General features: G+C 35.2%; 2 protein-coding genes across 3 annotated transcripts; both read right to left on the bottom strand.

Moving 5' to 3' along the window:
- Positions 1-28913: 28913 nt before the first annotated feature.
- LOC124642691 (potassium voltage-gated channel protein Shal) lies at positions 28914-120262 on the bottom strand. Of its 2 annotated transcripts, XM_047181293.1 has the most exons (6): positions 119148-120262; positions 44562-44724; positions 39822-40010; positions 38870-39022; positions 36480-36593; positions 28914-34702 (listed from the first exon to the last, which is right to left on the bottom strand). In XM_047181293.1, the coding sequence occupies exons 1-6, from the start codon at positions 120260-120262 to the stop codon at positions 34604-34606; spliced, it is 1833 nt and encodes a 610-aa protein (XP_047037249.1). In that variant the 3' UTR covers positions 28914-34603. The 2 variants fall into 2 exon arrangements, with proteins under 2 accessions (XP_047037249.1, XP_047037248.1); XM_047181292.1 differs by lacking the exon at positions 36480-36593.
- A 4084-nt stretch (positions 120263-124346) lies between these two features.
- LOC124642822 (hepatocyte nuclear factor 6) lies at positions 124347-143115 on the bottom strand. Its single transcript, XM_047181490.1, has 4 exons — positions 142395-143115; positions 130328-130351; positions 129704-129810; positions 124347-128813 (listed from the first exon to the last, which is right to left on the bottom strand). Exons 1-4 carry the CDS (start codon positions 143113-143115, stop codon positions 128568-128570), a joined length of 1098 nt encoding a protein of 365 aa, XP_047037446.1. The 3' UTR covers positions 124347-128567.
- Between the last annotated feature and the right edge of the window lie 1064 nt (positions 143116-144179).

Genomic DNA, 144179 nt, shown 5'->3' with positions numbered 1-144179 from the left:
GAAGGTCAGATAGGCAGTCGCTGCTTGTAAAACACTGGTATCAGCTGCATCTAACGTAGTTGGAAAAAGGCTAGACAGATTTATTTATTTTAATATGATGATGATTATATTACTTTTTATAAGCTAAATTGTATGATTAAATATTTGAAAAGTATGAATCTATATGATCACTTCTATGACTGCAATCTAAATGAATTTGCTACTAAATCATACCTCAATTTATACTGAACTATCACTACAACACAGTATGAAATCCAAATAATTTATTTTCACTGTTGGTGACATAAAAATTATGTTCCAACAAAATGTATTGCAATTTAAACTTTCTATTCCATCAAAATGAATGACATTGATACAATTGTTGGACTTTATTTACAATTCTTTGTAATTTTCGTATATTTTATATACAGATACATATGTAGGTGCTATAGACAGTCCGTGTTTCGGAAAGCATGCTTTTATGGCATCCCGGTTGTCATTTGGATATCTTTGAAATGGTGTTCTGAATAGATAGATATCTAGATAGGTACTGATAACTAGTCGCTAATCATAATCATAATAAATTAAAATTAAAGTGATGATAGTGCAGATATCGAAAAGCAAAACCGTTTTCAAAAGGTATTACCAAAAAAAGAATGTGAACAAATTCAAATCAGAACAACTCTCATGAAATTACTTTGCCTTTTACTCTGAAACTGTAGGCACAAAATACTATTGCGTATAAGCAAAGCCTTAAATGGCAGATTTCAGGGTGGTAAAATTTTGATGATATGTATAATAGCACCAAGTAATATTAAAGAAGCAAATAATTAACTTCAAATAGAAACAGATACACACTCAGATTGAAAAGACTTAAAGACAAGAAAATTATCCATTCATGTAGATAAAAAATAAATTCAACCAAGTTTGTCAACAATACTTTTACACAATAATGACTTAATAAAAATATCTATGAGTAGTAAAAACTTCAGTAAACAGTATCAAATGATGACCTTCTCACGGCGAGGTAAACTTGACCTCAAGTCGGGGCTGAGGTTGCTGGCAACCAAATTAAAATGGTTGCAGGTTGCTGATGAGCTGTGACTCATTATTATATTCAAGGTACTAAGATTGAGTGTCAAAAACAATAATAAAGTCTAAATTGACAATGAAGAAAAGGTTAAGAATGATTCATACAAATTGATCAAATATTACCTACAAAGCATTACCTAATTTATTTTGAGGTAGGGCAAAGATTTTGTATTTAAGGTTTTCCATAAGCAATTTAACTGTAACCAAAAGTGGAATTCGTACCTTTTGAATGACGATTTTAATGATGTAAGCTACAAACCATTGATATGGTAAAACTTGTGGTTCTATTTATTAATAAGTAGGTACATCTCATTCATGTTTTACAGAAGTATACAAGCTTTGAAAAGAACCTCTTCCTGTTTGAGAAGTCGGTTAAACATATTAGCAATAATATTGACGTCTCTCATCAACCTAGATTCATACCCTGAAACTCCATCATCGTTCATTTTATATTCACAACTTAGAGCTAATGAAAAAGCTTATTAAACTAAACTCATCTCAATCATGATCATGATTTTACCAATAATGAACAATATGAAAGTAGCATCAATCTTAAACAAAACGACAAATCCAACAATTGTTCGTAAAAATTAAGTAATTGAGTGTCACATTGCACTTAGATTACATTAAAAATCGTGATTACAGTGAGCTAATAATTTAACGGTGAATCTAAAAACACAACCAATGAATATTAAAATCTAATTCATAGAGGGTAAGGTTCAAAATGCAATAGCGGAAGAAGACATGGATTAAGAAAATTTGACAGTGGGTAAATAGAATCTAAATTGTAAACAATAAAGTTCAAATTGAAATGACAGTAGATTTGGAAATAATTGTTAGAAATGTAACTGATTTGGATTGGGTTCTTATAGATACAGCATTTGTTTGCGTTTATATTGATAAATAAATACACACAATTGATTTAAAAAATATTTATGCTTAATTCATAATGTTTACTTCCTCATCTTAGACCATTTATTTACAAGTGTTTCTAGAGTTATTAGTGATTGACTGTTATTTCCCTTTTTATCTAGCATTTGAATAAAAAAAATGAAAATATCTTTGATTTACTTGTTGTACTATTCCTCATCCAAAGATTTGAGAAAACTCTCACACCAGGGCTTGTTAGAAAGGCGAATTCTTTCTGTTTAATTTTATCATTCACATTTTACCTGTCTTCTAAGCATCTTCATTCATTCATTCATTCTTCTTTCATAGCATCTACAATGTTGGACTCATCATCTCATTATGTTGGAAACTGTAGCAGCTCAATCAATTTTCTAAATTATTTGAATCAGCATCAACATTCACAAAAAATCTTGCTTAATGCTTCCATAACCATGGATTTAAAATATTACAAATCGCGATACAATTTACTTGTACTACAACCATTTTCAGGGCATACTTACGCAAACAATAAGGTTGTAACCTTGTCGATATCGACAAAAAATCGTTAGTCAACCGACCTCCGAAGTTTTTGTCGATAAGCCAGGGATGTTCTGCGATGGTCATATTTTTTATCGATAGTATTAGGGTCACTAATTTATCGTTAGATTTAGAGTAGGCTATGACCATGACTTTATTGATTTGAGCTTAGCCTAGTTAATATTGTTGTATTGTGTCATTATGGTCTTTAGAGATCTGGTTTTGGCCTTTTTGACCAATTGAAAGAAACACGATTTGAAGACTTTACTTAGCACTAACCAAATCAGGTTCTTAGACTTCATATTTTACTAAGGATTATCGTTTATTTTATTGAAACTGGAAATTAAATGTAATATAGATAATACACATGATTTTAAGAATTTACTTATCACTGACATAATCAGTTACTTTTATTTCATGTTTATCGTTTACTTTATTGAGACTGGAAATGAGATGTAATATACAGAATATAAAGCCATTCACAAAGTTGTATTAAAGGTCTCACGTTTTGTACCAGTCGATACTGGTATATTTCAGTAGAAGGATTCAAGGCCCACACAAAATATTCAGCACTAAATGGCAACTACAATCCGCATAGATTCAAAGCAGCACAGTAACTCAAAAATTGTTATAAACCAATGCTCCAGACTAAACCTAGAATATAGCGATTTAAACAAAAGACTGAAAAATGTAGTACCCAAAATAAACATCCAAAAATAGAAGTGTTTAAAAGTACACGTCAAATATGCGGTCACGGTATTGACGTGCCAACTGACGAAACGGACTCGACTTCATCAGACCATGGTTCAGTAGATCCACGTGGTGCTGGCCATACGGGATGTATGTTTGTTTCGCTCAATGACTGCCCATTCCGTACTGTTGGCTAAAAGTCTGAGTTTGGGTGAAAAAAACTGGTAAAGCTAAGGCAGTCGTGTTTGCATAGAAAAGAAAATTAGATGTTTCATCTATGAGTATATAATGAGGTGTATTAAGTTTAGATCTAAGAAGAGTGTCATCAAAATCAGTTTTTTCATCAGGTTGTTGATGGTGCATTTCACATTTGTAATGTCATTGCTCTCATACGTTATGTTGAATCTTTAGCACAGGAATTAATATTTTATATCACTCTAGTTATAGATACGTTTCTGATGAAGACTAACAGAGCACAGGCATTATTAGAAATAATGACATCTATGACCTACTTCTTCGCTTTGCTGCTGATGTCATTTTCATGTCGAATTCCATGGATTTTAATGACACATCAGATATGGTTGTAATAGTCCGTTTGCTGTTAAAACTTCAACTCTTGATTGGGATGTGAATGAATCTATCTCGTTCTCTTTGTCTGTACTATTTTAGAAAAGCTTTGTAAGATTTTGGATATCACTAAGGTCGTAAGGATACAGTCCATAAGAACCAGTTTTTTTTTCATTTGACAACTCAATTGAGTCAACCATTTCTCCTTTCTTTGACAGTATCATGTCTTTATCGCCTGTTCACCCATACAGTTCTTTGTTTACTCTCCAACAGTACTAAAGAAAAATCAGTCAAGGTTGCCTAACTTAAGCATGAAATGACCACTGATACACGCCTGGTCGAGTGGCCCCACGTGGGTTTTGCTCCACTGAAGCATACATACAGGACTGCTTGATTCGCACGATGACTGCTTCACCGTTTCGAGTCTTCACGATTCAGGTGATACAGTTGGTTTCGTGTAACTGTTTGTTGTAGTTCAGTTTTAGCGGTGTTTTGGTTGGCTGATAAGATGCTAAATCCAAAAAAGTTAGTGTGGGAAATGATGGTGGTGGGTTTGGCTAGGATATGAAAGGCGTATATTTTAAAGATTCTCTCTGAGTAATATTACTTTATATGAATCTATCTAGATCGATACTTATAATGTTACACCTACTCAAGAAATTGGAGTAACTCTTTATCAACAGAATCCACGTGATTAATAAAATATGTATCCTGATATTGTCCTTGCTATCAACAAACTATCAGGCCATTTGTAATATGCTCATGAAAAGTAAATACACAAACCATTAGAGTAATAAGCGATATGAACATCATTTATGACATCTTCCAGCAATTTCAATGCAATACAAACGCGACCTATTTTCTAATCAAGCCACACCATTTCAAACAAAAATCCTCTCGTACTAATAAACACAGACATCAAGACAAGAGCATCAATGGAAGACCTGCCATCTCTGGTTCACTGGTAACACGTGGCGCATGCTCCAGTGAAGCACACAGGAGTGTTTGATTCGCTCAGTGACTGCCTACCAGGGTCTAGCGGTGCGCTGTGGTCGGTGGAAACGGTAGTAAAAGTCAATGGACGAAGTTCGACGGTATTTTGATGTTGGCTGCATAAATAGGCAGGGTAAAGATTTTTTTTCAAGTGAAAAATATAATAAGGAAAAATATATCTAACGAATAATATAAATGTGAAAGTATGTGGCTTTTATGTGAAAACTACAGAACCAATTTAAATGAGCTCTGACACGCAGATAGTCAAGAGTACTAATGTACTCCGTGGTCTAGAGCCCGAAAATTACAAAGATTAGCAATCTTCATTTGGGCAGCAAGCACCCCTCGTGAAATGGAAGGAACCAGGGGGAATAAACAATTTGGTTATAAGCTACAAAGAAAGGCACAACAGCAACTTTTTTTGGATCTTCAAGTCGAAATCTTCTTTAAAATAAAGGCATCGATGTACCATTAACTTAACTTGCTTTGGCAGCCTGACGTAAAGGTATTCGACTAAGTGCAGATATTTCCGTAGATTTTTTGTCACCAAGTTTTTTTGGAAGATTGAATGTTGTCATCGCACTAACAGAGTTATCGAGTTAGCCTTTAGCGCATACCGATTTGAGAATACTGTAAACCATTTTATAACTAGTTATAGTACTATCTAAGCTATGTGCATTTTATTCTTGTTTCTTTTTAATAATTACGTACTTTGATTCTTACTTTGTCAGGGCCATTTTTATCTATATCTTTATTTGCTGAGACATCTTATAATATTTCATGTATTACAACTTTTTCAACCATTTAATCGTTCACACCATCCATCTCTTCTTTCAATATCGCTGCTATTTCAATCACGTCTTTCAGTCTTTAGTCTTATCGATGTGTAAACAATGATTAGCTTACACACTACGAATTAACAATCTAGTTAATCCGATCGGTAAAAACGCGATCCATGCGACTGGGTATCATCGGAGCGTCAACCGGCGCTGGCGCACGTCAGGATCACTGGTGTGCAGTCAACGAGACCTGCGTCATCGTTGATGGTGATGTCATTATCTATATGAATGGATTCATGTAATTTTTGTCTAAAGATAGGCTAGAAATTATTGTACTATAGGGGACTTTTCTATCCATTAACTTAGGGCTATACTTCCCCGTGTTAACCGACTCCAAGATGGAGAAGGATACTAAATTCAGTCTTACCTATAAGGGATAAAAGGCAATGTTTTTGACCATCTTATTACGCGTGTTAATAGATTGTTATATAAATCCTGTGGGTGAACCTAATAAGTAAATAAAAAATGAATACTGTACATATTCTGTTTTTTTTTTTTTTTTTTTTTTTTTTTATAACCAGACTTCTAACTAGCAATCGATGTTATTCGATTATTGTCTGCACAAAAAATTGTTGCATTTCATCAAAGTCAGGCATGTTTTATGACTTTATGATCCTGGTGCAACGATTCGCAAAGTAGGGTGCGCACGCGCCGAATCTCCGGTCACCATACCAATGTGTCGCTTTCATCGTGTTTTGGAATGAAAACATCTCTTTGAATTGACTTTATTGTCAACTTTAACCTCCCCACTCAGAGACATTTAATGGTTACTTAAGCCATTCCTTAGTGAAGGATTTGTATGACATTCCGTCACTAAGGAGTGACTTAAGTAATCATTAAATATCTCTGAGTGGGGAGGTAAGCTTTTAGATTTCTAAAATGGAATATTTATAATATTCATTTTGGATCATATCATTAGCCTTTCTATGGCTCCACTAAAAGACATAGGTCTCTTCTCATACAGAGAAGGAATCAATGTTGATCACCACTCTTGCTCTAGGTGGATGTGCGATGTTTTCAGTATTATATAGCCCATTTATCGAGGAAGGCTTTAGAATATTTGTTATCCAGTTGTGCGGCGTAGTTCCTAAGGATTGTGGCTGAAACTGTTGGTGCAAGCTTATCTATATACGTGGATGACTTTCTCATTTTTATTCCTAAAATTTCATCATTTTCTATCACAACATTTTTTTTATATCTTCCATCAATATTAACAGTTATAAGTTCGGTTCCTTTTCCTCGCCTATTACAGTTATTTCGTACAGGATGAACATTCGTTTAGAAGTCAAGTTCAACTCTATTTGTTAACGCTTGGGTGGCAGTGCCGAACTGTTTGGTACCGTGTTAGCGTGTTCACTTACTGTAGTCAGTATGTCATTCAGAACTTTACTTGATACTGTATTTTTTGTATTTGCTGCTGTTTTGTCACTGTCCGTGTCTATATTGTTATTTATATCATTAATAACTTCACTATGTATCGCACTAGCTTCTGTCTACAAGGGAACTACTTTCCCGCACATTACTAAAAGTAGCCTACTTATATGTTATTCTGATATAACATGGTGGTGCCGAACTGTTTGGTACCGTGTTAGCGTGTTCACTTACTGTAGTCAGTAAGTATGTCATTCAGAACTTTACTTGATACTTTAGTTTTTGTTGTTGTTTTGTTTTTGTCTGTGTCTATATTGTCATCTACATCATTAATAACTTCACTATGTATCGCACTAGCTTCTGTCAATAGTTTCACCCGCTTCTTGAGAGAACTACGTCCCGGACATAGAAAAATGTAGACAACTTATTCTGATATACCTTTAGTTATTGCCATGTTTTCTAAAACTCCATCCAATAGCTTTGTTTTAAAGAGGGACCAACATCCATACATACTCGCGTTTATAAATTATATTTGTAGATTATTCTCAAGTTGTTGATACCTATTATTTTCCATATATTTTCAGTTCGTAATCTATAACAAATAACCTTAGTTATTCAGCTGCTAACCACTGGCTCATTGAGGTAGTCCAGATAATAAATTAATATACACCTTTATTGTCTGCGGTTTTCAACTTTCTCATAATCTTAATAAGATTTAAAAGTTTATAAAGTCAGTTTATAAAGTCAGTCTATAAAAAGAAAAGGGTACCAGCTTGTATGTAAGTCAATTAAATAATGATTCATTAAAACATAACTATCCACTTAAATTGCGATAGTTAAGAACCACACTTTGATGTGAAGAAAAAAGTAAGTTCTTGAAATTGTAGGTAGCTAGTTATTTATAATTTTATTTCATGACCCAGCAAAAGAATATTATAGTTTCTACTCTTTTTTCAGAAAGTTGAACTGAGCAAAAATTATTATTTTATAAATCATCATGGCATATTAACATACCCCATCTTAAAAGCCGGGTAACAAAGGTATAACAGCTTACAAATCAAAATTGAAAGAAACTACTATTCGTACATAAAGTGAAGATATTTTTCCTTTTAATTAAAGTTTCTACAGTACAAGAAACAATTGTATATAATTGAGGAAAAATTGACATTTTAAAGATACAAATAAAGCAATTAACTTCAAATTAGAATTATAGAATTCTAATTGTCTGAAGCTATAAATTACCTTAACTTTTAACTATTTTTACTAATATTTTAAAGCTGAAGATTTTGTTTGTTTCAACGTGCTAATCTCAAGAACTATTGGTCCGATTAAAAAAAAAATCTTTCACTGTTAGACAGCCCCTTAAATGATAGCTATAGTAAAGTTAGTCCCCCGGCTTTAAGATACTTTTATCCGAATGCGTAAAGTAGATCATAATGACCGCGGGTGAAACCGCTGACACAAGCTAGTATAAGTAGCGATAAAAAAAAGCAAATATATGTCCAAGCAATACACCAACAAAATCAATGTATCAAATACTTTGCAATCAGTATCAAAGTATAATAATAGAACCAAACCACTGTTTACAATATTCGCCAGTAGCCGTCGGCGCGCGCGCCGGTCTCCGATCATTTTAGAAAGTGCTACCGTCCATTGTAGTTTTTTGCCGTTTCTTTTTATTATCTTTTAGTAAAAAAAACTCGACGAAAGGTGCCACACTGTCACTTGACAAACAATTCAAGAAATTCAAGATCTGTTCTTCAATATCGATTTTATAGTCATAGTTTATGTAAATTTCGTGTTTAGGAAGGCATGTTTAATTGGTCCCGGCTGTCATTTGAACATCTTTGGCAGTTGTAACGGGAAGGTAGACCACCAGACTTACTTAAGGCTTGTTATTGAAAATAATTCAAGAAAAGGTATAGAAATATAATGTATATTTGGAATAATCTATATCTTAGGGCTCAAAACGCTTTTAAAGATCCCACATCTACATATAACGTAAAAAAGGCTTTTTGTATGAAGAAAACCGCATCCAAATCGGTTCATCCATTCAAGGGCTACGTTGACACAGACATACACTTAAAGTGGTCAAATTACAACCATTCCTTTTCTCAACGGGGAATTTTCAGAACCAGTATGTATCCGCTCAAAACTAGATTGCCACTAAATAGACTTAACACAAAAAATACAACAAAAGACAGTCGCAGATAAAAACAAACGATTCACTAAACAAGATATTTTCGATCGTTCCAAAATCTTATAAAACTCCAAAAAACTTAGAGTTACGTGTCTCGGTGAAAATTCTCATTGTGTCAAAGGTTATTCTCCAAAATGTAGATATCTTTTTTAAGAGTACGACTTTTGTGATTCTTTTAATTCTCTCAGTCTGTTTCCTTATTTTAACTTCCTCAAGAAAAAAACTATCTGTACTGAAGTTTTGAAGGAAATGTGGCATCTTGAGGTTCTATTTTATCAGTTGGTTTAAATTCATTTTGCATGGTAAATTAGTTTGGTAATTTTAATAAGTTTTTCCACTTAGGTACATTTATAGAAATAGAAGCTGATTAGGTTTCAGATGTAAAAATGAATTTTATGATGCCGTTTCTTAAGGTTTTAATATTTAGAAACATCACATTTATTTGTAACGAGGTCTTCTGTGTTTCGGAAGGCACGATAAACCGTAGGTGCCGGCTGTCATTTGAACATCTTTGGCAGTAGTTAGAAGCCAGTAAGTCTGACAACCAGTCTTACCAAGGGGTATTGGGTTGCCGGGATAACTGGGTTGAGGAGATCAGATAAGCAGGCGGTCCTTGTGAAACACTGGTACTCAGATGCATCTGGTAGGACTGGAAGCCGACCCCGACATAGTTGGGAAAAGGCAGATGATGATTTCTGTTTGCAATATTAAGAGCTCTTTAAGATCTTCAAATTCCTCAACATAACTTAAAAATTAACAAATTTCCGTAATCATGCATTCAAAGTTTTTGCGTTTTTAATAAAACAATAATGTGTAAACAGCACACCAGTAAGCTATGGGAACATCGCGTAACTTGAAACAAAGAGATTTTAACCTAGAACCCGCGACAATGGCTCCCACACTTGAAACATTAGATAAAAAAATGTTTTCACTTGCTTGCTTATGTAAGTTTATTAGTATTTTGATGGTCAGCAAGTTTTTGTGCGTCTGTGAAGAGGAATTAGAAATATCATGAAAATTTTAAAGATTGGAAGTAACTTTGTAGGTGTATAAAGTTTTTAGAATTACTGAAATGGTCTTGATGCTGTAGATACATAATATGATAGAAGAAGATCAAAGGACTAGGTTGTCCATAAGAGACAAATTTCTATGAAGCATTATTTAAAACGAAATAAGGGTTTCAGATAGGAAAAGATAACTTAATAAGCAAGCTTTTGCTAAATTAAAACCTATTGAATTGAAGGATGTAGTGTTCAGTGTGAAGATTGTTAAGGTTAAAGATGAGATAACATATTTCCGTTTGTGAAAGGACAAGAATGAAAATGGCATACAAGTAATAAGTTGAACATAGAAATGTTACTAATTCTAACTTCAAAGTTCAATAAACTATATCAACTGTCATAGAAGAGCTAACTAAACCTAGCTCAGAGTTTTACAATATGATTAACAATTTAAATAAGTTAAAAACAAAAAGAAGAAAACTCTATTTTTTCCCGAACATTCCACAACCGAAAGGTACCAACTATTTTGTGCAATAAAACGTTGACCGTCGGGTAAAAAGTCTTATGTTCTTTACGTAAACCGTTGGTCTAGTCTTACCTAACCGTTGGAAACACCATTTATTTCATAAATTAAATAATTTTAATCATTTTCTTTCGCTTTGTTATTATTGTTTAATTTATCATGCTGCCTTTCGTTATTAGTTTTGGCTTTATTTAAATTGTCTTTGGGATTGATGGTATTTGAAATTGCTCTTCTATCTTTCTGTTGTTTTTTAAGTTGTCTGTCTTTCTGACTTAATCATATTGTAGAGGTAGTATAGCTTGAGTCATTTCTTTAAAGATAACGGCAGTACAACTGATATGTGCTGAAAATATACAAGAAATTAGGTACCACTTTTTTAAAGGAAACTTTACAAGTGCAGTTCATGTAAAGGAATTTTGTCAAAATGAACTAGAGCCTTGTCTGCGTATTATATGGATGATTTAATATTGTGAAATATTTAAAGGAAACTTTTCTAAGTTTGGACTATATTATTATCTGTGCCTAATTCCAGTGTCATAGTACTGGTAGGTTTTTGGTCAGGTATTGTATGTAGAGGAAGAAGAATGATGGATTGTTTTCAATCTCAGATCCCTCTATTACATATAATCAGTGATTACTTCATGTGATCGGATTTAGTACGACGGGAAAAGAATAACTTTATTTAGCCGTATTCAATGATATTTATGTCTTTCCCAGGCTTTTATTAAAACTTGCACTATTAATATTATATATGAGAAGCTTTTAGTTCTTTGATTGTTGATATTTTTATAGTAAGACTTTTCATTTCCTACGTAAAGTTTCTTTCGAACAAAAATATCAATTTTCTTTCTCATATTTTATTTTTTCTTCTAATTAGTTTTATGATTTGACTGGAGTTTTCTGCAGTTCTCATTTCCTTTATGCCTTTTTTATTTTATATCTATAAGTTTCAAAGTATGTTTATGAAATATAACATTTCTTCGTGTAATCTATTACCCTTTCCACCCTTTACAGTTTATATTTTGTTGATGAATCAGACTTAACTGTGCTCCTTATTAGAATCTTATTACATACACCCGAAGACAGTGATGTCTAGCTTTCATTTGATATTATATACCTATTTTAAAGTTTTAACGGCTGCTACACGTTTAAAGCTCAAAAAACTCAGAATTATGTCACTCGCTTTATTGATAGACTATAAGACATTAAAAAAATATCTCAAGACTTCTTAGAAGGTTATTTTGTCTCAAGCGAACGACAATTGCAATGTATTTCATGATCTATACCGACTTCAGACGATGAAAAGGTTTTCGCTGCAAATGCAGTAAAGTTTTCAGTAACACACGCTTACAGGTAGATAATATTTACATATAACAGTCTAAAACACTGAAAAAAACCTTTCATAACAAGTAAAAAACTAAGCGGAATTCAGTAACAACAAAAAACGTACCTGCACCGGAAAAACGGGCGAACCAGATTCACGTAACTAGCTTTTTTCCAAACGAAAAAAAAAATGTTGTAAATTAAAATTTATTTGCGTATAAAAAACTTGTTAAAACAGAACTTTCTAACACTCGTGTTCCACAGGCACTCACAAGCACTGTTTCTTATTGTGTTTTTAGCGTCCGCACGTCTGGTCGGTTCGGCGGCCACGACTCAAATGCGGCTGAGTGGAACACTGGCGACTCCCGCGCAGCGAGTCGACTAGCCTCACGCACACATATGTTAATACAGCCTTATGTAAGCCGTCCTTATGTAAAATGCTAGTATATTATTTGGAGGACGGAAAACTGCTATTAGTGAGGATTTTCGTGGCTCTGTCATCGTTGATTATTGGTGTAATGGTTATTGTTTTAAGGATGTGCTCTATGTGGTTATGTTCATAGCGTTTTCCTGTTTGTAGATGCTTGTAATTGTATACTGTCAATGTATACCTACTTTATGATAAGTATGTATTGGGTATAGATACTTGATATTGATTAAGTATTGAGGCAGGTTGCGTAGTCCTGTATCTTTGTCTTTGCTTGTTGGTATTCATTGATTGAATGGTCTTTTAAAGCAGTTCAAAACGTCTTTATATTTTAATCCGCTGTTGATTATGAAAAAGTATCTCCATGGTATGTTTATCAAGAAAAATCGTTATTTTACTATCTATCTACCTAGCCTTTTCCCAACTATGTTGGAGTAGGCATTCAATCTAACTAGATGCAGCTGAGTACCAGTGTTTTACATGGAGCGACTATCTGACCACCCGAACCCGGGCAACCTTTTGCCCCTTGGTAGTCTGGTTGCCAGACTTTTTGTACTCTAACTGCCCATGTCGACTGCCATCACTAACCAACTGTGCTAAGCGTTGCTTAACTTTATGATCAAAATACCTAAGCAGCTTATTAAAACTTAATTCTTGTGCTTTACTTACTTAACAACATTGAAATTGAGATTTTAAGAAAAATCACAAAAAACCGCCGTTTTAAGTTACTTCAAGCGTGCCATTAGCCTTCCTACATTAATTATCTCAAGTTATAATTAAGTTACGGTATAAAAAATCATAATTAAGCAGTTAATTTATTATTTTCCATAATGTTCTCGGTGAATTGGAATCCTGCATAAGTTATTCGGAAAATGCTAAAAACTCTGAACCTAAAGATACCTAAAGAAGTAATCCTTTTTAACATTATATGTATATACGATTGTTATTCGGTCTGTCTGTCTAGATGTGTCTGGCTTTCACGCCAAAACCATTGAACCGATTAGGATGTTTGGGGTACAAATAATCCAGAGCCAGAGAGTACATACCTATGCTATGTTTTATAGGGGTGCTGTAAGATATACTTCCCAACAGTTTTTTATGGTTGATGTATATGTTTTTTGATAGTCAAGTAGAGGACATCAACGCATGCCTATCAAAGTTTAAAACATTACTGCCAAGTTTCATAAAAAATCATCTAGTAATTTGATGATGTCCTCTTAGCCGATTATCGGCTATGGCGACCCTTCTCATGTAAGGAGATTAGCCAACTACGCAGGACATTATTATAGTGCACGAGCATTTGCGCAGACACAGGTGCACTCCCTATTGCTTCACTCTCATAGCCCGATGGGACGGCAATCCGACACGACCGGAGAGAGAATAGGCGCAGGACCGACATATACGTGCTCTCCGATGCACGGGTGTATCAATCACCAACTTCCAGGCTCCGGGCTGCTTTGTGAAAGTCTTCTAAAACCTACAAAGAGCGATTTCGGCCCGACTCGGGAATCGAACCCGAGACCTCGTGCTCAGCAGCTGCACTTGCGACAGCTAGACCAACGAGGCAGTTCAGTAATTTATCAGTTACAGTAACAGACATCGTCCATACGTATTCACGAACATCTTTACAAACCTTCGCATTTATAAGAACATTACTACAAAATCTTGATCAACAATCATAGAACAGATCTCACTAATCTATTCTCTTATAGAAACCTTTTCTATCCACGTGCCACTATTACAAAGATTAGTATCGTATATAATTAGAGGCAGGTGGTTGGTCTTCAACCCCTCAACCCCTCGGAGGTAGAGGTGACGAGGGGTGAGGGGTGCAGGGGGTGAACATCTGATAGAACCGATTTTGACTCTAGTTTGTTATTAATTAATCAACACTGGAGGATTGGACAAATAAATGTGATTAATGCGAAAGTGAGAAGTGTGTTTGTTATAGATTTTTGTGGAAAAACTTTTTGTTTCTAAAAAGTTTAATATAGTGTAATAATAAAGTGTTTTTTGGGAAATATTTCTATTTTGATACGTCAGGTCATCATCTCATTTGCCTTTTCCCAACAATTACGATTTCCAGTGAGGGGATTTTGATATCATAGGTAAAATACTAATATGTGTTAAAAAAGTGCTTCAAACATAGTAAAGGGTAAAGGTAGACATAGCCTCCTTAAAACTGTATGTATATTTCTATACTTGTGCTCAATTTTTACCTAACCAAAACCAGCATAAACAAAATATCGAAGTAGATAATTAAAAATGCAACTGACCCACGAGTAAACCCCACCACGACCATTTAACACCATTGTCACCATTTACCCAAAAAAAAACAAATCATATTTAATTTAGAACCTTTTCAGAGAAGCGGTCGAAAGCTGAAAAGTAGTTACGTTCCGTTTCATGTACGATATTGTGTTGTTTCTGAGAATGTTACCGTAAAAACTGGTGTTCTACTTAATGTTCGGATGGAGTTAGTAAAATTACCGCGCGTGCGCTGGTGCTCTTTGTTACAGAGGTGAGGTTCTCAAAGTTTTTGCTGTTATTTGTAAGTTGAAGTTGGCCTTTTTGATTAAGAAAAGAGAGTGAGACAAGAGGTTGGCAAAATGCCAACCATTTGAGCAATTTATTTGATCATGATAATCTTTTAACTAACTAAGCAAGCAATGCTTGGTGTGGTTGATCTGTGGATAAGTTACCATCTTGTCATGACGAATTCTATCGTGATTTTGAATGCTTGTTACATTGGTGAGTCCTGGCTGTCATTTGAACATCTTTGGCAGTTATTCAAGGTAGTCAAAAGTCAGACAGTCCGACTAACATTCTTACCATGGGGTATCTGGTTGTCCATGTGATTGGGTTAAGGAAGTCAGATAGGTCTATCTATGATAGGGTATCTATGTAAAACACTGGTAGGTACTCATTTGCAAACGGTTAGACTGGAAGCCGACCCTGACATAGTTGGTAAAAAGCTAGACAGATGAGTAGGTATATAACAAGAAAATATAATATTTAAAAACTATTTTAAAAAATCGTTTTTAATTATTCTAACTTATTTTCCAAATTGGCAACTATAACAACAACAACAACAATTTTCTCCAAAACTTTGAGAAACATTTTCAAACAAAAGTCAGTTACGACAAGCGCCCGTTACAGTTTGTCCGTCAACGCGGTCTTCCGGTGAAAGAGATAGCAATATACACCAACAGGTAAGTTAGAGCAAGACGGGTATATTTCCACCTGTCTTAGGTAGTTTTTGTTCTACAAAAGTTTAGAAGTTTTAATTACAAATGATGGTTAGTGCTATATTGGAGTTGGATTTACTTGGTTTAATTGTATGGTAATCTTGTAATATTTTTCATTTTTTTTTTTTAAATTGGGGATCTTCAAAGTCAAAGTCAAATGTTTTTACTTCAAATAGGCTTTTGCAGGCTCCTATGAAACGTCACACTAGTTTCACGGTTCCAAAAAGTTGTTCTCATGGATAAGAACCGGCAAGAAACTTCATAACTTAAGTTCTCATACATTTTGGTTATCGTGAAGAAATCATTCACTAAAATCAGGCTTGGGGCATCCCCCTAGCTTCTAGCAAACTAAGGATTGGACACTACCTACAGTTACAGGAGAGCGTCACTAATACGTAATATTGTAAATGCGAAAGTAACTCTGATCTAAAACTACTGAACTAATTTAAATATAAGTTACATAGATAGTCTAGAGCCTGAGAAAGGACGAAGGCTACTATTAACTTATAAATTAGTAGTTCTCCTAGGATGTGGGTGAAGCTACGGGAAAAATATAGTATTGAATAAGCCAATATTTATACAAGTTTACCCATTCTTAGTGTACACTTCTTAACCCGGGAATTGAATAACTCGATGTTTTTCGGAAATTGGTTAGTATGGCCCCGGACATAAACATCATAGAATTTGATAACAACAACGTAAAGTAAAGTAGTTAGGTGTAAAATAAGATTCTCATTATAAAAACCGAACCAGAAAGAAATTAGAAAATAATATTATTTTTCCCAACACAACTTATCCATCAAGCCAGGAATAGATAATAAGAGCCAGTTATCAAGTAATAATATGAAAAGTAAGAACAAGTAAAGTTAACTTTTTCGTCGGGACTGGCCAGTGAGGGGAAGACGCCACAATTATACTACTTCCGCCCCAGGAGGTTAGGGATGGGACACGGGATGTTTTATCGATATCGATAAACGGTTTGTAATGATTAATTGATTGAAATACTGAAAGCAATGTTTTTCTGAAAAAGAAATAGAAATTTGATATGAAAATATTTTGTACCTAAATTAAATTTCGACTCGAATTATTTTACTATGGTTCGATTTTTACTTTAGTTTGTAGAATTTTAGCATTGGAAGGCAATTTTAAGTACCTAATATATTAGGTCAGTGCAATAAAGTATAAATAAATAATTTGAATAATTCGATCATTCGATTTTTAGTTTCTTGAACTTATGTCTCATGCTTATAATTTTTTTATTAATCACTGCGTAATTAACTTAATTCATCGACAATACTTATCTAAAAATAAATCAATTAAAACAAAAAAATTGTTAGCATACATTCCGAAAAAAAAAACACAATTTGATGCTTCAAGTGCTTTATGAATATTTTACGAATAATTTGACAAAAAAGAAGGTCAACCGTACATAAACGCCACATAATTACCTGAATAACCATATTTTTTCTTTTTTTTTTATAATTATAATATTTACTTGGTGCTTTGTTTGCTCATAATTTCAGAGTTTTCTGTCAAATACTCTCCGTATTTATTATATTATATAAAAGAATAGGCATGGGTTTCTTGTGTCATTGTTCACCATTTTTAACCTGCTTCCTAAAATAGAGGTGCTTAATTCGAATGTTTATTTTTTTATTATGATACCTATAAACATTGTATTCAGTTAGTCTGTTAATTATTAACATTAAATACCTAATCACTTAATAAACAAGCCAACGATAATCTATTTCATCACAATCTTCTATCATCTCTTACGAAAGCATTTTACACACTATGCAACTATATACAACAACATTATATTACATTTTTTACCCTTTATGTAAGGATTACGTGAACTAGTGATGCAACTATCGTATCGATAGATGCACATCACTAGCCCTGCCCCGTCTGCGTGGGCGCCGATGCGAGACGAAGAAAGTATAACCGTCTCGTAACGGCCAACACTATGAAACGGCATTAAGCCCTTACTGGGGTAAGCAGAAGTTCATGCTGGTAGAATCGGTGGGAAAAAGTCTGGTTTAGATAATTTTTAAGAAAGTTAAAAATAATTGGTTGGATTCCACGTGAGACATGCAAAGGTAGCCTATTATTGGAATACTCAGAGATTCCATTAAGTCCAGGTCTAGTCCAAAATTATCAAATCCTTTCCATTTATATCATGGTTAGTGCCACATCGATGTTAGCCATTTTGATTCCTTGCATCTATTAGTAAAGGCATTGTCGAAAAACTTTTCTTGTTCGAAGGTGGCTACTATTAACTTCAAAGTAGTGGAATAAACACTGGCATTATTATTATTATTCATCATGTCTATTGCTAAAGGAGTTAGATAATAATTAGCATCCAGGCCGGATTTTCGACTACTGTGTCTATTCTCGAAAGAGGTCAGACAGCTGCGCAGAACATACACAGTGCCCAAGCGATTGCGATTGAGAAGTCATTGATTCGGACGTTCGTTCTTTAACATTATTCCTGAAATATTTGGAGGTTATTATAAAGCTAGAAAAAAGCTGCGCAGTAAATATTAACCGTATTTCAATAAAAACTAAAGATTTATTTATATATTATTTATAAAACTCATTAGAATTAATACATACCGTCATTCAAATTAATTAACATGCAAAACAATATTATTTGAATATTCATGTTCTTTGGTGTTTTATGAATTAATTTCCTTTGTTTTATCAAACCTTTTTAAGATAACAAAAACATACTTAAGTATTTTGCCGTAAGAATATAATCAATTCCCATCCCTATTTTTAAGTTTTCTTTAAAAGGTAGGTACGTATTTAAATTATGTCGGACCATACCTACATATTTTCATGAAATGAAAGCAATAAAGCCTGCTTTTGCTATAGGTATTTATAATGGCTTAAAATTCACAAGAAACTCAACAATATTCTGTTACTTAGAAGACCCATAAATAGTCTATGCGACTACGGTATAGGAAAAAATCTCATCTATCCAAATAAAATAACGAAACTTTTTAAACAAAACCACGTAGGAATAAACCACGTCAACTTATTATTTCCATTAACCTCAAAAAACATAAAAAACGCGAGCACTATAAAAATACCTCATTATATTTTAAAACACTGAACAGAATCTCAGCAATAAAAAGTAATAATTTCCCGAGATTAGAAACACATACGAACATACCTACATAAAACTAGATATAGGTATACCCAACGGAACCGACCAGTAATGTACCAACTATAATTACATACTCCGTGTTAAACAAAGACAGATATATGTATAAACTGCTAAAGTAAGAAAGAGATAGCAATAGTCATCTGTTATGTGTCGTAAATGTGCGCACGCGTCGACTTTTTATTTCACTCACACATGCTCACTTACACACACATGTGTATTTCTCTGTGTGCGTTTTACATGTGTATGTGTTAACGGAAACTTCTAGTGTTGGTAATTTATGTACTTTATGACAATATGGTGGATTTTAATCTTAAAATTGCTTTTAAAGAAGTATATTTTTAATTCTGATGTTAAAATTGATATGAATATGATAAGTTTTGTCGGTCTATCATGAAATGTTGTAAGCAATAATTGGTGGTTTTGACAGACTTAAATGTATTTAATTGGGGCTGGGCTTGCAAAACTTGTTTCTTAACTGGATTTAGAAGTTATTTACTCGTCTTATAGGTACTTAAATATGTGTTATATGGAATGTTTTTATCTGAACATAATAAAAGGAATTTGATGTGAATCTTCAGTGAATTCAACGTGAATATTCAGTCCTGAAGTCCAAATAATTCCGATCAAATTGATGCCATAGTATAGTTATCGGTACGAATTTTGAGCTCTGACCTACATCTGCGCAGAAGTGATTTATTAGCAAAGAACCAATCCCGAGTGACGGCTATGACGCGATGCACTGCGGGCCAATCACCGCTTTAGCCCGCCCCCGCGCCTCATTTCATACCACAAAAGGGACCCAATAAATTACTTCTGCGCAGGTGAAGGTCAGAGCTCAAGATTCGTGCCGATAACTATATAGTAGTTGAAGTATATGCTGGTTTGATCATTGATCGGGAAGTACATAAACATAAGTTAAAGGTATTTTAAACCTAAAAGAGCCGATTTTTCAATCAACTTCTATCTGAGGAAGAAATATAGCGGTATTACATGTTTTCTATAAAAAAAATCAGGCGACTGAAAAATCGGCCCGAAGGCATTTTTAACTGACACATTCAAATTTTTATTACAACGAAGATTCAGATTTTCGTGGACTTTATGGTATTTATTGCCTTATAACCACAAGTTGCACTTATGCAAATAAAAATTAGTTTCAAATAAGTTTACAACTTCATAATCTACTTAACAAATACCGCTACCTAACATTACTATTCTAAACTAAAGATAAAGAAAAAGACGTTAGTTTCTTATTATTTCACCCTCAGTCAGGTGGTCACGACATTAACCGAGGAAGGGTTACAAGGGGTGACAGGTTACGTAGGGTTAACGACAAGCAACCTGTCACCTTAGTGTGTAGCTGATGGTTGTAATGGTAGAATTAATGTATAGGATACAATGATCTGTTATAATTATAACTGATGGGAGTAGTTGTATATTTTTTTGTGTAAATCATAGGTAATAATGATAGGATTTAAATTCTTCAGAAATCTATACTCATATAAAAAAGAGGCAAAATCTTGTTGTTTGTTTCGTACCCCAAAGGCTCCGAAATGACTGAACAACTTTGAAACATTCTTTCACTGTTGGAAAGCTGCACTGTTTTCGAGTAACATAGATTATATTTTATCCTGATACGGACAGTAGTTCCTAAGTATTTAATAAGTTTGATTCTCGCTTACGGTTTTATGTTCAGAAGACATAGATATTGTGTTTCGTATAGTTGTGCAACTTTGATGCCAACTTTGAAACTGAACTGTCATCAGACGTTGCCATTTTTCATTACCAACCGCCTTTGTGGTCTTATTGTCTTTCCAAAAGCATGAAAATCGTAGCAGTTTTTTTTTAAGGTTAGATTGAATTCTGCACACGATAACTTGAAGACGACCTATTACTATTCATATGTCAGGCATGCCAAACCTACAAAAGGTTTGCTTAACTTTTCTAAACTCCTTGAGATCTTTTCTAACTTTTTCCTACTTGAAATCGTCGGTTCTCCTTGCAGAAAAACGTCCTACACGTAGTTCTACACTTTATTTGCCCAAACGCAGTCCCTACTCTATTTCACCTGCCTTACTTACTTAGATAGGATAAACATTAGCACTTTACAAGCAATGTGCAACAGTTATTAATGGAATTTATATGCATAACATTGCAATTAATTTCTATAGACAGCTATGTTTCTAGATAGCTTCTTCTTCCTCCTTTCTTCTTAAGATAAAGTTCTTGAGGGTGCTCTCCAATGTAATTTGACGTGAAAAAGTGCTGATTTAATTGGTCTAATTTCTAACAAACGAATTTATCTTTGAAACGTTGGTATCTAGTAACCAAATCCACAGACTGGTAGATTATAGAATACTTGCCTAGTTGTAGGTTTTAGAAATCTGATCCATCTGTCTTCTGTATTCTCTTCTTATCCACATTCAATCCAGGGCACCTCGTCGTCATCAGGTGTGTTGACCCGCACGTGCCGCGTTTATTTATCAATTACGAGCTGGGAGATTTGAACTTCTCGCTCTACCATCAACTACTGATAACCCTGCCTTGGCGAGGAGCAGTGCATTGTTTCACTCACACTCTTATTAGTTCTCCAAAACCCCTTCTTCATATCGTTGGTCCACCTTGCTGTAGGCCGTCCTATACTATGTTTCTTCATTATTACCATATTGTGCTAAATTGACTTTTATGGTAAATATATTATTGAAGATTCTGGAATGATTTTAAGAGACAAAAATGTGTTGTATTTCACAATGTTATTGCATATCTAGGGACTGTCGAAGAAGTGACTTTGAGACTTAAGGTGGTTCCCTAATCCTCCTATTGCCATGGTTCTGGTGGATTTTCTCCCTTTCTGGGGATCTTACTACCCACATGCAATCCAGGGCACCTCGTCGTCATCAGGTGTGTTGACCCGCACGTGCCGCGTTTATTTATCAATTACGAGCTGGGAGATTTGAACTTCTCGCTCTGTCAACCAACTGATAATCCTGAACTAGCGAGTAGCAGTGTTTTGTTCTATCTAAACTCTTATTTCTTCTTCAAAACCCCTATTTGTCCACCTTGCTGTAGTCCGTCCTACACTATGTTTCTTCATTATTAGATACCATATTGAGCAAGCGTGGTGATTAACGTTCAATACTTCTCCGTGTGAGAGGAGGCCTGTGCCCAGCAGTGGGACGATTAAAAGGCTGTCACAGTAACAGTAACCATATTGTGCAACATTTACCACTAGGGTAAAAATTGAAGTTTGGAAAATGATTTTAAGGGACAAAAATTTGATTGCAAAGTCTTAATACCTTTAGGTTTAGGGACCGTCGTAGACGTGACCGTTAGATTTAAGGTGGTTCGCTAATCCTCCATCTTTCTTCAGGTGGATTTTCTTCCAAGCCATGAGCACATACAATCCAGGGCACCTCCTCGTCATCAGGTGTGTTGACCCGCACGTGCCGCGTTTATTTATCAATTACGAGCTGGGAGATTTGAAATTCTCGCTCTGTCAGCCAACTACTGATAATCTTGAACTGGCGAGTAGCAGTGTTTTGCTCCTCTCAAGCTTTTATTTCTTCTCCAAAACCCCTTCGTCAATTCGTCGGTCCACCATGCTGTGGGCCGTCCTACACCATGTTTCTTCATTATTACCATATTGTGCTAAATTGACTTTTTTATTTTTAATTCTAAATTTATTTAGGGGCTTTTATCATAGATATGTCAGCCCCATCGTACCCTTCTAAATTGACTTCTAGGGTGCCTAAGTAAATATTGAAGATGGCGCAATGTTTTTAAGCGACCAAAATTTTAATTGCCCAATTTTATTGTCGAAACCGTAACTGTAAGACTTAAGGTGGTTCCATTATCCTCCTTCAACCGTGTTTCTGGTGGATTTTCTTCCAAGCCAGTCTGCCATGTTTCTCGTGGTTTTTCATCTTATCCACATGCAATCCAGGCCACCTCCTCGTCATCAGGTGTGTTGACCCGCACGTGCCGCGTTTATTTATCAATTACGAGCTGGGAGATTTGAACTTCTCGCTCTGTCAGCCAACTGTGGCCAGACGGAACGGCCGCCCGCTATGTACACCTGAACTACATACTGGATTGCTGTATAAGGAAATGTGGAGAAATAAATATTTGTGTGTTTATTTGGGATTGAAAGGAGAAATTTTGTAAGAGTTCGTGGCTAAGTTAAAGCCGCGCAAATTTTTTGCGAAATCAGCCTTGGACGCCATGGATGGCCACGGAGACGGAAAAATATGTTAAAAATATATGGATATCAAAAGAATAAAAGTGTCTTTGTTTCTGCAAATTCGTTTATTGCTGAATGATCAGATAATTCTTGCTTTTGGAAACCATACATGTTCATTGGACAAAAGATTATTGTACGCAATTCATTATATTAGTAGAAAACGAGCAAGTGGTAGGTACTATTTGGCAATCTGCTAACAGTGACACTGCTAGTTTTCCACAGATTTTCTATAGAACTTCAGATCTCGAAGATTTCTTTGCCCACTTCGTATTTGAATATAGAACTATATTATTACCCAAATGCATCACATGAGATCATACACCAAATATTATAGAATTTGAGTCTTGAACCCGAAGAGACCAACTTTAAATATTTTGAAAAAAAACTCTATAACCACTATCGTCTCCCCCTGTACCCGCCTCGCCGCGCAAGTAAGGCACACTTAACGCAATTTTTTTTATATTCTCTCCACAATTACTATGCACATGTGTGCGTGTGTGTACACATGTCGTGAAAACTATGGCCGTTTGCATGTGTGCGTTTACTGTTAACGTTGCTTTAAGTAGTGGTTTTCAACTTGGCTTTACTTTGGTTTTTTAATCCTATTGGAAAAGGTATTATGTAGTTTAATTGGTCATGTTGGATTATTTATAGAATATATTGCTAACTTTTAGAGAAAAATGAGCTTAAAATTGGTTGGTAATAATGCATGTAGGATAGTACATTTATGTACTGCGGTTACTGTTAAGCGGCAATTTGTGAAAAGGTTCAAAAACTGGCCACTTGTCTAATCTGAAAATAAATAAAATTAAATGACTTCTAAAATCACAAAAAATCTCTCTTAAAGTCGGTGTCTTCACATTAATGCTGTATTTATTTTCCACAGACTTCTAGAAGGATATATCTCTTCAATATACCTAACATTTTTCAACACATATAGCCTAGAGCACACAAAAAACACAGGCCCATTTATTTGCCCTGTTGCGGGAAGTGAGTGAAAACACCGGGAACACTCGGAATATAATTCAAAATGTCATCATCATCCTCCGAGCCTTTTTCCCAAACTATGTTGGGGTCGGCTTCCAGTCTAACCGGATTCAGCTGAGTACCAGTGCTTTACAAAAAGCGACTGCCTATCTGACCTCCTCAACCCAGTTACCCGGGCAACCCGATACCCCTTGGTTAGACTGGTGTCAGACTTACTGGCTTCTGACTACCCGTAACGACTGCCAAGGATGTTCAATGACAGCCGGGACCTACAGTTTAACGTGCCATCCGAAACACAGTCATTGGTGTCTAAGATATACTTGGAAAGTACATACAAACTTAGAAAAGTTGCATTGGTACCTGCCTGACCTGGAATCGAACCCGCGCCCTCATACTCGAGAGGTTGGTTCTTTGCCCACTAGGCCACCACGACTTTTCAAAATGTATATATAATTCAAAATGTAAGTATCCAAAATACCTACACAAACAGACACAACATAAAACAATGCTAATAACAGTAATATAAAAAGATATAGTTAAAAACTACTTTTGAAAATTGCGGGCCCCATTACAAAACGGTTTATTCCGAAGTGGTTTAGTAAAAAAAATGTTGATTGGATCAGAGCGTTGCTTAAACTATGAGTATGATGTGTATGAGTAATTTGATTGTATCAGGTAAGGTACAAAGTCTGTTTTTAATATACTTAAAAGAAGTTTGGAAGTTTATTAAGTTTTTTCATCATCATCATCGGTATTTTTATCGACCCACTGTTCGGCACAGGCCTCCTCTCATACCAGAAAAGAATTGAGCTTGTTCAATGCGGGTTGGTCACTCATTTTTTTTAGCCATTTTCCAGCGGTATCACTCGCGTCCCGGAAATTCCTTCTCGTATCCAAACAAAGTATAGTCTATGTTACTCGGGAAGAGTGTAGCTTGTCTTTAGGGTACAAACGAACAATAAAATGTTTCGTCTTCTTTGTATTTGCAGGGATAGATATTGGCTTTGAACCCTTTTGAGAATATTGCTGGACATGGTCTGAAACTATTTACCACTACTGAATTGTACATTGAAACATCTTAAACAGTGGGAAATTCTGAAACTTTCGGAACAAGGACATCTCTCAGATTCTAATACACATATACCTAATATCACATAACAAAAAAAAAGATCTGTCAGTAGAAGTCTAAAACTTTTGCGCAGCTTATGCACAGTTTCAATAGACACAGCATTCGATATCAGTACTTACTGTAAAAAGAATCAATAATTCGAATCGATGTTATTACCCTCTTGTTTATCGATCGATATATCATCCTGAGCTCATTGGGGCATCAAAGCAGACTATTAGTATGCGCCCACGCCGTGTTCTTTTTCCTGCCGGTTCCGACTGGCAAAGATTATGAAAATTCATTTGTAGATTGGACTAGTTTTGTAAGTTGAAGGAGTGTCTTGATTGTTACCTATAGGTGCTTAATCAGAATACAAAGTTAAGGCATTTAATGATAGACACAGATGTCTCAGTTGCATCATGACAATAGTTAAGTAATCTTTACTAATATTATCGAACCGAAGGGTTTGTTATTAAGTAGTTTATTGAATATTTGTTTAAACACTTTAATCTCAGAAGCTACATACGATTTAGATTCAGCGGCAGATAGCCAATTTATCGACGAAGGCAACCTTTTATCTAGGTGCGCGGATTAAGTTGGGATGAATCAAACAACTGAAGAATGTTAGTTTGACGCCAATGTATGCCGAAAGAGGACATACATACAACCATCTACTCACTCAGGTTAATGAGATGCACTAGCTAGCTAGAGGTATAATTCTACCTATCCACAAGTCTGTTTGTACAATAAATATTTAATCTATGACCAATTTTCTTGTCGGAAATTAAAGATAATTTATTAACTGTTTTATAAGTTAAACTTTCTTGCAGGATACATTCCTTATGCAGTATCGTATGTTTTTTCATTCGTCAGTTATTTGCCTTGGACTTTGAATTACTAATTAATAATTTATTCATTATGTAAGCTTTTAATGTAGAGTGTTATTTTATGTCAATATTGCATACTGCAATACTGGTACCTGTACCACAGCCTATACATTGTATACCAATGTGCATAACTGGGTTGAGGAGGTCAGATAGACAGTCATTCTTGTAAAACACTGGTAGGTACTTAGCACTGGAATATACTGGAAGCCGACCCCAATATAGGTGGTATACCTAGTTGGGCAAAGGCTCGGGAGATGATGATATCAATATGCATTATAAAACATTGTTGAAAGTTTGTTGCGCCACTTCTTCTTCCCAGCAAAAACACGTAGGAAGTGGTGAAGGGTGGGCGTTTTGGGGGCTGTCTCTTGTAATTTTTTGACGTTCAAAAAGTACTGTATTCCAGCAGAGTTTGAATAGGAAATGAGTTTGAGTTAAGTTACACATTTCGCAGTAATATTTTTTTTTATTTTTCTTTTATTTTTTTTTCTTTTAAGGAACAGCAAACAGTTACATATTAGCCGAAGAACCGATAACCGTTGGGGTAAACGAGTTCTAGAGTGGAGACCACGCCTCGGCAAACGTAGTGTAGGACGTCCTCAGGCACGGTGGAGTGATGACTTGCGCAAGACGGCTGGCAGGAGCTGGATGCGAGAAGCCGAAAATAGATCTCAGTGGCGTGCACTTGGAGAGGCCTATGTCCAGCAGTGGACTGCGATAGGCTGATGATGATGATGATGATGATGAAACAGTTACATTATATAAACTTACAAATAATTTAACAATGACTTGTTGAGGTCATAATGTAACCCACAACGCTATCCACAGGTAAACATAATTTCTGCTCTAAATTTTTACATACATAGAAATTTTTAAATAGGATAGGATTTTTACATAAAAATTTAGAGCAGAAATTTTTATGTTCACCTGTGGATAGCGTTGTGGGTTACATTATGACCTCAACAGGTCATTTTTTTTTTTAATGCCCCATGGTAAGTTATTTATTAACTTGTGTTATGGGTACTAACACAACTGATAAACTACATAGAGATACATATACCTATGCATAATTATAAATACATATCATAACACCCAGACCACGGCCAACAGGCATGCTCATCACACAAAAGTCGACCGAACCGGGAATCGAACCCGGGACCTCAAGTTCGGCGGTTCGGCATGATGACCATTGCGCCATCGAGGTCGTCTAAATCATCATTGTTATATTATTTGTAAGTTTATATAATAATAAATTATAACATTCCTGTATTTCCCAATATAGTCTTCAACACCCATTTTTAATGTACCACTGCACTGCGGAGGCCTCTACTCATACAGAGAAGGAATGAGTGCTAATCGCCACACTTGATGAGGATTGGTAATTTCAGCGTTTTCGTCAAGATAATGTAATATCCTTCACCGTACACCGTCAATCAGTCAAGGGGTAGAAAAGTTACATTGCCATTTACCTGACCTGGAATTGAACCCTCACACTCGCAATTGAAGAACGGTGTTTATTCCATTTGACAATCACGACGAGGTAAGTACCCACGATATTATAATGTAGTGAAGGATGATAAACTCAGTAAGTAGGTAAGCACCTACCTACTAAACTTACAGCTACAATATTGAACGATCTACAAAAATAGGCTCTTAATTAAGATGCACAAATATGCACAAAAGTCGTGGTGGCCTAGTGGGTAAAGGACCAACCTCTCAAGTATGAGGGCGCGGGTACGATCCCAGGTCAGGCAAGTACCAATGCAACTTTTCTAATTTTGTATGTACTTTCTAAGTAGGTATATCTTAGACACCATTGACTGTGTTTCGGATGGCACGTTAAACAGTAGGTCCCGGCTGTCATTGAACATCCTTGGCAGTCGTTACGGGTAGTCAGAAGCCAGTAAGTCTGATACCAGTCTAACCAAGGGGTATCGGGTTTCCCGGGTAACTGGGTTGAGGAGGTCGGATAGGCAGTCGCTTCTTGTAAAGCACTGGTCTCAGCTGAATCCGGTTAGACTGGAAGCCGACCCCAACATGGTTGGGAAAAAGGCTCGGAGGATGATGATGAAATATGCATTAAGTTTTCGACCTTTTTTCTATCTTGCTAGTACATCCTCAAAATAGTTTTGCCTAGCAAGTTTTTCATCCAATTATTTTCTTTGCACGCCATCTATTCTCTTTAGGGGCTCAATAAAATTTGTCCTGAAACGTAAACTAGCAACCTGCACAGCTGCTTGTATTGTAGTTCTCGTAATCAATACTAGATAACATTGGCAACACATAACTTATTGTAATGAAACTTGCAACCAAATTTATTAATGATGACTACTATAAAGTTAAACGATTTATTCAAGAATCTTTCACGTAAATATTCGCATTATGTTTAGCAGAAATTGTCTTTAATATGGCTCAAAATTAGTTTGAAGTTACAAATTCTTACTTTAGACGCCATCTATTTTTTTATTATGGAAACCGCAACTGAACGAGCTGTGCAGTAGCCAGGATACAAAATGGAAATTGTAGGGCGCTACCTGTCTATCCGATCACGTAGTTTTGTCAGTAAGTACAAGATGGCGTTGTCATCAAATGTGTTGACAATTTACCATTTTCAAACCAAAGATGGCGCTATTTTATGATTATTTATTTAAGTTACCCATGTTTTTTTTTACTTATGTATACTATTTTAGTTTTTCCAACAAAATAAGACAGTCAAGAAGCTATAGATTTTTCTTGTGATTTTACCCATGTTTTATCTTGTGGGATCTTCTGTTATGCGAGTTATTCAGACGAACAGGTGATAGATAATGTTTAAAATAAGGACAACAAATAAAAAACAAAATCTTTATATACAATTATGTTTATTTTATTTTTTTCTCAAAATAACAAAGAATTAAGCTAAAGGTTCAGAACCGAGAGCCTTAAACATTGTTTAATTTTCGACAATCGATAGTTAGGTACAAATTATAAAACAAATCGACCACTCGATCACTTAGAATATTATGTAGGAGACAGTATGGAACATACCTAAATCTCTTTAAGACCAACGACCATGGTTACCTGAAAGGACCAAACCTGGAATATCAGATTCCAGGGTTGTTATTATTCCAAATTCACCCAACATTCAGTACTGGACCAACCAAAACTAGTTTAATCCCCATACAAATAAGCTACATACTTTTATCCCCTTCTATGATCAATTCCAGATTAGAAAAAAAAAATATTTCACATACCTAACTACATAATTTCGTAAGTATAAGGTAATATCCATTACCTACCTACGAATCCAAATTCTATCTCACCTTAACTGAAAAAAATAATTGGTAATGATTGCAAAACCCCCGTCCTTCACTTCTATACTTTTTTACTATGACTTGACTTTGACTTCGAATCCCCATATTGTCCCCTACATAATAAAATCCAAGTACATGCACTATATTATGTCTCTACACTCGAAGTATCCACTTTGGTCCAACGACACATACACATATTTTCGACGCATTTTGATGTGTCATGCTCGGATTTTAAATAAATTTTAAATAAATAAATAAATACATTTTGACTATATATTTTGGACAATGTAGATATTTGTATTTACCCAGTAAGTTTATAAATTAACGATAATTTCAATGGAAAAAGGCTTTTTTGGACAACAGATAAAATCAAGAATAACTTCCATTTAATATTCCTAAATCTGTTAACATTACCAATTTTAGCAGCCTCTTGGGCACGCTCCCAGTCGACACTGATGGCACAGTTAAAATATATTCGCTTGCAAAAAGTTGTGAAGCTACGTACTATCGTTCGTAACAACGTCACTCACACACGCATGTGCTCGATGCACGACACTCAGTACTGACAGCATCGATAGCGCCGGTAAAAGCTCGTCGATGCTCATGTGTGTGTGCGAGTGACGGTTTCACGAACATTAGTACGTAGCTTCACAACTGTAGTGATGGGATGGAATTTTATGACGCTTTGTAACAATAAGTTTTTCATAGAATTCATCTTCAGCACCCTGACAGTCTGGAAAGTTATTGGAATTAAGAAGTATCCAGGAAGGTAATTTGCTAAATACTCCTGAGCCAAAGAGTATCTAGTCACCAAGAGTAGACTAGAAAACTGGATTGCTTTATGGGGAGATAATTTTGCTGTAAGCTCCACCCTACACTAGGGTACCTACGCAAATCTTCAATAACCCATGATTTTGGTCTATAAGCGACTGATATACAAAACAAAATTTCTCCAATGTGTATAATATTCTGTATCTACACGCTGAAATGAACTACTGAATTTACTATTAAAACTAAATTGCCGTACTAGGGCGCGTTATTTCAGCTTAGAGGAGCTGTAACTGTGTGGGAAATTAAGAATTTGTATTTTATTAGTCTCTTAAATACAAAATCGACGTTTTTCGAAGCCTTGCGTACACGAGTGTACGAAGGGACTTTTATACATTTTCGAAATTTTAATTTTGGAGCACAAAAAATAGCCCAATATTGTCTCATAATTCATAAGGAATGGCATAATTTTGTGCATATTTTTTTCTATTTATTTTTCCGAGCATGACCATCTTTTTAAATAGTTTTTTTTAATTACTTAAACAATACAGTCTTGAAAACACACAGTAAAATATCAGTGAATTGTTTAAAAAAGATTTTTGATTTTCAAAAATGTTACTGTGTGATCAATTGAGCTAATTAATAAGATTTTAATTGATTATTATCAGAATTCTGTTGACTACCGATTAAGGACGGTGTTAATATCATGTAGTTAAAAATCCAAAATTTTATCACCACAGTAACACTTTTCAAAAAAGTTTTATCATAATTTTGAAAGTGACAATAATATCATTGAAACTAAAAAATAAACAAAACTAAAAAACAAGAAACATTTACGATAGAATCTTTTTAAAAACATAACAGAAAATCAAATTTGAAAAACCGAAAGATAAAACATCTTTCAGAAAAAACAGTGTTGAAGTGTAATATTTTTATGAAATATATTTTGAAAGAAAACTATCTTTACTGGAAGTTTCATCGTGAACAATAAAAAGGATTACAAATTCAGAAATTGTATAAACGAAAATTTAGGTAATTAAATTAAAGCATTACATAATTTGGCTTAAGTATTTGACAGGCTAAAATTGCGTAAGTCATTCTTGTATCCCTATATCCTGTAACCGGCAATTTTGTAAAATCTAAAAAAAATATTTCATAAAAATTATCACTTCAACACAAAAATTAAACTTGAAACTGAAACAATAAATAATGGTAAAACAGCCATAGAATCACAGGGGTGTGGACCACATATAACAAATTATATTAAAACGAGTATTTTTCTTGTTTACATTGCAAGTTATTTCTTGAATATTGACGTCACATTGTACAATTTAGCGCATCAATTTAGATAAGGGACTGTTGGTAAAGAAGCCAGCAAATCAAGCTGCTTCAACCAGGTATTCCTCGAAGCGCTACTATTTTGAGGCGCACCCGTTTTGAGGCGCGCCTATATTATATTCTTCAGATTACACCTTTCAGTAGTAATTGTTATATTAAAAGGTGCGCTCCGAGGAATGATATTGGTGCACCTCAAAACGGTGGCGCTTCGAGGAATACCTCGATTAGGATCAGTTGGTATACACGCACATCAAGCTATTCCATGTGAATTTCCAGTCAACATTCAATCTTATACCTTAAGTGCTAGAGTTGAAAATCTATTAAAGACATTTGACAGATTCAAATAACTTGATGAGCTGTCGGCCTCTACCGATAGACTGACTTAATAGGATTTATTAGAGTTCAGTCCCAAAGTAAAAAAATAATGCTAAATTGTAAAATGTAACTATTTATTATTAAGTTGTTTTTAGTCTTTTATATCGTAATGGCGTAGCACAAATCAGCTGTTAATGTTTATAAGTCTTTCTTCGTTCGAATGGGAACCCTCTCGCTTTTAAAATTCAAGAAAACCTTGCAATCTAAACCTCTTTACTATTTACCAAAAATTACTCAGCATTTCTTTCAAATTAAAAAGAAAAATTCTCGATTTATTTACCCGACTCCTAGACTTACAATATTACCAAATTATTTTATTGAGTACAACACATTTCTCATTATATTTAGTAGAAATTGTGGCAATACTTTGGAAGAAACATTTTATTAACATCGAATTCGGTTTCATAATGACTACGATAAATATTATGAACTAAAAACAAAAAGATTTTGTTTAAAACCATGCTTTCTTCACGAGCTGTCTAATCTTGGATTCAAATGGTCCGCTTTTGATTCGAGGCACCATTTTAGAACCCGCTGTTATTCAAGTATTACTTTAAATAACGCTTATGTCTACAAGTAATTTAAGTAGACTATATAGGAATTACTTCAAAGAAATTGGAAGTTATCTCCCTTAGTATTTAGACCATTAAATCTGGCAAGCGATTTTACACTTCAGTAAATCGAAGGTTTAGATTATTTTATTAAAAATTTAATTCCGTAAGAAACAATTTACATAGTATACTGATTAATAAATTTAAATTTAAAAATTGAAGCGTTACCCAACGCGTAGTGACGTGAAAGAACACGATTTACAATTCATATTTTTATCGATAACTTTAAAAGACACATTTGGAGAGAAAGCATGGTGAAAAAAATACGTATGTATCTACAATTTTAAAATCATGCATTCAATGCAATAAATTTTTACTTAAACACTATTCGTCTTAACGCTAGTTTATTAACATATAATTAAATAAATCTCTAATGTAACCACATAAATTCTCTATCTATTATTATAACATTATTTCATACTAATGCAATCATAAGACTGGTCTATGATAGGGGGTCTCTACTAGTGACATCGGTAATGTCGTTATGTTTCTGATCATGCGCATGGCAAGTATAACATACAGTTAAATGTACTTTTGTTCAAAAATCTTAAAAATATAAACTTAACGTCATTTCCTTGCTCATCAGTACGTCATACTGCTTTCGAATACGCATTAAGGAGATTTACAACAATTGAATATTACTTTTAGAACTCAAAAATACATTCAACTGTCTGCCAAAATACTCTCTCATATTTCACATGTCATATTCCAGCACTACGGTCGGGCGACGTAAATAATCCACCTCGAATACATTTATACACGGCTCAATACGTCACTTTGACGCAACAAGTCCTTTACAAATACACAGCGTTACGTCATATCGACGTATCGACTATCGATATCTGACGCATCGTTACAACACTAACATTTACGCCTCACTAACACAGAGCAACGATTTTTTTGGAAATAACAAATATTGAAGGCACTAGAGTTCTAGTGATATAAATTAAAATAAATAAAAAATAAGTAGTATTTTAAAAGTTGGGACCTTGAGTATGTCCACAATCAAAGTCATCGGAAGGTCCAGTTATGAAAAATGTCGGGAAATTATTTTAAAAATTAAAAGCATTGACAAAATAATTATGTATTAATATCTCAAGAATTTAAACGTAGATATTACAAATAGACAGATTTTGAATTTTAGTTCAACAAACCTAACACTAAAATTAAATTATAAAATCTAAAATAACATTCGATGTTTGACAACTTAAAATTAAAAATGCAAATAATTTATAATTTCAAAAATGTAATTCGATCACATTGATTTTTGACTAGAAATGACATGTTTTGAAAATGCAATGTAATAATAAATTATTAAAAACTCACGTTGCATTTGTGTTACTTTTTCATTCATGACTAGATTTTTTTCTATTTTATTTACTTATACATACTATTTATTAACTTAGGACCCCCAGAAATGACTTCAACTATGAACAGTTTATTTATAAGATACCGGTACGTCTATATAACTGCCTAATGTTGATATGACTCGAATAACTATTGACTATACTGAAATTTGAATCTAGTTGTCTTTTCTAAAAACGCCTCTCACAAGAAAGTCTAAAGACAATACCATTTTCACATAATTTTATCTCGTTGTTACAAGAAGCAAGATTCTATCCGTTCACCATTAACATTTAAAATCTTAATTAATACTGTTTTTATTACTAATACGGATAAAAGAAACTACACGGAGAGGACGCGAAAGAACATTACGTTCCAGAGATTAAGACCACAATCCCAAATATCTTCCATCTCTTTCATGTCACAATCCAGAAATGCATTCCATTTCCAGCCGTTTCTTCCATTCCAGAGCACATTCCGGTAATCGAAATGGAATGGCACTACAGAAGTCTTTTAAAAATGGAATGGAACAAGAAATGGACTATTCCATTTTAAAAATCACAGTGTAAAACTCTGTGTCCATAACTCACTCCGAAACTCGCAAAATACAAATCTGATATTTTTTTTAATGTTAGGCAGTATCGTGTTAGACTTAGAACATGTTACACAGATTTATAATTCTAATAATTGTTGTTTTGGTACGACGTGTGTCGCGTGCTAGTGTGAACTAGGCTTTGATTCATGTCCGTGATAGGTTCACTTGCATGGGCTATACATATGTCTCCATGTGGCTGGTGGATGGACCCTAGAAGGATGCCTCCACTAGATAAGTCCCGTCCATGGCGACACCAGTCTGATTGCCCTGCACTGTGCTCCCGGCAGGAATGTATTTGCCACACGCTTGCTGTAATCAGAAGATTTCGTGTTTGAATTATGAATATTTCATAGTAAGACCTATAATTTTTTTAAACATATATTTAGCAATCTCTATAATTTAAAACATTTTAATAAATCAATTGTTGTTCCTCCTTCGGCAGTTAAAAAAATATTTAGCACGAGGACCATAAAAGTTTTCTGCCATATCAAATCTTACCATCTTCCCTGGACGAGCAAAACTAAACAATAACATACGATACACACATACTCATAAATAACAAAACCTACATTCTTTTACAACATAAAATCAAAATACACATATTTTATCTAAATAACTACTATAAAAAACACACATTACTTTCAATATTTTTATAATTTATAATTATAATAAATACGCCTACCTAATCTATCTACAATCACATTGAAACAAGCTGTACAACGTATTTTTTATAAAACACAGACACTTATAATAAAAAACATCGAGAAAAAATACTGAAAATAAAACTAAAAATAGAAAAAATTGTGACAGTTTTGCTAGCATTTTGATGTAGTGTGAGTAAGTGTGCCATTCATGCCAATTCATAAATAAATAGTTTTTATGTAGACCCAATGTGTAATGTAAAATGTATATGTCAAATGTTCATGTTTGAATGTAAATTTTCGAGGTAGCTATGAGCAATTTTATACTATTTAAAATTGTTTATGACACTAAAAACTAAAATAACAAATACGAATAAAACATCCACGTGAAAACTTTTAGTAAGCCTTCGTTTCTATATTTTTATCTTTAACCTCAGGAAAACATGAATGTTAGTGATTAGATTGTTTAATTATTTGTAACTGCTACAATGATGTTTTTTATGTTTTTTTATTGTCATTGGATGTCGGTTGATTGTTTTCGTTTCCTACAAACCTGAATTAATTTCGATATAACATTTTAAGTAGGTTTATGTAGAATACATGGTATTTATTTTTGGGTGATTTTTAATTTTAATATACTCGATATTTGAAATATACTCAAAATTTTGTGAGGTCGAATCGAGGGCTGATCAGCAACAAAATTTCGGCTTCCAAAATACTCTTACTTGCCAATTAAAACAAATATCCAATCAAAATGTGTGCAGTGTGTTGGCATTCGTCAAACCGTATAATTTGTTCAACATACAGCATAAATAAAAACGACGACATCCTTTCAAATATACATTTACAACACTTGGATCTACTAGGATCGCCTCACCCTTAAAGAAAAAAGAATAAAGCGATTTTTCACAAAATACAAGGACATAGAGATATTTTATACGTACATATATATTTTTATATAAAATAATTGACAACACGGCACCATAGCGCAAGCCCATAAACAATGATACAACATTTAACAAGATACAATAGGACGATATTTATAAAGCAACAGTATAAGGCAGCCAACACCCTGCAGACATTTAAAGCCTCGTAATTATTTATATTGTTTTCCTTTTTGCAGACGTTACCACACAGCGATTGTTTTTTGTATTTTTAGTTTCTAAATAAAATATTACTAACAAAAAAACTTTGCACGTTTACTTTTATCTACTTTTTAGTTAATTACACATTTCAAATTAACATGCAAAATAAATGTCAAATCTGTTTTACCTTTCCATTTGATTTCCGGGAAAAACATTCAGATAGGGAAGTCACATTAATTTAAATAAATTACTCCCTCATAAGCCACAATTTTTTGAATTTTAAGTATAAATAAAAGGGGATTTTCAAGGATATTATTGAGTTTATTGCCATCGCTGTGTGTTAACGCCGTTCTCACATACTGGTAATGGATCTTCGCTGGGCGCAGCGGACACTGACGTGTCGGAGGGTCGAGAGGTCGACGTGTACCGCCTCCCTCCCTTTCTTCCCTTCCTACTCGAGTCTAATAGCAGGACCTGTTAGAGCCAATTCGAAACTGAGCCTTCCATATGAAAACAAGAAAAATTTAGCGTCGAAAATTTCCGAATGTGTAATTAAAAATAGGAAAATAAAACTAAAATGTGAAAAAATATAATTTAACTAAAAGTTATTACTTATTTGAAATTTTATTTGGTATGAAATAAGAGTGTAAAGTTTGTGTCGTTTTAGTTATAAATAAAATTCTGTGAAAGTGTATAAAACAAAAAAATAAAAACCAAGATTATCGAGCAATATAAAATTTACTTATTAAATATATTTTAATTAATACTAGATAAAAGAGATAGCTATAAGGATAGATATAGCTTAGTTTTTATATAGAGCGCTAAAAAAATCGAGCCATCGAAAATAACGGTAAGTATATTATATTAATTTTATAATTATACCAACCTGCAATTTTTTGCAAATCCAGATTTGTCATAAAACCTCACCACATCAATTCAATAAATAGAGTACTTAACCTGATTTCCTAGCTATTTGGCTAGCTTATAATTAAAACATTGCTCATTACTTCATGTTTTTTTAGCAAAGCTATATAAATATATTTTATGTATAATTGTAATCACAATGAAGTATTTTGACAAGCGCTGTCGGCGGACCACATCTAGACTTTATCACATAATTCTAGCCACATTTTGCGATGAAAGCCTTAGCACAATGATTTTAATTAATTTTATAGAAATCCATCACGAATAAGATGAAAAACTATAAAAACAAATTATTTTTGTAACTCTCTTAAATGGCATAATGCAGTCGTCAATATTTTTCTTATTTTTAGTTTTGTTTTCTGAATTTTAGTTTTGGAAAACTGCATTATTTCACTTGGAGAGCTGTGACGAACAGTGACGATATTGACATTGGGTAGACAAGTAGCCCAGTAGCACAATAAGTAGGTATATACCTCTCGTCTATTCGGTGCGAACTCTATAGGACTGATGCACCGCACTGAGCGATGTCGCTTCTGTTATCAACAATTATTATCATTCATAGAAGTACAACATACAAATTAAAAAATGATTATTTAAAAACATTCTCAAAAATCCGTGATGAAAAACTAAAAGAAAAATAAAACACATGCTGGAAATATGCTACGCAATGCACATTTTAAATAAATGTTCATGCTATTTTCACAAATTGATTATGAAATGTTGATCTTTTATCCCTGACACAAAAGAAGTTTCTAAAACAGCATCGGTAGAAGAGGTAAATATTACCAAATCATTAAAATTAGTTTTAAACAAAAAGGTCTCCATTTTGTAAAAGTATCCCCGAATATTAAAGAATCAGAAAAAAAAATACCACTATGCCACCTGGATGCTAAAGTGGCTAAAAACCCAAAGTAAAAAACATATTATATTAGAAATTATATTCTTAAACCATGCTTATAAAGACGTACAAAAATAATAAGAACAGAAAATATCATAAAATAATGAAAAGAGTAAGTATTTAGTTCTTTTACATAAAATCTAAACACATACTCATGCTCGGCTTTCGTTAATCTTCCCTATTAACTTTATAAAAACATCATCCATTATTTATAATTTTCGTTCATAACTCGAATCTTTACAAAATAAATTGTTCGAAAGGTCATTTATTTTCCCACCATGATAATTAAGTACATAATAACTGTTTCTAAAACTACACCTATAACATCATGCTGAAACCCTAAAAAATAACCATTCCCTAAACTAATATAACCTTACTCCAAAAACCGTAAGTTGTCAAAAAAACCAATACGCCTTTTTAAACGCAACAAAAAAGGCGTAAAGGACTTTGAAATTACCTTACGCCTTTTTAAGTTCAAAATATTGAATAAAAATAGTAGCAACTGGATGAGCGCCATCTTAAAATGGTCAATTTAAAAAGATCGTATAAATAAGATCAGTCTTGACTAGAGACCTAAAGTTAAGTTTAGTAGATAGATCGGCAATCGAGTGATTTTTAAAGCCACTTTTTTATGTACGAGTCAATATGTGCACTTGTGCAGCTTTCTTTACCGTAAAATTAATATTTACAGTATTTTTGTTTGAGCAGAAAACATTAACACGTTTCAAAATGTCAGTTAGGTTAGTTATTATTTTGCCTTTAATATACCATAACAGGCCTCTAAACTATTCGTTTTTTGGACTCATACCACATGTACGTACGTATCTATCACGCATTACCGATCTATCAAACTATCCTCACCCTAAATCCATATCCAGTTGCCACCATCAAACACAGACACACAAAACATCACAAACTACACAGGTACCTGATACTTCTGTGGGCAGCAGCCACATCTTGCGCAACACGCCAACAGCGCAGGCGCGCGACCAGAGTGCGCGGGCGACGCTAGCGGAGACGGGGACCCAGCCCGTTTGGCTGCTCCATTGAAGGGGTTCTCCATTTCCACGAATTCACGGTCCTGTGGGTAGGGTTATGTGTTAGGGCCCTATTTTGGGGAGTAGAAGTTTTAAATAATCAGTTTTTTTTGAAGTTTTTCGGGTGAAGTCTGGCTTTGTGGCAATTTTTGGAAGATAATTAATATGTTATGGAATATTTTTTTTTTTTGGGCATATAGTTCTGCTTGTCTAATTGCTAAAAGTACGGGGACCTGTTTTTCTTATCTATGGGATGATAAGTACTTTAGCCATTACCAAAGACCAAGGGAAAGAACTTTTTTGTTTTAGCGACTCCTAGCCTCCTCTCATTTCTTTCTCTTATTTCCCGAAGCATGGGAGAATCTTCAAATCATGGCACATTGCCGTTTTATCCTTATTGCTGATGCTCGTCAATGTAACTGCTATTGGATCATAAGCCTCTCCATATTATAGAATAATCTAGAACCAAATCAAAGCCCGGCTTCTCCAAAAAGCACCCTAGAGTAATAATAACAAATCGGAAGGTCATCGTATTATACACAGCAAAATTAAGGGACTGTAACCTTCTGCGTGAGAAATCCACATTAAAGTTTTTAGTTCACAATAAACGCCGTCTCTTAACAAATATTTAATAAAACTAAAATTACACACGGCACACCAAAAAACGAACTCTCAAAAAGAATTACCCACAAAAATATCCATTTACCATCACGCTTTCTAACAAAGACTAGAAAGAAATCTATGCTACACACCACAACACCACATTTACATGACCTTAAAGTCACAAAACATGCCACGAGACCGAAGCGTAGTTATGTAAGGAAAGGGCCTAACTTCACCCACCGTGGTGCGCTCGAGGCATCGCAGTAAGTGGTGGTGCTGCAACTCGAAGATGTCCTCGTCTCTTCCAGCATCATCTAGTTCTACGCCCGACTCCTGGGCAGCGAGGCGGGCTTCAGCTGCCTTCTTCTTTGACACGAAGGCAGCTCCGGAGGAGGCTTTGGCGATGCGGATTCGGGCGAGGCGGGCTTTCTGGAATTTTGTGAATAGAACTGTTAAAATCAAAGATTTTTGTCATTCGTAGTTACGGTCTTTGATATGACCATCTTAAAAATGAAATTGGGGTGTTTTAAAAGGAGGGTCGGGAATATTCAAAATGTTAAGTCTATTATATAATGAACTCTTTCTGATTTTAAATGGGAATAGACAATGATTTTAGAAATGAGACATTACTTCACAAAACACCAAGAACACATAGAACAACACGGGTAGCCTCAACAAATTATTTTAAACACAAGACATTTCACATTTTAGCGATCTACAAATAATTTTAAAACGAGGAACGATGAAATCAGAGTGTTCATAAAAATATAACAGGGACTAAGGACTTTTTTCATTTTCTACATTTAGGTGAATAAAATCCCTGAATTTAGCTATTTTCCAGTCTAGCTTACTGAGCAAATAACAGTCCTAGCCTATAAATTGACCTCGAGATAGTTCTGAAGACTGGATTCAAATATTAGGGCATCTGCTGTTGGTCCGTTTGGCTGTGGCAAAAGATAATATCAAGTAGGTAAAAGCTTTATAAATAAACTAGCTGATCCCGCGAACTTCGTATCGTTTAAACCTTCCCTGGACCTCTACGAACATTTTAAAACCAAAATCAGCTCAATCGGCCCAGCCGTTCTCGAGTTTTAATCAGACTAACGAACAACAATTCATTTTTATTTATATAGATAGATAGATAGATGTCATATTTTATTTCATTGTGATTGTGTACCGTGTAGGATGTAAATAAATATATAGGCTGTGAGAAGATTTTTAAAATAGGACTAGTAATTCCCTTTCAAGCTTACAAACAAGCTTTTCAGTTTTAAAATATTAGTGCAGATAGGTCAGCATTTTTTTAATGAAATTACTTTTTATCATCACAAGGATTGATTATACCCATTAATTAATGAGTTTTAAAATAAAAAAAGCTTTAAATCTAACATATATATGTATAATAATTGAACCAGTTACACGTGCCACAAATATCGATAGCATTATTTTATATCACAGCAATAAAAGTTCGGTGTCAATTTGAAGTTTTGGTGGAGTTAAAATCACCATTATCTCCAAGCAATAAAATTCAAAATCGATCGACATCAATCCTTTTATATATGACAGAACTAAAATTAACTAAATCCTTTGTAATAGGTAAGTTTTATTAAAACTAATTAGCTGCCGCCGTTTACTTAAACGTCTAGCTAGGCTGTTTGAATTACGCGAGCGTTACATCGCGAGAGCTTCATATGGTCAGCAAAAACTGTTAGGTAGTTTTTTTTGTTTGAGTAATCAGTGTTGCTATTTATATTGTGTTAGCTTTAAAGCTGCTATGCTTAATAATATATAATATTTTTAAAATAATAAAAAGTATAGTAAAATATTACACTATGTTACAGTTGGTTCTTTGCTTTTATTAAAGAGAAAATATCTGTGTGAAGATCACCTATCTTAAAATCCAGTTTTTCAGATACTTTTCAGATTATTCTGGGTTTTGCTTCAAGTCATAAGAGATTCACAAAATTAGAAGGGTACATGATTAAATTCTTTAATAATAAAATAATTAACTGGATAAACTTGGAAAGATAAGTTGATCCAAATCATAGTCAATCAATTTTGGAATCGAAAGTTTCGAGTGATTTTCTCCCTTATTTATAACCCATAAATAAAAAGTCGTTCAACCCCCTCTTTAAAAAAGGCAGGAAGTATATATTTCTATCAAGTCAACGTGCCATATAATCTTACTATAAAAACTATAAAAATCTTGTCACGCTAGAAAGTAAACACGCTTCTAGTAGGGAAATAAATAGTATGGGCTTTTTATGGGTTTTCTATGTCACGATTATTATATCGATACTTTGAATCGGTACGCGCAGCAGGTGAACAGGTTACTTTTAACCAAGCGTACTCAACTTTCTGATAAATAATCGGGAGATGCTTATTAAATATTAATATTATTTTATTCTACTAAAAAGATGTGTAGTTTTACATAAATGAACTTTCATGTTATTCAGACGGCCATTGGAAAACTGCTGTAAAAAACATTTGCGGCATTTCGCAAAAGTAGAAGCTCAGTTGTGGTTTAAAACAAGTGCATTTTTTCCCTAAATGCTTCAATATTTATACAGTGGTATCTTATGAGGTATGATACCATACCACGTAACGTGTGCTTAAAAGAAAGTTATGATTTCAGTGAGCATTCTTCGTGCCAATTCAATCACACCCATCTCGAGAGGAAATTACCTTTTCCACGATGAACTCATACGACAAAATTTTAAACATTATATATTATGTACCATTATATTCCCCAAAACATTGTGCTGCCGTTTTCAGCTAAGATTTTATCGAATGTCACGCTCTTCAAACACGGCGGAATCATAACACGCTTGCTTCGAGTGCTAAGCTTAGATAATTTAACCAACTGGAGAAGATATAACCGAAACTTTTATGTTCCAAGTTCATACCGTGTTTATTGATTTTTTTTTTATGTTCTTGTGAAATACGTAAGTGGGTTATCACCATGCATTATAGACTACTAGCTTCCGCCAGTGGTTTCTTCTTGACGAAACTACTTCCAACCTACACTTGAATTAAAAGTAACATCACATAACATATAGGTGTTATGTGATGTTTAAGATATATAACTAAAAAGTTTCATCAAAATCCATTCAGTACTTTTTTTCGTGAACAAACATTCTTACAAACAAACTTTCGCGTTTATAGTATTGACAATACATATTTACTATGAAATGCGTGTGCGTTCTATTTATACTCATGGCTGTTCCAGCTGGTTGTATGCTCTAAGCTATAAGCACGTCGGGGGTCGTAAAATTACAACACTGTAGAAGGGGCTGTGTTATAACACTTCAAGTTATCTGTGAGACATGCAATGTTCTCTGTTTATCCTCGGAGAGGTATTTTGTTTAAGTTTTAGTAGAACTTTGACAGTAATATTGAGGCTAGCTTCCGTCAGTGGTTTACCCGCATCCCTTGAGAACTAGTAAACGCACCCAGATAAAACTACTTGTCTATGATCTTCCTCTGTGAATGGGCTATTTAACACAGTTTTTTTTATCGGACTAGTATAGTTATCGGCACGAATCTTGAGCTCTGACCTTCACCTGCGCAGAAGTAATTTATTGGGTCCCTTTTGTGGTATGAAGTGAGGCGCGGGGGCGGGCTAAAGCGGTGATTGGCCCGCAGTGCATCGCGTCATAGCCGTCACTCGGATTGGTTCTTTGCTAATAAATCATTTCTGCACAGATGTAGGTCAGAGCTTAAGATTCGTGCCGATAACTATAATTACTTAGTTTAGCGCGTTCAAGCAAACAAACGAACCCTTCAGCTTTATAATATTTAAATAGAATAGCCATAATAGATAAAATGGAGTGAGAGTTACACCGTTTCCCCGTAATAAAAACAGTGTTTACATCTTACTGATGGTCTCAAATCTTTTGTTTGTGATACTAAAACAATAGACAAGACAATAGTATTGTTTTATCTGCAACGTAGCAGGTCGTTGTAATTTCAAAGTTATAATAGGATAACAAACTTAGTAGGAAACCGAACGATTCAGGAAACTTGGTACTTTTTATTTTATTAAAACTACCTATATCATCATCCTCCGAGCCTTTTTCCCAATCATGTTGGGGTCGGCTTCCAGTCTAACCGGATTCAGCTGAGTACCAGTGCTTTACAAGAAGCGACTGCCTATCTGACCTCCTCAACCCAGTTACCCGGGCAACCCGATACCCCTTGGTTAGACTGGTGTCAGACTTACTGGCTTCTGACTACCCGTAACGACTGCCAAGGATGTTCAATGACAGCCGGGACCTACAGTTTAACGTGCCATCCGAAACACAGTCAATGGTGTCTAAGATATATATAAGATATATATATGTACTTAGAAAGTACATACAAACTTAGAAAAGTTGCATTGGTACTTGCCTGACCTGGGATCGAACCCGCGCCCTCATACTTGAGAGGTTGGTCCTTTACCCACTAGGCCACCATGAATTACGAACGATTAAAACTACACTTACAAAAATACAGACATTTGAATTGAGCAGCTCCTTTTTGGGAAGACGGTTAAAAAAAAACAAACTAAACGTAAATTAACTATACCTAATAATTCTTCATTTGTCTACCTCTTTTTTAGGATAAAATCCTAAGTAGGTATATCAGAATAACACAAAGGCCTAGTTTTATCCATGAACGGGAATTAGTTCTGTTGTTGTACTCATTTGCATACTTTGTCCTTGGCCTAACACGAAATGGGTATAAGACAAATATTAATCATCATCATCATCTCAGCCATAGGACGTCCACTGCTGAACATAGGCCTCCCCCTTAGATCTCCACAGATACCTGTTGGAGACGACCTGCATCCAGCGTCTTCCTGCGACCTTTATAAGGTCGTCTGTCCACCTTGTTGGTGGACGTCCTACGCTGCGCTTGTCTTGTCTTGTCCCTTGTCTCCACTCCATATATCTAAATATTAATGATATCCTCAAAAAACACTATTCTAAAACTACATACCCTCTGAGCCTTCCTCTTATCAGCCCTCTGGTTCTGATGGTAGATCCTGGAGAAGTTGGACACGATGACGGGCACCGGGAGCGCTATGACCAGCACTCCGGACAGGGAGCACACTCCTCCGACGATCTTGCCGGCTATGGTGCCTGGTACCATGTCGCCGTATCTGTGGGTAGAAAAGAGAGGGGATCGTTAATATTTGTTTTGATTGTTAACTTATTTTTTAAAACATTAAAGTAGGGCAGTTGAGGAACAATATCTGATGTGTACCTACCTACTTAAGAACTTTATTTTTATCTTAATTACAAAAACTTACAAACACAAACAACTTACGACAAAAGTCGTGGTGGCCTAGTGGGTAAAGGACCAATCTCTCAAGTATGAGGGCGCGGGTTCGATCCCACAATGCAACTTTTCTAAGTCTGTATGTACTTTCTAAGTATATCTTAGACACCATTGGCTGTGTTTCGGATGGCACGTTAAACTGTAGGTCCCGGCTGTCATTGAACATCCTTGGCAGTCGTTACGGGTAGTTAGAAGCCAGTAAGTCTGACACCAGTCTAACCAAGGGGTATCGGGTTGCCCGGGTAACTGGGTTGAGGAGGTCAGATAGGCAGTCGCTTCTTGTAAAGCACTGGTACTCAGCTGAATCCGGTTAGACTGGAAGCCGACCCCAACATGATTGGGAAAAAGGCTCGGAGGATGAATTATAAAAACTTACAAAATTATTGTTATAACCTAATTTTCTGCATATCTGTAACCTGTCTTAAAACTAATCTAAAACATAAAAGATAGGGTAAAGGCACAGGTTTTTTTAAATTATTACCTAAATCAATATTTTTAAAAATATTTTTCGAAGCAAAACTAGGCTACTGATGAATTTGCGTGTTCAACGTACGCAAATTCGTTTCTAATTCGAATTGGAATTTGTTTATGGACAAACAAGCACTAAATTTCAAAATGTCTTACATCATTTCAATTATTTTAAACCAATAGGTATTCCTTCAGTTTCCAATAATTATTATACCTACTTTAAAGTATATAATAAGTTGAACGGATAGTCTTTTTTTTCTATACCTGGAACTTATTTAAAAATGTCTTGATTTTGCTTGCGAAAATAATTGCAACTGTTATATTCATCCGACTTCCTTACTGCATAAACTCCCCCTTCGGCCGATTTTCCACCCAAAACTTGATCAAACATGAGAAATGGACCACGGCCATACACGATCATGTCAGTGGTCAAATATCTGAGAGGCTCTTAGAGGCCGAAAGGGCCTCAAGCACCTCTCACTGGTCACTTCAAGGGCTTGATGTGGAAAGCACCCCTTGACATATTGCGGGCTCTATGACGCTATTAGTAGCGGTTTTTTTTTCGAAAATGTGTCACGGATGGTTTATTTATGGGCTTTTTTGGGGCGATATAGATTAAGTTAAAACATAGAAAAAATAAAAGATTCGGGCTATTTGAGAACCTCTTCCTTTTTTTGAACTCAAAAGCATATATTTTTTCTTTGTTTACAACTACAAGCCAAAATCTTCTTTCCCTGTAAGAAAGCTACACTATTCTGGAGTAAAATAGGCTAGATTTTATCCCGGTATGGAAAAAAAATCCTAGTAGTTCATAAAAATTTGTTATAAACCATAAAGTATCCATGTAACATATGTTTCTATTTCAAAATGCAAGAAAAACTATGTGCAATGTAGGTCCTTATTTCCGTAAGATAAACCTATGTGTTAGTACATTAAATTAGGTATAATCAACATAACAGTACATAGTTGGGAAAAGGATAGGCAGATAACAGAACAGCTGCAAATTCACAAAGTTACAACAAAGCAGCATTTTAACGGCGTTCAAACGCTGAACTAAAAACCAGAAATTCAATATTACAAGAAAGGAAACAGTGGAAAGTCAAGCGAAACCTAATAAAGGAAAGAAAGTCGCTGCGGTGGCGCTTTCTTTCTTTCTTTCTTTATTTTTATCCGTCTCTGCTTTGTGTTTGAGAGTTGTATTAATAGTGGAACGTTCTGGAAATTGTCACTTCCATTGTAAAGTTCTTGAAAGGCCGCTAAAATGCTGTCGGGGTTTTAAAAATATAGGTCTAGTAGTTTTTTTTTCTGAAGTAAAGATTAAGTTAGGCACGGTTTAAAATCCCAATAAAACACTAAAACAGCTTTATGTTTTAGTTGAATAGAATTTGTCTTACGTAAAAGAATCTAGTTTATGAATTAACAAGAAAAAAGTTACATATTTTAAATAACCCCGTCGCGAAATCTGTAATTTTTTCAAGTTAATAGGAACCACTGGAACATCAGATTTTATCAAAAAAACTGTAGGTATCCAAATCGGTTTATCCGTTAAGAGCTACAAACTTATAATTCTCTTTTTTCACCGAATGCAAAATTTATATTTATATCATACCTAATTAATAGTAGGTAATCTCAAGTAATCAAATCTAATTGCAGGTTAATAATAATTTTATGTTAACTATCTCAAAATTAATTACGCTAAGCATCTCATTAGATATGTACCTACAGTATCAATTAATGTTGGCTTACTGTTGTTAATTATTCTATGTTTATAGTTTACTAGCTTCCTCCCGCGGTTTCACCTGCATCCCACTCAGAATTACTCTTCACACCTGGATAAAAATTTGCCTAAACCTTCATCGGTAAATTCCGCTTACACTGAAAATCGGTCTAAAGCTTTCTGAGATTAACTCATTTAAACTCAATCTTTTTCTTTTTCAAATAGGCCTATATAAGCTCACTCAAAACGTCAAGATTATTCACCTTTATAACATCAGTGAGTTGAGATGTTAGTAGTAAAACTATTTCCATCATCGACCTTTTTATCGTTTTTATCGTGTGAGCAAGAGTAAGAATTGAGCCTTAAAAAAGACCTTAAAATGGCAGCAATAAAAAAAAACATTTAACCGCATTTAACCGATCAAAATCACACTAATTTCTCAACCAACTTACAAAGATTGCTATTGCCATTCTAGTTCACCATCAGACAAACTACACGTAACACTAAAAGACCAGACAGGTTGACAGCTACCCAGTCCAGAATTAACACTACCCACAGCCACACCCCCAGTTGGCCTATAAACACTAATTTTGCTACCTAGACGGTGAATAACCTAGGGATTTCACGACGGAAATAGGCCGGGTTATGCTTTAAGATGTCAAATTAGGTTCCGTTTTGAAGTTATGTTGTTTAGATCTTGAAGTGTTTTTACATTAACAGGTTTTTTTGTTACACGTAAAAAAATCATGCAGAGATTTTTAAACAGTCTCAGTGTAACAACCACATAGATCGACCAATCATAAGCAGCTACGCTTGTCTTGGTCTGTGGATATAGATAGATATATAATTTAAATTGATTAGTTATTTAGATTAGGAAAACATCTTGACGAAACCTGGACTGTAAAGTCTGAAATCACCAACCCGCATTGAGCAAGCGTGGTGATTAACGCTCAATCCTTCTCCGTGTGAGAGGAGGCCTGTGCCCAGCAGTGGGACAGTAAAAAAAGGTTGTAACAAGTTATTTAAAAAAGAGATCTTTACAAAATAATTCCGTGTCTAGATTATTTAGCAGTGAGCCTGTGTCATGACCAATTATATTGATGGGTCTCATCTGTCATTTAAATATCTTTGGCGATCATACGAAAAGAAGCCAGTTATTCTAAGGGTATCGTGTTGCCCGGGTAACTAGGTTGAAGAAGTCAGATAGGTAATCGCTCCTTGTAAGATACTGGTACTCAGCTGCATACGACCACTGAGAGCCGACCCCAACAAGATAGGTCAGAATTTGATGACTTGACGAAACTCAAGATTTATAAATAAATCACTGTAGAAACTGCAGGAAATACTTGTCAACATGTAATAGTTTTATGAAGCACGTAATTATAGTGTTAACGACTTTAGCACTGAAGCCTAGAATGCTTTGAAAACTAACTAAAACACACGGAATCTGAATTTAATTTCAGTCGCAAACGCATAAACGCGTTAATGGCATAATCAACTGAGAATTGTTCTTGAAACTCGTTAGACGACAATTATGTGTTGAAATCAGAATTTGGGTACGAGTTTAGACTTTGTCACTAATGTTGATATGACTTGGAAATTCTGGTATTCTTGGGAATCAAGAAGCTAAGAGAACATAGTTGCTGTAAGCATTCAATTTTGGTCTCCCATCTCCAACCTAAGTTTAGTATTTCCCAAATAACTTGTTCACTGCGCTGTTGGTGAAATTCAAAAAGAGCTCTTGTCAATTGTAAATTGAGTCCGCCATTTGTTGTCTAGCATTAAGATCCTCATACAATAAAGAGGAAAGTTTATTTGTACCTCACATTACTGAAACGATTTGAAAAATTCTACTGTTCGAAAGCTCTTCAAGAGAACATAGGCTATATTTTATCCCGGCACGGGCAGTAGTTTCCACGGGTGAAACTGCGGGAAAACAGCTATTTATAAAAAAATACCTAATCTATTACTTTACCAACACATATTGAAGTCAAATTTGCACTTAATCCTCAGCAAAAAACAGTACTTTAAAATGCCCAATAAATAGTATCAATTTACTTTCTTTTATATGCCAATATTCACAAATACAAAAAGAAATCAGTTTGTCTGTCTTCGCACCTTTCAAATTCTATACACAGGATGCAAACAAACATGAATAGCTCAAATTATTTGACGCAAGCAATAACCTGGTCTAATATTATCCCGATACTATTCACACAATAACTAATATTTTCCATTCTTTATTACAATCATAAAACACAGATTTTTCAAAACTGACACCTACGTGGGCTTGCATGCAATAATTTTCGCACCCATAAATTTATGGCCCAAAAACTTATTTTTCAATGTTGATATGTTTTCTTTTTATTATAATAGATGGGAAATAGAGTATCGTGCGCTGATGATTGATAAATTGGGTGCTAATTCTTTCATTTTGGTGCTCTTTTGTGTAAACAATTGATATTTCAGTGTTACCTTGATTATTGTTGGATTTGAAAATAGAACGGTTTATGCGTTTTTTGTTTTTAGTAAATGGGTCATAGCTTCATATTTCATAGGTAATTTGTTCATGAATTATGTTTGAGGGAGTTAATTTGAAAATGTTGAAAACTATCCTTCACAATGTAAAGAAAAAGTTTTTCCTATGTATTATATTGCTATATAACGTAAATGTAGGTAAGAAAATGTTAGTTAAAATTTCGTCTTATAATTGGACCACAACACTTTACAATTATCAAGTTAGCCATTTTATGCAGTATGTGTTTGATGATTATTGTGGAGTCAATAGTAGCCAACTTCGGACAAACAAAGCTTTTCAACAATATTTGTTTAAACAAATGCGCAAGGAGTCAATAGCTAACTTCAGAATTGCAAAGTTAATTGGCGAAACTGTAGGTACATGATATAATATTATAAGAAGCATTTTCAAATACCTTCCGCTATCATGTTTATAATAAAATCTTTCTACACTCACAAACCGAAATATATAGGCCATTTGCTCAAAATGTATTACAAATAATTTGTCCAATTACAAGCAATATACATTTTGTTAATAGTTGTTAAACTCACAAATAAAATGCGTCTGTGTGCGTTTTGTATAAACATGTATATCCGATGCCGCTATGTTGTTTATACTTTATCCCACTTATAAATGTGAAAGTTTGTGAGAATGTATGGATGTATGTTTGTTATTCAATCACGCAAAAATGGCTGGACCGATTTGATTGAAACTTGGTATGTAGATAGGTGATACCCTGGATTAACACATAGGCTACTTTTTATCAAGACACCACGCGGGCGAAGCCGCTGGCGGAAGCTAGTCTTGTATAAAAGCAAATGATTAAATAACTATTTTGGTAGGTGTGGGTTTTTCTTTTTATATTTTGTGGGAAAGTCTTAGTTTGCAAAAATATGTTCTTTTTGTCGGTCTATCTTAACTTTTGCCATGGTTTGCTCATGGCATAATTTGAGTTATACTTATCATTCGTTCGTTCGTCGATGACCATTCTTTACAAAATTTCATCATAAAAAATTCTTGTAATTTTTTAACTAGGTCTATCCTTAACTAGGTATACCTTTACAAGCAAAAAAAAATTTTAGCTCGCTTATCTTAAAAACTACCTTCTGGTCCCATTAAAAAAAAAACTTTCACCGTTAGATAGCCCATTTATCGACAAAGGCATTTACATAAATAAAATCTATAAAATAAATTAATTTGTAGGTAAATATGTTTTATGCAAAAATATGTAATTCGGCTTTTGCCCGCTACCGTCTGGTATAAATCATTCATAATATATTGGTAGCAGCTGTCATTGATAGATCTTTAATACCTACGTAGGCAATCGTTAAGGAAAGAGAAGTTTGCAATTTGATTTCCGAGAAAAGCAAAATCACAAAGATACGAAATATACCCATATTTATTGTGGCAAAATACCTGTAGGAAATAAATTTACAATCGAATTAATTTCATATACAAAGTAAGATCGCTAATAAAATGGTGTAAAATTGACCTAAACTGGTAATCATTTCTGGAGTTTTCTTACAAATAAACAAGGGTTGCTTGTTGATATGGTTTCTTATAATATTACAAAGATTTCTAAGTTTTGTCATGTTGCTGGAAGTTTTTTCTATCTTTTTTTTTGTGTAGAAAACAGCCAGACAGGAAAATGATATCAAGACATTAGAAAAACATCTACTTCTTCGAAAAATACTAAAAAATCTGCTACCAACTCCCGCAATATGTCGGCGAAGACAGATCCACCACAGACGTGCATAGCCGTTGATGTTTTGATAGTGTTTCGTCTTCACGCCTCTTAGACGCATATTTCCGCTAATGCGCTTTTACTACTGGCGTGGGATTGTTTGTACCTTTGTAAATAGAGTGGAATTAAGAAAAGTATGGCTTAGGAGTTCCGTGATAGTGATAATGTAATGCATTTATGTATTTGTAATATTGTTTGTATAACCTGAAGCCGAACGGACACTATTATAAAAAGCTATTCTAAGTATAATAATAATGTTTGTACCCTAAAGGCTCCGAAACTACTAAGCCGATTTGATAGATAACATAGACTATATTTTATCCCTGCTCGGCAGTAGCTACATGGGACGCGGATGAAACCGCGGGAAAACAGCTAGTCTTGAATGTTACAGCCTTTTTTTTTTTTTTATCGTCCCACTGCTGGGCTGCGGCCTCCTCTCACACGGAGAAGGATTGAGCATTAATCACCACGCTTGCTCAATGCGGGTTGGTGATTTCAGACTTTACAGTCCAGGTTTCCTCAAGATGTTTTCCTTCACCTTTTTATCAGCCATTGGTGTCCAAGATATACTTAGAAAGTACATACAAACTTAGAAAAGTTGCATTGGTACTTGCCTGACCTGGAATCGAACCCGCGCCCTCTTACTCGAGAGGATGGTTCTTTACCCACTAGGCCACCACGACTTTAGTCTTGAATAAATTATTAAAATACGTAATTGTATGTTGACTGATTAAAAAAACTTGTAGGTCCTACACGACGTCATCTATGGGAATAAATACCTTTACCTAACTACTACGCCATAGTCTTCGTTTTATCTAAATAAAGACAGACAGCTTTCAATAAGTACAGCTAAACCCAAAAAAAACAATTACACAAAACAGGCATATAAAGTAATTAATAATCCTGACAGAATTCCCGAAGTATTGCAATTAGGCGGGAAACTCTATGGTCGGCGGCCATCTTGTGCGAATCTGGCGCCAACTGTGCAACTTCGATCATTTGTCTTTATGGTATTGATATCGTTAAATTGAATGGGGTATGGCGGGGATTGACAATTATTTTATTTTGTTATTATTTGCTTGGACAATTTAGGTAGGTAATCAGACAGGTATGGACTGACCATTTTTAGTGCAATTCACAGTGGCTGTCAATCACTGCGAAAAGAACTTAGAGAACCGTTTTAATTAAGAACTTAGAGAATAAGAAATATTGTACTGGTATACTGTATTTAAAAAGGAAATAAATTCTATTCTATTCTATTCTAACTATGGGCTATGGAAAACTGACAGTTGTCAATCGCACAATACAAATACGTACGTATCAAATAAATGTAAAAAAAACATCCTCGTGTAAGTCAGACGAAATAAAATTTCAGCATGAAAGTTCATATTTATTTCGCACTCATTCTATTGTCTGGTAAATAACTGTGATAATAAAAAATGTAACACTACATTAAGTACATATAAATAAAATCCAGCCCCGTGAAAGGCGCAAGAAAATTACCGTCGCTCCTTTCATAATCCCAACTTTGTACCAATCAAATAATTATTCCAATCAATACCAAAACAGCAGTCACAACTCGAAACACATGTAAAACAATTTCACTATAAAACAATAATACAAGCAGAAACGCGCAAAATACAGGACCATATGTTTTCATTACACACACGATTCCACAAGGTCTTTAACGCCCTATCACATACAAGCAAAACCCAACTCTATTGCTTGCTACATAGAGTTGAAAATGTTTTGTACAAAATTCAATTTACGTCATTACGGAATAATGCTTTTCTTAGTTTATTTATCAAGGGGAAGTATTTCGTCGTATGAAGAATTTTAATTACTTGCAAGAGTAATCGTTACGGGTGTATGTTTATACAGGGTGCTGAAAAGTGAAGATAACTGTCGTGTTTCATTGCCAACGTTTGACACGATCGGTGTTGCGGAAACGGAAATAGGAATTAGGAGTTTTGGAGGCCTACGGATATAAAACGACTTGTTCTTAGAGATATTACACTAGCATTATGATAGTTCTATGGAACTGGTTTGAGAGGAAAGTCTAAAGCAAATAATAAGGAATAGTAATGGCGTCTAGCCCGACTTTAATACATGGGGGCTGTTCTTGAAGAAGATCAGGTGCATTAGACTTTACAGTGCACCAGAGCAAGCGCAGACGCAGATGCACTCTCTATTCCTTCACTCTTATGACCCGATGGGAGGTCAATCTCACCCCACTGGAGAGAGATCAGGCAGAAGATCGATAGCTTAACGTGCTCTTCGAGGCACGGAAAAAATACGTAGTGGGCGTCGTTAACCTTAAGGTTATTGTAAAAACAAATAAATCAAAAAGCATGAAATATCGTATGGAGAAAGTTTGAAACTTGCAGAAAAGTTTGCTGATGTTATTGTTCTGTAACAGGTACATATTATTTTTTTCAACAAAGATGCAGAGAAAAGACTGTTTATCATTTCTTAGAGAGGTCTTGTTTTAGAATACAGCCTGTATCATAAAAGCTAAAAATATTTCCAAAGCAAAACAATTCTAGCATTCTTTTGATCTCCATATAAGTATAGGAATTAACATCGCCATACCTCCTACACTATGTGGATAAAGATAGATCTGTGAAGTATATGAATAACTTCAAAGGTGAAGTCGATAATATAATGGTTTCCAGTTAAATATCTTAAAAATTCGCAGAACTGGAAGATGCCATGTTTAGTGTTTACGATATTTAGAGTTCTGTAGTGAAATAATGGAACAAATTATAATTGTCGCTGATTTCATTTTGGTCCAATTCATACTAAAGTATGTTTATCTGCCCCAATGAAAAATAACAGGTGGTCAACTACCAAAATATTAAAAAAAACATGGGATACGTACCAGATATTACACAGACAGAATGATTTCAAAACGGCACAAAGGTAATTGAGACCAACTTTTTGGAACCGTGCAACTAGTGTGACGTTTCATATGAGCCTGCAAAGGCCAATTTGAAATAAAAAAAATTTGACTTTGACTTTGAAAATAACTACTAGGTAGGTATACATAGTGGATGTACTGATTAAATAGCAAAACTTTTAAACTAAACGCGAACAAAGCCACAGATCAATAGATTAAAACTCCCGAACCTAGCATAACTGCCAAAAAAGTGGGAGTACACTTGCTGACGTTTTAAAACAACTTTTCAAAGTCTGACGCAGACTTTAATTATCAAAACACCTACGGAACCTTTTGACGCAATACATTTCTCACCCGGTATAGTTTTTTTCAATTGTAAACAAAAGCATATTGTTCTGAGAGAATTTGTTTATGTACGTAAAACGTTGCAGGCCCGATTTGGGAGCGCATCTAGTATAAATAAGTAGGTAAGTCTGTCTGTGTATCATCGCGTGTGAGTCAGATTACACGCTGTTTTGTTTACTGAGATACTATTTAGTTAATTACTAGTAAAAGGGATATTGAGTTTGAATATTTGAAGACAAACTGTTTTTTTGTGGTTCTACTGCAGGGCACAGCTTGCAGACTAATCTGATACAGAAAATGAATGTAAATTGATCACCACGCTTGCTGAATGTCATTGTAAATAATAGCGTTGTTACTACACCATTCCATTACACCTTAATTTCAATAAAATGACACAAAAATAAAATACTCCAAGCTGGCCCACATTTCTTTCCAGCAAGTGCACTCCGACCGGCGTTCCTGTCATGACGTCATCATCTGCGGAAGCCGACCATTATCTTGTAATAGACGTCAGATATGTGGGAGGACTTTAGTTATAACTGACTTTCATTAACCTCTGACTTCTTATACTATAGAATTATCAAATACTAGCTGACCCGGCGAACTTCGTACCGCCTAATTATTAAAATAAAATCTTACTCGCAATTTTTCCTTATTTGGTCACCGTTTAGACCTACCCTGGACTACGACAAACATTTTAAAACCACAATCAGCTCAATCGGCCCAGCCGTTCTCGAGTTTTAATCAGACTAAAGAACAACAATTCATTTTTATTTATCAAATATTTTAGGAAGAAATAAACTTTTTATTTAATCAGTTTTTAGTTCACAGGAGTAGTCGGTCGATCATAAGGTTAGTAAGCGTTAGCGCATCCTTGTCTGTCAATTTCGGTATAAAAAATACCTCCTCCAGACAGTACGGAATACACTGCACGTGAGTCCAACTCACACTTGGATTGGCGTATTTTTAGCTATTAATTTTGTTATTTAAGTCACAAGGTCTCGTTCACCAGCTTCAAGAAAAAAATTGTAACGATAGATATAGGTAAAAAAAACAAAAGGTCATACAATATTTTATATCCGAACACTTTTGGTGAGTTCCCTAAAATTGCAAGTAGAATCGAGGGAAAAGTTATTCTCAAACGAGACAAATCAATAAATTCCAAGCTAAAACTATTCTAGACATACTTCCACGTATGATAACAATAACAAACCATTTAATGGTACATTATGATGTTTATTTAGACAACTTTGATTTACCGACGTGACGCACTGATTCATACTCAATCACTTGCATTTACACCGACTCAATAATCTTGCAATGTAGTGTAGGTAGGTGTAGGTAAATACGAATGCAAATTTTGTAGCAAATACAATGCATTGACAAATGGAGAAGAAAATATCATGCTAAAAAGGAAACATGTACCAGAAATGTATGTATAGTGTGGTCTTTCGAGAGATCAACCAGCTGCGCAGGACATATTATAGTGCACAAGCATTTACGCAGACACAGGTGCACTCACTACTCCCTCATTCTCAAAGCGATGGGACGATAATCCGACATAACCGGAGAGAGATTAGTTGCCGAGACACGGAATTAAGCAACTGATAATCAATGCTAATGCCTTCTTTATATGAGAAGATACTTCTAGTCAGCAGTAAAGTAATAAGTAGGCTGAAGATGAAACTTGCACGATAAGTGCTGCAAGAAAATAATTATTCAACTTTCCTTGCATGCGTCTCGCAAACTGCAAACTTTTAATTGGCATACGTATATAGTTTCAGGCTCCTAATTCATAGACCTATAGAGGTAAAGGTACTGTGCACATTTCAATCAAGTTTTCAGTCGGTCTGATACCGTCTAAATATCTGTTCTTTGTAGTGTGCGTACTAATTCATCTTAACACTGATTTATTTATGAGCCCAAAAAAATCCACTGGCCGACAAAAAGTTTGCAGTACGGGTACTCTCAGGTATCGACAGTAAAAAACATATGGATTTCAAGATAAGCTTTTAATTAAATGAATATTTGATTAATAAATACCTAGTAGGCCGTTTAGTGCAGTCTATCTGGGGGGTCTTAACAAATTCTTTGAAACTGACACTCCATTCGAACAAGATCGTCAAAGTTCTAATTTATTCTCAGTTCTAGGTGGTCTTAACGTGATTTTGAAAAACAACAGCCGCGGTGGTCCAGCTGTGGTATAAAACTATCATGTCCTAACTGTCAGTTGTTCGTGCCAAGTATTTATTTTTATTGAAATCTAACTGGAAAGTGAGACGAAGCAGATTTATGGAGATGTTAAAAAAATGGCCGTAGTTCTTGTTAAATACTGGGTGGTAGTCAGAGAAAAATACAGAAAAAAAACTATTGCATGAGTACTTAACTAAGACGTTCGTTAATTTAAAGCAAACATATCATTATTTGTTTAATACTTTATGCACAATTTTGTACAATGGCGGACTTAATGCCTTAGACGTTTTCCGTATTCTCCCAGTCTACCTTTGGGTGGTGAAATCAATTCATTCAATTATTTACTTTTCAGTTGGGTGGCAGGTATACTTCTAGTTATTGTTTGATGGTACAAATGGGTATTAATTTACTACACGATGGCGGTTACTTCAGGTATCTGGGTGAGGGCTGCGGGTTGTTCGAAAGAGATACCGCGACCCTATATAGTACATAAAAGGGCTATGACGGAACACGACGGTTTTTAGTCAGTAAGAGTCTGACACTCCCTCACCGCTGCTAACCCACAGCGGGAGGGGTCATTTGATGATTTTTGACGTCGGAAAAAAGAAAAGGTATCCGGGTGAAAACTAGTTTATTTACATTAGTGATCGTCATCATCTCAGCCATAGGGTTCCCATTTCCAAAAGTACACATACCAGTTGGAAGCTTCATATAAAATCTCCTTAAACACTGATACTCGTAGATATTTGAAAATCCACAAAACGTCAATAAAACAAAATCTCTATTACTATCCATCTGTGGTCGTCCAGTATAAAATTCTTGCATGTTTTAATTTTGTATAGGATATGTGTGACGAGACATGAGGGTACGACAAAAATGTAGGGCGGAAGCTGTCCGCTGTAAAGTCGGTTGAGTAGGAATTTCAGTCTCGGAATCGGAAAAAAAGGAAGATTGATGATCACAGTGCATGAGAAGAAACTAAAAAAATATATATAAATACATAATATGTGTGTGAAAATCAGTTTTTTTTCTCGGGATAAGGAAAAAGGACAGTATTACCTCAAAAATATATGGAAACTTTCAAATAATTTTATATCATAAATATAGTCTATCTTACTCGTGAATAGTGTAATTCCAAACAGAGAAATAATATTTCGAATCAATACAGTAGTTTTGGAGCCTTTAGGTTACAAACACACAAATAAAAAATGTTTTCCCCTATGTAAATATATAAGTCTAGATAAAAAATCGCAGGTACTCACATTGTAAGTAGCAAAATTTCGAAACCACATAACTTATAGATCATTACGATTGCTCGTGATCTACGTAACAGATTACAATATTGCAATGTAGTGCAAGCGAAGTAAACAGTGCATCGTATGCCAGTGTATAATAGAGTAAATAATTTGTAAATGCTATCTGTGTTACCTACAAATAAACTTGTACTTGTCAGGAATTAGGCCGATAGACTTGCTAATATAATATGTAACGAAGTTAGCATTGGGTGACTGTTAGGGCAAGATTTCACAGTTGTGCAGCACTGTGATGGGCAGTAAACGAATGTTTCTATAGTCTACTCGCTCGAGTAAACATTAATAAATTGCGTGAAAAACATCTAAAATGTCTGCGAAATTCATTGAGTGTTGATATACTAGTACATGTTCGAATGGTAATCAATAGCAAAATTGCAACTTTTAACACATGCTAATATTAGCACTCGCACTAAGGCAAGTCTATATTTTCATCATTCGTCATCATTTTGTTTTGTTTAATATTGTGTATTTTTTACATGGAATCTCATTATTATAAAAAACACGATCATTTAAGTGTGCATTTAGATCGCACGAACAAAGAAATATGGCTAAAATAATAGGATTACTTTGTACATTCTAGCATTCTGTCATTGTCAAAAGCTTTTAAAATTCACAAACATTCTTTCCTTTTTCACTCCAAAAAATATAAGATTTGTATAAGGGTGCGTCCACATCTGGCGAATGCGCCGCGAATGCGCAGCACGCGAGCCGATCGCGAGCTGTCCGCGAGCTGCGCGCGTGCAGTCACTGCAATAGTTCGGTGCGCCTCTTTACCGCAACTCACGCAAGGCTCGTATAGAGCGCGCGAGCGGCGCGCGATCAGTTCTCGCCCTTACAGTTCCGTATATTGGCTCAGTACTATCGAAGATGGCAGACGTCGCGCGCCGCTCGCGTGCGGCGCTTAGGTCGCGCGCGAGCTGCGCGCGGGCGGCGCAGAAGCGGCGCACGAACAAAAATGCACGCGCGCAGCTCGCGGACAGCTCGCGATCGGCTCGCGTGCTGCGCATTCGCGGCGCATTCGCCAGATGTGGACGCACCCTAACATTCTTCGTTCAGAATGCACCCTAAGGATTTACCAAACGTCGGTTTATTTTGAAATACAGCAACAATACTTGTCAGCTGCAGTGTTTACTGTAAACTGTTGAACTGGCAGCTGGGAGTTACTTGTAGCAGGGTAACGAACGGTTAGTAATGACGTAAGTATATGTTTGTGGGTAAATATTAGTTGGTAGTGCGAAAATTTTGTATAGAGAGAGAATCGGTAGGTATTCTTATCTTAAATCATATGAAACTATTTTTTTTTATTTCATATATCTTCCATAGTTAAAGAAGTTCGAATTGTGAAAATTTTATCGATAAAGATACAGTAAGATTTAATTAATTTAAGTAAACTCTTTATTTGCAGGCTACTTTTGCCCTATATCTATTTACTATTTAACTTACTTTTTGTCTATCATATTCTATACCTATGTAAAACAACTTGTTTGAATCAGTACCTACATGTGTAAATCATATCTGGCATTATTCGCAAATCAATTTGCAAGAAAAAGAACCAACACAGCGGTAAAACACAAATATTTTTATCCATCCTTCAGTTTCAGGACAGTTTCTAATCTTGGAATAGCCACTACTCTCTAATTGGGTTGAAAAGGTTGATCTTTCTAAGATATTGACACATCGACATCTGGTAAAAACAGGGCACCAATATGAGTGAGTTGGGTGATATATACCTCACTATTTTTTTACGATAAATGAGTACAGTAGACTGTTATCTATAGATACCTATTTATATAAAGCTTGTAGAGGACTTTTTTTTATTTGTTTGTTTGTACTCAAAAGGCTCTGAAACTACTGAACCGATTTGAAAAATTCTTTCACTGTCGGAAACTGCACTCTTCCCGAGTAACATAGGCTATATTTTATCCCGGTACGGGATTAATACCCACGGGATCAGAGTGAACCCGCGGGAAAACGGCTAGTTAACGATAAATGAGTACGGCAGACTTTTTATGACAAAATAACATTCTTGGTACCAACTGTTATTTTTATTCATCTTATTCTAGCCCAGTTTTATAGATCAATGAAAAAAAAAACTTTTTTTTTTTTTCAAAGCTACATCAATAAACTGTAATTTCCTTGATGGCAGTGTTTCTCAAAGTTTTACGTTTTGTAGTTGTAAAATAAAATATATTAGTATATATAATTTTTGTTTTGAGCCAAGAACAACACTATCAATAGGTTTGTCCGTTTGTCTGTTTGTTTTTACAAACACAAAGTTTATAAAACGACGGCATTTGAAAGAAAAACGAAGTAAATATATTTTTGTGTCTTTTTTTATATGGGTGTCATAAAATTTTGTTAAAGACTTGCTCTGTGTGGCGGTTTTTGAAAGAAAAATTGCAAATTATTGATCAATTCATTCATTCATGTAAAAAGAGATGGATCAAGATTGAATATTCATCGTACATAGGAAAACGTTACTAGGTACGTGATAGAATAAAAATAAAAGAAGTTTTGAAGTTAAAAAAACATATATTATATTTTAAAATATTCAAGATATTGTGAGGAGGACAATGACATTGAGTAAATTCTATTAATTCCGTTTTTGACTGAAAAATACTAAAGCAATTTTAAAGACGGAATTATTCCATATAAAATCAAGTCTAAAAATAATAGACGGTCTAGGAACAAAAATGTATACAAACCTCAAAAAATATGTTATATACAAGATAGATAGACATTCTACACAGATTTTTCATACCACAAAATTGGTCAAAATCCCAAATAAAAAAAAAAACTTGGAAATTGTCAGATCTGAAATTTTGACAGTAAGCCCAAAGGATTTGTTTTACGTATACCGTCTTCGACAGACAGACAATCCGAACAGAGGTTTATTGTTCCCAGTCCTAGAACCGACGCTAGATAAGAATAAGTTATTTATGTAAGCCTGGGTACAGATATTTTTTTTGTCTAAGTGAAGGTCAATGTAGTTTTGTACCTGAAGGGGTTCAAATGAGGAATAGTTTGGGAAACGTGATTTTTCGAAATAGGATCGAAAATAAAAACATATTTTTATTAGTGTTCCTTGCATTCGATATATTAACAACTAATCATTAAATATATTAAGAGCAAATGTCGGTCCTACATGGGCCTGATCTCTCTCCGGCCGTGTCGGATTGCCCACCGGGCTACGAGAGTGCACCTGCGACTGCGCAAATGCTTGTGTACTATATATGTCCTGAGCAGTTGGCTAATCTCCTTATATGAGAACAGCTGCCGTAGCCAATAATCGGCTAGGAGGACATCGTCATCAATAAATAGGTAGTTTCTAACCAGCTATTCCTCAAAACGTCTTTTGTACGAAGTCGGTACATTCACAAACAAAATCAAAGTTCGTAGTAAAGTGGCAATGTTTTATAATCGATAGTAAAATTCTATGTTTATTGTTTTACACTGGTGTATTTACGAGCGGCGTTTCGAGCGAGCTTTTGAGGCCAAGATTAATTTGGTTCGTTCTCGATACTATCTGACACGCGATTGTAATCGAATCGAATCGAATTGAAATCGTTGGGTGTATCGATTACAATGTTTCGGTTTTGTTAATGAATGTATGTATTTTTGATGTTGTTATCTTTTTAAGGGAGTTTGGTTTGGATTGATTTTCACTTGTGTGTGTGTGTAGGTATTGTGTAAGTCATAGTGGCCTAGTGAGTAAAGAACCAACCTTTCAAGTATGAGTGTGAGTTCTATTCCAGGTCAGGCAAGTTTTGCAACTTTTCTAAGTTTGTATATAGTTTCTAAGTAAATCTTGGACATCAATGTTTGATAAAAAGTGAAGGAAAACATCTTGAGGAAGCCTGGACTATAAAGTCTGAAATCACCAACCTGCATTGAGCAAGCGTGGTGATTAACGCTCAATCCTTCTCCGTGTGAGAGGAGACTGCTGCCCAGCAGTGGGACGATAAGAGGCTGACGACTGTCAGAAATCAATAGGCTGACGATGTTGATGTGTCGTTAAGGTTACGTTAAACGTGGTTTTATTATGAACATTTCAATAAATTGCAATAATTTGTTAGTGTTACAAACTAAAATGTCGCCGTTGCACACGTGCATATTATTTGAATATCAAATGACGGCCGCAGACGTTTTGGAATGTCAAAGCGCTAAATTAAAATTTAAGTCAAATCAACATCTAAATAATTTTGAAACTAAATTACTTTTAGCTTATAGGTACCTACACTTCTTTAGTTTATTACCTTTTAATTAAAAAAACAAACATCATATGAAAGAAAATCTTTCTATTTCGTCTGCTCAAACTAAGTATATTGCAAATTACATAGAGCAGATAATACATTACAATTTCAAACATAAACAATGAAGTAAGTAATATTAAAATTATTATGAAGCAAAATATCGCAGCAATACCTACATCTATCATATATTTTTTTGAATAATTTAGAAAAACAAAATATTAAAAAAAGCCTTAACATCAAACAAAAATACTCAAAACTATTCATACCGCAATATGACGTTCCAAATACAAAATTAACCGGGCCCCGGCAATCAAAACTTTGAATTTGGAACGTCAGCTGCAATGTGACGTCATAGGCGTAGTGCAGTGACAAGCCGACAAATTACGGAGCAGATCCATAGACTAAAATTAAAGATGGCGATTAGATTGCGCGCGTATTTGGCAGAGAGAGGCGACAGGAATAGATTTTAATGAATTTCTTTTGATTTATTTTTGCGGGTTGTAGTTTTGTCTTTAATTAATTATAGGAGTTAGCTTTTGTTACTAAATTATCACACTACAGATGCCTTACACACCATAGGTTTTTAACCCTATATTTTTACATAGGTAAATTCTCCTTTGATACTCTTCATTCCTGAAAATGAAAATGAGCATTCTAGTGACCGCTTTCTGAGTAGGTACCTACACATTTCTGCGTATTTAGAAAATAGGGAATATTTTTGCCTTCGACAACACCGACTAGAGAGAAAAAAAATAGTCGCTATGTAAGTAACTCTATTCCAAGTTGTCATACACACATCGTTCTTATTGCTTTTCCTAGAATTTTAATTAACATCTACATATGCTACACTTACTACGCAGAAAAATAACGAAACGAAAAGTATTAGAAATGAAATATTGCATGTGGACTGTAGGTAGGAAATATACAGATGTTTTTATTTTTTCTTTGATCTTAATTAAATGAGGTATCTTTTTTATCATGGGAATGAGATGAAATAGTGTACTAAGCAATATACGAGTATTATAATTATTATTTCTATTGGGCTTCCAGTCAAATAGTTTTAAAAATCAGTAATATTAATTAAGAATATCGTTCGGTTATAATTCGTGTTTAAAACAGTAAATTTTTCATAATACTGTCATACATAACTTAGATCACTTATCGGTGATATAATAATAAATAGTACTAATACTGAAGAAAATGCATTTTACATTTTAATTACAAAGGTATAAAAATTTGAATTTTTAAAATAGAACTTTTAGTTTCTGAGATTAGCGCGTTCACGCAAACAAATAAATTCCCAGCTTTATTATATTTAGTACTATAGATTTTTAGCTATTATTTTACAATAACAAAATACTAAAAATGGGGTCGAGTTAACCTTACAGGTTTTATCATCCTCCTCGTAGGTCGCAAACCCTGTTACAGGGCACTGTTTCCTCATATACGTTTTCAAACTCAGATTTACCGTACGGACACGTTACCCACCGGTGAAGGTTGGTACATCTGAATAACCGTCAAATTAGACCAGGTTGACGAATCCTGGCTTACCTCGAGGCGACTGACCCCCGACGAAGTACGGACGGTCAACGCTTATAAACAAACATGTGTGCAAACTTTAATTGCGCGATCTAGAACTCCTAACATTTGTACGCACACAATTTTTGTAAAAGAAAAATAAATGTGTTATAATTTGAAATTGTTGAAATTAACTTTTTTAATTTGTTAGTATTCCAAATAGATTCATATTGGGTGGTAAAAAAGAATAATCTTATTTGAAAAAAAGGCAGGTGTAAAACTACAAAAAGGATAGCCTTTACTGAAATTCAAACGTAAGACACGACTAATGACCATTGACCCGGGGCGGGGCCCGATTCTGCTAAGTTAATAATGTCAAAATTGAATAGAAATTGAATCGCAATAGCAGTTTTAACCATATCGGGCATTCTGCTTTGCTAAGATTATATCTTCAATCGGCCACCGTAGCCGATAATCGGCTAGGAGGACATCATCGTAGATGGATTTTAATGTATTCTCCATACCAAAAAGGGGATAACCACACATTAAATACAAAGCTAACATATCAATTATTCCAAAACTCCCCCATAAGTCGCTCCCATAAAATGAACGTTTCCTATTATACTCCTAATGTACTAACATTGTAATTTTCAGAACAATACCGTACCTTTATGCTGAGTTCACAATGTAAATGTAGGCATTATTACGTTTTACCGCGGTTTCACGAGGGGGCCAGTATAATATTATAGCGTATGATTGTTAAGTGTATCTTTCCAATATTGAAAGGATTTTTTTAATACGTTCAACCGTTGCGGAGCCTTTAAGGTACAAACTAACAAACAAAAAAATATTTCCTCTTTATGAAATACTAGCTTCCGCCAGCGGCTTCACCCGCGCAGAGTTCGGTTATACCGCGCTTCCAAGAGAATTCTTCAAAAGCTCGGGATAAAAACTATCCTATGTTCTTTCTCAAGGTCACCTCTATCTCTGTATAACTCTCTCTCTACCAAAAAATCAGTACCAGTAAAGTAACTTGTAAAATCAGTTTAGTGGTTTAGGCGTGAAAGCGTAACAGACAGACAGACAGAGTTACTTTCGCATTTATAATATTAGTAGGGAAGGGATTAGGTGACCGAAAAAATGTTTGTGAAAACGCGGGAAATCGGCTCAAAGTCAAAGTAATCAATAAGTTTATTGATTGAAATGTAAAGAAAAGGGTAGTTTCCCTGTTTGACAGCTGGTTAAGTTCCCTTGCACGTGACAATGGATTGTAACAAGGGCTCTAATGGTATATAATTATTTCCTATTGACCACTAATATTTAAACAATTGAATGTAGATACAACTTGTTTTGTATTTGTGTTGATAGAACAGCAGTTCTCAAAGGACGCGGATTTAACATAAGTACATGAAGAATCAATTTTTATGTAAAACATTGTTGAAAGGTTCTTCTAACCTACAGACAGACATGTGTTGCTGGGGAGTTTGTTGCGCCATTTCTTCTTCCCAGCAAAAACACATAGGAAGTGGTGAAGGGTGGGCGTTTTGGGAGCTGTCTTTTGCACATTGTTGACGTTCAAAAGGTGTTGTTTTGCACCAAATAAATGATTTCTGATATTGATAATTTTGATTGTTGAATATGCCAATTTTAATGATGATGAATAATTTAAGGTACTTTCCGATTCCCTCACTATCAATTCGGCTGAAGCTTTTAAAATTTCAGCGAGTAACCAGTCAAAGTTAGAAGCGAGTAAATTAACCGCTTCCAAAGGGTTTGACGAGGGTCCAGATAACTGAGATAACGGAGGATAATGCTCCCTTTGATTAATGATTATTATGTATGGATGATCAATGTTTGTGTGGAAAGGAGGGATAATCGGAAGATTAGTTCTGCTAGATTATAATATTTTGATGGCAAACTTCTGCCTGTAGGTTTACTTGGTTTTGTCCTGAGGTTCTATCATTTGTCACGCCAGGATAAAAAGTCTATACTGATAATTAAGAAAATGAAGAATTTGTATGCACTTGACACGGTATAGGCAAAATTGGAAAAACTAAAATATGGAGTAAAATATTAGTCGTTGTTACAATTCCACGTCAAAAAACGAATACTAGAGCTTGTTAAGTAATAAAGCTTGCAGATTGCTCGATAAAAAAGACGACTCCTTGTAAATAATAAGTAAATGATAACAGAGACAATTGTGATCGTCGGTAAAATGATCACAACCGAGGTAACAACCCCAATTTTTCGAGTCGTTAACAAAGCTCCACACTTTGCTAAATTCTTTTCAATTTTGGCTTACGGTGACCCTAACTAGGCCAATAGATACTTAAGAATCGCCTAACCAGCTGATTCTCATACAATCCTTCATAAACTACAATCCGACATGGAGCTTCTAAACAGAACACATATAGAACTGTAGATCCGACATTAAAAGCGGGCAATAAAATAATTGATTTGTGATTGTCTAAATCAATTATGTTAATGTTCGCTGTAACTCGTTAATCAATTAATTTTGATGACCTCTCTTTGTTGTTATACTGCTTGACTAAACGGTAGAATTTAAACAACCAACAATTTAAACCAAACCATAGCATTGTTAATCCAAATATTCGCAAAGCGCAACTGCTATGCACAGGGCCTCGGGCTCGATTCTCAGGTCTGGAGAAAATAACTTTGTGGGATTTTAAGATTTCGAGAAACAGCAGTTTTTAAGTTGTTAGTGATACACGTTAATGTCGGTCCTGTGATCTCTATCCGATCAGACATGAACGGAGCAGTGCCATAGGGCTATGAGGTTGAAGGAATAGAGAAATAACCGACGAATAAATGAGGAGTGCCAAACTCTTAGTGACTAAAGTCCATCATGTTCCTTCTTAAGCCTTTTTTATATACCAGGATCGCGGTAACTCTTTCAAACATTCCCACAGTCCTGGGCAGAGAGTGACTTGTGTCTGCGCAAATGCTTGTGCATTATAATAATTCCTACTAAGCTGGCTGATCTCCTAAGAGAGAACATTCGCTGTGACCGACAATATTCTGGGCTGCTGGGTGTCATTATTATAATTGGAGACGCACTGTGGAGGTAGTAATAATAATAACAGTTACCATATATTTCACACCTGACATTAAAATTCCATACAAAATACTATAAACTTTGCCGAAACTAAAGTATGACAATATATGTATTTTACGATTTGTTTTCCTTCCTCACGTATTCTACGCTTATTTTGTTTGTGAAAACCATAAACTACGGACTTGGCAGAAGATAAATGTTTTCATGTGATTTCAGATTAAAAAAAATCGGATGTTTATGGTGTGTGGGACGGAAAAGTTTTTAAGGTTGGGTTCTATTGTCTATGGGTTTTGATGTTCCATTAGTAATGGGTTTATATTATTTTCATGATTTTTTATTGTGCGTAATATACAGTCGCAGGAATTTCCCTACAGACTTTACTACACATATTTTTAGATTATGTAGGTAAAAAAAATTAAAAGTAGCATATATTTTTTCTTCTAACATCGAATAAAAGCAGTTAATAAACTAATGAAGTGAAATGTGATGACATCACAGTTTGCTATTATAATAAAAAATGGCAATAATCTTATCTCGATATGAAAAATTCACAAAAGTCATTATTTACACATTAACTTACTTCAAGTAATTCCTTTAATAACATCAAAACAAATGCAAAATCTATAAATAAAAAAAAACCTTCAGAACGAAATGAAAAACGTGCCACAGTATTTACCTACATAAAATATAACAATAGGAACTAGCTGTTTTCCCACGGTTTCACTCCGTAACTGGATAAAATATAGCCTTTGTTACTCGGAAAGAGTATAGCTTTCAAACTTTTTCTCCAATCGATTCAGTAGGTAGTTTCGGAGCCATTAATATAAACAAAAAAAAAACCTTTTTATTATATTAGTAGTAGACCCGCGTCCCGAGTGATTCCCGTAGCTGGATAGTGACAAAAACTGTCCTTCTCACGGTTTTAAGCAGAAAATTAGAAGGAAGGTACCTCTCTAATCCAGCGGGGCCCAGTAGGGCCAAGGCCTGCCGGGGCTGCGGGTTGTTCGAAAGAAATACCGCGACCCTGGTACAAAAAAGGCCTGCGACGGAACACGACGGTTTTTAGTCAGTAAGAGTCTGACACTCCCTCACCGCTGCTAACCCACAGCGGGAGGGGTCATTTGATGATTTTTTACGCCGTTAAAAAAAGGTTCAGCCACCCTCGAGTTATAAGCAGTAACTAACACGACATTCTTTCATATGTAATCGATAGGAGACAGATAACCAACTTCGCAAAGTTTTCCAAATTATCTAATAAACAAACCTGCAATGCACCAGTCTTGGCAAACAATATCAATATTATTATGCTAAGTGCACCTTCTTGAGACAATATATTTTGATTTATAGTTAATACACCTTTGTTTTAATATTGAAAATCGTTTTAGTTTGAAATAAAATATGTTGGTTTTGGAAAGAAAGGAGCTTTCGCCTGCCAAGAAGTACTGCTGTTTGTGCTATTTCATGTTAAATCGTTAATATTGGAATATTTACATAATCTGCTTATAATAAATATTATCTTATGTATATTCTTGATAACAATAACTTTTGTGGAAACAATTGTGAAAAAATAATCTTAGTTTTAAACAATTCAATTATTTATTACGTTAATATAATTAACGATATATTTTTATAACTACGACTTAACCTATCTATTTATATAAAAAAGATGATAAAGCATATCCAAAATTACCAAATTGCAGTTCAAGTAGGTATAACTCTAATTATATACCTTGTAAACCCCAATGAGACAATTTTTGAAATAACTTTGCAAGAGTAAATCTAATCCAGTTTAAGTACTTAAAGTAAAAATATCATTAGAACTTTCTCTAACCAAAATAGAGAGATAAAGAAACTTGTCCAACCCCAATAAAACTAACAAAAGTATATAGTAAACAAAACTATAAATAAAATTGGCAAAACTTTTCATATAAAAGTTGCAGTCTTGCATACAAAATACGTATGTATTATCGTTTCCAATATCCTATCCATTCTAGCTGACTAGAGATAGAATTTGACATTAGCCCCATACAAGAAATGTCAAATTTTATATCTGTCAACCCGTAACCACGGTTGATGAATGAAAAAAAAATATTTGTCCGTCTTTTAGCTAACCCTAAAATAATGGACATATTTTATTAAATTAAAAAATAGAGTGTCCAATATTTTTCGGTAACCTAACAGTCGGGTCAATTAAACACTTTTCACTAATTCTTAACCTTGTCGGTCAAAACTTAAAGAAATAGGCTCGTACAGTAGTATAGTATTATAGTATAATATTAGTATAGTATTGCATTAAAGCCCCGATAAATATGTTTAAAACCATTTAATGTCAAATTCCTATCTCTAACCAAAACAATAGATAGATCGCATATTGGGAGCAGCTGATAACTTCGCTCGAACATCTCATCAGATTTCGTACCCAATACTAACCATTGTGGTGACGTCATACCTATGACGGCAGACTGAAAGTTTCAGGTCACGACATTGTTCGAAATTGTGGGAACTATCCTGGATCTGAGCTTCGGTCTAAATAGGTAATATTTGAATATAGGTTGGCCGTGTTTCTACCTAGTTTCCTGTCTAGTTTGGAGCTTGAAATAGGTATTGAAATTGTAGCGTCGAATTGTTTTTGAAATGGGATGTAAAATGTAATGACATGGTGAGATGGTTTGTAGGTATCAGTTTCCATTTTAAGACGTACTCTGTTGGTTAAAATGGGAATCCAAAAATATACTTTGAGTAAATTGAACCTTTTCCGACGAATATTAATAACAACGTAGGTACATATTTGATAAGATTCAAAGTCAAAGTCAAAGTCTTTTATTTACCAGAATGTAGGTGTACAGAGTATGTTCTTAAATCTAAAGTGGCCCATTTACATTCTACCATTACATACGGTATGCAAATATTTGTTATAAAGTTTTTTAGAACACCAACTACAGTCAGAAATATGCACTCCCGTAAATGTTGATACACATTAGTTAAAAATTAATGTCAAAGTTAGTACAATTATATTAAACAAACAAATACATAATTATGTCAAAGATTTAACTAAAATTTCAATACAAAGTCATTTATTAATACCATCTCCACAATATGACATAAATTCTTTGAGATCATAAAAACATTTTTTCTTGTAACCACTGCGTCAACTTTTTTTTTATTTGATTAAAGGTAATTCTTTAAAGACTTTTGGTAATTTATTATACACCTTGATCGCATTTATATAAGAGTTTCTTTTATATAATTCTAGCTTGCATTGTGGTATACATAATTTACCTATACTTATTTCTGGGAGCTGCATTTCTTTTCGTTACATCCTTGAACTTAATAAATAATTCCGACCCTTAATTCCGATTCCTTAATAATAATTCGGACGTAAGCCTTTTCATACTAAAAATAATAGTTTTAAAAAAACTAAAAAAACACGCTTTTTATAGAAAAACGAACCAAAAAATAGAAAATAAATTTTAATGAATTTAAATTAAGAAAACAGTGTTAAAAATTTCAATGAATATAAATTAATAATAGTGTGAATACAAAAAAAAAAAATATTTAAAAAAAGCGTGTGGTGCATGGTGTCAATAGTTATAAATATTTTATTGACAGATATGAGTACAGTGATTTTCATTTCGATACTATCTTAAAAAGCACCCCACGCTTTTTTTAAATATTTTTTTTTGTATTCACACTATTATTAATTTATATTCATTGAAATTTTTAACACTGTTTTCTTAATTTAAATTCATTAAAATTTATTTTCTATTTTTTGGTTCGTTTTTCTACAAAAAGCGTGTTTTTTTAGTTTTTTAAAACTATTATTTATTTTCTACTTTTTAGTTTGTTTTAAAACTATTATTTGTTTTGTAGAATTAAAATTCTCTTTAGTATACAAAAATTTGTCAATATTACAGAAAACTGCTAAAGATAATTATTGGAAATAAAAATTAACATCGAGTCCTGCCTTATCGACTGTAGAGAAAAATTCTAGAAAATTTTAATTAATTTTCTTACCTTATCGACTATAGATGAAAATTATATCAATTAACAAAAATCATATTTTGCAAATTGAAAAGCCTAGAAGTCGGTGTCTAATGGATGTTACTAAGTTAATTTTGCCACCGACTTCTAGGCCGACGCACCTAAAATTTGTTTTTTTTTTTGCTTTTTAGTGTTTTGGGAAGTCGGTTTAATTTTTTAGGGTTCCGTACCTCGAAAGGAAAAAACGGAACCCTTATAGGATCACTTTGTTGTCCGTCTGTCTGTCTGTCTGTCTGTCTGTCTGTCTGTCTGTCAAGACCCTTTATCTTAAGAACGCGTGAACGTATCAAGCTGAAATTCACATGAAATACTCGGGTCTATTGTCCCTTTAAGCTGTGAAAATATCAAACTTCTAAGCCAAGCCAATCAAAAGATACAACCGATTATGTCGATATTTTCAACAAATTTTCGACACTCGCAAAGGAATCAAAACCTACAGGGTACTTCCCGTAAACTCAGAATCTTGAAATTTGGCATGAAGCATTGTTATATAATGCAAATATAGGAAAAATTGCGAAAATCACATTTTTTTTTGTTATATAATATAATAAAAATATTTTAATAAAATGAAACTTACTACCTTATTTCTCACGAACGAATAAAGGTACCAAATTGAAATTTATACCAAATACCTAGGTCTATTGTCCCTTTAAGCAATGAAAAAATCAAACTTCTAAGTTAACGCGATCAAAAGATACAGCAGTTTTACCGACACCTTAGACGAATTTCCGTCACACGCTAGGGAATCAAAACCTACAAGGTACTTCCCGTGAACTCAGAATCTTTAAATTCGGCACGAAGCAACGTTACATAGTACAGATAAAGGAAAAATTACGAAAATGATAAATTTGAAGTTACATAAAATATTAAAATAATATTATTTTTGCTTACATGACATAAAATATTTTTTTAATAATTATAAACTTACTACTTACCCTTTTTCACATGAACGCGTAGAGATATTAAAGTTTTGATAAAAAGTGAAATTCATATCAAACACTTCTTAAATATAATGGCCTCTAAACTGTGAAAAATTTTAAATCATTCAAAGGTCATTGGGCACCTTAGTATGGAAATCATACCCACGGCGGATACGAACGAAATATAGCACAGTATAATGATAAAGGCTCTGATTTACTATGGCATTAGTCGCATCAATGTGAACCATGGGAATCTAGAGAAAATCAGGTGTAAACATCAAATATTTTCCTCATTTCAATGGGGAATTTAAACGACCACGTTTGACGGATTTGAGAAATCATTTCTTTGTAGTGAAAGAGTATACTCGCCGTTTATTTCCATTGTCATCAGGTCAGGATCTGATGATGGAAATCCTGAGAAATCGAGGGCAACTATCAGAAATTGTAGGCATGCATAGGATTTAAACTTGATTCTCAGATGTATGTCTGGTGATACTATCAAACAGTGAAGGTTTAGAGCTTACCTGATGATGGAGACGTGAGAAAGTCGAGAGAACTCCTTAACGGTATGTTTTTAGTTACGTCGTGTTCATATTATTTGTATTGACGAGAACTTTTCACAAAAGTTGATAATAATAACTTTTTACAAAAAAAAAAAAACTTCTAAAAACAACAAGAAAACTGTCTATATGCATCGGTCTAGATCTCGGTGGTTAAATAAATATAGATGCATCCTCTAGACACCGACTTCTAGACCGATGCACCTAACATCTTTTTAATTTCTTTCTTGCTTTTGTTTTCTTGTTGCTTTTTTATATGTTTGAAGTTGGATTTGTTTGTAAAATGCTACAAAATAAAGCCGACTTTATAAAACAAAGAAAGGGACAGAATACTTTTGTCAAGGCTCTAGAAACGTAAAGCCAGCAGCCCCGAATCCTACTCTCTAGAGGTCGTTGTTACAATTCGACAGCTACAAGTCGTCAGGCGGTTTCGAAAAAAACCTGAAACTGGGGCTCGTTAGGTGATTAATCCCTCAAAAATAAAAGATCCCATTCCTGCAATGGCTGCTTTAACCCAAGTTAGTAGTGAATTCTCGTCACCTAAAATAAAATAAGCTCCAACACAAGGTTACGTTATAAATTGTAAAGGAGTTCCCATAACTATATCTGATCTTTGCTATCGATCCCACAATGGCAGTCAAACCTATCTATGTGGAAAGTCTTCGCCACTACGAATAAAATAAACCCAAACACGTGGTAGTTGCAACATACCGTTCAGGAGTTCCCTCGACTCTCTGTAGTCTCCATAATCAAATCAGCTCCAAACCTTCACTGTTTACCAGTACCCTCAAAAATACACTCACATGTCTGGTTATGACTCGATGCGTGCCTACAATATTCAAGAGTTGCCCTCGATTTCTCAGGGTTTTCAGATCCTCATCAGATCCTGGTCATCCGAATTGGCATCTTCCTTCTTTATGAAAATTCTTTAACAATAAAAACTAGCATTGCAACCTGTACAAACCTCTGAAACTGCTTGTCTTTTATATTTTTCAAACGATCCTGGACATTCGTCTCCATGGAATTTTAATAAAATATTATATTCAAAGAAACGTCATACCATTCTCCACGATTTAAAACTACTTTGATTCATGTCCGCCACTTTTTACAAAGCGGGTCAGATATGCCCAATGACCTTTAAGACATAATTAGTTATTTTCAATCAAATTTCTGAATGATGACTATAAAATGTTGTATATAAATAACTTTAATAAAATAACTTTTACAAGGTACTGGCCTACTATTTTAGTTATATTATAAAATAAAAAATATTAACTATTTTGACTCTCACGAAATTACCATAACTAAGATTGTTCTAAACTTAACGGTTGGCTCGAAACTCACTTTTTATCTATACAGGATTTGTACGGAACCCTCGCTGCGCGAGTCCGACTCGCACTTGGCCGGTTTTATTTGTAAAAAGGTTATTTATTTAAAGCTTTACAGTGATATGAATAGTTGTCACTATCCACACAAGTCCAAACGAGGTATTTTACATATTCAATTGTCGAGTTCCCTCGACTTTCTCTGGTCTCCATCATCAGGTCAGCTCCAAATCTTCACAGTTGAATAGTGCTTTTAGGCGTACACCTGAGTGTCAAGTTTTTACCCTATGTATGCCTACAACTTTTGAAGGTTGCCCTCGATTTCTCAGGGTTTCCATCATCAGATCCTGACCTGATGACTATGGGACCAACTGGCAGCTATTCCGAGTCGAACAAAAAAAGAATCACGTAAATCGGTCTATAAACCCCGGAGTAATCGATGTTTATGTGTAACCTCCTCCTTTTTGGGAAGTCGATTAAAAATGGAATTATTTTATCAAATTATTGTATTGTCATCGGTCAATAAATCTACAAAGTTTGAACGAAATCTGGCCGTTTCAAGTGGGTCAAAATCGCGCCCAAAGAAGTCGGTTACAAACATACAGGTGAAGCTAATAAAAAGCGTGTAAAATTATATTTATTCTATCAAATACTGCTAATAACAGATCTTACTTATAAATTTAAAACTAACACAATTGTTTAAGATATAAATAAATTTATACAACGTTTACAAAAACACAGGCCACGTCCGACGTTTTAATTAATACCCCTAAAAATGTCTTTACATTTTTATTTTCATTTATCAAACAAGGTTTTAAAGGAAAAAGGTAATATATTCTCCTCCTGAATACCAACTGAAGCTTGGCTATAAATCAGTAGTAATCCTGAAGTTCAGTCAGCAGAAACAACGCTATAAAATGGAATATCTAGACCAAAGTTGTTGTTTCTGAAATGAGGTCAAAAACATGAGATTTTTACCTAGGTAAGTTTTATTGAGTAGGACAATTATTTTGGTTATTAGAAAAACAAATTTTGGAGGTGGAAGTGACAAACAAAGAAATAGCTATCGCAAGAGTTTGTAATAGTAAATATTAGAGGTATTGGTTTATTTGTTCTGTGGACTTATAACTGTTTAAAAACCGAGGAACCATAGGAAATTTGTGTTATCACCTATGTGAATATCACCTTGATTTCAATCATCATCACCATCTGCCAAGCCTTTTTCCAACTATGTTGGGATCGATCGGCTTCCATTCTAACCGGATTCTGCTGAATTCCAGTGCTTTACAGACTGACACTGACACTAATTATAATTCATAGGGTAATTAATCACATTGAAATAATACTAGCTTTTGCCAGCGGTTTCACTCAAGTCTCGTGGCAACCGCTCAGAAAAGATAAATTGGCTATGTAAAACTGTAACAATTTTTCAAATATGTCCTGTAAATCTTGAGATTAACGCGCCCAAGGAAACAAAATCTTCAGCTTTAAAATATTAATTAAATCTTAGTATAATTTTCAGCAATCAACAAATAATATACACATACCTATTTACATTTTACAATAATGTTATTGACTGTAACTTATTATCAAAATGCATGAATACATTTCAGATTGCAATAAACCATAATTTAAATAAATGCTAACAATATGAACAACGCTACAAGCAGAAACCAGTCAAACAAAGTTTTATATCTTCCAATACTTATAAAACTGCAATGCCATTTTCAAAACTCCATTAAAATAAACTACCAACAAGTTCTTCCATAATACTTGACATAATATCTTCAGTAAAGTACTTAAGAATAATAAATAAATAAAATACAATCTAGGTTATTCCGAGTCGTGTACTAACGGGCGGTCCCAATAATATATCGATCTATCTTTTTATTTATACTATAGATAGAAGTTTGACAGTAGCTCTATACATCGTCGTCTGCCTTTTCCCAACTATGTTGGGGTCGGCTTCCAGTCTAACCGTATGCAGCTGAGTACCGTAGTGTAGTGTTTTAAAAGGAGCGACTGCCTATCTGTACCTCTTCAACCCAGTTAACCGTCAACATAATATCTCTAGGTAAGACTGGCTGTCAGACTAACTAAATTCTGACTACCCGTAACTACTGCCAACGATGTTCAATGACAGCTGATCTCTTGCAAGCGAAATAACAAATACCTAGATAGAATATTGGAAAAGGCGGTAAGTAAGCAGTACATGAAGTTGGATTTATTTGTTTATTTTGTGTACTGCAGTATTCTTGAAACATATTTATTGGTTTTATTCGTGTCTAGTACTAGAATATAATAAATAATGTTGGTTAAAAGGAATTTTCGTTTTGTATGCATTTTGCATGTAGATTTATGTTTAGTATTGTCAAACTGTGGTTGAAGTTATTTATATTGTTAAAAGACAACTTTTTATGACTATGGAAAGACTAGAGAACAGTGCTGATCTTATGTTTCAAGTCGATATCTGTGGAGATTATAAGACGAAGTTTGAGACTTAAAAGCTTATAACTTAGACTTATCTATAGTCAACTTACCGAAGAAAACTAATTTTCATTCAAGTACACAAAGTAGTTTTTATAGGACGCGGGTAAAACCGGTAGCCACATTGCAAAAAAAAAATAGAACCTTCCTGTTCTAGACATCGATAACATAAATGAACCAGACAAGCATAGGTACATTAAAATTTAACTTATCTAAATCACAATATCCCTCATGATAATAAGGAAAGACTCAAAAACATCTTTAATTTATTATCGTCTAATAATAAATTAAAGACTTCGAAAGTCGTTTAACATCTTATAAAGAGCTGAAACTCAAAAGCTATGTGTCTGCATGCATTACTCGGAGCCTGAAAGAATTTATTGGCCACAGAGCTATGCAAAATTTTCCAATCTTAGTTTTATGGATAGAAGAAATTTTATGAAGACGCTAGACATTTTAATCGGACAAGATTTTCTCTTAGATTCATTCTTTTGCATGAAAAATGTATGAATACATTAATTTTAGTTTTTAAGGTCCCAAAGGCGTAAAACAGGATTAAGAGTTCGCTCGCTGCCCTCTGTCACCATGTTGTATCTCATAAACCGTGATACTTAGTTTGAAATCACAAGATGTAGAAATTATTGTTCTAACAACAAATCGCACCCTTAGAATGAAAGTGACCGAATCCAAAAAATGCAATTTGTGGGAAATGAGCAAAATCGTCATCAAAAAATTATATTACTTAATACATCTTAATATATCTCTTCCGTTTTTAATGGCTTACTATTGATTTTTACCAGATTTGTGGATTAGCCTTTTGAGATCACAATGACAATGCAAATTTATGTTTATAGTATTTTTTTATATATATTTTAACATAAAATATAAAGTAGTTTCAAATTAAGTCACTTTATTTCAAAATTATGTTTTCCATTCTATGTTTTTTTAAGAATTAAGTCTGTTTATGACACATATTGGTAATAATTCCGTAGACACAATAAATAATAAGACACTGTCATACTGAAAGTTATTTGGACATAGGGTATTAAATTAAAATGCAATGTTATAAAAATCTGAATGTATTTATTTATTTCAGTCTTAATAACATTTATTCAAGTAACTGATTCGTTATCAGTAATTGAGAAAACAAAATCTACGGGACCTTTGCTTGTGTTTGTGAATAAAATAACAGAATGTATCCAAATGAGCAGGCAATGTCTATTAACCTCCTGCTTCTATTGTGGAGCCTTGTGTTGGCTATAAGTAGAACAGAGGATCAAATTCCTACTTAAGTCTGCACAAAATAACAAATCACTTCTGCAATGAAACCTTTAGTGGCAGAAAAGTGATAAATATATCTTTTAAACAGTTCCGTTAAAAAGTCTACAATTAGCGTCTTTATGCACTTCTAACGCGTACATCAGCGGCAATAGAAACTTTTTAGCAGCTTTAACCTTTAACATAATTGTTTGAACTCTCTTTTAAAGATGTAGGCTGCAAATGGGTTGTAGAATGATCTCTTGTAAAACCCAGAGTGACATTTGGTTCAGTTTCTGCTGCCTTTAGTGATATTTACAGCTATGAGCAGCTATGAGCAGCTACGGAAGCAATAATAGAACTTAAAGATACTTTCGGAACCCCTAAAGCACTACTGTACAGCTAACAGTTGCCAAATAGGCTGCTATTTCCATTAGTGTGCTAGTTGAGATGGTTCTACTAGTAGGTTAGACCACTGCGTAGTGACAGACGCGGCGTGGAACACTGTTAGAGACGCTAGTGTGCTCTATGACGTGTCTTGGTCGGACCATTTGCCTCTAATTATAAAGTGTGATCTTAAGTTATTAAGGCCAAAAGATGCACCTGCACTTCCTAAATGTAACAAAGTAACATGGGGTGACAGAGCTTTGCAGCAGACTGAGTTATATAGCAATTATTGTAATGATCTCTTGAAAAATGTAAACTTTCCCTTAGAATTTACTGAATGTAGTAAAACTAGATGTAGAATTAAGGAACATTTCTCATAGTTTTGACTGCAGTAATGGTATAAATAAGTATAACTCTGTAACTTATGTGCATACCTGTAAGTGACATATTGACACAGTAAATACTTACGTAAGAAATTTTGTAACTATACTTGTTTTTGTGTATATGTTGTTGGTTTGCCTTAATAAATAAAATAAAATAAAAATAAATAAAACATGAAACTATTTTAGACAATATTTATGCGGAAATTGTGCGTATACTCTATAAAGGTGCAATCGCAAGTAACTGTAAGAACGGATTACAGCGCAAAAAGAGTTACATAACGGGCTGGAATAAGCATGTGAAGGACGCACACAGACAGGCTCGGATTTTCAAACCTGGACGTTGTTTGGTAGACCGGAAAATGGTGATTTATATGAAAAAATGCTGGAAAGTAGAAAGGTTTTTAAAAGTAAATTGAAATGGTGCCAAAATAATAAGGACCAAATAAAAATGGACATCATTGCAAGTCATCATGACGCAAATAATTTTGGTAGTTTTTGGAAAGCCACGAACAGGTTGAATCAAAGGTCGGGTCTGCCTGTGAGTATTGATGGCCTTAGTGATCCTGGTGATATCGCCAACCTATTTAGTAGAACCTTTAGGGTTGGGTCTCCCCTGGGGACGTCGTCTGGTGGGCTTGAGGTGGTGGGGGGGTCTGAAGACATGCCTATTAGGTTTACGGCCAGGGAGGTAGCTACTGTCATACGCAACTTAAAGAGAGGCAAGTCGCTGGGTCATGACAGCCTAAGTATAGAGCATTTGCTGCATGCTGGTAAGCACTTACCGCGAGTGCTAGCAATTATTTTTAGCTTGTGCCTGAGTCACTCGTATCTTCCAGCGGATTTACTTAAAACTATTGTTGTGCCTATTGTTAAGAATAAAACTGGAGATGCGAGTGAAAAGAGCAACTACAGGCTTATATCCCTGGCTACCATCATTGCAAAGGTGTTGAAAGTCTGATTGACTAGCAGCTGGATAAGTACTTAATACTTAACGATGCCCAGTTTGGTTTTAAGCCAATCTTATCCACGGAAACAGCTATACTATGCCTCAAACAGACTGTTCAATACTATACAAGTAGGAAAACACCTGTATATGCATGTTTTCTGGACCTCTCCAAGGCTTTCGACCTCGTATCTTACGACTGCCTATGGAGAAAATTGTGGTGAAAATGGAGAAAATATCAAGAACTTCCCAAGCGATATCATTAGGATGCTAAAGTATTGGTATAAAAACCAATACAATTATGTTAAGTGGGCGGGTGTCGGATGCATACGGGTTGGAGTGTGGTAAAACGGTGTAGGAAAAAAGCCACATCAGGTTAATAAAATCTTATCATAACGTGTTGGAAAAGTTTAAGGTGAGCATCGATCAATAAATTGTAGAAATTCACAGATCTGAATTCACTGATGTGTGGCTCTGTGTATGTACCTAAATATCTTAACATACCACACAACTTTAATATTATAGGGGCATATTCCAAAAAAGTTACAACTTAAACTTTTTAATTTTAGTAATAAACAGGTTCAATATTAAGAATAACAAAAATAATGAATATGCCTTTAGTCATAGACAGACCTATTATTATAAGTGTCGTTTGTCTTTTATAATTCTTTTTTACTAAATAGACCTAATCCTTAAAAGGTCACTGAATACTACCTACATATTTTGTTTTATAAAGACGTATTAATCAAAATGTCACTTTATGGCAAAAAATATTGTGTAACTTACCGTGGTAGTATTCGCAATAAACGGACACTTTTTGAGATTCGCCGATGTTTTACATGTTCACTCGCAAGCGCATCTGACGTAATACTAGTTATGGCTCTTTCACACAATATGCGTAAACGAATAGCGGAACGAGTGAAAGAGACCGAAATAAGCGTAGTCTCTGTTATAGTTAGAAATAGGTCTCTTTTTATTTACAGGGTTATAGATTATGCTTTTTAAGGTCAGTTTATTGTAAAAACGAGTATTACAGGAATTTTGAATTAAGTCACTTTCATTCTAAGGGTGCGAAATACTAAAATGTAGAATAAAATATGCACCTACCGCAAACGTGAAGTTTTTGCTCATTTTACAGATAATGGTACGGAAACCTTAGAGCGCGAGTTCGACTCACACTTGGCCGGTTTTTTAGGGTAAAGAGGTAACTTTTGTGTAGGGTTTCCAAACACATATTAACCTTACAGTATTTATCAAGACCAAGGCTAATAAGTCAACTCAAAAACACCATCCAACTCTTTCATGGTTAACAGGTCAATAACATGGAATTCTACTGCCCTTCAGACAAAACAAAGAATATTTACATAATAGCAAAGCCAATCTAAAATTCCGATAACTGTCATAATTAACAGCAATTTTTCTGAAAACTTCAAAGATGAATGAATCAAGATTATAATAGTTTTCATTAGTTTTCAGAAGCATTCTTCAGCGAGAGGATGTTATTGTCACATTAAGATCAAAGTTTTTAGAAGTTTGCTATTTCTGCCAATATTTTAGGTGCTAACTATATAGCTCTTAACCACGGTTTCACACACATTCCATGCAAAAAAAATTGCTATAATTTATATAATTTATCAAATCGTACTTTTTTTTAACGACGTCAAAAATCATCAAATGACCCTTCCCGCTGTGGGTTAGCAGCGGTGAGGGAGTGTCAGACTCTTACTGACTAAAAACCGTCGTGTTCCGTCATAGGCCTTTTATGTACCAGGGCCGCGGTATCTCTTTCGAAGAATCCCGAAGCCCAGACATTTCCTTTGTTAAGTTCAAGCAACCAAACAAACCCTTTGCTTCATAGTATTTTTTGACCCATAAGAATCTCTAATAAAACAAAACGTAACATCCTTACAAAAATGAAAAAAATATAACCGTCACAAAATAAAAAAAAAAACAAAGAAAATAAACCAACCACACAACCAAATTTTAAATCCTTTTACATTAAAATAAGGAACAATTTGCAAACAGAAATAAAATCTAAATTATCCCCAAAAAGCCAGGACTTGGAAAATATACTTGCTTATATTGAAATTAATATCCATTTTGGACAGCCCTAATAAAAAGTTCGCCCGCATCGGCGCCTGCCCGCCGAAGTTACCCGAACTTTGCCGAAACTTTCCGATGTTGAGCGCATCATTTCGTATGAATAAAAAAGTGTATTTTAAAATGAATATGTCGGGTTTCTTGGATATTTTCTGAGGTGAATTTTAACACGTATTGTTTGTGAATATTTGAGGAATTTTCGGGTTCAAAATGTTTGCATATTTGTTTAGAATTTTTAGAATGTATTTTGAGTTTCTTAGGTAAGTCACGTCTTTGGTGTATGAAGTTTTGTATTCATTTTGTGTACCTATCATAAAGGCAACTGAGAAATAATATAGGAAAGAATAACAAAATAGAGTTTTCGGCTGTGCTAGCTGACTATCTACAAAGACTAAGAAGTATAATTGATTTGTAGCTTTAAAAAAGGAAAAAAAAGTTACCAATTTCTTGGGCCTCGACAATGACCAATTTTATCATTTAGGTTCCCATTCTGAAGAGGAAAAAAGGTATTCCTCTTACCCTTGCAAAGGAAAGCTATTGAAAAGTACAGTACTTTTTAAATTATGTATTCCTTTTTTCCACCAATCACGAAAATCAAACCAACGTTTAGCCTTCGTTCATAAACGGGCTTATATAACACTGCAAAAAAAACTCAAATCGAACTACTAATTCCCGGGATTACCGCCGTAAAATAAACAAACTCTTCAGCATTTCATTTCAAAGACATAAAATATCAAAAGAGTCAACCCTCCCCTGCAGAGTCATGACTTAACCCTGAATAAAACATCACACATAAAGTCTTTAGCGACGGAGTAAGGAAAGATGAGCGGAGATACCATAATACAGGTAGGTCAGGCGCCTTCTTGTAGGTCAAATATGTAGATAACTATATGGATAGATGTAGGACATTCATTCAGTACAAACAATAACAGACACAAATAAATTGAACAACAAAATGGAAAAATAATTGGGTACATAATACAAATTATAACGACATAAAAATAGAAATGAAAATAGATATTATAAAATTACATATTGGATGTACGAAAGGCGTGACCAAAACCATCAATTACGAGTGAGCTAACGAGGCGTTTGAGTCCTTTGAGACATCTGCTAACGATTTTTAGTATTGCAAAAAATGCTCGGGTCCAAAGAAGGCGTATAGGTACGGATGAAGACAGTAACGTTCTTCGTCCACCGCACACCCGCATTTTGGCGAGCTACTTTCTTAAGGGATTTTCTGTTATGGCACCTCCACTAGTCATTTGGTTCTCCATGTCTTAACCCCTCCCCCCTTCCCGCGTCCATCAGAGCTCAAATGACCGTAATTAACGTCTGCTAATGACGTTAATAATTAATTTACGCAATTTTATGTATTTTGTATGTGATTCGACGATGTAGCGAGTTTTTTTGAAAGAAATAACCTTGCATGATTGATTATATAATATGATATGTTTATTTTTAGGATCAAAGCTGTTTAAATATGAACCTATACCCTTGGGAACTGCTGCCCGTAGCAGGATCAAATGTAGCCTATGGTACTCAAGAAGAGTGTAGGTTTCGAGCTGTGAGAATTTCTCAAATCCATTCATTAGTTTCGGAGCCTTTACGGTACAAACAGGCGGCTAGCACAGAGCTAGGACTAGAAATCAATCTCAATAAGACCATGACAATGACAAATAGCTATAAAAAAAAAAACAAACAAACAAATATATATGTATTAATATAGATAACAGTGCTTTCGAACTATAGGATTTACTGCTCAGTTTTTCTACAAGACATCTCTAATATCTGTCTAGTCCTTTTCCCTAACAGCATTCAGTGTAACCGGAAGCAGATGAGTACCAGTGTTTAAAGATTATAACTAAGACCAGACTATTCCAGTTATTCTAAACGTAACTATTAAGGTTAAATACCTTCCCTCTCACAGTTTACTGCCGGACTTCACAGCTAGTTAGACGGAGGTACTTATATTAGTTATAGTTAGCAGGAAACTTCAGATAACTGTATAGTGCATAGTTACGGTTAAAATCTAAACTATGGAGATTGTTGTGAAACTGGCAATAATGTTGTTAGTTAGTTAGTTAAAAGTTAACTGGCAGATAGTTTCAGGAGGTCTGTTTTAAATAAGGAAGGTTCTTTTTGTATGTTTGTTGTGCTATAGCGGTTAAACCGCTTAATCTGTTTTGATGAAACTTATAATGAAGATTAATTAGAATACTAGAGAAAGACAGAATATACATATATTCTTACTGCTTCTTGAGTTTTCACCTGTGCATCGTCTGTCCAGCCTTTTTCCTTTCTGTTTAGTACCAGTTAATTACAAAGAGCGACAGCCTATCTGACCTGCTAAGTCCCAACACTTGGCTGTCAGCCTTTCTCTCTTCAGACCACTCTTAACCAATACCAAAGATGTACAATGACAGCCAGAACCCACACATTCATTTTCATGTAATTCACTATACCTAAGCACTTATGGCATCGCATATAGGATAAAACATTTTTCAGTACACAAAATCTTAAACGGCTGCATTTTTCTATAACTTTTAAAACGAAGCCTGTGTTTTGTCTGTCAGTCTACCAAAACATTTTTATCAGTATCAGACAGCTCCGACCTTCTTCCAAACCGACCAAAAATAAAACACTTCCTTCCGAACCATAGATATCAATCGCAACACCAAAACAAGATGGCGACGTGCCAAAAATGCGCGCGCATTTAATATAATCTTATTAATTAATTTCGAGAGCGGGTTTTTAGAGTTTTATTTATTTTTGCTACTGTGAATCGGAGTTTGTTTGTTTGTTTAACTTTTATTGTAAAGGTAGAATGATTTAGGTGTCACTGTGTTCGAAAAGATCTTGAACCCTGGGATAGGTTATAACTACATTATCACCTTGGTTGAAACTGCATGAATATTCGAGCATTTGTTTTTGAGTATAGGTTTAACTCAGATAGATGCGACTAATTTTCTTTGCTTTATAATATGTAGTGAATAAAATAATGACTATTAAGCATTGATTTAGTAGCTACAAATAAAAAATAGTACCCATGACTCGAAGTAGAAATTGAAGAGTTACATGCGGGTAACACCGTGGTATAAAACGAGTTAATTCCAGCAAACCACGTTACGTTTTCAAACGTATTTTGCGTTGATTTATTAGTTTTTAAACAGGTTTTTTAGCAAATGGTGTTTAGACCATTAGCTGTCATTGTGCGTCCGTTATTTTGAATAATGGCCGACGTTTAGTTAAAGGCTAAACATAACATAATTAGGCAAATTGTTTTATATCAGTCAAAACTGTTTATTTGAACAATTAAGGTACCTATATTTCACATCAAATTATTGAATATTTGATACTAGCTTCCACACTCGGTTTGACCCGCACAACCCGTAACGAGGGATCTGTCTCCCGCAAATGGATAAAAAATACCCTAAATCTGTTGTTCTGATATTTGAGCTATGGAATGCAATGTTTCGTCAAAATCCATTGAGTAGCATTTTGCGTGAAAGAGGAGCAAACGTCAACATAGAAACTTCTGCATTTGTGATATACATAATTAGAAGCTGGATGCAGGTCGCCTCCAACCGGTATCTGTGGAGATCTAAGGGGGAGGCCTATGTTCAGCAGTGGAGCTTATGCCTGAGATGATGATGATGATAATTAGAAAATTGGATATGATAGTTTTCCCAACGCGGACAGCGAAAATCGTTCATAGGTAAATAATATACATTGAATAACTTCAATACTAAAAATGTGTAACATGTTTGTAAGTATAAATAGTATGAAAACGCCCGTATGTTTGTCACTAAACTATTATTGACATAATACGCTGTTTACAAATACACAGATACAGTTGAATTTTGGCAAATGCATCGGAAAATGATGCTCGTGTTTTTTATGCAACTGCGCAGTAAAAAAGGCAAATATTTGATATTTGCTGTTAGTAGGTACATGGTAACGCTTGTAAAGTTCCTCTTAACTTATATAAATATACATTTTTCAAATAATAGATCACTCTGAATTCGGGTTGAACTTTAGAATGGATAAGGTAAACGTACCAATACTCGTCAGATTTCGGAAATCACTGACTTTGAAGCTCTACTGTGTGTTAAATATTCAATAGAAAATGACAATTTTTGCATGACGTGATAGAGTATTTATTCGTTATTCTAAGTAACTAATGTTTTTTTAATAACTTTGATGGGTTTATGTACTTATTAAGGCAAAAGTAAAAAAAGGGCGATTTGTACCAATAGTCGTCTGATTTGTACGGATACTCGTCAAATATTCCCAGTACTCGTCAACTTTTAATGCTAATGTAAACTCTCTGCTCTAGAACATAAAGTTCAAGTTATGTACATTCTTTTTGTGGTCGAATTTGTTAAGCATACTTGTGCCTTTGAAACATTAGGTAGATAGATAGAAAATCAAATCCCTATTTAGAATAGCAGGTCATAATCTGTTAAAAGAGCAGGTATTCAATAAAACAGATACAAAGTTGCATTTTAATTTATATTCCTAACTATCAAACGCTTAGAATCACAAAATCAGTCTATAAAATATGTATATGCTATATTTCTTAATCATAATAACCATGCAGTCATGTGCATATGTAGCACGAGTAAAATTTATTACTATTAAAATATTTAAATTGTTAAATAAAATAATCAGTTTTCACAAAAAATAAAAGCCACATTCATTTATCATCATCTCAGCCATAGGACGTCCATACCTGTTGGATGCGACCTGCATCCAGCGTCTTCCGGCGACCTTTATAAGGTCGTCTGTCCACCTTGTTGGTGGACGTCCTACACTGCGTGCGCTTACTAGTCCGAGGTCGCCACTCCAGCACTTTTCGACCCCATCGGCCATCTGCTCTGCGAGCAATATGGCCTGCCCATTGCCACTTCAACTTGCTAATCCGGTGGTCTAGTAGTTCGTCTACGGATCTCCTCATTTCGGATTCGATCACGTAGAGAAACTCCGAGCATAGCCCTCTCCATAGCTCGTTGAAAGACTTTGACCTTTGAGATGAGGCCGATAGTGAGAGACCACGTTTCGGTGCCGTAAGTCATCACTGGTAACACACATTGATTGAAGACTTTCGTCTTGTGGGATCTGTTTTAAATTACGGTATTTTGTTATGGGGTAATTCGACGGACATAAATAGGGTTTTGATCTCTCAGAAAAAATGTATACGAGCAATATGTGGGGTGGGGCCACTAGACTCTTGCAGGCGCTTATTTAAAAAACTAAAAGTTCAGACTGTTATTGGTCTATACATTTATGAAATCGCTGTTTGTTAAAAAACATGGCCATCTTTTTGAGAAAGCGAGACTTAATAAAAAATATTCATCAAGGGATCCCACCAGATTGATTGTCCCAGGTAAATCCTCAACTCTGTTTATAAAAAATTGCAGTTGCATGGCAGTTCAGATTTATAATAAAATTCACAGGCATTTTCGAGAGATGGCACTTGCAAAATTTAAAATTAAATTTAAGAAATGGCTAATTGACAAATGTTTTTATTCAATAGCTGAATTTATGTCTTGTACGTCGAGAAATATAGAAAGTTATTTGTAATTTTTTTTTTTTTTTTTTTTTTTTTTTTTTTTTTTTTTTTTTTTTTTTTTTTGTTAAATCGCATTTATTTATATACATATAATTTGGTTTGTCAAATATGCCTAATGACTTTGTTTTAATATTCAATATTATTTTAGATTTTTTAAATTGTAATTCCACATTATGATAATGGTCATAATAATATTTGCATGCCGGTTAAACGGCGAGACATGTGAAAAAAAATAAATAAAATTTCTGATTTCTGATTTCTGATTTCTTGAGGCACTGAGGTATGTCGGACGAAAAGATATTGCGTAGTTTCCCCAACGCTGCCCAGCCGAGTTGGATTCGGCGGTTGACCTCTTTCTCGAAGTTGGACCTACCTAATTGGACTACTTGTCCTAGGTAGATATATGAGTCAACAACTTCGAGTACCGAGCTTCCAACAGAGACCGGGGTGGGCTCACCATGGACATTTGACATAATTTTCGTCTTGTCCATATTCATTTTCAGGCCCACCCGTTGTGAAACTCGGTCGAGGCTCTCGAGCATCATACTGAGTTCCTCCATTGACTTTGCCATGACTACGATGTTATCGCCAAACCGAAGGTGTGTGATGTATTCCCCGTTGATGTTGATGCCAAGTCCTTACCATTCCAGGAGCTTGAAGGCGTCGAGCTTTGGTTTCGCTGTATGGTCTCTTTAACACGATTTGTATTAAAGAGACGCAGATCGTGTCGCACGCAAGGACTTAGATATTCTTCTTTTGAGCTGCCTATATGACTTCGCGTCGCTGGAAGACTGCAACTGTAGCAAGCGTTGTTCAGCCATGAGGTTTAAGGTTTGGTCGGTCACTTTTTGAGGTCTATCTTTACGGCAGGGTCAAAAAAAACTTAGACCCTTTTTTTTGTTGACCCTACCGTGCGTACAGTTTCCACTAGCCCGTCGTTGATCTCGTGCACTGATGCTAGGTTCTCAAGGCAAGCAAAGCGATTAGAGAACTCGACTTGAAAGCTTTCTGGGTTTTTAATATGGGACCGAGTAGGTCGGAGCGTAGACTTCATCAGACTGGACCTTTCAAGTTTTACATTAATATTCAGCGGGGCTCTTACGATTCGGTGATTGCTACCGGTTTTACCCTATTGATCACAGAGACATCGCTGAATACCCGTTTCTTGTCGGTCATGAAGAAGTCTATCACGTTTCTCGTGAAACCATCGGGACTTAACCAGGTCCATTTCCTGTGAGGCGGCTTCTGTAAGAAAGAGTTCATCATGAAGAGTTCCTCTTCCTCCAGAAAGTCGGCCAGCCTCTGTCCCCTAGGATTCCGTTGCCCATACCCAAATTGCCCCACTCTCAACTCATCACCGCTTTTCTTTCCCAACTTAGGATTAAAGTCCCCCATAACAACGATGAAGTGGGTTTTGGAACTGTGTATGGCTCTACTTACGTCCTCATACATAGTCTCTACCTCATCATCGGAGTGTGCAAGATCACAGCATCAGAGCAAGTTACCAGACTTCAGGGTTACGGTGTCCTCTCCCTCTCTACGGATTTCGCAAAACCCTATAATGTCCCAATGTAACTTGCTCAACTCCTCTTCCAGATCGCAGATCCTTTCGTCGGTCCTCAATGTGCGTATGTTGTGTGTTACCAGGGCTAGTCGTCGTGGGGATTCTTAGCACCCACTGCTCCGACGTTACCTTGACCGCTACCCGCGCCAGGGATAGCGGAGCTGCCGGGGACTGGGGGCCTGGTTGCTGTGCCTATCATAATCATAATTTGCCGTTAATCCAAAGCCACGCTTGGCAGGCGGGTTGGCGATCGCAGTGAGGGTGTGCGGTATACGGAGGGCACTGCTGCCCGACCTCCGGTTTGTCCCTTAGTCGCCGCTTACGACACCCACGGGATGATTTGGGGGAACGCAATTCTAAGCCGGCGTTTCACGGTGACCACGGTGGTTTAGAATTTCATTATTCTATTCTAAACAGCCTCTATGACTTTTAAAAGGCCCTCTTGCTTGTAGTTTCTTACAGTCATGATCTGCTATTAAAATTACAATCATGCAATCACTAGGTACATACAATTTAAAAAAAAAAAAAAATACTTAAGATTACTCTTTACCCAATATCGAATACGACAAGCAAAGAAGTGACAGCGCTGGAAGCTATGTCATCTTAGTTTTAAAACTGATTTTAATATTTTTGGCGTCAAAACAGTTAGCTAGTTGAATGACATAATTTATATACAGGCGCTATTAAGGCACGTCAATAAACACAATACGCGTGACGACATGCAGTTATTTCGAACAAAAAGCATAGTGTAAGAACAGTCAAGTCAAACACAGTTTTATCAACAAATGTAGTCTAAACCTTAAATATGTTTGTTCTAGAGAGTTAACAATTTTGTAAAAGTCCCGATATTAGCTATTTATTCGCATTTTGTACTGTAAAACACAAAATATCCTCATTATGACGAGTATAGGTGCAACTTCTGAGCACGTCCCAGTACTCGTCATAATAATTCTAAAATTGACGAGTTTTGGGTCAAATGGGAGTTTTAAAGTACCAATACATGTCACGTTAAAAAAATATATCTTCTACGTTAAAAGTATTCCAAATTGCATATTATATCGTTAGCAAATAAACTTAACTATCCAATTAAACAAAGAAACATACCATAGACCCCAGTGGCGTTATGTAAATCAAAACACAAAACCAAGTGCTGAGTTTCACTTTTGACAGCTGAACTTCACGAAAATACGATTTTGTTGGGGCACACACATTTCGACTAACATATCTCCGATTCCATGACTGTTAAAACCCCGTATTGTCATTTCAATTGTGTAATATGTTATCAACAATATGTTGACATATAAACCAGTCCATTTTAAGTTCAGTAGAAAAAATAAATAAAAGTTTTTAGATTAATTGACGACTATTGGGGCATGACGACTTCACCCGCGTTTACCTTAACATCATCTGCCTAGCCTTTTCCCAACTATGTTGGGGTCGGCTTCCAGTCTAACCGTATGCAGCTGAGTACCAGTGTTTTACAAGGAGCGACTGCCTATCTGACCTCCTCAAGCCCAACATTATAGATATTATTTAATGATTTTGACTATTATATTTGATATTATTTAATTTTTAAATGGATTGATTTTGACCTAATTTTCCACATCCAGAAACTAGAAAAAAATAGCCATAACCGAATTGAAAGCCTCCTGTTTTGAAGCCGACCTACTCAAAAACCATCACAAAGGACAATTGAAACTTCGCAGTAATTCTGCCAGTATTTATAGATGATTAATTGCCTATTAGCTGTAATTAATCACGTGATGTCAGAGTGAAATAAATCCGAGTTGCGTTCGAGTGCGACGCAGTGGAACTCGACCTTAACGACTGGGCTAACAAATGCTTGAGTTTTTCAAGTGCTAGGTTAGATGATATGTAATGAAAATAACATTGTTTTCACTAGCAGAATTTTCGCTCAATTTTTCCGAGCGACATTGCTCGATTCGTACGATCGGTGTCGCGTATTATCTATCATCTGCCTAGCCTTTTTCCAAGTATCTTGGGGTCTGCTTCTAGTCTCACTGGATGCAGATGAGCTCCACAAGCTTGTTTCCCGGGCAATACGACACCCCTTAGTAAAACTGGTTTTCAAACTTTCTAGCTTCTAACTATCCATAGCGACTGCAAAAGATGTTTACATGATAGCCGGCACCCACCATTTTTTTGTGCTTTATCCTTATATGAACGCCTGATCCTCGTGGTTTTGACTCAGTTACGAGCTCTTCCTACGGTCGGTTTTTAGATAGACTTTGTAAGCTCAGGTCTAGATTTGATATGCAATAAATCATAACATTATCTAGTCTTGAAATAGTTTAGTTACTCACTTCCTTCGACGTGAAACGTGAATCAAGCGTGGGTGGTGCCTCAATTTGAATTATTCATATCAAAAGATATTAATTTTACTATTTACTGTAATATGACTAAAATCTCAATCCATATAAGTAATACTATAAACTCCAAAGTAACTATATATGTCACGATTAGACACCAAAACCAGTGAATTGATTTAAAATGGTACACAGAAAGTCTAGCTAGTGAGCCCGAGAAAGGATATACTTTTTATACAAATGCGGGATTTAGTTCCCCATTATTACCTAGTGGAACCGTAGAAAATAGTTAGTTTCTTCTATACTAGCTTCCGCCAGCGGCTTCGCCCGAGTTCAGTTCGGTTATATCGCGTTTCCAAGAGAATTCTTCAAAAGTCCGGGATAAAAACTATCCTATGTTCTTTCTCAAGGTCAACTCTATCTCTGTATGTGTGACAGACAGAGTTACTTTCGCATTTATAATATTATAGTAGGGATAAAAATACTACCTATTTATAACTTGACTATCTTTGTGTACTGACGTTGAAAGAACTATAAAAGTCAAAACACCATAGTAAATCATACCTCGTGAGTTCGCAACGAGATGTATAGATCATCACTCATTATCGCATGACTTTTACTGCTTTAATGATTTATGTTAATACTGAAGAACTGGAATGTTTCTCGGTTTCTTTGGGTGTTTTGATATCTCAATTTTTATTTTGAAAGCTACTTTCTTTCAGCGATTTTACCAGCTTTCAGGGGAGAACAACTTCCTGTACACGGATAAAAACTTGCTTATATGTTGTACCGATGTATGTATCATCAAAATCCATTAAGTACTCTGCGTGAAAGAAGAAGAAACATGTATTTATACATAGGTAGTGTCAGGACACTTAAATTATTATTAGGATGCTGCCAGCTACCATGACTGAAAACAAAGCTTTTTAGTTCTAGTGGTTTCACTAACCACCTACAGGAGTAAAAGGGGTGAATTATGTATTTTCCAACAATAAATTATTCTTAGACTTTGTACTACAAACAACGCATAAAATCCATTTCAAAACACACTGCATTGCAAACAAATACTTTTTATTCTAAAGCCGTACACACGAAAACCCTCATTATTTGTCCCAATTAATTATACCCCAAGTTTTGTGACCAAGCGATACACAGGCGATACACTTTATTTCCCTAAAAATATTTAAGGATAAGGAACACTCCGCCAGTTTGTTACGACAGGGGTGTAATTAATTACCGACCCCCCATTTTCCCCCTGTAGACCCCCTTTTGCCCCATCTTTGGGGGGCGTTTCACCCCCAACACAATAGACGAAGGCTACAATTGTAGAACCCTTGTGTTTCATAGCTATAACTCTGAAAGGGAAATTTGATTTCAGTTTGAAAGGATTATATTGGTATAGTTTGTCTGTAGGTACTATACCTAATATTATAAAGAGGAAAATATATATAAAATAAAATAAAATTTATTAAAAATAATGTTTACAAAAAAGAACACTACTCCAACAGAGACAAGTTTTCCTATTACAAGGATGATACAATTAATGTGCTTACAAATATACTAGAACTAGAATATGAATAACGATAGATTCGGAAAATGCATTATTTGAAAGTGGACCGCCCGAACTAGGTTTAATTTAAACCTGTGTTTCAGGTCATCACTTACAATCCAGTTTCATTATGGCAGAAAGTTTTAGTTAAAACGAAAATATATTCTATTACAATAAATAACTACACAACTAAGCTTAGCATACAATAGTACACATAATAAAACTATATCTATGGAATAATACAAAAATAAACATTATCAAGTAGAACAGACTAAATATTATGTCAAAATTTCTAGAAGTTGTTCTGTGTCTGTGTAATTCAGCGTCACTAAGTATTCTGACAACATCTTACTACATTTTTTATACCTTAAACTATAGAAACTCAGTACTTTGTTAAGCCTGTTATATAGAACAGGTCCTAAAAACACGTAAAAATGCTTAGTAAAGGCATGTCTGATTTGAGGCTTTATGCAAACTAAGTCCTTCCTTCTCTTGTCCGAAGGCAGAGGGTCAAAAGGTAGTGCAGTATGCTGGTGTAGCACTATGTTTAAAATAAATAATTGCCGCACTGTAAGCACATCGCATGCTGTGTAGAGTTGGTGCGTAGGAAATTGAAAAGGGCGGAAGGTAGCAACCTTAAGAATTGCTCTTTCGGCACGTTCTAATGGGAGTAAAATTGTTTTAGCTGCACCGCCCCAAGAAATTATGCAGTATGTAAGAATAGATTGACACAAAGCTAAATAAACCTGTTTTATTACTTTGTAGTCGTCTATATTACGTAAATTTTTAAATACATATATTAATTTGCGTACTCTCGTACATAGTAACTCGATATGTTTACGGAAATTTAGATTTGAGTCAATCGTAACACCTAGATGTTTTACTTGGTCAGCTTTGGCTAAAGTGGGGCAAGAGCATGCATTGTCAGCTTACGTGCAGTTAATATGTGCGTGAATGTTTAGGTTACAAGTGGTATGTTATTGTTTCTAATTGTAAATAAAACGTAATTAGTTTTATCTGCGTTTAATGTTAGGAGGTGATTCTGGAGACACTTAGTCACAACGTCAAAACGACAGATATCAGATGTTGTCGTAACAGTGTCAGAGGAAGGAACCAAAGCTGAATTGGGAGAGTTTGGGCGGGCGGAGTCAAGAAAAGTTGTTAAAAAGTAAGACGAGAAGGCCTCACAAATACGGTCACCAGTAAGTAATAACTCATCGTTATACTTCAATGTACTGGGAATAGAATTCGTTTTATATCGCTTTTTAACAAAGGTCCAGAAGCTTTTCGGGTTATTTTTTATAGATTTCTCCGTTTCATTGAGATAACAGTTATAACACGAGGCTTCCATTGTCTTTACTCTATCGCGCAAGTATTTAAAAGTTAGTTCATCGGAAAGATTACCATAAGTTTTGAATTTCTTAAGATATCTATATTTTTCTCTAATGGTTCTTATGAGTGACGCACTATACCAAATTGGGTATGATTTTCTACGTACAAGCTTTTGTGGTATATGCCTATTCTGTAAATCTTTGATGGTTTCCATACTACTCACTTGAAACTAGCTGCTCCCAGCGGTTTCACGTATGTCCCGGGAGTACAACTTTCCGCATACAGGTAACAAAAAATTGCTATTTTTTAATCTTGAAAAATATTAACTTACCCACAACGGTAGGTGGGTAGGTAACTCCCCAACTCCTCTTTAACACTATTTTTATATTAAGATCTCAATGTTTGACTATTCTAGTTAGGGCATGCAATTTCGGTAAAACAAAAATTACCGGTAAAAATTCGGTAATAAAAATATTTTTACCGGTAAACCGGTAAAACGGTAATTTTTGTAATTTTTTTAAAATGTGATATTATAACAATAAGATTGGGTAGTCTTAAAGCAAAAACTAAATAAATATGCAAAGTATAAGGTGGTAAACGTTTTTTGTGTCGTGGGCCGTAACAAAAAACATGTCAGTAACATCCGTACGCGATGTCGCCGACAAAATGCAAGAAAAACGGCTGCGATGGTACGGACATGTAAAAAGGAGTGACACCTGAGGACATCGGCAGTGTGAATGTGATACTCAATCTCAATATACCCGGTCAAAGGCGCAAAGGCAGGCCGAAACCGTGGTGGTTGTGTGTCGTAATGAATGACATGAAAATCTGCGAACTCGAAGAGGAAGATGTCTATTCAGGAGGATAGAGCGAAGTTGGAGAAGTAAGATACGGAAAGCCGACCCCGTCACAAGACGGGATAAACGCTAAGAATTACCGTAAAAAATATATTTTTCATTGAAGGGAAAGCCCTTTTTTATGGTAAATCATCAAATGACAGACTCTTTCTGTCTAAAACCCATGTTTTTTAGTAGGTGTTTTATGGACCAGGGTAGCGGTAACTCTTTCGAACAATCCCGCGGCCCCGGCAGGCCTTGGCCCTGCTGGGCCCCACTGGGTTTGCTGACATCTCCCTGAGGAGCCTGTGGAACAACGCGCGCCGCTGACACGGGTCTGTTGTCTATGCAGACGGTGGAACGATGAGCTACCCGAACTCACCGCCCACAGACCGACGCCTACGGTGGCCGGGAGTCGTCTCTCGACCCTTGGCGCCCGTGGTGTCTTCCTGGTCCACTACAGCGGCTGGGATGAGAGGTGCTACTCGCAGTCGCTCCGCCGTCTCCTTCTCGAGCATGACTGCTTCGCAGAAGGGGCGACGGCTTCCCATTCCCTCTAGCTCCGGACCATGGCTTGAACCAGGGAAGGACGCGAAAGGTCGCCACTGCCTATTGCCTCGACGACAACACCGCGGTACCCTTCCCAGGCAGTGCACACCTGGACTGTGTGCTCCACCGTGTCCTCAGAGCTGTCCACATGGTGGTGAAGTAAAAGCCCTTGCTCAGTAAGGTCATAGAGTAGGTAAAATAAGTAATAAGCATTTGTACCTTGTATGAGCTGACAGCTATGAGGAAAAACAGAATAACCGAATGAATACAATTTGTTTAGATTTTATAAATTAAGATGAGAAAGAAGATTTGTATCTAACCTAGAGATAGTTAAGGACACACAAGTTTACTTTTCTAAAAAACAGCAACTATAACACTCTTACAATACGTAATGTATGCAACATTACATTATATTCAGGCTACATAACAAAGATTTGACGTTAAATGAACAATTGCTATATTTTATCAGAAAAACGTAAAAACCGGTAAATTACCGGTTTCATATTATTTTTACCGGTAATTTAAAACTCGCAAAAATGGGCGATTTACCGGTAAAAACGAAACCGGTTAACCGGTATTGCATGCCCTAATTCTAGTATTCTACTATCGTCCAACTTCTGACTATCCAACCAAACACAAAACCAACCAATCATTACCACTTCAACGCAAAATTAAAACTAAAATACATAATCCAAAGATCCATTACAGACTCGAAGGGAAAGGTCTCAGTCAGCGGTTCTGACAATCGATAGGGCTCCGTGAGGGCTCACTTAGTGAGAGAGCCCTTGGGGACTGCTAACGTTTCATACTGAGCGTAATATGCTGATGGTAGCTTATTGAGAGAAGTAAGACTGAAAAAGGTAGTTATTTTGATTAACTTTACTTGATTTTTATCACTTTTTAAATTATATTAAGGTACGTTTTGAAAACTATCTGCTGACCGCACATGCAAATGCATGAAATCGGTTGACATCCAAAAATGATTTGATGTAAATACAAACGAACTAGTAGCTAGTAGTCCAGCTGTGGCACATACGTTTAGTTGTTGCAGTCGGCAGCTCGCTTTCAAAACGTACCTTTACGTATACTGTTTAAATTATTTTGGGAAGTTTTTCTTCGATCTACTGTCAAGTTTTATTTTCTGACATTAAAAAAATACTTATGCAGTTAGAACCGCAGGAAACAACTAGTTTAACAAGATACACGCGAAAAACACAACCCGTCTTTGCGGTCGGGTAAGAATGTAAGTTCTCCCTTTTCACGTCGGCTTAAACAAAAGAGTAGCATAAAGGTAAGGTAACGTTATACCAAGAATCTTGAAGTCACAATGACTTGTACAAAATATTAGCAAGTCAGTCCGCTATCACCTTGCTGACTTGCTGAAATTAATATTTTTACATCATTTATACAGGTTACGGAAATAACTGACTTGGTATTATCTTAAAGCTTAGCTTTTTTGTAGAAGAAATTATAAAAGTTTATGTGACTAAATCTATATCGTAATAGTATATACTTAGTGGCGAAAATTTGTAATGTATACATGTGATTTTGTTCCTTTTTTACGCAAAACCTACTAGATCGATTATATGCTTATCCTTTTCCCAACTGCGATGGAGTCGGCTTTCAGTCGAGATGCGGCTGAGTACCAGTGTTTTACACAGAGTGAATGCATATCTGACCTCCACAACCCGATTCCCTTTACCAAGAAGACTGGCTGCCAGACTTTCTGGCCTCTAACTACCCGGAACGAGTGTCTGAGATGTTCAAATGTCAGCCGGGACCCACCACTTTATCAAGCCTTCCAAAATATGGAAGAACTCGTCATGACACATCCACAGACCGATTACGCCAAACGTTGCTTAAACTTACGAACGATCGATCCGCTTTGACTTACCCACGAGCTCTTTATTTTACCTCTCATCATCATCATCGTCTACCTAACCCAACTATGTTGGAGTCGACAACTAGTCTAACTCGATGCAGCTGAGTACCAATGTTTTACATGGAGCGACTGTCTATCTGATCTCCCCCGTAACGACTGCCATAGATGTCAGCCGGGACCCGCCTGTTTAACGTGCCCTCTGAAACACAGTCATTGGTGGCCAAGATATACTTAGAAAGTAAGAAACATAGAAACTAAGAAAAGTTGCATTTGTACTTTCCTGACCTGGAATCGAACACACACACTCACACTTGAGAGGTTGGTTCCTTCTTTACCCACTAGGCCACCACGACTTTTTTGACGGATCGACCGTGCCGTTTATAATCGATCCGCATTTCTTTGACTTAGCCCCAAGCTCTTCATTTGACTTCTATACATGAAAAAGTAAACTTTTAACCCTAAACCCGCCGCATTTAACGAAGTGAGAAGTTCTTGAAACACGTCAAGAGTGCCAGCAGTAAACGGTTGACCTAAATCCAGGTTTAACTTAATTGGCGAAGTTATTCTGGTTGCGAACGACTGTGAACTTATTTTTAGTTTTTTTTTTGCATTTTTTTTAATGGAGCAATCGATTTGTTTTGAGGTTTTGCAATGTAGGTGTCGTTTTGTGGTGTAGGTATGTACTGATTTATAATCTACATTGATGTTTTAAGGGTGAAGAGTGTGTTTGGTTGAACGCGCTAATCTCAAAAAATACTGATTGCTTAAAAACCAGGCATGCCTAGTTTGGGGTACCTAATTGTAAAACTTCTTTTACCTAACAGTTTTGGAAAATAAACGAGTAAGATTTCTTATTTCAAAAGTTCTTCCAGTGTTAAATAAACAATATTATATAAATAGAAAAACAAATACTTTTTAACTTGGTTGAGCAGAGTAGGTAATTCTCACAGAACCCGGATGTATTTTTAAATGTATAGTTTCCTATGTCCCACTTCACCTATTTTCTCGTTAAATAACCTATCTTATAAATAAATAATTTCTCAATAATCACTAATCACGATAGTTCCTTGTAATAATACAACAACTAACAAACACGTGATATAAACTTTATAATTAGCCCAACATTTCTTTGGCCGCCATCTTGGTTACAGACCTTCAAGGAACTATTGTTTAAAAGGTAACAAGTTACTTACTACTCTATGGTTTCTTCAGTACAGAGAAACCTTAGTATTGTGGTCAATTTATGTGTGCCATTGAACACACAAGGACGATGTAAATACTGATTTATTTATGTATTGTTACACGCAAGTGACCATGTGGTAAGAAATAGCGATTACTTACTTTTTTCATTTAATTACTTAATACGCTGACTAAGTGTGTTTGATTTTTTGTTACTTGAATAATAATGTTACTTGAGAACTTGGTTTATCCAAGCTTTTTACCTGACTGCCAAGAGGCGTATATTTATTGCACAAAACATTAACCTGTTATATTAAGTGCGAGTGCACTATAACGCAGTCGGCCTGATTGCGATTAATCAACTTGCTTTATTTTCTTCATGCAGGCATTTTTTTTTAAATTAAAGCAAAATAAAGGATATTTATTATACTTAAGTGTTTTATGAGTATAAGTGTAAACTTCCATACGATTCCTGAAATCCCCAACGTACATAAAAACTTTTCACACTAAAATTTATCAAAAGTCAAAGCTTAAATTGCAAATGGCGACTGCGACCACAGACAATTAATGTAATTAACTATGTCAATAATGAATTATGTTTTAAGCTTTCAATCAGTATGATCAGATGTAATTTGTAAATAAAGCATTCGTAAATAGACCGCAGGTTTCAATTTGGTTAGCTGTTAATTTACAGAGAATATATAGGTACTGTAATCTACATATCTGTAATTTAAAAAAAATTACAGATATATAGATTATTTTTTTTTGATGAACTTTGTCATTTAAATATTCGTTACGAGTCAGAAGCCAGAAAGTCAAACAACCAGTCTTTCTTGGGTGTATTGGGTTGCCCTGATAAATGGGTTCAGGAGGTCAGATAGGCAGTCGCTCCTTGTAAAAACACTGAAATTCAGCTGCATGTGGTTAGATTGGAAGCCGACCCCAACATAGTTGGGAAAAGGCTAGGCAGATAACTTATAAAAAAGAATATAAGTTTGTGTAAACTCATCAAGCCTAAATTAGAATTTGGTTTACAAATAAAAACTTTCTAAAAGATCTTCAAAGATCTTTCTAAAAGATCTCTCTTTTGAGTTTGAAATTCTCGAACCCACGAACCATGAAACATCTTACAAGATTAACATAGCATCCTACCCAAAACACATTTACAAGGACTCCACGAAACTTAATAAATAAATGGATCAATAATAGCAATCTGTGACGTCACAATCCGGAAATCGAACTCCCGTCCCTAACGTAATATCTCTATAATTCCCTGAAGAGAGTAATGAATGCATCTGGAGCAAACCCACTGGGCTTTCAGTTAATCTTGCAGGAATTTCCACCTTAATACCTAAGCTATAAGGCAAGTTTTCCTGTAACAAATTGTGTCTGAAAAGGTCTTATGCTGATTTTTTGTGTTGATTTAAAATTGGTCTTTGTGTTTAGGTGTTAAAGTTGAAAATGGTATGTGAATGTAAATTGGTAGTATATGTAAATACAATTTTAAATATTCATGTGTGTGTGTAGTAAAAAAAAATATTTTCATTGCTGATTGAGAATTTCAATTTGTTATAATAGTTTCAATTGTTCGATGTTATTTCAATTTTATTAATAAACCATCAAAGTAGATTGGGTAGGTTATTGTACCACCAAAATGTAAAAGAGAAACATATAGAATAACATTGTATATTCATCAGTTTTAAACAATATTATAAACATAAAATATAATTTAATACATAAAAATGAATTGCTATCCGTTAGTCTGACTAAAACTCGGTATCGTAAAAAATTAAAAAAATGTTTGTAGAGGTCCAGGGAAAGTTGAAACGATACGAAGTTTTCAATAAAAATAACAGGATATTCTTAATAAAAATACCTGGATAAAATTACGAATGCGTCGGCGCAGGTCCACTCCTAAAATCTATTCGCGAACAATTGTTGTAATTTCACGGAATTTAAGAAATGTTCGCACGCAATTTGTAACTGTTTGCCAAAAATTACACGATACATTTGTCTGGTACACACCGGTAAAATCTTGTCTTTTGAACTACCGTCACAAGAGGAAGTTACCTATTTGAGAACTAGGTACTAATTAATGTAAGCAGGACACAAACTATTAACTTATTTAGCAAGGATTCCAACGCTAAAACACACCGATTACAAAGCTAAAACAGAATTGGACAAAGATAATGTTGCCAATGTCTAGAGACATAGGAAACTTTGAGGTTTTATTGGGCAAGACAAAAATCCTTTCTCTAATGTTTATAAGCTAAAGATTTGTTTGCACGCGCTAATTGCAGAAACAACGGGACAGATTTGAAAAATCCTTGAATTTCACATTTCAGAGGAAGGCTGTAAGCTACTATTTATCATGGGTGCGCGAAGTAATTCCGACAGGATGTGATTTTTATATTTGTACTAAATATTTCTCTGAATCCATAATATTATTGTTTTTCAAACTATAATAATCACTTTTAAGGTTCACTCCTATTCCTAGCTTTTGTGTTATTGCGTGTATGAGTAACAAACATATACAAACATCCTAAATTCATACAATTATAAATAAACACATAATTTAATTAATTAAACACAGCATAACGAGAGAATTTAATATAAACAGTATATTTACTTACGGGTATGTTGTAGAGTGCTCTACTTGCATTCATTACTACCCCATGCAAGGGGTGAGTGAGTGTATCATTTGCTACCCCTTGGGGGTGATCGGGGAAAGTAGTGTGATATAACAAGGAAGTATATGGTTAAAGATTTATTTTGAATGGTATTTTAAATAGCTGAAAACTTGTGACTAATATGAAGATTATTTTATTTTGTAAAGAAATAAAAATAATTGAAATTGATTTAGTAATTAAATTCATAAATAACATTAATTGTAAATTAACAGCATTTTTTTTTTCAAATTTTCTCACTTTATGCCAACCATCAATTTTAAATTAGCCAGCTTCATAATAAAGGAGGGATTTTAATACCTACTTATTTTGATCTAAGTACTTCAACATAAAAAAACTATGTTTTGGAATATTAAGTTTGACTTTTATTAGGAAATCAAAACAGTCTTTAACACAACAAACAGTCTAAATAATCTTTAACAGTCTCTTATCTAGAGTCGCATCTATCTTCATGCATACTTTCACCACCCCCCTCATATATCATACAAACTGCCTGCAACAGAATCAAAAACCCATTCCCATTAATTAAAATAACACCGCAGAGACTTTAAACACACAAAACCACAAAATAAACATAACTTTGAATTAAGAAAACTACATGCAAAAGCTAAAAGGGTGCACTGAAGAATACTCCAGTAACACTGCAGTGCAGATGCAGGGAACACTCTTCATTTGCACTCGAGTGTAATCCAAATTTTCAGCTGCAATGTGTAAGATATATTTTCTCGTACATTCTAGAAAGTATTTATATTGGGTTGGTTGAATTAATGCTTTACCTAATATAAATTTTGTATAGTTGACCATGTATAAATTGGAATGTTGCATGTGCACGTCTAAGCTACGAATTATACGCGAGCAGTACGCAAAATTCGTGTATACTTTGAAATCACAAATTAAAAAACAGCATTACAAAATATCAGCGAGCAGTTTCCTATGGATGCGTTTTGGCTATGTACACTCTGTAAATACGCTTCAGGCTTAAACTGAAACTTATCTTTATAACAGTTTCCATTAAACTGGGTATAACTTATAGTTTTACTGGTATTCTGAAGGCTTATTTTGGATTAAGGGAGATTTTTGATCACTCATGCGGTTATCCTTTATCAATCAATGAAAATGTATATCGCATGTTGACATCGACAGAACTACTTCATGCACCCGGTTAAAACTGTACCGTATTTCTCGAATTAACTTAGAAAAAATAATCATTTTAACGCCATCATGATAAGAGTAATGGCCGAGAATAGCAAACTACATACAGTACACTAATATCGATTTCGGAAGTAGATAGTTTTTGTTCTATTTGCCACCCAGAGATTTGATTAACAAACAAGGTTAAAAAAGATACTGGAAAATTTATATTATGTGGCTTTTCAATCATTTATTTACTAAAGCATTCACTTTTACTTAAAGTAGCCTGCTAATCTATTATCTAACAATTGACCCATAAAAGTAGGTAAATTCATAATTAATGACTAAAACCAGTAAAGAAATTCTTTCATGACAGAACTGCGTGCCAATGTTTACAAGTTTTTTATAGCGAAGTCTGATTCATACATTGTTTACCCGCTAGTAAGGCTAGAATGGATAGTTTGCCAAAATACGAGAACTACGGTATTTTGTTACTGTTTTAACTCGTGCCTTGATGATACTACTTCAAGTTTACAGTTAAAAGAAGATGCGTAAGCTATTTTCATGACCCGTTTAAACTGCTTAACCAAATCATTGAAACTTCCTTACTATTAAAAAATAATTTACTTAAATGCGAAACTCTTTCATGCAAAAGCAACTGAAACCCAGATAATCTAGATAGAGGCAACTTTTATCCGGATGCGGGAAGTAGATCTCTTTGGACGAGGGTAGAACCTCAGCGTAATAGTAAACACTACAAATTTTAATATTTACAACGTTTCTTAATTAATGGTAATTCTTAATGGTATTTAAATTAAGTATCTAATGCACAAACTAAATCTTTATCTAAATAATATTATTATGTTTAATTATTTTATGTATCAAAAACTACCATTAACCATTCGCGCGGTCGTAGAAATTGGTCAAACTCAAAGAAACCAAAACTGATTTTCAAGAAAAATGTGCATGGCTGTTGCATTTATCCAAAACCGACTTTCACATTTAATAACTAACAGTTAAGATAACTAAATAGTACGATGAAAGCAACTCTCTAGTTAATTATCAAACGCTTGGCAGACCGCTCGGTAACTATTATCTCTGACCACTATTTATATCTAACTCATAACTCATAAATACTTCTCAATATATCATAACTACAGTTGATAATCACTAAATTGTTGCGTCGACAGATTTATAAGCCTGATCTTTAGGAGACGACGTAAGAAATTGGGGGACTGTTTCATCTCTGGTTTGTGAGAGATCTGATATAATGTTCAAAGGATCTCTATGCTATTTATATTGTATGTACAATTATATGTTTGAAGCCTGTATTGGTCAAAAATTTTCGACATAAATGGCTAATTACTGGCGAAAGAAAATATCGTGATAAAACCTGGACCAATAAAAATGCGCCTTTAGAATGGTAAAATGGTGTAGGCAATGGGTTGTCCGGGTTACTGGGTTGAGGAGGTCAGATAGGCGGTCGCTCTTTCTAAAACACTGGTATTTAGTGGCCTTCGGAACATGAGAATTATGTGTTTGTGTATATTTTAAGGCTGGCTCCATACCCACCGTCTCTGTTCTGTTCATAAAAGAAAAAAATCGGAAGGTATGGGGCCAGCCTAAACCTAACTAGGTCTTAAAAGATTTCTATCTCGAAAAAAAAACTAACAAAACATAAATCACTTCTTGAACAATAACCTAAAGTCTTGAGGTCACGAACTATAGTATATTTGTGTACTTATAAATATTTTGTGTACGTTATATTTCATGGTCGCACTGTAGGTAAGACTTCTGTTATGGTGTAGGTAAAATACAGAAGAATAAGTTCAGAAATCATTGACAGGCAAGGTACCTAAAGAGTAACCATGGAATTTCTTGCTTATGAAAAGCTACTTTTAGAATAGGGAACTAGAAACAAACTTGTTAACATTTTTGACACTAATAAGTGCTTGTAAAAGGCTGAATGAAATAAATGAGTTGACTGCGACAACGCGGAAGAATTTGTTTGTTTGTTTTAATGAATACAATATATTAAGAACCACTGATATGATTTGGAAAAATCTTTCAGTTTCGTAAAGTCCAGAAAAGTTAAAGACTATTTTTTCCGCGTGCGCAAAAGTGATTGCCGTAAATCATGGACGGATGTTAGTAATTAATTTATGTCTATGACAAAAATCCACATTAATTGATTCTACTCATCCGTATGTTTTGAAAATAATAAGTCACATTATTACCAATAACTATAACATTGCTATCTTATGAAATGCACAATCTTATCCATTGTTTTTTTTTAATGCTATTGCATGGGAAACCACCAAGCTGATGGTAATTGATTACTACCTACTATGGACTCCTGGTATAATATAATAAAGCTATCACAGGTGCTGTCCTACTTACATAAAGTTGAAATGACTTAAGTATAAGCCTATAATATTACCTGTTGTTATATTCATTCCTTTTTATTGTACCCTAATGGGCAAGAACAACGTTTGTTAGAAAAATAATTGTGTTTTTGTTTTTATATTGTTTGTTAGAGTTTATAGTCTTATTGTTTTTCTTATTTATTACCTAGATGAAATGAAATGAAATAAAATTAAGTCTAGGTTATCTATCAAATAAAGTAGTTTATGAATATGTGTCAAAGTAGTCACCATATACATATGTATGTAGGTATTCCTAAAGATTAAAACTTTGGAACAAATTGGAATACTTGTTAACTATATTTTTTAGCTCACTCAATATTTCTACACTCCAGTGTACAAATTAAACCTGTTTCACACCAATTAAACTCAAGCCTAAACCCGTTAAATCTCAAATAACGATCACGCTAACTCTATGTACGAATAAAGGTACGTTTTGAATGCCAACTGCCGACCGCACATGCCGCGCCTGCATGAAGTCGGCCGCAGCTGCACTACTGGTTTGTATGTATCTACATGAAATCGTTTTGGATCGAAGTGGCAGCAGCACATGCAGTAGCCCTTAGATATCAACGGCCTCACTACAAAAACTTAAACATCTTTTGAACACTTGTCAAAAAAAATGTGGCTGTAAAACGGACCTTATTTCTACGTCATAATCTGTCATTTTTTTAGACAAGTGTTTAAAAGTTTTTTGGTACAACGGCATTGTTTCCATGCAGTCGTGCGGAAGGCAGCTAGCATTCAAAAATAAAAAAATCCTTTGTTCCATATAAGCTGAAAATCCGCACTTTTCGATCGCCAAAATTACATGAAAAAGCCCCAAAAACACCCATCCTTAACTTCCTATGTGTTATTACAAGGAAGAAGAAGTGGCACAGTAAACTCCCCAGCAACACATGTCCTTCTATCTTAAAATTAATAGTTTAAAAAACTAAAATCACGCTAGTCATGTATTGTCATCAGAACTCAGAGCGTGTGAAAAATTTCATCCTAATTGAAGGCCGGGAAGTGGGTCTAGTTAAGAGTCCAAGATTTTCTCACATACATAGTTACAAGTGTAATATATGTGTGAAAAAGATTCAAAATGAACCTGAAAACTAACCTTTTGTTGGAACTTCATAGTTCTGGCATCGTTCCAATTTGTTTTGAAGTAACGCCTATAAAAATTCAACCGTCAATGTAGCTTATAATTCGCGCTGAGCCGGTTATAGTGTTCAGGTATTTATCGAGCTTGCCAGAGCTCAATAATGCATACATTTTAACCATGTTCAAAGCGAAAAAGATTGGTTATGATATTGTAATGATCGATCACAGGTAAGCAACTCTCAACGTGGCCGGTCTTTGGTTGGGTGGCCATCTATGTCATAAAGTCTTTATCCATGTTGCGAAAGGCACGTTAAATTGATGCTCCCGACTGTCATTTGTTTAGTAGCCAGTCTTACCAGAGGGTATAAGTTTGCCCAGGTAACAGGAAAGTTGAGATAGGCAGTCGCTCCATATAAAACACTGATACTCAACTACATTCGATTATACTGAAAGCTTAATTAGAAAAAGGCTAGACAGATGATGATGTAAACACAAATAAAAACTTCTAACATGTTAATTCGAACGTGCGTATCACATCAGACGTTTTATAGAGTGACTATAACTATTCTGACCGAGTCTGAAATGCCAGACGATGGCAATAACACCATTACTCAAGTTGGCAGGAATGTGCTAATCATAATGGTGTAATGTGCTTGCCAATCTTTGTATAGTACCTACTTGTATGTACTTTGATAGAATATGTTGATCTTTTTCTTTGTGTGTTTGTGACGCTATTTATCAGGCTGAACTTATTATCTTCTTCATATATGTAGTTCTCACAAACCTTAATGGTGGTCCGTAACTAAATTCAGAGCATAAGTACGTGCATAATATGACCAATGCCACTCTATTTGTGAAAACCTCATGGAAATCCGTTCAGAGTGTATCGTGAACAGACAGACGATGTCGTGCTAATTATACTAAAAATACCTATTATGAACTTGCAAACTTAACAAGAAAATAGCCCTAATCAATAAAATAACCTACACCTTTACTTGAATATTCCACTTGTGCAAAAGAATTCTCTCATGACGCAGTAACTGCGGTAAACACATAAAATATTACAAAAAAAAACAACAACACCAAAAAATAACTGACTATCAACACAGTTAAAATATTCTCTATCAACAAACAAATAATTTCACAGAAAAAAAACAAACAAATTTTCGAATCCTATGACCTTAGATTTCCCTTCAAAGATCAATTCTCAACGTCAAGTTCAATGACCGTTCGTATTTGTTATTATGGAATCAGCAGGTAGGGTACGGCTGATAAATTTATATCGATACATCGATGTTAGGACAGCCGAGGTCGATATATTGATTGACTGAGGTCGTCGGTATGCTGGGTTAACGATTATTTTAACTTTGAGGTGAGAAAAATATCTGTAAAGAGCTCCTGGCTAAGTCAGAGCCGATCGATCGATTATGAGTTTGAGCAACCTTTAAGGTCCGTGGATAGGTGACCATCTTATTATGTCGAGTGGGTCCCGGCTGTCATTTGAACATCTTTGGCGGTCGTTACGGGTAGTCAGAAGCCGGGTATCTGGGTTGAAGAAGTCAGATAGGCTGATGCGCCATGTAAAACATAGATAAGGTTAGAAAAAGATGAAAGAAATAATGTGATAACGGCGTGGAATGAATGAAAAATTATAAATTCGATATCATAAAAAAGTTGGCAAGCGAATGCTTATCCATTGTGACAATATGATAGATTCACATTGTCACATTTTTTCTTTCACAATTATCTAACACTGAAACATTACTATAGTGAATGGAAATAACAGTCGCCCAATCAAAACTACAAAAAAACTAGTCGGCCTAAAAAATCTGATTCATGAAATTTTATATTTACGGTACGGCTACATTTATTTCTTTCACACCTTAAGATGAATCATCCGAACTCCGAAAATTCCACATTTTGCCCACGATTTTACAAACAAAATCTTGATTCAACCTAAAAATCTTTATAGCCAAGTTTTCCTGTCTTCATAAAACTTATTTATTATCGAAATAACAGTTTTAAAGCCATTTTGTTATTGAAATTTAAGTGTGTTTACCACATAACATTTATGACATAAGAAAAAGTACTTTATAAATAGTCATCGAGAATGAACAATACTATAACTTTATTTAGTGGAGTTTCTTGCCGGTTCTTCTCCATGAGACCAACTTTTTGGAACAGAGCAAATAGTGTGACGTTTCGTAGCCTGTAAAGGTCTATTTGGAATAAAATAATGACTTTGAGTAATTATTGGTTACACTATTAGACTGTAGCAATAACCAAACTAGTTTCAGTTGTCAAATTACCGATTTTACAACTGAAAATACTTTGCAGAAAATAGCGACAATTTCGCGGCTGGTTATGAATTTGTTACAGTTAAGGTACGTTTTGAATGCTAGCTGCCGACTGCAACTGCTGACCGCACGTGCAGTGGCTGCATGAAATCGGTCGATATCTGAGGGTGACTGCACGTGCTGCTGCCGCTTCGATCCAGAATGGTTTCATGTAAATACATACACACCAGTAGTGCAGTTGCGGCCAACTTTGTGCAGTCGCGGCATGTGCGGTCGGTAGTTGCAGCTGTCGGTTAGCACTCAAAACGTACCTTTAAAGCACCCGTAAAATAAGTCTATTATGAAAAAAAACCTTCTATTTTAACTATATTCATAGTTAAATGGTGCAACTCAGGCTTACGAAAGTAAATTTTGTCCACCCCCTACTCGCTTCAAATAGTTATTTGAGTAGAATTACTTTAATTAGTGTCCATATGCAGTTAATTTATTGATATTTATTATTCACGATTTTTCCACAAAAATTCCAATACCCAGAGAAAAGCATAAAACTCTCTTTCTATGCATCCATCTTATTTTGTACCCATATCCTTTTTATTCCAAATTAAACGATTTGATTTGATATTATTTCAGCTTTTACCCAAAACGGTGCATTCTCTCGAAAGTACAACAAACCAACACACTCATCTCAATTTAGACGAGTAACATTGTGCCAACGACCGTAAATTCGTTCCCCGTTTAATGTTCCCACTAAAATGTGTTATTAAACACTTTTAGCACTATATAGAGACTCGGGGAGTTATTAAAGGTCCACATTTCGCGAAAACTGCCCCACAGGGCCAAAGGGTCAGGATATTAATATTTGAACAGCAAACAGAAAAATGTATGTGAACCCAACTGTATTAGAAAAGGGTTGATATGAAAAAAACATTGATTCTGAAGGAGTATTCGCTGGGGTAAGATGGAGTATTGATCAAGTATTTATTGTGAATATTTTTGTATACTTAGGTACAGAATTATCTAAGTAGCTAAAACAATATGTATGTTGAGATATCTTGTCTCTAAATATATTCTATTTTTTCCTGAAATCTTGTTTTTTTTTACAGCTACAACATTCTAGCTTCGAGACGTCTTCCTAGAAACGCGATAATAAAATGATCAAAAATTACATTTTTGAGGTTTTCAGTCTCAAGCATGCTAAGTATGTATACTATACCTATATGAAATATGCATTAAAATAAACTACAAATAGACTATACTTCATTACACAAAGGTTTATTTATCCTTTTAGCGAGACGATATAGAATCTTAAATAACAACTGTTACCACCGAACACAATACTTGACTCCTACTTACACACGACTATAATCCTCCTAATATAATTAGCGCTTACACTTACTATTGATCACTAAGTAGCCGGCATAATTATAGCATCATCCAGGTATCGAACCTTGAGCAACTGACGCGCGATCCGCCATTGACCCACTAACCAACGCGACATCGAACCATTTCGAAATACCCAAGGCTGAGGAGTTTTCTTTTTTGTTTACATTTTCACTTTCAGTAAATAAATGAGCTCGTAGCTAACGGCCGCTTCTATATTCTATCTATCTTTTGATAAAGATAGAATTTTGACATAAGCCCCAAACAAGACGTAATGTCGTAAATTCCTATCTCTGGTTAGCAAAATAAAGATAGACATTGGGAACGGCCGGTAGCAGCTTACAGTAGTTGCAGAGGTCATCCATCGTAAGGTTAAGCAACACTTGGTGTGGTTGGTCCATGGATGGGTGACCGTCTATGTCATAGCGAGGTCCTCGGTATTTCGGAAGGCATTTTAAATTCTTACATCTAAGCTGTCATTTGAACATCTTTGTTACGGGTAGCCAGAAGCCTGAAAGTCTGATAACCAATGTTACAAAGGGGTATCGGTTTGCCAGGCTAGCTGGGTTGAGGAGTTCAGATAAACTGTTACTCCATGTAAATTACTTGTACTCAGCTGCATAATGCATGCTTAGGCTTAGACTGGAGACCATCCCCAAAATAGTTAAGAAAAGGCTAGTCAGATGATTTAGTAAACAAAATGAGGAAATAAGAAAAGTATTTTTTAAAAGATTGGAAAATCATTGGAATTTAAATGGATGTTTTTCTTGGAAATCTTTTTCTTCGTTTAGTAAGTATGCGTTGCTTTTCTTTTGCAAATTACTGACTCTTTGACTCATAATTGAAGGCAAACATGATCTTTGTAACGGATGTACTATTCGTAGAAAATGAAAATTTAAGTTTGTTTATTTATTTATAATTCCTTAATGGCAAAATAGCTGAAACGAATGTGATGGAACTGGATCGGTAAGTAATAACTGGACTTCAGATTTCTATGTATCTACTATCTCACCTATACTTAGGGCTGCCATCCGTCCGGGTTTCCCCGGATTTGTCCTCGTTTGGAGGCCGTCCGGGCGGGGTTTCAAGAAGTGTCCGGGGAAATCCCGGACACTTTTCATGTTGCACCTCATTGAATTAAGGTACATGTTAATAGTAAATGGATTACAAATTAGGTCCTATTATTTTGTTTAAGAAAATCGTACTCGTTCGGGGAAAAAATGCGATATACGCCAAATGTCCGGGTTTTTTTAATGTTTGTCCGGGTTTGGCGAAATTCGCGATGGCAGCCCTACCTATACTCATTGTCTTTGTATGTGGTCTGTCACTGTACCTATTAAAATAAAATAAATAAATTACTTTTAGACTGGGTGCGAGAATTAGTTGCCATGGGCTGAAATCGCTGGTGGAAACTGGGGTCATAATATATAAAATAATTAATAATGCAAACGATAAAACAGCTTATATTGTACCTTAAAAAAAAACTTTTACAATACGACTAAAAGTCTCAAAAATCAAGCTCAAAAATCAATTTGTAGCCATTCCTATTGACATATTTTCCATTCACATGTCTTTAGAAACACAATAGAAAAATACAAAAGCTATTTGTTTGTCCCAAGCTTCGTCACGTGAACCGTAGACGGATTATTAAGTATTTATAAAGTACGCAAAAGGTGAACAAACAAACAGGTCATTGCTTTTATTTATATATCAAAATATTAGAGGTAGGTAGAACCAATGCAGAAAGTTCATCATTCAAAGTTTATTAACCTAAAGTTAGTCTATAATGTTTGTAGTTCAACATTTTTTTCAGTACTTATTGATATTTGTGCTAGTCAAATTATGTTTAAAAGTAAAATAATTCCACTAACTACAATAAAATAAAGAACGTATATAAAAGTATATGTAGAGTGCTGTTTGGGCATCGAACTATTAGGTAACGTGCCCAGAAGACTGGCTGCATTGCCACGTTGAATGGCAATACTAATTCTTTTTCCAAAGAATAAGCCAGTCTTCTGTCTACGTGAAGCACCGACAAGTCTTTTCGTTATGTCAATTCATATTGCTTTAGTTTTTTTGTCATGTTTTTTTTTTCACTGGGACTTACCTATTCCAAAAAGCCTAATTATGACGTAAAGCACAATTTTCACCCACAGTAACACATTTCTCTAACAAAACCAAGTTCCTTCAGAAGTTAAGCACAGCTACACACGTTAAATTGCCCCCACAAATCAGAGGTCACCTTGGTCAATTGTAAATGCGACGTGCCCAGTTCATTAATTCCTAAACAACATAGAAACGAAACGATTTTTATCACGTCGTAAAGGTACTCTTTAGAGAAAAACGACAGCCGCACGTGGACTTTGCAACATGGCACGGCGAATCAAAAAAAGTAATCAGTCCATGTTTTAGATAACTCTAAATTAATTGACATGTACTTTTTCTTAAATAAATAACAACGAAGATACAACACGTTTGAATTAGGTACTTTTACATAAACGTAATGTCACAAACCAAAACGTACATGCCTTATAAAAATGTTTGAAGTTTTGTTAAAATAAAAAATATCGATCCAATATTTTTTGGTAATCCATTTCTACTGCTAATTAGAATCACTATTTTTTAACCTTGTCATCACGCCTTTTACAGTAAGGGAACATATGAAACCTTTTCTAAGGAACGTAATGAAAGCGTGTGATGAGCGACTGGTGTGTGTATCCGAGATGTACCTTAAGGTTTTCTTTGTAAAATTAAGCCTGAAAGTATGTTTTCTTTATAAGGCAGGAACACGTGTGCTGTTAATTTTATTTAGGGGTCGTTTCTCAGTTTTCAGAGCGTCCCTAAGGAGCTTCTTCAAGGATGAAAGTAACGTATTACCGTACTTGAAGTGGTGTCTACTTTAACATGTAGTTAATTTTGTCTAGGTTAGTTTAGTTAAAACGTGACAAAGTTTCATTATTTTGTTGAGGTCTCGTTTAAGTTTAAACCCGAAAATATAATAATTGTTCACGGTTTCACTCTCTTACCGGGGAAATCTTCCCGTACCTAAATAAAATATAGTCCTCTGTTACTCGGTGATAGAGTAACTTCTCAATAGTGATTTTTTGTCAAATCGGCTCAGTAGTTTCGGAGCCTTTAGGGTACAAGCAGGCGAACAAAAAAATGTCTCCTCTTTGTTATTAGTCGTATAAATATTCCTAACGTTTTATTCAAATACAGGCATAATTATTCCCTGCAGCAAACCATATAAAACTACGCTACCTCGTAACATTACTATGTTAAGTATCCCCACTGTAGACGAGCTCGTAAATGCAAGATCCCCGGAGGCTGTTTACTCAACGTGTGACGAGCTGTAAGTAGCTAGATCTAGTTTGCTTTAACCCTATGTAGCCGTAACGGATAGGGTTAAAAAATCGTATCACAATACTGACTCAGTCGCACCATTAGAGCCAGACAGCTAGATGAACATCAACATTCACACATCACAACACCTACCTTCACAACACAAATACACACACTCATTCACACAACAAATAATAATAGTGCATTGCCTGTTATCCGCCACTCTTTCGACATATTATCATTATTGTTATATTAGTGTACTTCATAATTGGCGTAATGTTTTGTATGATGATTTAATGTAACGTACTGTAAGCTGTGAAGTTACCTATCATAAATAAATAAATAAATAAAAAATTAAAGCGTAAAAAAGTCGCGAAAAGTGATATGCCAAGTACAAACATGTAGTATATCGGCCTATCATATTTCGATATATGAATCTATATTGAAAAAAAATATAGTAAAAAAAAAAAACTAAAAACACGCTTGTCATGTACTGTCATCAGAACTCAGAGCGTGTGCAAAATTTCATCTTAATCGAAGAGCGGGAAGTGGGTCAAATTAAGATTCCAACATTTCCTTTCATATATACATAGTTACAAGTGAAGCTAATAAAAGCGCGTTTAAAGAGATAATAAAGAAGAACACTTTTTTGTGTTACAATTAATTTATAATACATACATATACCTCCATTTTTAATCAACATTTACCCACCACCCTACACCAGACGAGCTCGTAAATGTAGTATCCCCGGAGGCTGTTTACTCAACGTGTGACGAGCTGTAAGTAGCTGGATTTAGTTTGCTTAACCCTGTGTAGCTGGGGGCGGATTGTGGAAGTAATTATAGCATGCCTGCGGTTAGGGTTATTATTTAAGGGTTGGTTCTTGTGGTTTTGGTTGGTTTTCTGTGTACCTGGTTAAAAGTGTACACAAGTTATATGTATATGCAGTCTAGTACTTGAAGCACTTGCTCTTCAGTTACAAGTGTACAGGTTCGATTCAAGGCCAGGCTAGTACCAATTTAGTTTTTCTAAGTTACTTGTATACCTACCTCCTTTTTTTAAGTAAGTATATCTTAGGGACTGGCTGAGTAAAGGTCAGGAAAGACATCTTGATAGAACAAGGATTTTGGAATCTGAAATTGCCAATCTGCCTTGGTCATACGTGGTAATTAACGCGCATTCCTTCTCTGTATTAGAATAGGCGTGCGCCCTGCAGTAAAACAATGAAAAAAGAAAGAATATCTGATGATGGACTATATTTACTAACCTGATACGTAGCCACGAACTCCACAATTCAAAAATATTTCAAATCAAATTAACCTACCTACACATCCATTTACATAAAAAAACCTTCTACCCACTTCCATTCCTATTAAAGAACGGATTTCATTAAGCTATCACGACTTAATAACACCATACAATCTTCTCCAAAGGAAAAGGCTCAATTCTCATTACATTCGGACCACTGGGTCTCTTGACGGAAAAACATTTTTCTAATTCAAAAAAGTATTTTTCATTCCCTTAAAAGAGTTTCCTTATAACTTTGCTAATAATGTAACATTACAGATTTTAAAAAGGGCTCCTTTCCTTAACTATTTGTGTCACTGTTAAGGACCTCATAGTTTACGCTAATTAAATGTCAATGCTAATTAACTATGCATTTCTGAAGTTAGATAATCAAAATCAAAACTCATTTATCCAAACTTGGCTGCAAAACAGCACTTTCCGAACGTCAAAAAAAATTACATAAGACAGCCCCCAAAACGCCCACCCTTCACCACTTCCTATGTGTTTTTGCTGGGAAGAAGAAGTGGCGCAACAAACTCCCAGCAACACATGTCGTAGGTTAATAATTGACAACTCACTAAAAGTATTTTAAGAAGCTTCCCAAAAAGGAGGAGTTTATAGATTCGGATTTTGTCTTTGTCGATTTTTAGAAAACTGAACTTTTTTTTCAATCATGGGAACCATGAAAAGAAGTCCCCATAATCGATACTATAAAATGACAACACATTTTTGAAACCCCATATGCCATTAAAAACATTGAATTTTGTATGGAGTCGTGTTGGCGATGGATTTTCTTTGGACAGATAAAACACGCTTTCAATAAATAATTTTGAAATATCACGCTCATTTCCCATTTAGGCAGAGAAATATATATATATAATATACAAAAACATGTATTTTTACTTCGTGAGAAAATTTGAATCGTGAATTAAGGTTTAACCAAACAGTAAGTTGGCCTAAAAGTTGCATTAATTAGTTTAAAATGTATCATATTTTAATGTAACTAAAAAAATTGTTTTCTTTGCCTTTTACTGCGAATTTCTATAACCTAACCATTGTCTTTCAATGGATAATTTATATAGAGCTAATGTCAAAATTGAATCTCTAATACCTACCTGTTTCAATTAAACATTAGATAGGTTATAGACAGACGCCGTAATTGGTATCCTATATCTTATAAAGATCACATATAACTGAGAAAAATTGTATTGATCCTAGAATCGAACCTTGAGAGGCTGGTACTTTAACAAATAGGCCAGCCGAAAAAAATAAACCGAACATAACATAATACTTATTCTTTAACTAAGAAAATTGCATACATGTCTAACTGCACATATGCAGTGTTATAATCAATACTGTTTAACCACTTATGTATCGCAGTAACACAATCCTGTTAGAGTTTATTGTATTGCTGTGTAATCCTTTACTCGTGTACACTTCGCGTTAAATAGCTTTGCTGGTCTGAAGTTAGCTGCTAGTAACTTCATGGTAGTCAAAATGCATGAGTATTTTGCCCGCAAATATACATATAAACTAGATTTTCGCCTGCGGTTTCACCCGCATCCCAAGATAACTGCTTCACGTAGCCAGATGGTGACAAAAACCTAACCTATCCTATGCCCTTCTCCTGGGTGTAAGCTATCTCCTCTCTAATTTTCAGCTTAAACGATTCAGCCATTCTTGAGTTATTAAATGTGTAATTTACACGACTTTCTTTTATATATATAGTACAGGATCGAATCGATAGGCGTTCTTCATCGATCTGCTTACCGATTGAGAAGACGTAATAAATAAGATAGTCAAATTGTATGTTCACAATATACTACTGACCAATCGGTAACTTCGAAAATGAAAAGTTATTTGAGCTGAATTTTCTTTAGATTAATCGAGGAACTATGTGTACACTCATCTCCTTAGCCTTTTCCAACTGTGTTGGGGTCGGCTTCTAGTTTAAACGGATGCAGGTGAGTACCAGTGTTTTACATGGAGCGCCTATCTGACCTTCTCAACCTAGTTAAACGGGTAAGGGCTCTTTGGTAAGACTGGTTGTCGGACTTTCTGGTTAACCCATAACGAGAGAATTACAACTAAACCTATTTATCTAGTTCACCTTGTTTAAACATGTTTCGTTTACGGATAAAGTTATAATTTTAATGATGGATGAGTTTCTCACTGACTTTTTCGAGACAAAAATGTTTATCTCGAAAAAGTCACTGATAAATATACTTAATTGTACTTGAGAATGCTAATTCCACTACATTAGACTGAAAACCGACCCCAACATAGTTGGTAAAAGGCTCAGGAGCTGATCATATAGATACGTATGCAACATCACTTAACAATAGCAAAAAAAAACACGCCCATCCAATCCAATCATTATAAGTTTCTTTTCACCCATTTCTCAGCCGCAGCCGCGAGCAGAACTAGCATTATATTCCTTATACCATCAATCAGCCTCACCCATTCCTCGAGATCCATATTTCAAGCAAAATAACGTCAATATATTACTCTGTCTGTGTGTTTGTGGGAATAAAAAGGGAAACAAGATGTTTTCTTTTTGTGTATAAACTTGTATTTGGAGTGGTAAAGTGGGTGGGATATTTGGTTAATCATAGTCAAGAAGGTCTCAAAAAAAAATATGTACTTATTTTTTAATAATTTTACGCTCATTTTGTTCAATAAAAATTATGTTTCAAACATTTTTTTACATTATTTTTTTAAACAAAACTTAAGATATTCTGAAGCTTAAATTAAATATGCATTTTACTTGTATATAACTATGTAAGTTCATAAATAATCTTTTAGTAATCTTCCAAAACTAAGTCCTTTTAGGAATCATTCAATCAATTCTATTTCATCCTATATTCTCAAATCTACTACCCTATGCACGTGGCTCAATTTTGACACAATTTATGCAAAACATACCAACTGATCTTCTAAAACCCGCCCTAAACTTTTCAATCTATTTACAGACAGATATTTTTAGCCTAGTAGACCAACATACACGACCTTGAGTCAGTAAAAAACCATGGCATCAGGGTTATAAGTTCGAATCCACGCTTGTTCTATGTTATTCAAATGTATGCACATACGTTACCATAAGTGGACAGCCCTACACCATGAGGCATGGAAAACATTCACCCTGATACGAAAATACGCTATAAACATGTTGATTATCATTTATAAAGGTTTTTTGTTAGTTTATAATGTTTATAAACGGTAATTAATTTATAATGAGATATAGGGCCAAGTTTACTGACAGCAAAAATGACAGTTTTTTTAGAACAACTGTTAACTTTCAAAATTGAATGTAAAAATTCATAGTAAACGATTGGTTAAAAAAAAATGACGGTAATGTTGTTGATGAACTTGGGCTTTAAGCTGTATAATATGTCTTAAGTAATGATATCTATAAAGAAAACTATTAACTTATATGTTTTATAGATATAATAATCATGTCCTGGATTTCGATATATGTACTTACTATCAGTACTAATAGAATTTGTCTAACACTTTTTAATGTTATTTATTGGTATAGGTATTTATAGTTTCTTTAATTAATTGTAACTTATTTTAATTATACTTGAATACAACTTACCAAGAAGAAATAAGATCATAATTAAAAAACCTTTTCTACTACTGCTAGTTAAAGCCTACTTCGTAGCAAAGAGAACACCTACGCCGTAGCAGAAGGGACACCTACGCCGTAGACGTTCAGATCCTCTACGAAAAATAATTTTATCTCATTCCTTACTTTCTGTACTTCTTATAAATACGAAAAAGAGTTTGTTTGTTATTCTTTTACTCTAAAACGGCTGAACCGATTTAGATTACATTTTCCTCACATATAAGTGGTAGCCTAGAGATTAACATAGGATACTTTTAGGTACGATACGTTAGTACATGCTACAGATATTTATATATTTCAAACCATGTTACATTTTAACCTGCTACCTGTTCTAAACTAAAAATCTCTCCCACATATAAACGTCAATCAATATTGAGTGTTAAGCGCGAACTGTCAAACTTGCCTGACGTGTGACGTACATACATCCTCTCCTTTAAGTTTTGTAAGAAGAAGGTTTTATACTCTAGCTTTTATACGGAGGGAGTTGGCAGAGTTAATGGTGTGGAAAGATGTGAGATGTTTAAATATAGGTAGATATAGTTTTTATTATGTGTGTTACACCATTTTAAATTAAAAAGAAATTAAAGTATGAATAATTTTGGTGACACAAATGTAGTAGGTACTGCGAAAATTTAATATAAAAGAAGATAAGTCAAATGTATGCAGATTTAAATAATTTCGTTACGGGTATTTAATCATTTACAGCAAGTTTCTATCTCCCGAATATCCGTTGATTTAAGATTAGAGACTTAATTATGACACCATAAATTGCAAATCAATTGTTAAATAGTGTATAGAAATCCACGAAAAACTACTAAACAGTGACTACGGAGTGAATATATTAAAATACTGCATTAAAAACGAAATCAGGTCCAATTTTTGTATCAAAAACTGCAATGTATTTGATGTAGCCGAGATGCAGTTCATCTGTTATGACATCAAATGAACTTATGCTTTACGCGTTGGTTTAATGCCAAAAGATGACAAAAAGAAAGTGAAATAACCCATTATACTACTAACAGCTGCTAGTTAAGTAACAGCTGGTTTTATGAAGAAATGTGTAAGCACAGTAAACAATATTACCAGATTTCAAGTTATTTTTTATGTTTTCCAAATAAATGTAGAGAAAAGTAATAAAATTGCACGACTTTTAACACAAAGAGTGTAATTATAAGTTACAACTTAATACTGTTTTCGATTCAAAAGAAAATCTTTACACAGTCGTCTCTTAAATCATTAAACCGTACATTTACATTAACCAATAACGAGAGCAGAAAACGACATCAATTATAACTTAATCTGAAATGTCACAGATCTCATATAGCTTTACAGCCCTCCAGAGCAAAACGAGACAGAAAATCCGCAGCGACAGCAAATAATTAAATAAAAACACCGCATTTCACGCACCGTATTTGCTGACCGTAACCAGAAAAACAAGCTCCCAGGAGACCAAAAACATTTGTCCTCAAATCCCCACAATGCCTACTGTGCAAATGAAAAATACACGAAATTAAAACGCTTGTAAAACGTCGATTTCAAGTAAAACATTTTACGGTGTCGAAACGGCAAATCGACGCCATGACACATATTTTCCCGCGTTCATATTTAATGGCGTCGACAGGTGTCAGATATGCGCAACATTTTGTTTAATGGATACCGATGCATCGCTGACCGATGACGATCAATACATTCCCAATAGCTTTGATTGGTTCTGTAATCAATTAATATTGAAGTACTCACCCCAGCGTCGTCATTGTCACGATGGTGTACCAGAAGGCGGCAGGAATGGATGTGAAATTGGTATCTTGCTCGTTCTTCTCAGCGTAGAACATCACTGTGGCGAAGATGATGATGGCCATCGCCAACGAGAATACCAGGAAGCCCAGTTCACTGGCGCACGACTTCAACGTGTAACCCAGGATACGCAAGCCTTGAGAGTGCCTGGAGAACTTGAAGATACGGAACACTCTGAACACCCTCAGGGTCACGAAGGCTCCCGACACGTCATCGTTGTCGGTTATCCCGAGACCAATGTAGTACGGCAGGATGGCCACCACGTCAATGATCGACATGACTGATCTCACGAACTTGCAGCGATCCGGCGCTGCGAACAGTCGGAGCAGGTACTCCGCTGTAAATATCATCACACACGCTGTGTCTAAGCAGAAGAACACGATTTTGTACCGCTCGCCACACGGCAGGGTCCCAGCGCGGCCGGGCCGGTGGCCGCACGGCACTGTTTCCACTACGTTCGCCATCACCGACACCGCGATGAAGAACCCAGTCACATAGTAGAATACCAAGGCAGCAGTCGAAGTGTGGGGGTTCTCGAACGCTCGCCACATCTTCTGCCGCAAGTCTGTCAGTTGGGGCAGGCTCTGATCTCCCGCCTCACTTAATTTATCGTCCATGAGCCTCTCGGCATTCTCCCGTTTCCTATCTCTGTAGTCCTCATAGCAGCAGTCTCCGATCACGTCAGGTAGGATCCCAAAGAAAGCGAGCTCCTCGTCGTATCCCGTCAAACATTCGTGTTTGGGGTAGTGCAACTTGCCAGTTCTGTAATAATTTAGTATGTGTCGGAATATATCCGGGTCTCTGTCGAAGAAATACTCTCTGCTGTCTTCGTCGTAGAAGAATTCTCTCTCGGTGGAGCCGAGGAGGGAGTCGGGGTATTTCTCGAGGGTGTTTCGCCATGTCTCGAAGCGTCGTCCGGAGACGTTAATGAGGAGCTTCTCGTCTTCGGCGCGGCGGCGGTCCTTGGGGACTGGGGGCGGCGGCAGCGGGTGCGTGGCGATGGGAACCCATCCGATGGCGGCTGCTCGGGCGAAGGGCAGCCAAGCGGCGACGGACGCCATAGCGCGGGCGGCGTGAGCGGCACCGCCGCGACTACTGATGCCCCCCCTCGTGCCACTATTTCGGGCCGCCCAGATGAGCGCGGTGTTGCCACACGCAGAGTTTAATTACGAATATCGTTGGACATTGTTTTCTGTTCTATTTTTGAGTGTTTAGTCTCGTTTTGTTGTTTATTTACATGCATTTTGTGATGTTAAGTTGTGTTTGGGTTAGTTTTTTTGCATTTTAGAAAAGATGAAAGAAATAAAATCAGTGTTCCTTGAATGAAATTACAAAATGGAATAATTGAACTCACAGTGCTCTTATCTTAATTTCTAAGAATTTTACTTTGAATGCTTACCTCTTACTACGATTGATTATTCTGTTTATTATATTTTTGGCCTACGAATATCTTTGTTTTAGAATTATCAAGCTTACCTACTTTAATATACCTATCTATATTGCAATACTGAATTTATTTAATCTAAAATCCATAGTGGAAAACTTATGTAAAACATGAAACATTTTTTAAACTCAAGCATACTTATTAACCAGCAAATAAATAAATACATTATCTCACAGGTTTTTCCCCGAAAAATATTTCTCCCCACTTTCCACAAACAGGGGGAAATTTTCCCGCCATGAGCAACCCTCTCCCGGGAACAAGCGCAGTGCGCAAGCGTACACCGTGACGTCACTGCCTAATAAATTGATTTTCAGCTAGCCATCTCACTCTAACGCACCAATATGCACATCATAGCATCTCTCTCCCACACTTTTAAGCTCTAGTGACCTTTTGTATATTTTTCAGTACGAAGATTTTTTCAAAGGCCTTTTTTCTTCAGGAAGTGAAAAGATCTGACTTCAGCTTTGGGGCAGTTTTTATTTTTTAACGCCCAAACTGAGCTGGAGGCGTAAAGTTAAGCGTGGGGTGAGGCTTGGAAAGTGATGGGTGGGCGCTGGTTTGGCCATGAGAAACGCGACTAGCTGTTGCGGGTGGCCTATATTTTTTTTGTCTTAGAGCGTTTCTTTGTTGCTTATTGTTTTTATTTTGTATCAAGATGTATCATTGTTTACATAACCTGAAATAATGTAGATTATTATACTACTTATTAATTAAATATTACTTATTTATATCGACAGCGATGGGGATGAATTCTTTGATCCTTATTAGTTTTTTTTTACTAGGATAGTTTTTGTCTTTATTGTAAATATGCTTTATTGTAATAAATCTTTGTTTAAATTTAATGATCAACATTGAAATTGGCCTGCTGGGCTGGGTTCTCATTTGGTGCGAATTTCAGACACTAGTACTAGCTGTTCTCCGTGGTTTCATCACTTTCCACAGTCGAGTACTGAGTACTTTTGGCAAGAAAGACCTACAGACAGACAAAGTAATGTTCTTTCTCATTTGTTTAGTAAACTTTTAAAATATTTTACATATTTTTTGGAGCAAAGAGACTTTGCATCGATCTATCTATGTATCTATAGAAATCCATCATTCAAAATCACTCATACCATACTTATACGAAAAACTCATAGTAACCCAGTTACGTTCATATCCCATGCTTTGTATGGGATATACAGGGCCCCCTAAGTGCATATACTAATAAATCTTTATAGTAAGTATATAATCCTAGCGATTTGGCTTCCCTTGTATTTTCTTACTAGCTTTTTCCGGCTGGTTTCCTTCGCTTTATTTTTTCGAAAAGAGAGGAAAAAACACATTTGTTTTTATAGTAGTGGCAATATTTGTACGACAGGTGTTAACTTATGCCGGGGCTGCGGGATTGTTTGAAAGAGTTACCGCGGCCCTGGTCCATGAACGGCTCCAGAAGGAACCTGGTGGATTTTACTCAGTACGAGTCAGACACTCCCCCAAGCTGCAGACACAGTGGGAGGTGTCATTTGATGATTTCAGATCACAAAAAACTGTGGTGAGCGTTATTTATTTGAATGGTTTTTACTGGGAATGGCTGCTTATCTGAACTAGCATTCCTATTAGATAGGACTTTAAAATATTTAAGCCAACAAACTTTCTGATTCAAGAGTACCAACGACGGCTTTTAGAAGTAACATCTCAATGTGCTTTTTCGAAGAGATTTTATACTCAATTTTTTTTCGTTGTAAACGTTTATTAGACCATTTATATAAACAATGACTTCACACGCTTTTGAAAGTCCTAATTTTTTTGAGATAATAGTTTCCTCATTATTTGTTAACTCCACATGATTTTCGGAGTCCCCCTCAACAAACTGAAATAACCTCCACATCTACGATTTACCATTATTTAGTCAACCAGTCTCTCATTTTAACTGTCACAGAATATAACCACAAAGGAATACATAGTTAATCCTTCAAAGCCTTGCCTTGTTGGTAGTTCACAAAACTAAACCGAGACCCGATAGCTTTGACAAGATTAGCGACATTTGCATAGACTATAGATGTTAAGTTATTGGTGACCGAGATATCTGGGAGCCAGGTTGTGAATTACGTCGGTTATTTTGAATCATACTTTTTGAATTTACGTACATTACGTCGGTTATTTTGGATTATATTGTGTTTTAAACGAATTAGTAAAATATCATCCAAACTAATATTATAAATGCGAAAGTAACTCTGTCTGTCTGTCTGTCTGTCTTTCTGTCTTTCTGTCTTTCTGTCTGTCTGTCTGTTTTTTCTTCACGCCTAAACTACTGAACCGATTTGTGTGAAATTTGGTACAGACATAGTTTGAAACTTGAGAAAGGACATAGGATAGTTTTTATTACAAAAAAAAATAAAAATAAAATTATTCCGGACATATAGCGCCATCTATTGGTCAAATCAAAAATCTGCTGGTAGTCACTATTCTACGCGAACGAAGTTGCGGGCAAAAGCTAGTTTAATATAAATAAAAGTCGTTGTGGCCTAGTGGGTAAGAACCAACCTCTCGAGTATGAGGGCGTGGGTTCGATTCCAGTTCAGGCAAGTACCAATGCAACTTTTCTAAGTTTGTATGTACTTTCTAATTATATCTTGGACACCAATGGCTGACAAAAACGTGAAGGAAAACATCTTGAGGAAACCTGGACTATATAGTCTGAAATCACCAACCCGCATTGAGCAAGCGTGGTGATTAGTGTTCAATCCTTCTCCGTGTGAGAGGAGGCCGCAGCCCAGAAGTGGGACCATAAAAAGGCTGTAACAGGATAAATAAAATATAATTTAGTTATATAAGAGTTTTTATAGAACTATTTGAAATAAAAGAAAAAAGAACTTGAGTTTCAGTATCTTGTAAGTACATGATATTTTGTCTTATCTGATAGGTTATTGTTATTGAAACAACCTGTTGATGAGAGAGATTGGTTTATAATCAAAGTTGAGATGTTTTGTGGAGACCTGTGTGTATTTGCAGTGACATAAACAATGAATAATATAGGTAATATTGACAAGACGGAAAATCGATAGGACATTTTTTGAACTTCTTGGTCTTCTTAGTCCAAACGGCTTTAGAAAATTCTATAAGGAAGGATATCATTAAATGCCGCAATCGTCACCAGTAAGGACATGACGAAGAAGAAGGAAGGGTTTCCCGTTCGGAAAAACGCAAGTACATTTGTATCCAGCAATGGTAGCGCCATCAATTCTACGAGTACTCACCTAACTTACCCCATCCCACATTCATTCAAATGTTTGCTGAGTACAATTTGCTTTGACGAGAGTACGTATTGAGTCAGCACATAGATGTCGCTGTAGTCTGAAAGAGGCCGAGTTTTTTACTGTGCACCATTTTGACACGCTTACTAGGTACTTGATTAGTTGATTTGTAACTAAAATATTATAGTAGATATTATTGTTCACCTATTGTAAACATCCTGTTTTAGAATAAGTATCGGTTTGTCACGGGGTTGCAACCACATTCAAGAAATGTTGAAATATTGTAATAACCTTTAAAATTGGTATAAAATTAGCCTTTGATATAAAAAAATTGGTAATATTTTCAGACTTCATCATACATATCAATGAAGTTTTGAATTGTTTTTGTTGCATTTTCGATGTTTCCATACTGACTTTTCCATTGAAAGATTTCACGAAATATAAGGATAGAAAAATAATACACAGACATTTTTGTAAAATGTACATATAATCTTACATGTAATCACGAACTATGTACATCAGAAAGCGCACTATTTAGTACTTTACATACACAAAAATATTGTATTTTTGCATTTTTAATTTGATAGTTTCAAATTAGTATAGATATTACGTGAAAGAGCTTCGAACAGCCAAAATAATAATTATTTAATTACAGTAGAATAATAAATTGTCTGGAGTACTGAAAATTTTGTGCGCAATTTTTGATACATTATCTTTCTTAAGAAAACACGACTTTCGAATGTCTTGAAACCAAAAAAACTTAATTTGAATAACTCTGCATGATGTTATGATTATATCTGCATAAAATACGCAGAGTTATTCAAAATTAATGAAAAAAAAAATTATTTGGAATGTATAAGAGATAACAGACCACATTAATTACGACTCTGTATTTTTTCGACTAGTTCACACACCTCAATTTTAAATTAAAAATAATAGTTTAATCACAAATTAAATAATAAGTAATTCCCCATGTGGATTTTCACATTCCACATTCTTTGTAGGTTACAAAATATTAATTATTACATATCTAATTAAGTTTGCAGACGTATACTGTTTTTCAATAATAATCAAAAGGTATTTTAATGAAAATCAACTGTAAGTTATTCTACTAGTTTTCTAAATGGACACCTTATAGTTTAATATTGTCTTATAAATAGACTTTGCTTTCAAAAATGCGTTTCATTGAGATTTGAAAAAAATAAACTTACAAATCAATAGGTAATCGATACTTTAAATATAAATGATGTAATATTGACGCACATATCGGGTGTGTCGTACCCAATCATATCAAATCCTATCACATATATACTTTATGATATTCTATGGCGAATTGTTAAAAAAAATCACTTAATCCATTTAGTGGTTTGACCAAAGGAGTCATTTTTCGGTTTCATAATTTACAACATCATGTGTAAAGCAGAGATAAAGTTAGAAGTATCGAATGTTTTGACCATTTAAGAGTTGTCAGTTTTCAAGGGAGAATTTCAGTTGTTTGTTATGACAGACTCTTATATGGTCTTCTAATTCTCGCACATTTTTATTATATTTACTTTGTATTTTTTTTTCTTTGTGCTTATCGACGTAATATATTATCAATCAGTATATTAACGTATTTAATTTAATGTGATTAGGTACGACACACCCGATATATTATTAATTTATCTGGACACGCAGTACGTGTCAATCCAAGTTCAAACAAATGAACTGGCTAGCCAGTTTGTTAATAATACTAATGAAATCATTCGTTTCAGCTAGTAACATTAACACGCTTGTGAAAAATTGTTTTCTATTAATAAGTAACTTTGAATAATTATCAATTAAACAATAAATTATTTCCCCAAATGAAAATCTTTTAAAGTCTTTAGTATTGGAAATAAAATATGAGAAGTGACTAGATATATGAACACAAATAATGACTTAATAGTTAAAAGAATCATAGTTAAATTTTAATCAGAATACATAAAAATGCTGTTTTCATTCAAATTTTTTACAATAAACAGAAGTAAGTTTTTGCATTACAATGTTTTTTTTTAATAAAAGAATTGTTTTAATACTATTAAGTACGTAAATTAACCATTATAAATGTGAAAAATATTTATACACAGAACTATAATTTATACATTGAAGTGTTTTATGCAACTACATTATATTTTGGGACTGTAAAAAAATAACATTTTTATTGTAGATAAATATGTTGTCGCTGTACAAACTAACAAATTGTAAGTATGAAAATGGTTATAACTTAATAAATAGTTTTTTCACTTAAAATAAACTAAACTTCGATGACTAAATTAAACTCAAATTGCACATACATATCTTTGGTGGTAAAAAAAAACAAGACTAGCAATTGTTTAAAATTACAAAAATAAATTAATAAATAAACTATCCTTACAGTAACTTAAACATTTGCATTTAACTATAAAATGGAAAGTTATTTTCAATATTAAAAATAACGTGTAAAGTTGATGCTACACTGCGCGAGCGATGCGATAGATATGAAATATAGCATGAAATATAACAGTGTCTATACAGACAAAACGTATAAATATTTTACAGGTACAAAATCCTTAAATGACTTGTCTACGTTAAAGTATTTTAAAGAAGCATTTATTTTAATTATCTAACAGTATTGCTTGAAAAATAGTCAATAACTTACACATTTCTATAAACGCAATGACTACTCGCTATCTTATAACACAGAATCTTTACAATACTGTTGCCTAATTTAAATATCTTACACTCACTGTTCCCCACACGTCATGTTCTTAAGAAAAAAAACAGATAAAAATACCTTGTAACCTCAGTTTTTAAGTTGACTCCGTTAAAAGATCATCTCAATCGGTTGACTAGTTTAAGAGATTGTAACACACAAACTCACATTCGCAATTACAGCATAAGGATTGTGATCCACCAATTACAGTTTCGCTTAAATACTATAAAATAAAGCATTCGCTCGCTCAATGTCACCAACTTTTTTCCAAGCGTTTCGAATCTTCATCTACTTGCACAAATCAGACTAGTCTTATATTGAAGCAGTTTTTTTCTTAAATAAATACCATTTTTTTATATCTAAGTTATATCTAGATAATATCACGCACAAATTTGCTTTCAAGTTTTTAATCAGCCGTTATGAAATCAAAAGGAATGGCTAAGAAGTTGTGACTATAGAGATACGTTACATGACCTAAGGAATTTATTGAAAAGCTTGTTTATATTTTCACAGTATATTTTTAAAGAGAACAAACCGACTTAATAAAAGAGCAGTTTTCATGCTGTCTCTTGCTATAAATAAATGTTTGATACTAATATTATTTTTATTACTTGCACAATAGTTTTTCTCTATTTAAAAAGATTGTGTTATAGCTTTAAGTGTGCACAATCTTTAAGTTTTTCTGTTTGTTTTTAATGAATTGGAACTCTGTTATAACAATTTATGACTTTTAATGGTAATTAATACTTATAATGGTTATTAAGAAAATAGTCTAGTTTATTCCTTTGTATCATGTAACGTATCAAATGTAATGTTAAATGATCCGATTTCATCGGATATTCTCGCTACTATAAAAACATCATCTTGACAACGTTTACAGTTATCTAATCAATCAGCTTTGAACAAGGGCGCCATATACTAGGGGAAAGATGATTGATTCATTCATTTATAACTTAGTTTAATTCACTTACACTTATTACATTCAAAGGAGAAAATGTGTTTTATTGCACTACTATAGAGCTGTGTACAACAGTGATTGATTCAAAATGATTGATAAACTTGAATCAATCAGACGCCCAAATCCAAAGTGATTGTTTACACTAAAAAATACATATTGTCGTTCTAAAATAAAAACTAAAAATTACTAGTTTAGTTCACGTTTGACTAGAAACGTTTGATATAGAGATCAATCTGGGGCGCAACACTATGTAGGTATCGATAGATTTGTCGATGAAAAGGTATGGGCAACCCTTAACATGTTCCTGTTTCATTTCAGTCATTATCATACAAAAATCCTAAAATTAAAACTGGATCATTTTTGACCCATCCAAAGCTCGTCCTGCCCATATCTTTATCAATCAACTTTGAACTTTCTACCTTACCTAATCAATCAGAGAGTCGATTGTTATTATCGACAAATGTATCGACTATCGATATAGAGGCGTCGACCAGCAGCTAATAACTAAATATTATCTAAAACGGCTTCGGCTTCGCACTATTCACGTAAGTTTTAACTGTACACTTTTTTGAACTCCGTTTAGGGCCCCGACAATTTTGAAAATGAATGATCGTTTACACAACAATGAAAAAATTAACCCATCACTTGAAGATACAAAAAAAAGACTATAAAGGCTATGGCACATGTGATATTATTTAAGATGACATTAATATTATTGCAGCAAAATTACCTGTAACAGGTACTAATAATTTCACACAAATAGATATGAATACACCACAGCCTTAATTAAAACCCAACAAGAATGACAAACTTTTGCAATCAAATGAAGAATTTAAAAATGAAAAAATGCTCAAATTATCATCGATAAAGAAGTAATTAAACCCAATAAAAATGGTACTAAACTTAGAGAAAAAACCTAAGAAACCTGTTTACCCGAAACCACAACAGACACTGTCAATTCGGGGCCCAAAACAAGCGAATCTCATAGCACTAGAAGTTGCTGTTGAGGGATACGGCGTCACAACAAATGATCGTCGTGGTCATCATGGTCTTCTTCAGATTCCGCTGAATCTAGACTCGGAACCCTGTCGAGATCATGGCTCTCGCACTGCTGGTCCAGGTCTGTTGATGGTGCGTCATCGTCTTTCCACTTATCCATGGACCTTCTTCTGGCGTTCATGAAGAAGTTGCCTACTGTTGTGGGTTCTAGTCCTAGTTGTCGTGCTATGGTTACTTGCATTTCTTTTGATGGTCTTTTCGTTTCCTGGAATGCCGAAGGTTTTGGGTTAGAGATTTTGATTTTTATAGGTGCTTGTAAAGGTAAAAGTGATTATAAATGATTTGGCTTTGACTGTTTAAAATCTTAATAAAGACAGACAAAGATAATGTTTTTTGGAAGATTGTTTGTCTTCTAAATAAAATGTTACAAACCTCCCACTTTGGGAAGTCGGTTAAAAATAGTTCTTGAGGTGAAATGTTTTCATTTGGTTTTGAAAACTTTTTAATGATAATAACAATTTATACTGCTGTTAAGATTTTTAGCTTGAAGTTAATTTTTAACGAAATAAGTTACAAAGTACTTTGTTAATGTAAAAAAATAGTCTCTGTAACAACTTCGTTAAACCTTATAACCTCAAAACTTTTAAAGGTCAAATTATTTTCATGTTCTTTTTTATGTAATGTTGGTATATCTTGATAGTCTTGTAAGGTTTATTTTTTAACTTTATTTGTCTTTTTCAGATGTTTTACCAAAATAATATGATATATTTTTATTTGTAATCTTTTCCTTCTCGTCTCAATCCATCCTAAGGTTGTCTGGAAGAGATCGCTCTTAGCGATAAGACCGCCCATTATGTCACCTACTTTAAATACCTAGTTTAAGATAAAAAATGTAACATTGGTGTACCTAATAAAGAATATCTATCTATCTATCTATCTATCTATATCCATTTGAGAAATTACAGTAGGTCTTTTAAAACAATGCATTTTAAGCAAATAAAGAATTATTAAATAGTCGAGAAATTGTTGTTATTGCATATATTTGCATTGATTTTAAGCCACATTTTATTTCTGTCATAACAATATTGTTTAGTTAGGTTTTCATACGTGCCACTTTAATGGAGTATTCAACTATTCATAGGGTGTTATAATTACCTTAAAAATAGCCTGTAGAGTACGCCGCTGGAGGTCTGTGAAAACCAAACGCGGTTTCTTCGGGGAAGGCATTGTATCCGAACCCAAATCCTCCTTGCGTTTGCAGCCTGTAACCAAAGCACACCTTTACATCACCTGGTTTGAACACCAAGATTTGAGGAAAGTTCTAGAAATAGTACGTACATATGCGGGTCTCTCCTCAAGTTGAGTGAAAAGAAAGAAATTTTGCTTTTAGAAATAATAACGATTGTAATTTTGATGTTTTTGTTGTGTCCTACTTAAGTTTTGCCGATTCAGAGTTTGAGGTCATAAATAGTTAGAAGATTTTGAAATTTGAATTATAGGCGCTAAATGCTTGTTATTAGTGACTTAACTTTGGTGTTAAATGTTAAATTTTGTTTTGCCTATTAGCTTTTATGTTATGATTTTTAATTGGTTTTGAATTAAAATAGGGAAAGCTATATATTTATTGCCTCCATTTTTATGGATATATTTGCAAATTCACTGATGATTATAGGTTTGATACAGAAAATATAATCAACCCGCTTTTGTAAGATAAAACATCTATAGATAAATTAAAACAAGCTGTGTTTACATCTAAATATTTAATATTAAAATACTTACTGCCTCTCTGAGGGATCTGGGCCGCTGTAACAGAAAAATAATAATTCCATTAATAAAGTTTGTCATACTTAAAATATTATCTCCCTAACTTTATCTATTCGCGCTTGACCGTTATCTATCAAGCTCTTCATCTATACACAACAAACATGCTCTAAACATAAACTACATTTTATAGCTTTTACTATACTTTTGTCATTTTCAAAATTAATATAATCAAAAATATTTTTTTCATCTACAGATTCATTGATTGTTTTAATAACTAATTTGACATAAGTGTATGTAGAAGCATATAAATTGTAATAAAATTTATTTAAAATGATCGTTATATCTAGAGTAATGGAGCTAACACTTAATTTCTTAGTTTTCTATTTTGGCGCCCAACATGGGACCTTTTTGGATTAGGTTTTAGAAGTGTAGAAATAAAATTAGGATACATTTCTTATGGAATTTACACAATATATTTTAAAACAGGTATTTAAATTTTATTTCTACACTAATAAAAAAAACATCTAGATTTAATTTGTACATTTATTTCCATCTATTTATGTAATATTGACATGTTGGAATTGTATGTTCACCATATTTTTGAACATTACTCTTATTTTACATAATCATTGTGAAAAAGATATTTCAACACAAAAAAATCCCAACATATCGACAGAAATCTAAACACCAAACGTATTATATAAAAACGCATACCTGGCGACAATGTAAACAACATTAACAAAGGGTCTGTAATCTCGCAGGCACCTATAAAATCATATAATGAAAAACTATAACAGCCCGGGCGCAGGGAGAAACAAAAAGGGAGGGATGGGGGCGCGGTAGCAGTCTAACATTCATCTTGGCCTCGTCAAGCTAACAAAATAACACTTACCTACAACTAAAAGTAATGTTTCAAAAAACATTATCTAAATAAACAGTCACTAGGCAGTATCAATGCCACAAAAGCTAAAAACAACCAAAGCTGCGGAAAGGATACTGCCTATTCAGAAAAAAAATAACATCTATGAGCAAATCTCTATACATTTTACACATTTGATCGACAGAACAAAAATATCCATTCAGACAATATTCTCAATCTAAGTCGACTTGTCACAAAGTCTGCGAATCAAAATTATGATTAGTATTTCTATTATAATAATGTGTTTCCTTTACCTTTGCGACAAGCTATTTACATGTTTATACCTATGAGAAACCAAGTCCACTGCTACGCAGCCAGGGTTGAGAGGATGGAGAGGATATTGGAACGGTAGAAATTAAAACACATGTTAATGTTAATGACGCGAAAACATATAAAGATGATCCAGCAGCTGATGAAGAAATAAAAAATGAAGACATCGAGGGAGAAGAAAATGAACTCATAAAAGAGTAAATAGAAGAAAAATGACAAATGAAAGCAGAAACCGCAGGGTATGAACAGAAAAGGGGATTTAAAGGATTTGGGGATCCAATTCAAGTTGAGGGCAGGACTCACAAGCAAGAAACGTCCCCAGCTGGTTCGTATGGCGCGTCCCAATGGGGCGGAGGCCCAGGGTACATTGTGGAGCCCTGGGGCGCGGGCGGAGCACCCTGGTACTCCCGAGGCTGGCAGTAAGGCTGTTGAGGCATGTTGTTTACATTGTCGCCTTTAATCGTTTGATGCTGGTTTGGGGTATCTGTAAAATGAAGAGTATTTAAATTTTGTTTGCTATTATTGTTTTTAAGGCCACTACGAAGCAGATGGTCATTAATTTCCGACATCCACGCGAAAGAATTTCTATAGGACATAAGATTCTGTAGATGACTCTTCATCGAACAGTTTCTGAATAAAGGAGTTGTTATTGACATCGCTATTTTGGGACAACTTTGCAACACCCATTTGGACTATCTCCACCGAGTATTAAAACATAAGCAGCAGTAGCCTTACTTATATATCAGAAAAATATATAGGCAACTTTTTATCCATGTGTAGGAAATAATTCCTCTGGACGTGGGTGAAACCGCTAACGGAAGATAGTTTACCACGACACTTGACTACCTGCAGATAAGGACAGGATATAAGTACTTATGCTCAAAGATAATTTTCAACGAGCGACGTTTCAATTGCTAAATGATCATGGCTGATAATTTTTAGCATCCATTTAGACGTGACAAAATAATAAATTCGCAGTAAACTATCAGACTACATTTATTACCACTTTTTCCCTGTGATGATGGGTGGAACTTAGTTTGGGCATAGACGAAATTCCAGGGACATTTTAAGGTTGTGTTTGTATCTTGTAATCTTGCCTTGTATCATTATCTGTCTAGCCTTTTCCAACTATGTTGGGGTCGGCTTCCAGTGTTGATTTGCTGCCTACCAGTGTTTTATATGGAGAGACTGCCTGTACCGATTACCCGAGCAACTCAATACCCCCCTGGCAAGACTGGTTGGTTGTCATACTCTCTGGCTTCGAACAATCCGTAACGACCACCAAAGATAGTCAAAAGACAGCCGGGACGTTTAATGTGCCTTAAAAAACACGGATTATATTGTAAATCAGGTCCAAACCAAATCAAAAGTCACCATTACAAATCCCCGCTCTATCAGATTACAAATTGCTTTGACTATATTTAGAGAATTGACATTTAACATAATTTTCGATTGAACCCATCAAAGGTCAACGAAGAAATCCAAATTATTTATGCCAAACCGTTTTTCTTGGAAAACCGACGAGGAAAAGTGGGAACAAAATATTGTTAAAGAAAAATATTTTGTGTTGAGGAGGTCAAATAGGTAGTCTCTTCATGTAAAACACTGGTACTGGACTGGAAGACAACCCCAACATAGTTGGGAAAAGGCTAGCCAGATCCAATCTAATATCCAATATGATATTACTTATAAAGCTGAAGCGTATGTTTGCTTGAACGCATTAATCTCAGGAATAACGGGTCTGATTTGAAACATTCTTTCAGTGTTGGGTTAGGTTAGGCCATCTATCAAGGAGGCTATAGGCCAGCGGTTCCCAAATGGGGTTCCGCGGAACCCTGAGGTTCCGTGACTGGCCCTCAGGGGTTCCGTGGAAAATTCAAGATTTCCATATCGTAAATCGTTTCACTTTTGACAATAGTAAATTGTTATTCATTTTCAACGAAATTGTTTTAAATATTGCATCCCAAAATTCCATTTAGGCACCATGTAGGTCCAATCGGGAGTGTAAGTACGAGTTGGCGACAAGTGGCGGTGGAAGGCCACGGCCAGCAGATACTTTAATTCAGTTTTTTGCAAATTGTAGATTAACTTAATAACTCCAGGTCTTCGGCAATCGGCAAAAATAGGTAGCGAGCGAGTCGGCCAAAAATCACCGCATTTTTTAGGCTTATTTCATCGCCAGAATTATACGTTTTCATAAATTTGACAGGACGTGAAATGACACGGCATACGAGTATTTTCAGTGGTTTTTTTTACCATGAATAAAAAAGTGGCATTATTGTACCTCCGCGAATCCGAAAATTTCGTGCTCGCTTCGCTCGCGAGTCCATGTTGCGTGTGATGCTTTTATGATCGTTTAATTGCTCAGGTATCCAACACCGAAAAAATTTCGCGCTCTTCCGTCGAAATTTTTTATTTTTTATGCCTCTGGTTCCGAAAAAGCAAAGCCTTTTCTTCGCTAGCTGCTTATTCATTTGCATTTGCTTTTTTGTGTGGATATTGCACTTTTTGAGACCTTATTATTAACCTGTTTATTTTGTGTAGGTACTTAAACTAAAAAAAATGCGCGCTCGCTTCGCTCGCGATCCCGGCTACCACTGAATGTCTTTCAATGCTAGCGGGTGCTTGGAACTTCTTCTTTTAGTTAAAAAAAAATCGCGCTTGCTCGCCTCGCACCTGTATAAATTCAATCTATTTCTTTTAGCGTTTACTTTGCCAGTCTTCAAACTGAAAACTATTCATATAATACACAAAGTCAAGGGCGGCTAAATTGTTTTCTGGCTCGTGCTGCAGATAGCCATGCTATGCCTGAGTATGTCTCTAACCATATAACCATTTGGTGCGCTACCACACGCCACGAGCCGTACCTCAGTGTATTTAGGTCTTTAGTTTACTTCTTATATAAGCTAAAGTTCCGCCAAAAAATGGTGAAACGAAAAGGGTTCCGAAGCCAAAAGAATTCGGGAACGGCTGCTATAGGCTACTTTATATCATTTTTATGGAGAAGCTCCTACGAGACGTGGTTGAAACCAGGACAGAAGCTATTTAAGAATAACTCCAAGCCACAATGTTACAATACCTGAAACTCCAAATATACGTCATAAAAATCTCAAAACGTTAGAGGAAAGGTATACTGAAGAAACCCCATATAGGTACGTATAACACAAGCCGACGGCAGGCGACCGCGGGGGGAGGGGTGGATCGATAAACGGGGTGTCTGACGTCACAGAGGGAGGGGGGGTCGCTTCGCTTGCGGTACCGTTTTGAGGGTTTTTGTAGTTCTTCAGGATAAATGATGGTGTCTGCCTGTTAATGGGGTTTATTGGCCTTAATTTGAAATGGCTGAAAAAGGTTTAGTTGAACAAAATAGAAAAAAACTTGAAATTGAAGTTGGTAGAGGTTAAAAACTTGATGTTGGTTGAAACACATGGTTGCTATACCCACGCGATAACAACAGTTTGTAGAATTTAATTAGGTATTATAGATAAGGGATCCCCTAATTCTCTTTGAACCTATTTTACCAAAACAATACAAAAAGTGTAGGTCGCGTTGTGGGAAGTATTTAACAATTATTTGAATCGGACCAGTCCTTAAGTATAGATTTTAAAGCAGAAGAGTTTTTTTTTATCGCGCTTACTCAGAAACTACTCGGCCGATTTGAAATCCCATTCAATGTTGAATAGCCCATGTATTGCAAACAAGCTAAAGTCTATCACTTTTTATCCGTGTGCGACAAAAGCTAGTATAAAAAATAAAACTAGGAAGAAAATGATATTAGCAAACCCACAAAACATACATACATATGAAAACTAATGTCAATACATTTGACGAATTTGTCAATACCTACATAATATGACAAATATGTCAATACCCAAGATGAGGAAGAGTCCCATTCAATCATATTCGTACTAAAGGAAGATAAGGAAACTATGCGTTCACGAAATGACGTCATTCATGATATTAAACGATAGTAAAAGTTTGATGATGTTGTCCGTGGTAATACTTGAAAATGTGAAGATTTTTGGTTGATTTGATAGAGTTAAGGTCAACAGTTGTGTTACAGAAAGTAGATGACATATAACTTGATAAGTAACAAGGGTACGCGCTTGGCCTAGCATAATACCTATTTATATTTGAGAGGCTGGTACTTTAAACACTGAAAATGAAAATATCTAAAAAAAAACAATTGGTGCTAAGTTGAAGACAGACGAAGGAAAAAACAGCAATAGAGATGACATTGAAAGTGGAGAAGTAAGAAACACTAGTGATGCATATACTAGCCGCATCATAAGCAACAGATAATTACGATAACTAAAATTAACACCAACCGATATTTATAACCATAATTTTCGCAAGGAACATTTGCTCTAAGAACCTAACCAATCCATCATAGTGGCAAACGCTACCGTATACATTGCCCGCCTACTGCACCGATCAACTTTCGCGATACGTAAGCAAAACGCAATGGTTATCGAACAGGGGAGGTCGCGTGCCGACGACATGAACTGTCAAAATGTGTAGGGTGACTATGAGTGTTGTAGTTTGTAGGACATTCTTATTTTAATGTCACAGTTGTTGAGAAAAAAATACTGTTAAAATACAAATCTGTTAGGATAATAACTTAGTTTAGTTTATTTACTTACTGCACGTTTTGCACATGTTACAGCAAGTTATACAATGTCGGACTTATCGCCTTAAGCGTTCTCAACCAGTCAACCAAAAATAATTGACACTTATAATGACTGAGCTGGTTGAGCTAACCTAGTTTTGGAAATCCACGTAAGGTTTACGTGGTATGCTGCGGGTTGTTCGAAAGAGATACCGCGGCCCTGGTACATAAAAGGCCTATGACGGAACACGACGGTTTTTAGTCAGTAAGAGTCTGACACTCCCTCACCGCTGCTAATTTACAGCGGGAGGGGTCATTTGATGATTTTAGACGTCGTTAAAAAAAAAAGGTTTACGTGGTATTCAAATATGGTTTTCTTGCTCACTCTGTAATTATTAATTTCTAAGGTCGCCAATGGAATCTAGACAGCAACCCAACATAGACCTTTTAGAATATGTTCTTTCACAGTTACCAAACTGTTTCTTACTTGACTAAAATAATAACCTCAACTACGCACAAAATATATAACGTACGTAGTAACGTAGTAACGCACTAACCGAGAACCCATAATCCCTCACAACGCGAGGGTAACGCACCCCATAGTTACGTCATGCATCGACCGTGCATACATTAGCATTAAAATCGATGCACGCAGCTGGAGGTCCCTTTTATCTTGATTTTATTAATGACCCTTGTTATTATCATTTTTTTTTTACTAAAAGAAGAGAGAAGAATCCATTAACGTTAATATTTTTTTTTTATAAATATTTTTTTGCAAAAAAAGTTGCGGATTATGCGGAAGATCGCATCAAACTATGTTGGACCAAACGTGAGATAATCGGGCACAAATAAACATACAGACCTAATTGATAACCTTTTTTACCCGGTTAAAAATATTTAAAATAATGCACTACTAATTCAAAAGCATTTTATCTTTAGCCCAACCAAAACAAATACACTATTTTATGACTCAACTACCAAAAACAAAACTTCACATATTTCTCATTTATTCCCGCTTTCACCCAATCGCGTGGTCACCACAACTAGTGACGTACCGCATCGACCGCGCGGTGACCCAACGCATCGATTGTACGAATCGATAGAGGCAGCTGACGCGCCCGCTGTTTGTAAACTGCAAGCGTTTATCGATAACGTAGTGGCGCATCATTGGCTTGATAGTAAATTACGTAGGTGATACTTTTAAGGGGGATCTTGGGTTTTTCTTGGAGTAAAAAGTGGGCTTGTTTGTATATAGTATTTGGGTTGTGTTGATAAAGTAAATAGGTGAAAATACAGCGTTTATAATATACTGGAGAATTTCCCGCGGTTTTACCTGCGTCCATTGGGACCTACTGGCCGTACCGGGTTAAATATAACCTATGTTACTCGGGAAGAGTGTACCTTTCCACCAGTAAAATAGTTTTTGAAATCTGTTCAGTAGTTTCGGACCTTTTAGGTTACAAACAAACAAAATATTCCTCTTTATTACCACCTACCACCGCTTGCTCTGTAGAAAACGAAATATATTTGCAAATAGTATTTACTATAATGTAGGAAAACCTCTGATGTTCGAGAAGTGCTGTTTTGCAGCCTAATTTGAATAAATGACTTTTGATTTTAAAAACTTGAATGCCAATTTCTGATAAAATCTGACAAATTAAACAAATCAATGGCAACAATAGCATTGAATTATAAAAATCTAATCAGAAAATGATTTGAAAAGAAGCAAACACAAGACTGATTCATAAATTACTTTCAGACAATTTTCACAAGAAAAATAATGAACTTAATGGTATTTTCTTGGATTCCCATAAGAATCATAATAGTTTGGCAGTCTATAAAAGCCATGGGCTACTTTCACTCCTACCGTAGTCTATGAATATTTAAAAAGGTCTTCACCCTTGATTTATACCAAGTTTAAGATTTCCTTCATACAATTCTGATATGTTACCAATGTTTCTTTTGTGGTTTGTCGACCATTTTCATGATCTGCCTAGCCTTTCCCAACTATGTTGGGGTCAGCTTCCAGTCTAACTGGATGCAGCTGAGTACCAGTGTTTTACAAGGAGCGACTGCGTATCTGATCTCTTTAAACTAGTTACCCGGGCAACCCAATACCCCTTTGCTAAGACTGGTTGTCAGACTTACTGGCTTCTGACTACCCGTAACGAAAGTCATAGATTTTCAATGACAGCCAGGACCTACAGTTTATCGTGCCCTCCGAAACACGGTCATTAGTGTCCAAGATATACTTAGAGCGTACATGCATACATAGAAAAGTTGCATTGGTACTTGCCTGACCTGGAATCGAACACATACTTGAGAGATGGAGAACCAATATTAGGTACTAAATAAACTTCAGAATTTCATAGTTATGGTTTGGTAGACTTGCTTTATATCTGTGGTATTATTGTCTACTAGCTGTTGCCCGCAACTTCGTCTGCGTGGGCAATATAGAATCGTCAAAATACTACTTATCCCGTAGGTGCATTCTTTCACGTGACAGTATAATTAGGATTAGCACTTAGCAGTCGCATAGATTCATTGATCAAGGTTGTGTTGTGGATGTGACCATTTATCTAAACAAAAGAAGTAAAGTTTGTGACGTTGTTCAGCCAATTTGGAAAATTATTACGTATATGGTGCGTAAGTAATTTTCACAGGAAACAGCTATAATCAAATAAATATATGTCTACATGCTTTGAGTCTGACAAAGCTGTCATTTGTACATTTTCTACAGCTGCTGCGACTAATCAGAAGCCAGAAAGTCTGTCAGTCTTACCATGGATATCGTCTTGTGTAGTTGACTGGATTAAAGATAGGTAGATAGGTAGTCGCTCCAAGCAAAATATTGGTACTCAAACAGATTCGGTGACTGGAAGCCAACACCAACATAGTTGGGGAATAGCTGGATGGATGATAAAATGAGTCATCATCATCAGCAGGCGCATAGGGTAGGATAGTTTCACTTACTCATGGTAAGGCTGACCACACATTAGGCGTGCGCGATCTTCGGGCGTGTGAGTAGCGCGGACGTCGCGAGCGCGCTGCGTGAACGTCGCGTTTTGCTGCCCTGCGGCATGTGTGAAGAGTGCAAGCGACACGCTCGCGGCGAGCACGCGGCGCTCGAGTTGCGTTCTTACCCCTTCGCCTGCTATCCCCGCCGCCCGCTAAACGCCTTAGCAGTTAAACGTCAAGGAGGACGGCGCGTGCGCGCCGCGAGCGCGCTGCAAATGCCGCAGGGCAGCAAAACGCGACGCTCACGCAACGCGCTCGCGACGCACGCGCGGCGCCCGCGCTACTCACACGCCCGAGGATCGCGCACGCCTAATGTGGGGGAGGCCTAAGCCGGGACTCCACCGAAATGTTTGCATTAGTTCACGAATAGGCAAAATGTACGTATCTGTGAGAGTCCACTTCATGTGTTCGTACTTGAAACCTGTAGTTTTGCCAAGATTTTCAGAATGTACGCTCGCAATTTGTCATTTCTTGGTGGAGCCAGCAAATCAAAAGAAACATAAGTGTTGTATACTGTGCGTCACTACCGCACACCGGGAAAATTTCGCTCTTGCGGAGGACGTTTATATACCATATTTTGTGTCACACGTAAACAGGACGACAGTAAGTATCCACCGAAACACTTTCAAAGATCTGATGAACGAACAAATCAGACCTGACTTGGTCACCTGGGGCCAATCAGAGCTCTATGAAGCGATAATACGCTTTGGCTCCTACTGTTATTGTGGTTTCTGAAAATTTATTCACCTCATTCAACGATGAATGTAATTCTGATGGTACTATTAAGAACACTTGCTTAGCGCAGAAGCTGACGTTGGCAGGTCAACTCTTTTGACTTCTCCAATAGGATACCATTGGTTTTTGTGCAATGCACACCTGCAATGCATTCTGGATTAGGATAGGATATAGGTGGATAGGATTTGCAACAGAGAACAATTCTGTCTTTGTGATTAAATGACATCAAACGTAGTTTTATATAAAAGGTGTTTTTTAGGGTTTTTAGACTTGGCTCGGGTCTTACTGAGACTGTTCGTAATCGTGAACAGTGTATTTGCGATCAGAAGTTGAAAGTAAGCATGTCTCTGGTATGCGGCGCGTAATTTGTACGTTTTCAGACGCATAAAGCATTTTACGTGTGTATGGTATTAAATAGAGAGAGCTCCCATTTCTTATCTGCACTTTGTATCTGGGCTTGTTTTTAAAGCTACAGAATCCTACATTACCTTCCTCACGCTTAGCAGCGCTTGCGAGAGATAGATCCTCATTTCTTCTAGGATTAAGTTTACATATTTTGCATCAGAAAAAATAATTAAGGTCTACTTAATACTACTCACTCAAAGTAATTTGTTTTAAGGCCACCACATTAGTGGAAGATAAGCTAAACTATGTTTATGAAAAAATACTGATATGAACTCCATCTGTAACTTTAAATGATAATTAATTGTTCCACTAAAGTCATCATTTTTGACATAATGTTCAAAAAATAATTTAGATGGCACCGTTTTAAATTTGGCTGAGAACTATTAATTTTCTTTTCATCAAGGTAATAATTATAGTTGGATTTTGATGTGGCACGGCAAACTGACAAACACTATTGAAATGTCTATCGAAAAATTACACTACGTGTTAAAATATGGTGAAATACGGAAAATACACAACTCCATCTGTTGAAATAATAGTCCTCTATAAAGAATGTATGGTAATATTGTCATTTACCACCTCGCTCCTTTGACAAATTTGATGTATTTTATTTACCACAGATTTAGCACAGATGGAGCTACTTTAACCTTGGCTAAACAAAATTTTCATATTTTTTTTTTCTTCCGAAGTTACTTATAAAGGTGTGATTTTCTGTGTAAAGATTAATAATAGGCCGATCAACTAATATAAGTACAACATTCAAATGTACAGTTTTGACAAATAGATTGCGTGTCGTAATATTTTACATCTTGAATTCACAAAATTAATCATATCTTTTGATAGAGTGAATCGATTTCGATGAAACAAAAACTAAGTAATACCCCAAGTTACGTAGAATTTTTGTATATAAGCATTGTCTGCATTTAATTCGTAGATTTTACGTGAATCCCGAACAAACAAACAGATAAACAGACAAACAGACAAAAATGACAAAAATGATGGAAATGGGTTCTGTTAGTTATCCTTTAACATGCTGGCTATTTTTTTTGTCAATTTCTTCAATGTACAAAAATTACTATTCTACAGATTTATTATATGTATAGATTATTACTCTCATCGTCTAGACGTCTATACGCATCAACAATGCTTATTGTTTCTCTATAATCTCTTTTACTGCTACAACTTCATAATTAAAAGCCTTGTCGAATATCTTATAATAGGTATTATTTTAGAAATGTAGTTAGGAAGCATTATTTACTATTAGCTTCCCGCGTTCCGTGGCAACTACTCCAAGCACATGGATAAAAAGTCGCCTATAGCTGCCTGTCAAACACTGAAAGAATTTTCCAAATCGGTCCAGAATTTTTGGAGTGTAAGCGCGATAGACAGACAGGCAGAGTTTATCATATCATATTAAAAATTATAGAGTGAGACTCAAACATCATCTCATCATCATGAGACAAAAAACAAATAAAACAAGATACTTGTTTTATTTGGATTTTAAAACATGAAATTAACTTAAGCTTTTAGGTTGTTTCAGAGCCATCAGAAGCTTAAAGAAAACTTCTGAAACAGATTTCTGAAAAATTGCTACATATTACAGTTTGTATACCAAACAAAATTATAAATGTATATTTAGAGTGATTTTATGCATTTTAAGTCCACGTGGCAATCCGGGTCAGGCTATATTATGCTAATGTAGGCTGACTGAAGCGCGGTTTTATTCAGCTGAGAATTTATGACATAATTTTGGTATGTTCATAAAGGTAAAAGGGTTATTTCAGGCGCGAGGGAATTTTAATCCCAGATTATAGGTCCAGTTACCTAAAAATATATGATTTTGAAACCCTTCCAAAAGAGGCTTTGACTACATAGTAGTAGTGTCGCATTTTCGTTTTACGCATCATACAAAAAAACATGGACCACGTGGTCAGGACCAAACCTGCAAAAAAGCCTACGCCAGTTCAAAACATCGTTATTGAACCTGCATGATTCTTTTACCGTTTGTATTATTCTTATAGGAAAATCAACACCTGTCAACTTACCTGGAGAAAATTACAAAATAAAACAAAAGCACATCATCTAGAATAAAATCTACAAACAACTGAACATCATGCATCACATACCTGCTAGCCTCAAGGCCGACATCCTCTGGAACTCCGGCTCTTGAAGCCACTTCCACATCCTTCGGAACGTCTCCCTCCCCGACTTGAGCTTCGACCAAGGCTTTGGATTCCTTAGCAGGTCACTTAGCGTGCCCTGGGACCTACATAGCACCCTCTGAGCAAATATCGCTTGAGGTATCGAATACCTCTTCAGTTCCCCACTTATCCTCTGAGCTAATTCTTTTGTATTTATTTCTTCTGTGTCGCTCTGTGATTGCTGCTGCTGCTGCTGTTGTTGCTCTTCTCTCGCGAGCAACGCCGCGTTCAAGTCCAAACCAGGACTCGGCAATGGCGGCGTGGGGGATCGCCTCTCGAATGAGTTGGGCGACGCACTCCGCCGGCTGTATGCTGACTGAGGCGACAACGGCTCATTGTAAGGAGTTGGTGATAAGGACGCGTACGACTGCTGCTGCTGTATTACTGTGAACGTGCCCCCGGCGTGGTACGCGAACTTGTCCGAAACGGTGCTGATCGGCGGCAGTGGGAGCAGAGGGGTGAGCGTCGCGTACGAGGCGGGCTCGAGCCCCGGCGGTGTCAGCCGTCCATTGACTGCGGACAGGGGGTGGAACGCCGCATCGCCGTCAGGCAGCAGGTCTGCTGGCGACAGTCTGGGCGGCGAGGCGTTGCTCGGGGCGACAATCACCGTGAGTGGAGCGCGATCGCGCGCTCTTCCCTCGTCCATGGCGCGCGGCCGGCGGCAGCGGGGTCGCGCGGGCGACTGAAGCACGCCTGCGCGACGCACCCTACCTTCCCCCCGCCCCGCATCCTGCAAACACCCCTGTTTCTTCACCCTCGTTTCAAACAACCTATCTTTGATGGGGAAATAGGCAATGTCAACCTTATTAGAAGGTGTTTAAGTTGGATTTTGTTTGAATTTGCTTACTTTGTCAGGCTATCTGACGTTAGCTGTATACAATGCACCCTTAACCTACCCTGGGGCGTCGTACGTACCGTGTTTCTAGCTGTACGGATTGTTTTGTGACCATTGCTGGTTGGGTTTTGTCTATTTTGGGGGGGTTATTTCGGGAGCGTCTATGGATGATACTGTGGAAGGTCTGAGCGTGAGTTTGGAGGTGGTGTGGTGGCGGCACTGCCCTCGTTCGAGCATTGCTGTCACTTGGCTACTTGCTAGCCAAGCTTACCTCATGGTGAAACTTCCAAGAGGGAAATAATTAACGCTACAAAGCTTGAAATATTATAGCTGTTATATGTTTTGGAGCTAATATTGTAGTTTCTGCGTTTGTTGGATCAACTATACAATGGAAGAAAATGCCTTTAGTTGACATTGTTGTGTCTCGAATGATTGTAGACCACTTATTGTTGAATGATTGTGACTTCAAAAGCATCGTATTATATTTTATTCGAGTTTACAATGAAAAGCGTGATTCCATGTTTTGATGTCAAAACTCTTGATTGTTGAACCAGTGTATTTGCATATCAAAGAAAACATGTTATATATTTTGGAGTCTCGTTTTTCTGGCTGCGTTTAATTGTTGTCCTTTTTGCAAAAGCAACTAGAAATAAAACTTGTTTCCTTTCATGATTTTTGAATGAAGAAGGTGAACACAGTGAACACATACTTCTTATATTTTTAGGTAATGGCACATTCACAAACTGGTCTAACTCTGTGAGCTAAACATAGTCCCTAAAACTGATAAATATTACAAAGGTTCTAGACGTTTTCTAAGCAATATGGACTATACTTAAAGAATAAAATTGGACAATACGAAAGTACTCATTTATCGT

This window comes from Helicoverpa zea, chromosome 25, assembly GCF_022581195.2.
Source record: "Helicoverpa zea isolate HzStark_Cry1AcR chromosome 25, ilHelZeax1.1, whole genome shotgun sequence".
NCBI lineage: Eukaryota > Metazoa > Arthropoda > Insecta > Lepidoptera > Noctuidae > Helicoverpa > Helicoverpa zea.
Note: the sequence above shows the minus strand (reverse complement) of the source record. Positions and strands in the feature narration are given on the sequence as shown.

Excerpts from the sequence above, each read along its gene's own strand:
- LOC124642691 (XM_047181293.1), bottom strand. The coding sequence starts at position 120,262 with ATGGCGTCCGTCGCCGCTTGGCTGCCCTTCGCCCGAGCAGCCGCCATC. Across the intron at positions 40,011-44,561 it reads ATAAGAGGAAGGCTCAGAGG|AAAGCCCGCCTCGCCCGAAT; the intron begins GTATGTAGTTTT and ends ACAAAATTCCAG. Across the intron at positions 36,594-38,869 it reads GCTGCCCACAGAAGTATCAG|GTCCTGCTATTAGACTCGAG; the intron begins GTACCTGTGTAG and ends TGGCTCTAACAG.
- LOC124642822 (XM_047181490.1), bottom strand. The coding sequence starts at position 143,115 with ATGGACGAGGGAAGAGCGCGCGATCGCGCTCCACTCACGGTGATTGTC. Across the intron at positions 130,352-142,394 it reads GTCGGCCTTGAGGCTAGCAG|CGGCCCAGATCCCTCAGAGA; the intron begins GTATGTGATGCA and ends TTTCTGTTACAG. Across the intron at positions 129,811-130,327 it reads CCAGATCCCTCAGAGAGGCA|GCTGCAAACGCAAGGAGGAT; the intron begins GTAAGTATTTTA and ends CTTTGGTTACAG.